The sequence below is a fragment of the Spinacia oleracea genome, chromosome 2 (genome assembly GCF_020520425.1).
Source record: "Spinacia oleracea cultivar Varoflay chromosome 2, BTI_SOV_V1, whole genome shotgun sequence".
NCBI classification, from domain to species: Eukaryota; Viridiplantae; Streptophyta; class Magnoliopsida; order Caryophyllales; family Amaranthaceae; genus Spinacia; species Spinacia oleracea.
In genome coordinates, this window is record NC_079488.1 from 111981526 (window position 1) to 112098015 (window position 116490).

The 116490-nt window shown below is 34.9% G+C and overlaps 12 protein-coding genes across 19 annotated transcripts; 4 read left to right on the top strand and 8 right to left on the bottom strand.

The window, feature by feature from the left end:
* Positions 1-3642: 3642 nt before the first annotated feature.
* LOC110804848 (uncharacterized) lies at positions 3643-4683 on the bottom strand. Its single transcript, XM_022010754.2, has one exon. It carries the CDS (start codon positions 4610-4612, stop codon positions 4025-4027), a length of 588 nt encoding a protein of 195 aa, XP_021866446.1. The 5' UTR covers positions 4613-4683; the 3' UTR covers positions 3643-4024.
* Positions 4684-11332: 6649 nt separating this feature from the next.
* Positions 11333-15816, bottom strand: LOC110804024 (uncharacterized). The gene is made up of 15 exons (XM_022009869.2): positions 15672-15816; positions 15370-15463; positions 14564-14742; positions 14140-14190; positions 13882-13938; positions 13671-13791; positions 13262-13328; positions 13084-13125; positions 12849-12954; positions 12485-12595; positions 12261-12332; positions 11865-11966; positions 11724-11770; positions 11593-11620; positions 11333-11502 (listed from the first exon to the last, which is right to left on the bottom strand). Exons 1-15 carry the CDS (start codon positions 15687-15689, stop codon positions 11422-11424), a joined length of 1176 nt encoding a protein of 391 aa, XP_021865561.2. The 5' UTR covers positions 15690-15816; the 3' UTR covers positions 11333-11421.
* Positions 15817-17664: 1848 nt separating this feature from the next.
* On the top strand, positions 17665-31592 carry LOC110804075 (uncharacterized). Of its 4 annotated transcripts, XM_022009669.2 has the most exons (12): positions 17665-17920; positions 18055-18225; positions 21218-21335; positions 22469-22565; positions 23294-23400; positions 24025-24147; positions 24361-24514; positions 26197-26257; positions 26355-26725; positions 27116-28748; positions 29302-29714; positions 31184-31592. In XM_022009669.2, exons 2-11 carry the CDS (start codon positions 18098-18100, stop codon positions 29546-29548), a joined length of 3039 nt encoding a protein of 1012 aa, XP_021865361.1. In that variant the 5' UTR covers positions 17665-17920; positions 18055-18097; the 3' UTR covers positions 29549-29714; positions 31184-31592. The 4 variants fall into 4 exon arrangements, with proteins under 4 accessions (XP_021865361.1, XP_056693849.1, XP_021865421.1 ...); XM_056837871.1 differs by lacking the exons at positions 17665-17920; positions 18055-18225 and having other exon boundaries at positions 22469-22513; XM_022009729.2 differs by lacking the exons at positions 17665-17920; positions 18055-18225; positions 21218-21335; positions 22469-22565 and having other exon boundaries at positions 24017-24147.
* Positions 31593-32579: 987 nt separating this feature from the next.
* Positions 32580-48079, top strand: LOC110803997 (isoamylase 3, chloroplastic). Its single transcript, XM_022009572.2, has 24 exons — positions 32580-32924; positions 34243-34291; positions 34383-34451; positions 35087-35253; positions 35704-35797; positions 36667-36900; positions 37291-37395; positions 37528-37632; positions 37971-38105; positions 38554-38640; positions 39865-39916; positions 40589-40652; positions 42044-42143; positions 42791-42891; positions 43107-43158; positions 43475-43537; positions 43788-43877; positions 43957-44029; positions 44475-44554; positions 45586-45690; positions 45796-45894; positions 46168-46229; positions 46738-46846; positions 47639-48079. The coding sequence occupies exons 1-24, from the start codon at positions 32821-32823 to the stop codon at positions 47747-47749; spliced, it is 2310 nt and encodes a 769-aa protein (XP_021865264.1). The 5' UTR covers positions 32580-32820; the 3' UTR covers positions 47750-48079.
* A 7243-nt stretch (positions 48080-55322) lies between these two features.
* On the top strand, positions 55323-56150 carry LOC110803911 (uncharacterized). Its single transcript, XM_022009490.2, has one exon. It carries the CDS (start codon positions 55452-55454, stop codon positions 55902-55904), a length of 453 nt encoding a protein of 150 aa, XP_021865182.1. The 5' UTR covers positions 55323-55451; the 3' UTR covers positions 55905-56150.
* Positions 56151-65827: 9677 nt separating this feature from the next.
* Positions 65828-70856, bottom strand: LOC110803186 (blue copper protein). Of its 3 annotated transcripts, none has more exons than XM_056837875.1 (3): positions 70562-70856; positions 69522-69674; positions 65828-67290 (listed from the first exon to the last, which is right to left on the bottom strand). In XM_056837875.1, the coding sequence occupies exons 2-3, from the start codon at positions 69655-69657 to the stop codon at positions 66863-66865; spliced, it is 564 nt and encodes a 187-aa protein (XP_056693853.1). In that variant the 5' UTR covers positions 69658-69674; positions 70562-70856; the 3' UTR covers positions 65828-66862. The 3 variants fall into 3 exon arrangements, with proteins under 3 accessions (XP_056693853.1, XP_056693851.1, XP_021864675.2); XM_056837873.1 differs by lacking the exon at positions 70562-70856 and adding an exon at positions 69758-69822; XM_022008983.2 differs by lacking the exon at positions 70562-70856 and having other exon boundaries at positions 69522-69781.
* A 111-nt stretch (positions 70857-70967) lies between these two features.
* LOC110803827 (RNA-binding protein CP29B, chloroplastic) lies at positions 70968-75913 on the bottom strand. The gene is made up of 5 exons (XM_022009394.2): positions 75483-75913; positions 75276-75374; positions 73716-74003; positions 73022-73229; positions 70968-71467 (listed from the first exon to the last, which is right to left on the bottom strand). Exons 1-4 carry the CDS (start codon positions 75804-75806, stop codon positions 73080-73082), a joined length of 861 nt encoding a protein of 286 aa, XP_021865086.1. The 5' UTR covers positions 75807-75913; the 3' UTR covers positions 70968-71467; positions 73022-73079.
* An 841-nt stretch (positions 75914-76754) lies between these two features.
* On the bottom strand, positions 76755-85083 carry LOC110803518 (uncharacterized). Of its 2 annotated transcripts, XM_022009294.2 has the most exons (10): positions 84811-85083; positions 84617-84706; positions 83680-83762; positions 83356-83555; positions 79713-81673; positions 79343-79615; positions 77963-78123; positions 77706-77811; positions 77428-77619; positions 76965-77104 (listed from the first exon to the last, which is right to left on the bottom strand). In XM_022009294.2, the coding sequence occupies exons 5-9, from the start codon at positions 79902-79904 to the stop codon at positions 77434-77436; spliced, it is 918 nt and encodes a 305-aa protein (XP_021864986.1). In that variant the 5' UTR covers positions 79905-81673; positions 83356-83555; positions 83680-83762; positions 84617-84706; positions 84811-85083; the 3' UTR covers positions 76965-77104; positions 77428-77433. The 2 variants fall into 2 exon arrangements, with proteins under 2 accessions (XP_021864812.1, XP_021864986.1); XM_022009120.2 differs by lacking the exons at positions 83356-83555; positions 83680-83762; positions 84617-84706; positions 84811-85083 and having other exon boundaries at positions 76755-77104; positions 77494-77619; positions 79713-81357.
* A 1277-nt stretch (positions 85084-86360) lies between these two features.
* LOC110802641 (uncharacterized) lies at positions 86361-93360 on the bottom strand. The gene is made up of 4 exons (XM_056837877.1): positions 93158-93360; positions 93013-93069; positions 90208-90281; positions 86361-86608 (listed from the first exon to the last, which is right to left on the bottom strand). Exons 1-4 carry the CDS (start codon positions 93310-93312, stop codon positions 86571-86573), a joined length of 324 nt encoding a protein of 107 aa, XP_056693855.1. The 5' UTR covers positions 93313-93360; the 3' UTR covers positions 86361-86570.
* LOC110801780 (spermidine hydroxycinnamoyl transferase-like) lies at positions 86626-90201 on the bottom strand. Its single transcript, XM_056837876.1, has one exon. The coding sequence runs from the start codon at positions 89329-89331 to the stop codon at positions 87970-87972; it is 1362 nt and encodes a 453-aa protein (XP_056693854.1). The 5' UTR covers positions 89332-90201; the 3' UTR covers positions 86626-87969.
* Positions 93361-102852: 9492 nt separating the features above from the next.
* Positions 102853-104417, top strand: LOC110800935 (E3 ubiquitin-protein ligase RING1-like). Its single transcript, XM_022006561.2, has one exon. The coding sequence runs from the start codon at positions 103018-103020 to the stop codon at positions 104131-104133; it is 1116 nt and encodes a 371-aa protein (XP_021862253.2). The 5' UTR covers positions 102853-103017; the 3' UTR covers positions 104134-104417.
* Positions 104418-110447: 6030 nt separating this feature from the next.
* LOC110800125 (transcription factor bHLH94) lies at positions 110448-115586 on the bottom strand. 2 transcript variants are annotated; one of them, XR_008928525.1, is made up of 4 exons: positions 114588-115288; positions 112928-113449; positions 111781-111912; positions 110448-110887 (listed from the first exon to the last, which is right to left on the bottom strand). XR_008928525.1 is itself a non-coding variant. In XM_022005701.2 (3 exons), the coding sequence occupies exons 1-3, from the start codon at positions 115110-115112 to the stop codon at positions 110780-110782; spliced, it is 1155 nt and encodes a 384-aa protein (XP_021861393.1). In that variant the 5' UTR covers positions 115113-115586; the 3' UTR covers positions 110448-110779. The 2 variants fall into 2 exon arrangements, 1 of the variants encoding a protein (XP_021861393.1); XM_022005701.2 differs by lacking the exon at positions 111781-111912 and having other exon boundaries at positions 114588-115586.
* Positions 115587-116490: the final 904 nt, after the last annotated feature.

Sequence of the window (116490 nt, forward strand, 5' to 3'; positions counted from 1 at the left end):
TTAATGAAAATTATCTAAAATTAACTATTTTTTTTAAAAAAAAATTAATGGAAAATTAACTAAAATAGCTTTTTTCTTTTTGACAAGTGGGGTCACATGACTCCACTTAAGCTCCCTCCCTCCGCCAAGGAAGGTGTACAATATATTTACCGAGTTAACCTGTACCCGGATTTTGATATGTTTTGATTGACTTTTATATTATAAATTTTTTTGATGATAAATATTTTAAAGAGTTACATAATTACTTTTGTACACTATCAATAATTTTGAAAGAATAAGTTTTATTAAAGTCAAAAAATTTATCACTTGCATGCACACGTACAACTACAAGTCACAATAATGGGGGACTAACTTGTAAGTACTAAGTAGTCTCTTTATTCCACGTCTCTCTCTTTATCGAGATAATATAATAACAAGGCTGACAATTGTTCAATTACCGATATTCGTTTTTTAGTATGAACAACAGAATAAACTTTTATGGACATTTTAGTAAATCAAACTTGTTCACAAGGTGCTAGGGTTGAATTACTAATTGAACTTGTTCAAGGGGCTAGGGTTAACCATTTTGAACTTGTCCTATTTAAATTTTACAATTATTCTAGTAAGTAAAATATAATAATAATGATATAAATTAAGTACGAAGTATATTCATGGAGCATATACGACATATATATATATATATATACTACGTATGATATTATTACACAAGCATAGTACGGAGTATTCAATTCATTAATAAATTGAGTTTAGTTTGAACAAAGTTTCGGACTCAATGAATTATTCAAACTCAAATTAGAAAATAAATAAATTATTTTGCATACAAAATAAGATAATGTCCAACACTCATCAGCCTGACTCAGTTTGATGCTCCCTAATAAGATAATTAATGGAGTAATATGTATAAAGATTGATTAATATAATTAATTAGTCGTATAATAAGGGTATAATTAATTAATTTGTAAACAGAAAGGGACCATGATATGGCTAGCAATCTAGCATGTTGGTGTACCTATCAGGATTTGGTATGCCAAGGATATAACAAATTCGTTTCATGCATATTTGGAACTCTTCAGGAAGAAGAATAAATCATCATAATACTATTAAAACATATCCACTTCTTAAATAATTAAATACATTACGTTGAAGGAATATTGTTTTATTTACGAGATGAATTTAACGTCAATTTCAACATAATTGAATTTACATTTTAAAATGATGATATTATGATGGGATATAATTAAAGAGAGTACGAAAATAAATAGAAAATAATAGTGTGACAGAGTAGATTTACATCAATATGGTTCGAGACATATTGTCATATTGAACACTTTGTCTTTGTGAATTGAAATTTCATTAACTTATAGGTATTTGATTCAATGCCAAGTTAAAGAAGTATTACCTCTGTTTCTGAAATTTCTTTACGTCTTTGGAATATGTGTACAAAGTGTGAAAACTTTAACGGTAATTAAATTCTCTCTATTACATACTTCCTCCACTTCAAAATAGTTGCAACACTTTGTTTTTTGCACTATTCTTGAGAAACAACATTATTCATGTAAGATCTTGTTATATTCGTCTTAATGTATATTTTGCGAAAATCAATTATTTATTTTTTTAATTTTTACTTATCAAAAATTAAATATATTAATTGTTCAAGATATACATTGACAAGTGTGAAAAGCAAAGTGTTGCAACTAAAAAGAATCAGACATCAAAACGCTATCATGTAAGATCTCGTTAGATTGGTCTCGGTATATATTTTCATATTATCAACTTTTTATATATTTTTTCACATATGGAATTGAATATATTTGTAGTTAAATACTACCTCCATTTCAAAAAGATCTTTACAGTTACTATTTGCACGGACTCCAATGCAATATTTAGCTACTAATATATCCAATTTCGTATGTGAAAAAATTATAAAAATTTGATATTCTGAAAATACATTCCGAGACTAATCTACCAAGATCTTACATTTAACGTTTTAATGTATATAATGGTGAGAATTTACGGTCAAAGTTTTTATATTTCAGACACATTTTCCAAAGCATAGAAAACTTTCAGAAACAGAGGTAGTATTACATTGGAGTCCATGCAAATAGTAAGTGCAAAAAACTTTAAAGAATTAACGGAGGTTACATAGTAAACAAGTGTGCTTGTCTAAGAGGTGCAAGTGTACTTGTTCGTCAATTACATGGTCTTTTAATTTCCTGACCTATATTCGATTATATTCGGGGTGTATCCTTTCCACGAGATAGGGTAGGAGCCGATACATCGTTACTATAAACTATGGCCCTGTTTGGTAGAGAGAGTTTTGGGACAAAATTAGAGGTTTATAGTACTATTGGAGATTTGACTAGTCAAATACTCTAATAATGGTGTTTGGTAGATAGAGGTTTGAGAAAGAGTTTTGAGCCCAAACCTCCAAATTGCAACACGCTGCTAACATGAACGTTTTAGTGAGAGGATTGAAAGTACAATATTATAAAAGACTATTTTACCCGTATTTACTACCCTGGATCACTTGCTTGGTTGTTGTCTTCAACCTTTCTCCTCTAATCTCTCCGCCATTAACAGGTTTGATTTTTTTTTTCGAAGGTTAAATTTTCCTAGATTTACAAATCTCATATGTAAATCTTTCTTTAATTTAACTTTTTTTTTTGTAAAAAGATTCATCAAAATATAGCAAAAATACGTGATAAATGAAGAATAAAATGCATTAAATTAAAAAAAAAAAAAAAAAAACTGATAAATCACCAAATATTTGACAATTACGGAGTACTCTATAATTGATCCATGTTAAGTTGTCAACAACTTTTTCTATTTGCATGATAATTGTATCAATTCAATTGAAGTCTCCACCGCTAATTTGCAAAGTACTCCGTATTGATTTTCGGTGAGAAATTATGGAATTCGTGTTGTACAGTAATATAATTTTAATTGTAGATGGTGATCGGATTAAAATTGAATTTATAGATATTGGATTTTTGTAGAAGCTAGTTGCAGAGTGAAAGAAGATGAAGATGGTAGGATAAGTACGTTATCTCATTGTTTCAGTTGAGGTTAGATGAGTTAGGCAATTTATAGATTTTTAGTAATTAAGTACTTGTATAATATTATTTTATTAGTAAATTTTCCACAAAATCATACGAAGTATATTTGTAAATTCATAACTCACCGATTAAACCTATAAAAAATTGAATGTCCAAGAATGTCATTTTATACAATTAAATACCTATCAGCTTTTAACAATCATCTAAGTGTTACCAAACACATTTTTATAAACAGCTAGTCAAATCCGCAGTCAAATATGTTAATCAAAAAGGTAATCAGCTAACTGCTAATGTAAACAGTAAACAGCTAAACGCTAACCTCTCGTTACCAAACAGGGCCTATAACAAAATAAATTGATTTTCAAATTGAGATCGATCGAGTTGAATTAAAATATTTACATCATCAAACGCTAAACCTACCCATTATTCTCAAACAAATCTTTTAAATCGATCATGGATCTATTAAAAAAATATCTACACCTAAAAGCAAAAATTTTAATCTTCTACTTTAATAAATTGGTCACAACACTACAATGTTTTTAATTAAGAAATGAAATAATCACCAACAAATTTAAATGGATCCAAATTTGCAAAACCATAAACTCAAGTAAATGACAAATTATCCAATTTTTTTCTCATTTGAAAACAAGATCAAACCAAAACTTGTACTCATATGTACATATATTTTCATCAAATCAAACCAATTAAACATAACATTAATTTCCTTAATTCTTCTGTAAATTCGCGGTACGTATTTCCCTCTCCATTTTTCTTTTATACACAAATTGATAAAAAAATAAATTAAAATCACTAACCATGCCCAATTGACATGATTAATAATGAAGCTAAAAATAAAAAGGAAGAAAGAGAAAGCTAATCTAGCTAGCATCATCAATTAATCTTCTTAATTAATTAATTAATTAATTAATTAATTGATTAATTGATTAATTAATTAATTAATTAATTAATCAATAAACAACCATACTAGCACTGCTAGAACTAGCAAGCTGATGATGATGAGGTATAATCTTAAGATCAACATCTTCTGCATTAACACGTTTTTGCTCATTTCTCCCTAATCGAATCAGATTAGCCCATAATCTCCTCACATTCTTTTTCATATTCTTCTTTTTATCATCTTCATCTTCATTATCTTTTGATGATCTTAATAATAACTTCCCTTTTCCAACATGAGCCGCCATGGATTTACTCTTACTAAAAAACAACAACGACGACGACGATGACCCCTCCTTGGTTCGCACATCGGAAACGATCCTCCGGTGGCGAGCCGTGGAGGAGCCTCCGCCGTCGTGTAAGGGGGAGGCCGCGGCCGAAGAGTCGTTCGTGGAGGAAAGAGATGAGGAGGAGGAGGAAGAGGAAGAGGACTGATAGTAGACACGAGCACGAGCTCGGATGATGGCGGAACGGGCGGCGGTGGTGGTGGTGGAGACTTTAGATAGTTTTTCCGAGAGACAAAGTGAGCAAACACCAGGGGATTGGCGGTGTTTGGGGTGCTTTTTGCATTGTTGTCTTCCCATACTTGTGATTCTCATCATTTTTGTTTCTTCTTCTTCAAATAATTAAAGGGAGTTGGAAGGTGAGGGTTACACATTTATATATATATATATATATATATATATATATATATATATATATATATATATATATATATATATAAATAAAGAAGAAGATTGAGTCAAGAGTGTGTGTGTAGGGTGTGTGTTGGTGAAAGATGGGGTGTAGTTTCTAAGGGGGTTCTAAGTAGGTTCATGGAAAAGAAAATAAGGACCCATTTTCACTTTTACTTGGTTTGTTCCTTCTTTCCTAGTTGTAGACTTGTAGATAGTGACTTTTTTTTAGTGTGAGTGTGTCTATTTCTTCTTTTTTGGTAGGATGTATTTTGGGATTTTGATTATTCGAAAGGTGAGGATAAGTGGGTCAGTGAGTACATGTAATTAAACTTTGTTAATTATATTGAATTATTTATGATTATTATCTTACCAAAGTGTCAATCTTATACTTATTTAATTGCCAGATCGTACTGTATTGTGTTAAGTATCACAGTGTCGTTGACTCGCTGAGTCGCTGGTGTATTTTCTGTGCGGTGGCATCATGTTAACCTCGCAATTGTTATTAGTTGAGTTCATACTAAGTAAATATATTTTTACCCTTATAATTATGTTAATTTATTACTAAGTACGTTTTAGTTTCGGTTTTTAATTTTCGAAAAATATAGGCTATTAAAATATAATTTTGTTTAATATTACCATTTTTTGTTTATTGTTAATAAAGTTTATTTAATATTCAATCAAGTTTATCGTTTAAATAAATAAATTATATTATTATTGTTAATATTACTATTTAAGTTAATTGTATGTTATTACTTAACGTTTTATTAAGTCATTATTGTTATCATTATTATGATTTATTATTATTATTATTGTTGTTGTTATCATAATTATTATTATCGGATGTAAATATGTAATGGTTGCTGGAGGGAAGGGGAGGGGTGAAAGAGGGGGCGAAAATTAAAATAGAGGGTTGGTTTTTATAAGGGGAAAACTATTACTTCACATAATAAATACTTCATCCCTTCCGTATCGTTTCTCTTTTGGACATTATTCATTAATTAAATTTTGACAATTATTCTTTCACATTAGGTAAAAATAAACATAGTCAAGTGAGATCTTGTTAAACTCGTATCAATGTGAGGATTCCAAATTAAATATCAATTTTTTATAATTTTTACTTACACGCAATTAGAGATATTAATGTTCAAAGAAGCATATTAGGGTAATTGAAAAATAAACCAATACATCTATTACGAAAAGAGAAAGTAATAAGTACGATCGATTAACGCAGACGTCGACTAACGATACCAATTCCGATTAACCGTGTGAAACTTGTCATGGGAATGGTGTAATTGAAAAGGCCACCTCTCTATTAAGGTGGGGGTAGGGGAGATGACACATGTCACAAAACAAGTGGAGGGTGGAGGGGGTTGTTTGGTAGAGCGATCGTGTGAAAAGCGTAGCGGCTTGACAAAATCAAACGGGAACGAAGGGCGGTGTAACTTGATACGTGTCCGTACTATACACGAGGATGTATATGGAGTATTTTCTTGGCATGCTTGGATTAAGGGTAATGTATTAAAGGGGTAATAAAAGTCAAACTAAGGCAATTGAAGGTGATAATGAGGGGATGAAGTGGTGGCAAAGGGAACAAGCTAGTGTTGGCAAGAAAAAAATAAAAGGGAAGGGGGAACAAATACCCTCATCATGGGGGGAATAGTTACCCACCATCCCACTAGGGTGATTATTACCCTCATTTGGGGGGTAATTACTTCCCCCCTCCTCCCTTCTCCTCACAACACCACCACTACCACAACTTCTCATCACAATACCACCACACCAACCTCCTTGCAACCACCTCAATTCACCTTCATTGTCCTTTTATTATGGTGGTTTGACTTTTATTACCCCCATAATCCATTACACCCAATCCAAGCGTGCCTTTAAAGTCAACTACTCCCTCCGTCGAGGAATACACGCACCGGTTTGATTTTTTGCACTATTCACATAATTCACTTTGACCCTATTTTATTTCTAGTATATGAAAACAAAAGTTAGCATATAATATATTGTTTGTTTCATCTTAACATATATTTTCAAAATATTAATATTTCATAAGTTTTTATAATATGTAGTTAAAGATATTGGTGGTCAAAATTGTGCATTGACAAGCGTGTTGACTCGAACCGGTGCGAGTATACTGGGACAGAGGGAGTACATTTATACATAGTACATAACACAAAAGTAGATTGCTACACCGTATCTGTATACATGAAACTAATTACAAGCTGTCACGACCTTAATCACCAAACACCTCACAAGAATTCTCAACTAAAAAACTTGCTTTACAAGTATTTAGGGAATTAAATTGAGCTATAGGACATGTTTAAGTTCCATAATTGTAAATGAATGAATGGATCTTGACTAAATTCAAGTTTGTTTTTGTTTAATGAAGGAAAAGTATGAACACTTTACAACCCGATTTGAGTTGTTAGATTACACTGTCACATTAGAAATGTCTATGAAAAAAGTTTATTACTAATTAAGCTCATTCCTTCCATGAAGTTCATCTACATTTCCACACAATCAACCTGAAGATTATTGTGGCATGGCCCAAAAATGTTCGGTTCAGGCCAACTCGACCTGACACGGGCACAAAGTTATGGGCCGAGACTGGGTCATATTTTTTGAAAAACACATAACAAGGCATAGCCCGGTCCAACTCAATACGACAAATCACGTTAAATTTAGTAAAATTTGGCTTAGATACGACGACACAACCCAACCCAACATGATAGCATGGCCCCATTTTGGAATTTTTAGCCCGTACCAACCAAGCGTGTTACAAGCATATTTGGCGTGGTCCAGACCAATTCAGATCATGACACGTGGGCTCACCTCAAAGCACGACCAACAACCATCTTTAGATCTACCCGATCAAGAAAATAGTACAAGTAAGATGTACACCTGCAGTATATTGCTACTCCGTATCATAATACGGAGTACAATATGAGTATGATTTATACTCCGTACATAAGGAGTAGTTTACAATGTTGACAAAAAAGACTACAGAAATGCTTTAGCAGGCACGAAAGAAGGGGAAAATCAGCATTAAAAATAAAAAACACATTCTTGTATTTCCAATATCTTCTCCAAGACAATTAATTAAGGTATCTTCCTTTAAATTACTCCGTAGTCCGTACTCCGTATGAACAAGTTGCATGACAAAGCCATTTAGACACCTCAAAAGCTAGCCTTTATTTCACACAAATCTGCCATCTACTCAGACACAGTCCCGACACTAGAACCACTTTCTTAGAACCTGCTAACCGCTAACCTTCTAACTACTGCTCCCATCCGCGCAATTTAGAAGGTGGACCATGGTGCACATAGAGCATGGTGCACCTTAAGAACACTAGTATATAATTGAAAGAACATCCGGTTACGAGAAAAGAACATTAGTATTTTTTTCATTTAGATTTTTAATAAATAGTAAAATAATACATTATTTTTATAACAAAAAAGTGAAATATTATATCGCATGTTCTTTTTTCGTGATGTCATGTTCTTTTGCTTATGCACATATGTTCTTTTGGTGCACCATGCTCTATGTGCACCACGGTCCATAGTCCACGAATTGATCCCATCCGTCCTTTTTTGTTTGTCCTATTTGTTGTTTTAATATGTTCTTAAACAATTATCCCGTTACAAAAATGATTATTTAAAACACAATTTTAGGTTTTATTCTCTTCATCTTTATTCTTATTGCTTATAAGATCAGACCAGACCAGACCAGAAAACATAAAAAACACTCACAGAAAACATTCCGACCAAATTAGACCAGACCAGGCCAGAACATAAACTAGAAGAATCACATCAGGTCATATCAGATGAACATAAAGTCTTACTCTTACATAGAATATATTTGATTCCACACTTTCACTACTTTTGTACGTTTTGATATGTTCTCAAAAGATTATCCAGTTACAAAAAAAATGATCATTGGAACCACAAGGTTAGACTTTGTTCTCTTCACCTTTATTCTTATTGGCTTATTGCTTATAAGATCAGACTAGACCAGAAAATGTAAAAAAACACTCACAGAAAACATTCAGACCGGATCAGCAAGGCCAAAACATAAACTAGAAAAATCAGATCAGATCAGGTGAATAAAACAAGGTCTTACTCTTACATAGAATATATCTGGTTTCACACTTTTACTATTTTTATCTCTCTCAGTTCCACTCAACCCAATTCTTAACAAAACACTTTTGGTACATAGGGCAAGCAACAAGGAGCAGAGGGAGTAGCTTAGGCTACTTACTCCACAGTTCACACACAATTTCTTTATTAATAATGCATTAGCATACAATTACAAACTGATTACAACAACTATTTAACTAATCATATATTGGATGGATTTTAGTACAGTACATCAGTATCTTATAAGAATAATTGAGATTTTTAAGATCTTCAAACATGCCAAAGCTTAGCTGTTGTAGGCTTGCTAGCTTGCAGGCATTTGGACATATAGGCCACACTAAGAACATTGTACATTGTTGGTACTTTCCTGTAGGCCGTAGTTAATGGAGTACCATTAACACCTGTCCTACCACCCTCTAACTGTTTTTATGGATAGAATAATCATTTGGTTCCAAGTTTGCATCAAAAGAATTCAATTCCATTTAGATGGATAGAATAATTATTTGGTTCCAAGTTTGCATCAAAAGAATTCAATTTCATTTAGGTGTAGGCTCTTTCGCTTTCTTTTCATGAAGTAGAATATGTCCGTTATTGCTTATGGGTCAAATTAAAAACCTCTTGCAAGGTTGCGTACATCCAATTCCCCCCTTACCCACTTGTTGTTGGAGCCTCTTCGAAGACACTGAGGTAACCATAATGATGAATGATGAGGTGTAGGTGTAGATATGGCAATCATTTTAGGTGAGGGTATAGATATGGAAAATATTTTAGGTGTGGGTGTAGATGTGGCAAACATTCCGGATCAGACTTAAAATGAAAATGTGATTTGAATCCAGAATAGAAAATTTGGGTTGCATTATGGAGATAAGTTGAATCGAGAATTGATAATATATATGATTTAATAGTACAAAGTGTATTAGGTGCAGATTTGGTAAATGGGTTGTTCAGATAGGATTCAGTTTGAGTCATATTCAGCTGATGAGTTAAATTAAGAATAGAAATTTAATTTAATAATAGTATATTGAGTTAGTGTGTAGATATCGGGTCCTACTCGGTTTTGATCTTTTTTTTATTTTTATTTTGATAAGAAAAGAAAACTCAGACGAACTACCTCAAATCATCCTTTCAGATGAAGTACAATGACTCCGAGATAATATGATAGAGAACATAGGGTACAATGAAAATTACACTCTAATCTCATCCTATCCCCCCCCCCCCCCCCCAATTCCAAGTGAACTTGGTGAACAGACTCGGTTTGGATCTATTGAGTAGTTGTATTGGTTCGGATAAAAAAGTAGTTATCTAGTTTACGGTATAGTTGGGGTCTAGGTTAGTTAATCACCAATCAAATTTTACCAAGGTCTAGTTTGGTGTTAGGTTGGTGTACCAGATTATAAGTTCATACTCAAACTTATTGTATCATAATGCTATATGAAGCATGATTCTCATTTGAGAGAGTGGATGTTTAAAATAATGGCTATGTTTAACTTTTTTAATGGAGATCTATTAATGACAGATTTGTCTGATCCTTAGTTGAAGTTGACATGGCCATCACCCATGACTTCATGAGTCATAAACCTTCCTCTTCAATTTTTACTTTTTAGTAAAGATGGTTGTGGGTGGGTTGGGTCGGGCTTCAGGCCGAGCCCACATGACGTGGGCTTGAACATGTCCGGCCCATGCCAAGCCCACTTTGTAACGTGTCAAGCCGAAAATTTCTAAAATAGGGCCCACCCCATGAGCCCTTATGTAGGGGCCGTCCCCTCATGTCTAAGCATAAATTTACTAAAATTTAGTGTGTTTTATCGTGTCGTCTTGTGCTTTTTTCCAAAAAAATGTGGCCCACACACGGCCCGGCTCAGGGCCTATCTTTACTATTTAGTAGAAAAGAGACGCCAAGTTACTCCCTAGCATAGACCTGACCTGACCTGACCTGACCGAACCTAACGGAAGACAGAATATAAACAATCGTCGATAGAACCAAAACAACAAATAAGGGATGGGGCAATACACCGGTACGGCAGTGCCTACACATTTCTCAGTGTGCAAGGGAACTATGAGTTTTCTGGTATATTAGAGGAGTTTTGGGATCATGTTTCAGTAAAATAGTTCTATGAACAGACTAAAGTTTAGTCAATCATATAAATTGCTGTCAGTTACAAACAGCAGTAAAATCTTACAAATTTGGTAAGATTAAATAACCAGTAACCACATCAATTCACAGAATTAGACTGTCATAATGATCATGGGAGAGCCTTTTGCCATGTATAAGTATGGGTTTATAGAAATCATAAGCAAAATATATGTTTATGGTCAAAATTCTCCACATTAAACCACCCATTAGTTCTTTTTCATTTCAACACCCTCTTTTTGCTATACCGTCTTGTTAGTTACCAAAAAAATTATAAAGATGGTTGTGCATATTCTGAAAAGAGGGTGGTGAAGCGAAAACGGTACACAATTTGGGCAGTTTTGTGGTAAAGGCATGTGTTACTTCCTATAGATGATAACTAGTCAAAATTGGCACATAAAACCTAAGAAATATAAAATATGATTTGTATTGAAACAACCTGCTTGGAAAGCGTTGAAGGTCATCTACAGCACGAAGAAATATCAACTTCTGCAACCTCCATGGCATTGCAGACCCATTCAGGTATATCGCCTTTGGGAAACTACACAAAGAGCATAAAGGTCTTTAAGATTTTTTACCAAACTACAATGTTATCGAAAAAGGAAGGAATGTATTTCAGCTGAGTTTTTACCATCTTCTGTAAAAAATCGCACACAAACCTGCAGAATTGAAAATCGAAAAAGTGATGACAGGCCTCAAAACAGCAGTAAAAAATGGTGAAGTAAATACAGTTGAGTATAGCATAGAAGTTTTGTTACGTACAATGGAAAGCGCTGCTCAACAATAGATGTATGAAGATCTCTGCTTAACTGGAGAAAAATTCCACAACAAAATCATGGATATCAGCTGAAACTGTGAACTAATAGATCCTAGGAAACACACTAATAAAAAAAAGAGTTGTACCTTCATCATGTAATACACATTGTGATATGACACAAGCTGTGAGCCCATTGCTTCTTTTGTAACAAGACAATGGATGTAAGCTCTTGTATATGTCTTGCAGACCTACGGCGAAAGGACAAGGGAGAGGATGAGAAATTGCAGAAGTAATAATACTACTTCATAAGGTAATTTTTTAAGATCGCCTCATAACAGGACACTTCATCGATTTAGTAAGAAGTTTATACTTTCCCATCATACTCTTATTGACACTCTTGACACAGAATCCAAAAAAAGACTACATTGGTATGGATAGAGATGTAAATTTATTAACGATGAAGGACTATTAAGGTATTTTACTCAGATCTTAGAAATGACTTTCAATCAAATATGATCGGTAATTCAGGGACAGAGTATTACCATGCAAGCACAGGAAGGGTCAATTGGGCGAGTATCATCAGCCATGGCCTTGTGCTTTAGTTTTAATACCCCCTGCAAGGAAAACCCCGGTTAGAGAAAAATAAAACAAGAAGAATAAGGCAGATTCTTTGATGAATCAAGGTATAACAGCCATAGGGGCAGTACATCAAAATTCAAATATTATAATTTTGCTAAGAAGAAGTTTGCAGAAGCTTTTGACATACCTCTGGTATAAGGGCAGTACCAAAACGAGCAGTGCGTGTGGGATAAACACAATCATACATATCAGCACCCAAAGCACTACAAACAACAATGTCTAATGGATAACCAACACCCTGAAACAAGCAAAAATGACTTGTAATAAAAGCAAGTAGGATGAGGGGCTTGGGCTCCGTTCTATAAAACTTATTTTGTCTGAAATAAAATTATTTTTGTGTGAAAATTTCTGGGGAAAAAAACTTGTTTTTTCTGAAATTACGTTATCTAAACTTAATTGAACTTATCTGAACTTATTTTGTCAGAAATAAGTCAAAATAAGTTGAACAGAACAGAGCCTTGATATGATTTATTATAGAGACTTCACAGTACCATAACATATCGTGGTTTATCCTCAGGCAATGCAGCAGTGCATTGTGCAACAACGCGCCAGAATAATTCCTTGCTTTCACCACCTGAAAGACCACCAATAGCATAGCTATCACAGAAGTGAGCATCGTTTTTCAGTGTTTGGATAACCGAAGATTGGAGGTGACTCCCGTCCTACCATCCAAACTGAAACAGGAAGGCAATTTTATTCAAGGACAAGGTATGTTTAGTTGCTTACCCAGGTAGGTTCCTTTCAACTAAGCCTTTGACACAAATATCCCTGATGAAATTAGGTTTACAGAAGAGCTAAAAAGTGAGGACAACAGAAAAGTAGATAAGTGTAATACTAAAGAAAGAAACAGATATTCAAGGAGCAAATAACAAAGAAGCTTGACACAAAAGAAAACAGGATTCACCTGAGCACAGGATCCAAACCACCTTGTACAATACCAAATAAATTCTGTTCATTTGGCCTCTTGTGTGCTGTATAAAAGATGACCATAACTCGATAAGTAAACATGGGTGACAAATGCAACTAGTGAAAATCACAAAGAAATGCTTGCTTTAAGATCTAAGCTTCCAGCAATTGACTTAAAAAAGCTAGGTTTGCAAGTTATTCAGCTGTTTCTAATACATCAAATTCACCCAACCTTGCCATAAATTTTACTGCAGGATCAAAAGTATGGCATACTTTGCAACAGAAGAGCACTTAGATTGTCCAAATGACTAGTCCATATGCACGCAATTATTCATAATCTTTCATTTGGAAGCAGACAATAAATCAGACATCCAATACAGCATCTTACTATCTCTTATCTATCTCACCTTCAATGCATCGGTCTATCCAACGTAGTGTGCGATACATAGCCGCCTCAATTCTAGGACCAGTCACAGTTGTTCCTACAACATCATCTAGGGCCATAATGATATCTGCTCCAATTCTGTTCTACAGGGTAGAAAAGTAAAAGATGAATTTAGCTAAACTCGAGATGAATGAACAAAGGTTAACTCAGCCAAAAAATAGTATGAGTCTTACTTGGATTTGAATAGACTCCTCTGGTGTCAGAAGCATTGGCTTTCCATCTACAGGAGACTGATGAAGCAAGCTTAGTTAGATTCAAGATAAACACAAATGAATAATCAGTAAGTTTTTGAAAATAATGGAAGAAATATAATAGATTGTAAGATAGATAAGGACATTAATCAACTGAAAACATGCATAACACTGAAGTAATGTTTCATGTTTTTGCTAAATTAAGCGATGGCTGAAATGTAGACAATGCCATTCAATTACCTGAAATGTCACTCCCTTTTCAGTGATATCAGCCAAATGCAACAAAGATACCTAGAAATCAAACTCACTAAAGTAAGATACATCAATTTACTCCTTCATAACCTCAGTTAAGACGAAAAAACAGAATAATCATGTTAGTTTAGCATATGAAAAGGGTTGTTAGTTGTTACCACCTCAAATACCCGTGTCAGATTATCGACACTCGGACATGGATATGGACACTTCATTTTATACTAGAATCATGCATTTTTTTCACAAAATAGATGTGTCGGACACTTGGACACATACCCATGTCCGAAAATGGGTATTCGAGTCCGAGTAACATAGAAGAAAACAGCATATCATGCAAATGAAATATTCCTAAAGTAAACAAACAAATACCAATGTAACTCAAAATACTGAATCACTAAAGACAAAAGGCAACCATTTGAAAGCCACCAGAATCAGTAAGCAATCCCCTGGACCAATTCATAAACTTGTGAAGACCTCCTAGTTCATCAATCAACCCTGAACTTGGCCTGAGCTCCAAATGATATGTATTTCCCAATATAATTTGGCAACCGATTTCCTCAAGCTGGCTGTTTGTCAAGCCTTTGATCGTCCCTATAATCCAAATTCCACAAATAAGTATTCTATTCAAGCTAATGGAACAACATCTCTATAATTTACCCCTCGCATACAAGGTTATCAAAATCGAGATTCTACTTTGAATCGGAAGTAACTCAGAATAGCATACGAACAAGATAATAAAAGATTTTATTCTCAAATTTCATTGAAAGTGCTTATACTCTTATAGTGCTCATATTATAGGTGAAAAACGTAAAAACTGAATTCAAATTTACCGGCTTTTCGCTAGTTAAAATAAAGAAAATGTACAATCGTGTAGAATCGTAAATCGAAAGGTAACACAATATATGAATCGTAGAATCGTATCGTTGGCGAGTAAAGTATATCGGGTGACATTTTCAAAAATAAATTGTCATGATATACAATATGAACTCCGAATATTAAATATATTAAATATACATTTTCTTTTATAATTTTTTTAAAAAAATTTATTATCAATTATATTTTTACTTCACAATATTTATAAAAATGGCACCAGCTACACATATTTTGGCAATTTTGAAGATTATTTAGCAATTTCTGGGATAAACATATACTCTGTAGTTCAAAGATTACGATTTACGAGCACATAAGATAAGACGTAAAATAGGAAGGGGTGCGAACCTTGAGTTCCCACAGGCATGAATAGAGGCGTCTGGCATACGTAGTGAGGAAGTGTTAGCCTCGATGCTCGAGCTCGATTAAACCTCCCTAAAATCTTTAAACCACAAAATTACATAATTCAGTACACAACAAAATAAAGACGATGACAATAACATCAACAACAAAAACAAACCCAGTATATTGCATTTTTGTCCTGTTTCGAGTCGTCAACCTTAATCACGCGATTATTTAAGTATTAAGAAGAAGAAGAAGAAGAAGAAGAAGAAGAAGATAATTTGGGGTGGAGAAATTCGATAGAGTACCTCGAACCGAAGCGCCATTGTTGACAGAGGAAGATAGAGAGGCGACTATTGGTGTCTTTTTTCCCCTAATTTTGCTAATTATGGAGTGATTCGTTAGTTTATTTTTTTGGGTGCAGACAAGGGTTTAAGGAGGGGACCAATTTCGGTGATAAAGGGTTTTGACTCTTGACTTTCTTTCTTTATGAACGTATGCCCGCTTTATATTGCGGTAATAATTTTTTTTTCCTCATTCATCATTTTCTTGTTACTTATTAGATCCTATCATGGTTTAGTTTTTTCGCATATCATATTAACTAAAAGACAAATAGCTAAAAGACAAAAAATAAATTACCATTCCTGTAAAAAAAAGTACAATTCTGTTAAAAAAAGTACAATTCTGTAAAAAAAAATACCATTTGTGTTTAGAAAAGTACCATTTAATTATTTTTTTGTCATTTTTCCTATTTTGTCTTTTGTTCTGATATGTATTTTCCCATACATATCTGATATGTATTTGTACTTCCTCTCCTATCATATCAGACCAGATCAGAAAAATAAAAAACATTTATAATAAGCATTCAGACCACAACATATCAAATTAGACTTGAAACTAAAAAATCAAACCAGATAAGTGGAAAAAAACAATGCCCAAGGCCCCAAAAACAATCCAAATGAAATGTATACCCGTAAATCAATCTTACATACACGCGCGAGAACAAAAGAACATACAAGTATACAATATGTAAGTAATAATCCTTAAAATCTAAAAATGTGTACGTCGATTCAAATGTAAGTGCAGTAATATCATACTAAGGCCTTGTTCTTCTGAGCTTGATTTGGTTGAATTGAATAGAACTGGACAGAATTGAAAAGAGCTGAACTGTATAGAGCTACATGGAGATGAATTGAACTGAAAACTAAACTAAATTGAATTGAACATAACTTAATAGAATTGGATGAATAGCAAATAGTAAATAATGAACAATATATAATGAATAGTGAATAGTGAATTATGAATTAGGAATAATATTTAATAATATGCAGAACATGCTTATGCTTATAGTTGATTTTAGCAATGTCTTTAACATGATAGACCGAGGTACTATGCTTAGTGAGGTCCGGCGTCGATGCCCCTCGCTCTCTCATTAGGTTGAATTCAATTATGCGCGTCCCGCAAGGCTGTATTATGACGAATTTATCTTGCTATCTTCCCAGAATGTTCAGCAGGGTGATCCTTTTGGGCATTTGTTATTTGCGCTTACCTTGCACCCACTTGTCCATCTGATCAACGAAAGATGTAACCTGGATTTCATAACTTGGTACCGGTACCATTATTGGGGACACTGCATTGGTGGTCCGGTCAGCTTGAATGTTGTCTTTTACAATCGCTTGATAGATGACATGGTCTCGAAAATTGTGAGTTTGATGGAGGTCGTTGTTGGCCTTAATGATCCTCAGTTGGAGCTCCTCATTCTACGAAGCTGTGTGTGTGTCAGCCGATTGTATTTCTCTCTTCGGACTTGTCCCCCACATATGCTTGGATTTGCTCCTCTTACATTTGACCATGGCTCGAGGAAGACTATTCGGGAGATTATTGTGGCCGGGGTTCCTGGCTTTGGTGATTGGCAGTGGCGTTGTGCCACTCTACCTTTTCGTTTTGGTGGCTTCGTGGTCTACGCCGCCCCTTATTATTTGCCTAATTGACCAAAAATGTGAACAAATAAGTAAATGATAAATCCAACAAATAATTTCACTAATTTTCTTTGAATTGATCACTTTCCGAACAAATATATTATCACCGAATATGTTAGAGTAAATTTATACGGAGTAATTTTTTAAAATTGGTTAATTTTTTTAAGATGAACCAAAACGATTAACGAGGCAAATATAAAAAAACTTACTCCGTATTTATTATTATTATTACTATTTTGATCCAATAATGTCCCTTAAGCAACATTGTCGGCTGTTTGATTACTTCCTTTAATAGTCCTCCGTAATTCCGTATCATTATCGCGGGACCATAACACTTTCTGGCACGGCGTTGGCTGAATTCAAGTTTTAAACAACCCAAAAATACGGTCGTATTTTTTCAAAACAACGTGGAGCCTCATGGTCTTCGTCGTCGTCGTCAATGTCCCTGTAAATTAATCACCCTCTCTTTTTCTCTCTCCTCAATTCCTACGCAGGGCTACGAACTTCGCATCTCGCTGATTTCGAACCCTAAAACTCCGATTTCGTTGCTAGATCCATCAATTCATCGATCGCCATCGGTAAAGTCGATTCTTCTTCGCTCATTTTCAGTTACATTTCATGATGATGCTTGATCTGAGCTACGTAATGCATTTCTTCTGTGATTTTTTTGTAATTGTTTGAATTGTTGTGGATTTTGATCTTTTGTTGGCAGGTGATTTGGTTATTTTTTGGAAATTTGAGAGAAATTGTACAAAATGTTTCGCGCTCCGGCAACAGTTGAGGAACAATTGATTTTGAAAGCTATAAAGGAGGAGTGTCCATGGGAGAGTTTACCTAAACGGTTGCAATCTACTCTGTCTTCTAAAGAGGAATGGCATAAAAGGTATGTATAGCTTCTCATATCTGATGATAACTTCATAAGTACTTAGTCACCTGGTCTGCAATTAGTTGTCAGGTTGATAGTGTGATTTGAACTGATCCGTACTAGTATTGTTCAGCGGAGTGTAATTTTTGGTACAAGTTTAGTTTGGTCTTCCTAGAACTAAATTATGTTGCATAAGATTTACATTGAATTGGACAAAACATTTGGATGATCAAACGCAATAGTTGCTCGGAAAATATGTGACTTGAAGGAACTTGTGCAATACAAATGGTGTTCTGCTGTAATTAGTCGAAAATTCGCGCAATGCTGAGTGTTTGTGTGTTTGTTTGTTTGTGTGTGTATGTGTGTGTGTGTGGTTACATCTACATATATTTGCTGATATTACGGATGCAATGTGGTTTCTCCGGTATCTGGTTGGAAACTTGGAACAATAGCATCACTTGATGTATGGTGTGTAGTTGTGTACTGAGAATTCCGCAGAACAATAGCATAATTCCCCAATTTTGTAAAGGCAAGAGTTTGTCGCTTCTTGTAAAGACAAAAGGAAAAGAGTTAATATCTGGTTGGAAACTTGGAACAATAACATCACTCCCCAATTTGACTAGATATTTCGCTTTTGGAAAGGGAGAGGGGTGGGTAGTTGGACTGTGACAACAAGAAGATTGGTATATTCGATCTAATACAAAAAGGGAAGTTAGTAAGTCACATTGATCCAAATTGTAGGTGCTATGTGCTTTCTACTATATTAGGGAGTACTATTTACGAGTTTACTATTGTCATGACAAGGGCAACTTAACAGTGAAATCAAATGCGAGGAAGCTTTTATATCTTTCTATTTGATCTTGTTTCTTCAATAGGCAGGAGCACTCATTTGCATGATTGATTTAAGCTTTGTTGTGATACTAAAACCTAGATATTAACATCCAAAAATGGCTTTTCGCTTTTCACGTATCTTTACAAAGCTACTGCCTACTTTGGGTTATCATACCTTTTCATGTAGCTACTGATGCATATTGAATTTAAAGACAGGAGTATTTGCTGGCCCTACGTCATTATGTTTTGTTATCTTTTGGAGTGTGGAATGATAATTTGATAGGGGCGTGAATATTTTTAGGTTAACAAGGAAGCTAGATGTTATTCAAGAGAGTTTAAAGGTATAACGTACAAGGGTAAGTGATTCAAAGGTAAGGGAATGGGATACCATACAGGGAAGTGTGAGATAGATAAGGGAGAGAATGATGGCCATGTAAAGAGTGTAAGAGCGCTACTTTTGGAATTGAGTTTTAGGATTTGATGTTCAAAGAGAGCAAAATATGCGCCTAAAGATGAAGTCAAATTAAGCTAGCTTGTGTTTGTAATGGTTGTTCTTGGGAGTAAGAGAGTAGTTTGATTAAGGAGATTAAGGTGGTGGGTGGTTCACTTATTAGGAAAAAGATGCTACAATAGAGGAGAATCTCCCCGATTACGAGACTAGTGTTAAGGAGCTTGTTGTTGTTGGTAACCACATCAGAGAAGACGATAGGTTGAAGGCCTATGTGTAACATTTCAATTTGCTCATGATGATTTTCATGCCGACACTACACTCTTTTCCCCCCCCTTTCTTTTTTCCCTTTCCTTTTCTGATACTATGGAACAGTCACTTTAGGTGATAAATTTGAAGGAATGTCTTATTAGTTGTTTAATATGTTAATCATATTCAGCTACCAGTGTTTGACACTTGTTTGTGTTTAGGTGTAAAACTCGACAGTTCTTTTGAAAAATTGTCTGCTTTGGGTAATTGGGTTTAAAATGAAATATCACGAGTTCAAACTCATGTTGGCAGATCATGTATCAGATACCTAAGGAGTTTGAGTTACATAGGAGACTTTCTTTGGTCTAGGGTCGAGGAAGAAGAGAAGACATCACTAGAAGAGCTGCGATAAATTTGATGAAAAGGGAGATATAGGTTATTTAGCCTGGTGTTCAAGAACAATTATTTGGTGGGACAATGACTTTGATATTTTTGCAATATTTTGGATTTCTTTGGCATACATCAATCAAAAGCTGGTATGCTCATCCTAATGGTTCCAATTCATGCTCACGAAAGTTCATTTCATAAGCATATGTCATTTTTAACAGTAAGTATAACTGTATGAGAAAGGTTTCAGGGATTTTGTTGCTTTTTGGGAAGAATCTTCTGTGTGGTTGTATCCTTTTTTCTTTTTCTGTACCAGGGTCTATTGATTGGGGTGACTTCTTCATGCATTTATCTATTTGGGTGGAAGTATAAATGATTCTTCATGAAACTTCCACTTTTTTTAAAAGAATCCTTAAGAGTGCATTGGTGATCTCGCTATTTTGTTGGATATTGTTAACTTGTTAATTCTATTTACTTGACGGGTTCATAGATTTAGAGGAAGTAGGTTGATTCATCAGGGTTTTTCTACTTGCAATTCCTTCCATAGCCATTTACCAATATACTTTATTACAACCTTCATTTTTTCTTTCTTTTTTTGGCTTTGTTAAAGAGGCCAATGTTTCAAAGTGATTCAAAGCTTTTTGTGAAGGCAACTTTGTTGCTGAAGGTAAATACTAAAGAAAGTCTGGATACGGGTTGTCACTTGTTTGAAACCTCTTTGTGGTGTAAGACATGTGGTTTTGTCAGGAGGTTGGTAGTTTTGTCCAGTCATTGTTGAGTAGGTGCAAGGGGTTCTAGTGTTGTGCAATTTACTGTTTTATTTTCCGTGGAATTTGGTTGCAAAGAAACCATAAGATATTCTGAGACCGGATTCATAGTCAGAATTCCCCCTCTTGGGAAATTTCCTTTCATTTGTTGTGTTTGTCCTTCTTTTTTCTTTTTATTAATTTTGGTGGTTCCATGTTTGTCTCTTTCTGTAACTTGATGAAAAACATATTGTCAATTAAAGATTAGAATATATTGTGCATCGAGTCTTATAGGGGGAACTGAATTCCCCCAAGTGCTGACTGAAGTTACTCTCGATTCTGCGAGCAGGGTGATTGAACATTGCATAAAAAAGAGACTCCAGTGGAATACATGTTTTGCTCGCAAAGTTATTAAAGAAAGCGAATACTACGAGGAGATGATGCGGTATCTACGGAGACATCTTGCGGTCAGTATTGTATCCATGTCTTTCTGTGGTTCTATTCTGTCCTATATATGTGTAGGATTTTTCTTCTTGTGTTTTACCTTTTGCAAACAATATAATGATTTACAACAATTTCTGTCGAGAGATCTTGCTGTCAGTATTGTATCCATGGTTTAATGCTATCATAAGGAATCCCAATGAGTCCTAGTACTGTGGTTGATAGTAACTAACTAAAATCGCACCATCCACTTTTTTAAAGTCCGTTGCTCTCACTTACAACAAGATACGGGAACCTTACTCCAATAATTGTTGAGAAGCTTATTTGTTGGAATTCCTGGGGAAAGGCATATACAGTCTGCCATATTACCACTAGAATGGCTGTTACATTAGTGAAGCACTTGATCTTGGCTGTTTTGATACTATCTTTTGAAGTGGTTGAAAGTTGAAGCATATGTGCGGAGTGATTAAGTGTTCAAACTTCAAAGAAGTACTCCTTGTTTTAACTGGAACATATCCAAAGCAAGCTGACAGCTTGTTAAACAACAGAAGAACAGGAACTTGTTAGTTATATACTTATATCCAAAGCTAAAGAATTGCCTAAAATAATTTTCCATTTCTTCTTTCATCTTATAATAAACAAAAAAATTTGATAAACAGTAATGAAGTCAACATCGTAGAAAAAGGAGAATGAACAGAGTATCTAAACAGTAAAATTCTCAAATCTTACGCCTATGCTTTAAATGAAAATGTATGCTATACATTGGGCACCTCAAAAAACGAATTTATCACTGAAGTCGAACAATTTATGCTTCCTTTGGTTAATAATTGGTGACTTCATAAGGTGAAACGTGTTTGGTGTATCTGTGGAGGAACTTCCTTGATCCCCTGGTGATTTGCTTTTACTCTTTAAAAACAGGTGTTAAGTTTCTAAGAAGTATGATATCACTAGGTATGTCCTTGTGGACCCAGTTGTGGGCCTTGTGGCATAATTTCTCGAGTTCCTCTTTACCTTAGTTCTCTATCTGTGTTTGTTTGTGAGGAGAGGGAGAGGAAGGGGATTCCCGGTTACTAGAATGTCCTATGGAATTTCCAATGTTTTTGTACCTTAATTCCATGATAAAGCTCCTAACTCAGACATTTTTTTTTTTTTTTTGCAGTTGTTCCCTTATCACCTCTCAGAATATGTATGTCGAGTAATGAGGGTATCTCCTTTCCGATATTACTGTGATATAATATTTGAAGTTATGAAAAATGGTAATTGATTCATCAGTTTTGCACATTACTGTGTTGTCTTCTATTATTGGATCATTATATATTGGCATATTGCAGTTTGTAGATAGTGGAATGAGAAATATTTGCCGTGTGTCCTTGAAGGCTGTTACTCTAACAAGTGCTATCTTGAATCAGTTTTTGTGTCAAAATTTGGTGATCAAAACCAATAGATCCCATCACTTATTTTATACGTAGTACTTTGTATACGTAAAGAATTCATTACAAAAAAGACACCACGGGAGTTACTATTTCATGGACAAAAGGAGGGCTAAGAAATAAATTATTTCCTCAAGCTATCCTTTTTTTAATGTATATCCACATACCAATGAAAGTCAAATGCCCCTCATAAATTGTTCACTCCAGCTATACAATATCTTGATTTGGGTTGTTGGTCCTCCTCCAACTTAAGGACAATGTTGACATTTTGTTTGTCTTTGCTTATAAGTGAGATTTTATTAGTTATTATCTTTCTTCATTGTAGATGTAAAAATTGAAGGGATTTCATGCTTTTCCCCTACGGCCCTACCGATTCCCTCTTCTTTTTCATAAGTTCTGATGTTCACAATCAGGCTCCTATGTCCTCCTATCCCCCTTCAATTGCATGGTCCGACATTTTATGTCTTTCCCATTTGCAAAAGATAGTCTTTATAGTGCTTCATATACTCCTTATCTCTTTAAATTGACTTATCATTGATATGGTACTCTTGCAGAACAACCTTATGACAGCATTCCAAATTTTAGTGCAGCAGATGCATTACGGATAACAGGAATTGGGAGGAATGAGTTCATTGATATAATGAACAAATGTAGATCTAAGGTACTTCCTAAGTGCTTTGTGTTATTTTTGAGAATATTCATCATGATGTTAACTATATGCAGCAGATGAGATGTACGCACAAGACAGTTATTGCTGCCTTAGCCCTTTCTTACTTAATGAGGTGCGAATCCCCATTTTTTTAGTCGAGGGACAAAAAAAATATTTATTGGGGGTCAAACGACTCAAACCTAGAGGAAGTGAATCCAGTTGTTTATGGAGATTTTTCTACTGACCAATTATTTAATCCCTCCCTCCCTCCCCCTACCACCCATATTTTTTAATCTTTGATTTTGTTGGGAATCAAAGTGTTATTGCTGCAACAATTATCCAAAAAAGATAGAAGATAAATAATTCTTAAAACTCTATTTGCAACAAAAAATAAAAAAACAATTTTTCCGCAAAGTGTTTTTTTTAACTGTTTGTAGGTTTCTAGTTTAAATTCCAAATTTATTATCAAGTGGTGCACATAAATTTTGTGGGAAATAATCAAACAAATTACTGGGCAATATGTTTCATGGTTAATTAGAAAAACGGAACAATGGGTTAAGTGGCATTGCTTATCTTACCTTACGATTCCTGATACCTTTTTCTGATTTCTTCCTTCATTGATGTGGAGCTGTTCAGAAATTCATGTGGAAAATAAACAAGTCAATTGCAAAAGAACAACTACCGGCACAGCCAGTGGATTTTCCAATCGAGCCTTGGTGGGGAGTTTGTCTTGTCAACTTTACTCTTGAAGAATTTAAGGTAAACTATCCAATTTGTTGTCGTTTTCTGTGTCTCATCCCTTGAACAATTTGGTGGCCTTTGTACATGTCAATTTTACTGTTCTGAGTGTTCACCCTTTTTTGTGGGCAATGTCTTATTATCTTTTTTAAAAACAAAGTGATTCCATGATTTTTAGTTGATGCTGTTCTAAAAATTTCTGTAAGTTTAATATCGTTTTCTTAATATTTTCAGAAACTTTCAGACGAAGAAATGGCAATGATTGATAAAGTTTGCAAGGAGGAAGCCAACTCATACGTTCTTTTTAATCCTGACATTATAAAGGGGCTATACCGGCGGGGTTTAATATATTTTGATGTTCCTGTATATTCGGATGACCGGTTCAAAGGTAATTTTCCCCCAAATATACCCTTTTGACATCAGAAGTAGTTTTATATATACTTACTTACTGGCTTATGGAATAATTCATATTATCCAGGGTATCATTTGACTACTTTTCGTACATACATCTTTGTCTAATGTCATGATTTACAGACTTATATCCCTTCAAAAGTATTTTGTTGATTTAAAACATGCTACGCTCAACCAAATCTCTGTAACATCATGTGTGACATTAGGATAAATGTTCTCCTCAAAGTAGTAGCGTTGAACATGAACTGCTGTCGGTCTTACATTGTTCAAGCATTTTTCAAGCACCTCGCCTCTCCCCTTCAAACCCCTATGATCTATTGATCTGGATTCTGAATATTTAAGCAACCTGTGCCAGTGTGCCCTCTTTATTTCACCGACACTTTCTTTGTTTCGTCTTCATGTTCTGTTTTATTATATGTTTATACATTTTTTTAATACTATTTTCTGCCTGTGTCGAAGCAAATAATAAACGGACATGTGCACTCCCTATGACTCTAAGCTTAAGGACTGCCATCCTAACCCTTCCTGTAAACCAGGAGAAAGGGTTGGACATGTAGGTAGCATTTATGTCATCACATAGGGAGTTTGTACATGGATAATCTATCTCCTGCTTGGAGGTTATTCTTCCCTTTCTACTGTCAAGTATATAAATTTGAGGTTAGTACCTACTTCCTGTAGCACCAATACTGTTTCGGGTAGAGGTACCTTGTTGTTGGGGTTCTTTTCTGTTGGGGCTAGGGGAGGTTGGAAGCTGGGGTAACAGTTATGATGTCTTTTCATTTCGTCTTTTACCCTTTCTTGGGTGTAAAATCAACACTTCACTGTTACTACGTATATTGTATTTTATGGCTTATTACCCCGCCACCACAAGGTCCACAAGGGCACTAAATACCTTACATGAACACTCTCTGTTTGGCCATTCTGCTATCAATGAACCCAAACCGAAAGATATAAAAAGAATTTTTTATTTACCTCTAGAGGGGTAGGGCTGTAGGGCAGTGAGCGGGTGATCCTTTTACATCAGTGTTCGTCTGGTATGGGTTGCTCTTGGATGCGGATCTTGTGATTAATGAGGTTGTTGATGACTTCAGAAGGAAGGGCTAGTCTGGGCTCCTGATTAGGCTGGATTTTGAGATAGTGCATGATGATGTTTCTTGGATAAAGTTATGGAAAGGGAAGGTTTTGGGTCTCTGTAGAGATCGATTTGGGAAATGCCTTACACTTTATGTTCTTTTGGTGTAAGTTGATTGTCACAACAGGAGGTAGTTTCAGCTTTACAGGCAAGATGAGTTCTGATGCAGAAAAACCATCTTGTGCTTTTGTTTTGGTGGGTTTTTCATGCATCACTCGCATCACAATGTCTTAGATAGTTTCATGCCAATTGATTTTCATACGTATTAGAAATACGCATTTCCAACTCAGGGCATGGAGCAGCTGATATATGAACTTGACTGGTCTTCAAATTGTATATCAACTTAGACATTTCTATGTATGAAATAATTTCCTAGAGTTTAAAGATTACACTAGAAAATGTTGTTTTGGCAACATCCTCTTTTGTGTCTTCACTTTCTCTGTTGAATGATTACATCATTTTTTATTAAATATACACATCGTATATTTCTTTGCTGTTCATCAAACATTTGATATAGATTTTTTCAGTGTCTAGGTTGGAGGGCTTTGTTTCAAATAGGGAGCAGTCCTATGAAGATCCTATTGAGGAGTAAGCACGTTAAATCATTACGTAGATACCCTGCTCTTGAACTTTAGTATGCAAATTGAATTTAATTAGATCCTTACAATTAATGTCCAATCTGCAGGTTACTTTACGCAGTTTTCGTTGTTTCAAGTGAAAATGCAACTGTTGCGGAACTTGCCTCCACATTACAGGCTGACCTCTTGCAGTTACAGTCTGCTGCATCCTTTGCTTGTCGATTGGGATGGGCTGAGAAAATAATAGATCCAGCATCTGTTCTTCAGGATGCTAATGTCCATGGATCTCTTCTTCTTAGCGATGATGAAGATGGTTCTCGGGCTAGTGTAGGGTCAGAGAACTTGTCATTGGATGGAGTCAGTGTTCAACAGGATTATTCAGGGTTAGAAAGCAGAGTAGCTTCAAATCATGCCCGTGTTGCATTCATTGTTGATGCTAATATAACTTCATACCTAATGATGGGGTCTGTGTCACCAGGTTTGGCTTTTTTTTTTTTTAATTCTATCTTTTCTGCTTCCCTTCGCAAACAGTTTTAGTTCCTGCCTAAAGAGATCATCATTTAGCATTTTTGAGCTGTTTGGCAGGGATGTCCTAAGTTTAAACATTCTTACCATTAGACTAGGAGTCTAGGACTGTTGGGAACAAAAGCTGTGCATTCATAGTTTCATACTGTTACATTTACTCATCTTTTTATCTTGGTGTATGTCTATTTTCCTTTTGGCACAAATGTTTGGATATTACTGAATGTCCATTTTTTTGAGGATCACCTACTGCAGTATAATTAGCTATTTATCAATATCAAATACTGTACACTTGCATCTAATATCTGACTCATTTCATGTTTTCCATTTATGTTTCCCATTTCAGGCTTAAAATCACATGCTGTAACGCTCTACGAAGCAGGGAAGCTGGGTCACGCTAGTATTGCAGATCTTTGCAAGGATTTGAGCACATTAGAAGGAACCAAATTTGAAGGTGAACTGCAGGAATTTGCAAATCATTCATCTAGCCTCCGTTGTGTTCTAGAATGTCTGCTTTCTGGAGGAGTTTCTGAGAGTACCGGAGATACAGAAATTGGTCATAAGGTGGACACTGTATCCTCGCATAGCAATAATGATGCCTCTGTGGAAGTTGAGACGAGCTTGACTCAAATCGATGGTGGTCTTAATGGTGATGAGTTCATCACTTCAGAAACTCGGGATAATATTTCAGAAACAGAATCTTCGGAAATAGATGTCCCCATAAACTCAATCTCTAGAGTCAGCTCTGGTAACACCAAAATTGTCAGTGAAGATCATGACAACGTTCTGTCTTCTACAGTCTTCTCTAATGATATGGATGATTCACGTGAGCAGCCTAGGTTGGAGCCTATTTCAGAGGATAATGAGTTTTCAGCCCTGGAAAGTGGTGCTACTAGAAGAAAAAGGAGTTATCGTTTGGATCTTCTCCGTTGTGAAAGTTTGGCCACCCTTTCACCTGCGACATTAGATAGATTGTTCCATCGAGACTATGATATTGTCTTATCAATGATTCCTCTACCCCCATCGTCTATTTTACCCGGGAAAACAGGCCCTGTACACTTTGGGCCCCCCTCACATTCATCCATGACACCTTGGATGAAACTAGTGCTATATTCAGCTGTTGGCAGTGGACCTTTGTCTGTTGTTTTAATGAAGGGCCAATATTTACGTTTACTTCCTGCACCCCTGGCTGGCTGTGAGAAAGCCCTTTTATGGTCATGGGATGGATCTACAGTTGGAGGAGTGGGAGGCAAATTCGAAGGGAGTTTAGTGAAAGGAACTATTCTTCTACATTGTCTTAATTCACTTCTTAGACATTCTGCTGTACTTGTGCAGCCTCTCAGCAAGTATGACCTTGATCGATCTGGGAAAGTTGTTACAATTGATATCCCACTGCCATTGAAGAATTCAGATGGTTCACTTGTGCATGTAGGAGAAGAGTTGGGGTTAGGCATTGAGGAAAGCACAAGATTGGGGTCGCTAATTAGAAACATAGTGGATAGAATTGATTTGTGGACCATAGGTTATATCCGCTTATTAAGACTTTTTATAGAGACAGATTCAGATCAGCTTTCACCTGATGATGAGAGATACGAATGGGTCCCACTTAGTGTAGAATTCGGTGTTCCTCTATTTAGTCCAAAACTATGCAAGAGTATGTGCAAAAGAGTAACCTCTTCCCAGTTGCTTCAGACAGAGTCCTTTGATGAGCACCATGAAGCAATGCAAGGGTTAAGGAAAAGGTTATGTTATGTCTGTGCAGAATACAGTGCCACGGGTCCCGCTGCAAAGCTTTTGTATCAGAAAGAGAAACCAAAGGATACGTCTCGACAACTCATGACCTATGCGAGTGGAAGATGGAATCCTCTTGCAGAACCATCTTCTCCCATTTCTGGAGCCACTGAGTATCAGAGGAAAAAACTTACGTCAAGGCAGCGTTCACGAAGGGAAGTTCTTAGTTTTGATGGGAGCATTCTTAGGTAACCTACTTTGACCTCTCATATTTAATACATGCTGACATTTCTCATTCTAGAAACACAGGTTTACCTCTCCTATTGGTTTGCAGATTTTGTCACCTTGATAGCTTTGTAACTTTTATGGCCCGTTTGGTAGCTGACCATAAATAGTGGCAGTGGGAATGAATTTGTATGTAAATTTGTAAGGAAAATCAATATCTATTCCCATGGTAATGCTAGTTCACTCAATATTATATCTTTTTCTTTATAAATTTCCATTACCATCCATTACTATTTGGGGAGTGGTATTAGGTTGGAATGCAAATTTATGAAGAAAAACACCAAGTTTGTGTCAAAAATTCATTACCATGGACATCATGATGTTATTTTCTTGCCAAATTAACACTTAGATTTATTCCCATTCCCACCATTTATTACCGGCTACCAAACAGGCCCTTAAGGGCTTTATATCTTGCTTTGTGATTCTGGTTCATCATGCACGTGCTTAATGCTTATGGTTTGATCTGATTGGTTTGGTTTCTCAAATTTCCTCAATGTCCTTGACTGTTATGTGCAGATCATATGCTTTGTCTCCAGTTTACGAGGCTGCGACAAGGCCTATTGAAGAATCAAATCCAACAACCGCGTCAAAAGCTGAATCTGATGATTCTGACAGCAAAGATGTGATCCTGCCAGGTGTAAGTCTCCTATTTGATGGAGAAGAGCTTGAACCTTTTGAGATCGGTGCTTGTCTCCAGGCTCGCCAACCAATTTCTTTAATTGCAGAGGCCTCATCAGCAACCTCTGCTCTAGCAGCTAAATAAGCTTCATAGCTCTAGGCTTCTGTCAGCGTTTTGGAGATCATAGCATCAGTAAATTGCATTGCTTACCAGTTACCATATATTGCTCCCCCTTCATGAATCAGCTCTGCTTATTTCTTCTCCTCTTCAGCCTGGAGGGCAATTAATCTTTTGTCTGCATGACCTTAAGGTACTCCCTCCATTCCTAAATAAGTGTTCTATTTCTATTTATAGCTTTCCTAAGTGTCCACTTTTCATTTTTGGACATACACTTATCCCAGTTTTCTATAAATCATGATTGTTTTTTCTTACACATTCTACACTTTTTCATCCCCACATCCATTTTTATCTACTAGACACTGCTTGAAAATTATTACTTCCTCTGCCTGGAATTAATAGCGCTGTTATCCCAATCCCTCATAATAAATGATTCACTGTGATTTCACTAAAATTACCTTTCATAATAGTTTTCTATCCACCCCCCCTCCTGTCTCTGCAACACACTTTAGATGGGGGTAATGTTTGGAAATCTAATCATATTGTATGGGATGTGATGAATTTTTCGGACGTTGCAAAGTATTACTCCCTCCGTCCCTTTTTATTCTTTACGTTTGGTATCATGCACGCGATTTAACAAATAATTAATGTAAATAAAGATTCCTTTTTACTTAAACAACGCCAAATACTAATATTTTAACTTTTTTTCAAAATTTGATATTGAGAAAATGAGAAAGATTTAATGTTCCAATGGGAAAGTGCGAGAGATTTAGTGGCCTAATGAATTTGATTGGCTTAAATAATTACTTGGCACGATTTTTGACAGCATATTATTATTAGGTACTTTTATGTTATAAACTTATAATATAAAAGGAAATATTCAAAGTGTAAAGATTAAAATTGGACACTAGAAACAGAAAACGTAAAGAATAAAAAACGGACGGACGGAGTATATGCCTATTATTTCTGGATGGATAATTTTTCACCAAACAATTATCCTACTTACTACAAAACTCTTTACACTAGTAATGTTTTGTGCTTATAATTTTGTACTTGTAACCAAAGTGGCTCTGTAATCAGATGATACTCATTGCAAAACCTCTGATTCCTGTGGTTTAGGGTGTTTTTGAATCCTCTTGCTTGTTTCCATTATATGTTTATGTCGTGACTCTGGTTCGATAAAAAGTAGAAACTAGTAAATTCTTCCAAGCTACTTCCTCCGCTTAGAAATAGTTTCACCACTTTCACTTTATGCACTATTCATATATTAACTTTGACCCTCTTTTTACACATAAAAAAAATATGTTATCATAAAAAAAATGTTTGGATTAGTCTTAATGTCTACTTTCAAATTATCAAAAGATAAATTATTTTTAATAATAGATAATTAGACATATTAACGGTCAAAGTTGTGCATTGGCAAACGTGAAAGTCAAAGTGGTGCAACTATTTCTAAACGGAGAAAGTATGTTTTTAAGCATATACTGATTAGTGAAATGATTCAAATGACTTATTTGCAATGATATACAAGTAGTTGTTACCTTCCATGTTGAAACGTTCTTATAAATTTTCTTCTTCAATCTTCCCCTTCCTATAATACGTTGAATTCATTGTATGCTTAAAAGTTGTATGAATAACTGTTGTGATGTTTTCGATCTGCAGGTGAATCTGGTGGCCTGTTCTTTGTGCATGTGGTTGAAGTAAACTGTAAATGATGTGATAGCACTACAAACAGATTATTTCATCCAAAAAAAAGAGTTCCAGTAGTTAATGACATTGTTAGTGTTTGGGATTATAGTAGAAATGATTTTTTTTTATTCTCCAAATTAAGTTTTGATTATTCTTTTTGGCTTGTAGTATATAGAAAGGTAATACCGTAATATGGCTTATTGTTCAAGCCTTTTGTGCTCTAGATTCATATCATTTGTTGTAGGTAGCGAGGGGTGTACTAGGTTTTTTTTATCGTAAGGGAAAAGGAAAAGAAACATCGAGGAGAATACAATGTAATAAGCATCGAGAAAATACGGAGTAGTGTTCAAATGAAATCAAATTTTGAAATTTGATACTTCACTCTTTGCTCTTTTTAGCAACCATTTAATTCATTTATAAAAAGGGAAGAAGTATATTACATTATTAGGTATTTAATTGGCAATCCTGCTTGATTATCTGATAAAGTGGTGAATTGTGAAAGTGAACTATTTATATCTTCAACTAGCATTTGAATTTACCATAAACTTAATACAGACCTTTGTCCACATTATGCATTACAGACCTTGTAGTGGCTAATTTGAAAGTGGGGGGAACAATCGATGGTTACTTTGGAACTTGGAAGGGAGGTTGATATTCTTGTAGACCAACTATAACTTATTCTGATAATACACGTTAGATTGAGTGAAATAAAGTTTAAGCACGATAAGTCATGTTAGATTGAGTGAAATTAAGCTTAAGCATGTCAACGCCACATGATAATTAGTAAAAGATTGGAATTGGAATTTAACAATTTTCGCTCTCATTTACAAGTTGGAGAAATGCTCCAATAAATAGTACATGCTAACCTCTAAAATATTGTCACCTCTTAGAAAACTATCTAAGAAAGATCTCACTCTAATGAGTCCAAAAGTATAGCGAAACAATCATTCTAGGATCATGTGCTAATTAAATGTACTATTCTATTGGGCCTCAAGGCCTACACTAGTACACTACTGCTATAGATTTGCTAGAGGAAGAAAACCACTTTTAATAACATGACACGACCTGTCACAACAAAACATGTTAGATTGAGTGAATTTAAGTTTAAGCATGTCAACACGACACGATGACACGTGAGCTTGTGCCACAATATTAGTACATTATTCATACATAGACCACCCTTTCGAAATTTCCGGTACGACAATAGCTAGTACGCTCGACCCAAAACATGACCTGGTAGGCTAAATATGTAGGCTCAACCCAAAACACGACCCGATAGGCTAAAAAAACATAGGCTCGACCCAACACACAACCCGGTTAGCCCGATCTATCTTTAACTTGATGGACTTGGGAGCTCAGGAGGTAAACCGTTCACGTGGCAGGCAGAGAAGAAGGGCAATTTGCCATCTCCCATGTCGGTACTCTCGATTTCTCGAAGTTCCAAAAACGTCGATTACCCGCCATGCAATCAATCATCCATCACGATAAAAGTGCAACAAACAAATGCCCAAAAATAGGGAAAATGTCCTTTTCTTCCTCTTTACAAAAATCTGGAATTTTTGTTATAGAAACTTCCTTTTCCACTGCTTCACTCAGCAAATTCAAATTCCATGGAGTCAGTTACCAAAATGCTGCAATCAGCTTATCTTCCATCACCATCCGCTGTTTCTCTCTCCTCCGCCACACCTTTCCCTCCATCCGCTAAACATATTGGGTAAATTTCATTATTGTAATAATTTATCCCATTTCGTTTTTCATAATCTGTGCCGTTTGAGTACGAATTGATGCTGGATATGTTTTGGGGTTAATTGATTAGTGGGTGGGGTGTTTTTGTTGATTGAATCTCTCGTCGTTTCGTTTGCTTCGCAGTGTTGTTGATTTCTTTTTGTAATGTGATGTAAGGAGGTGGTATTGTTTGGCAATTGGCATTTTGTATTTGGTTAATTGGAAATTTGTGAGGCGGATGAAAAATGGTGATTAGGATTAGTGATGATTTTAGTGGGTTATTTTGATTATGGATTTGATTTTGATGGAACTTGGTTGGGATAAGAATTGGAGTGTTTTGCTTATTTTTTGGGTGTGAACGAGCCACAAATGCAATGCAAATTACAAATGGGGACGGGGGATTTGAATCTGAGACCTATCGTGGATGCCTATCGTGCATATAGACCCTCAATTTTGACCATATAGACCCTCAATTTTGACCACTAAGACATCATTGGTTTCTTTCACCAAAATACAACAATTCGAATTAACTACAATACTCATAGTGATTGACACACAAGCAAGCATGGGAATTTGACATTGCTTGTATATCAATCACTATAGGTATTGTAGTTAATCGAATTGTTGCACTTCGGTGAAAGAAATTAGTCTTAATGTGTTATATGCAGGCAATTTTGTAGGATTTTCGATTGCCCAGTGGTAAAGCCTGATTTCAGAAGGTTTGTGTTGTCTTCTAGGTGATAGAAAGTAATAAATATGAGCCTGCAATCGTATTTGGTTGGGCAGAGGACAGGCGGTGGCCGGTTATGACAAGAAATTTATGCCCAAATTTACATCGGCAAACACTCAAAAAGAATGTTTATGCGCAGTAGGCAGTAGGCTGTCAATGAGCAAATCTATAGGGATCTTAAGGTATCCAAATTAGTTGTTACGTTTGGAAAACTTGTGAACAACTTCCTATTACCGCAAACTTTTAGACGTTTTCCATCCATATTTCAGGTAGTGGGGGCCCTTTCTGAAAATTTAGAAATGCCAAGGGCAGTGTTTGGATTAATATATGGAATTTAGGATTCTCTGAGGTTTGTTTCTTGGACATTTAGGGATGCTCATTTACGTGTTTATCATGAGTTTGCTTGTACATAACTAAGGAAGTAGAATTTTCTCAGCATTAATTTTTTATGATATTGAAGTCATCTGTTGTTAATGTCCCTCAGTACTGGACAGCTTTTTATTAAGGTCATATATATATGTCAAAGTGATTTTGGATAAAAGCTGAACTGTGTAGAATAATTGTGAATTACGAACAGATTTCAATTGAGTACAGGATCGGGCAACTTACAGCAGCACATGACCACGGTACGTTCTTTATCAGATATATGGAATGTGTAAGGTCATATCCTCCTTCATCATGCCTTAAAAGTCCAGTTTTACTTTTGGCGTAGTTTAGACAAGGAGGTGCACAACTCAGGTTTCTATGAGCGCCACAAGTCATGGTACCCAAGAGCGCGTGCTTGAGGTAAATCTTTCTTAATCAGGCATGCGCTTCATTTATGGTGTAAAGACCTTTAAAGGAAAAGGAATCCATTTTCTTTTATGTATGATGAAATGTTTTTATCTCCTATCTGTCAATAAAATGAAGTGAAATAGGTCCCATTTTATCTAGTTATACTTGTAGATTTAAACAGGAAACCACTTTAGTGGTTTCTCCTCAGTTGTTTATGGAACTTGATTTTGAAAAAAAAAATTGGTCGTCTCCTTTGGTCCTTGCAATAGATCTCCCTCACAAATTCACAATTGGTCTTGATGTGTATGTCATGTTTAGTTCCTAGTGTTGTTGGATAGCTTAGAGGAAACATATTGCTTACTAAGAACTTTATAACTTGTACAATTAGGTTGGTTCTTATCATAATAAATACATGGGCTTATGGAGTGTGTAAAAGATTGAGCAACTGCTATCATGAGTAAGTCTCATGTCAAAGTAAACACGTGTGTTTATGGAGTGAGTAAAAGCTCGGGTCATCTCTTATCATGGGTTTCTATGTTTTTCAGTGAGTTCTTCATATTTTCAATGTTGAAGATGTCTTTTTGTAGATTTATCATCAATGCTGATGTCTCAATGTGTTCATCATGTCTATTATTTTTTTGTTAAAGGAGGAAGCTTCGAGCATGTTGGAGACGACAAGCAAATCATTCAAAACCCTGCCAGGCCAGGCGTATCCTTTGGGAGCTTCAGAAGTTGAGAATGGAACAAATTTTGCAATCTTTTCACAACATGCAGGCTCAGTAACTCTTTGCTTATTGCTTCCTCCCGCTGGCTGGTGATTATGAATCTCTTTTCTCGTTATTGTCAGTGATTTGTATTAACTGAATTGTGTTTTTTCTGGGGGTGGAGTCTGACATGATGATGTGTGCCATACATAACTCGTATAGCTTGTTTAGTCTGTCCTTGATCCAGTTGATTTCTACAAACTAATGGGTTGAGGTATTGTGAATGTTGTATCTTTGTTCTAGGGCTGATAAAATATTGAGCATTGGTTTCCTTTTTTGTCCTTACTTTGGGATGTTGAGAGGGTTGTGGGGGGGGGGGGGGGGGGGGGAGGGAGCTCTCTAAGTTTTCCATTTTATACTCTTACTACATATATGTTGCATAGATTTATTTTGGGTGTTTCTATTTTTCATGTAGGAAGACCCTTGTTTCAAGTTGATCTCTCTTTAATTTATGTCATGTGAATAGGCGATAATTACTGAACATGATAATCTTTTCTTAGGAAGGATTGTGATACAGGAAATGAAGGAATGGTGGAATTAAGCCTGGATCCGGGTTTGAACAAGACTGGAGATATATGGCATATTTTTATTGAGGTAACCTCTAATTACCTCTAATATGCTGTTGGGCCACTCTGTCTTCGGGTATGGTTGAATAATTTTCATAATCATTACGGGTCTATTCCAACCTTATTGATATGGGGGGAGGGTCTATGTTACTTATTGATACGGGAACACATGAATAGTATGTTTGATATTGTTGATTTACACTTAGATAGACCCTCAGCATATTGTTGTACTAGACATTTCAGTAGGCTTGCATGATTTCATCCTTTTTTCAGTTCTTTGGTTACTGCTTCAGCTCCATCTTATGATATGGATGATTTCGAGTGGTAAAGTGGATATAGTTGAGTTGTTGGGACCTTACAAAGAAAGAATATTAAGGTTCAGTTAAACTTAATTAAATCTAAATCAGGTGGTTTCATTTGTTGAGTTTAAGGCATTAAGATCCTCTTGTTACATGGTTGATCGATGCTATGTCTAGGCAGGTTATTCTTTTTGACATTCATTTATCGTGTAGCACATATCATGAATGCATGAGGCATATTAAGTTTGTCAATATTTCAAGCTCGTCTTTAGTACTGATATATATGGAAAAGCTCTTGCTGAAATTTTCTCCTATGATATTGCTCTATTTGTATAGTGCGGGTTAATACAAGAAAGATCAGATGAACCTACTTGTTTTTTACTTGTGGTTGTAGAAGGAAGCACTAGACTTGTTGTTTGAGAAGGGAAAACTATGAAAAACGGGCTACCTTTCCTCTAGTTTGAACTTCAACCTGCACTTGCACAATTGTCAGTGTCCGTTTCGATGTGATGTTTCGACCTTTTTGAATTGCAGATTTAGTACTTGCATCGTGTTTCTTTTTGCTAATCGCTTCTGAATAACCCCTTTTATGTCTTAGGATCTGCCGCGGAGTGGTGTTCTATACGGTTACCGCATTGATGGTCCTCAAGATTGGCAACAAGGGCACCGATTTGACAGCAGCATTGTTCTGATTGATCCCTATGCAAAATTGGTTGAAGGTCGTCGGATTTTTGGAGATCAAAACAATAAGTTCTCTAAGTTCTTGGGGACATATGATTTTGAGAGCCCATCCTTTGACTGGGAAAATGATGTGCATCCAAACATACCAGAGGTACAGGCGAATTTTCGTCCTTTTATCGTTGCGTGGGGGGCGGGGGATCTCTCCTTTAGGGTGTATGATGAAAGTGACCATCTGGAACCCCTTCATCTCTACTGACTATGATGGTTGTTTAAGGAAATTATTGAACAGAGACAGGTTAATACTTCAAGGTTTAGGTCCCTAATGTTTAGAAGATGGGAAATTTAGACTGTGTAGTTTGTTCATGATTTAGTGAATAAGTGGTTAACAGATCTCTTCTATGATCTAAAATGAGTTATACCAGCTTCTACTTTTTGTGTTCAAGTAAAATCTCTCTGTTTTTTTTTAAGGAAATTAACTTTGCTCTATTGATTGTTATCATATTTTATGTACTGATGTACATGCTTGCAATTTTTGTCACAGAATGATCTTGTAGTATATGAAATGAATGTTCGTGCATATACCGCGGATGAGTCTAGCGGGGTTGATGCAGATATACGGGGAAGCTATCGTGGTGTTATTGAGAAGGTAATGATCTTGGGTAGGGAAAAGAAAACATGGACAAAGTATACTATACTTCATTTTTCTGTCGTTAAGAATTCAGAAAGTTTGCTGGCATGTCTAAGATAATTTATTGACGTTGCACTTTTTTAATTACAGATTCCACATCTCGTAGAGCTTGGAATCAATGCCGTGGAATTGCTTCCAGTCTTTGAGTTCGATGAGATGGAGTTCCAAAGGCGCTCCAACCCCAGAGATCATATGGTGTGTTACGAACTCTCTTTCAGTTAGGCATTACAGAAGGTTTTATGTGATGTTATATCCCTTCCCCTTTAAAAGAATGATGGATGAGTTCATATTGTTTCTGTGTTATACATTTGGTAAGTTGTTCATAATATAATGACAGTATTTTGTAATATGTGTTGATTATATAAGCAGTCATTGCTGTTTTTGTGTTTGCTGGTTTTTTATTCTTTTTCCTGATCCTTTTTCTGGCCTGCTCGATAGCGAAGAAGCATGTTAAACTTATTACTTGTTGCGAAGGATATCTATTGACATTTGACACTAATGGTCGGAGAATTTTTTGGTGATGAAAATGGAAGATTAATACCTGGGGCTATTCAACTATCAATTTCTTCGCACCTATGAGTCGCTATGCAAGTTGTGGTGGCGGACCTATTAATGCTGCTCTGGAATTCAAGGAAATGGTTAAAGCCTTGCATAATGCTGGAATAGAGGTCTGTTATGTCATACTGATTAATAGTGTTATCATTTTTGTAACTCTTTAATAGATTTATCATCTATATGATAGAAATATGATAGATTTGGTCATCATGTATCTCCAACTTACTTCGTTTGGGGTCATTGACTTAGGTAAAGCATATTGCTAGATGCCTAGATCAATATCACTCGAGCATTACATATACTACAGTTCTATTTCGTTTCTGTTTATTTAAATACACCATCCGGTAATGTGTACTTTGGTTATATAGTTGTTATCATAGGCATATTGGGAAACTGAAAGAAGTAAATCATTGATATCTTTTGGGAATCGGACCAACAAATACCATTGGGGCATCCCATGTATACTGTTGGTGAATTATAGATGTAAATTGCGCATTGCCTTATTTATAAGATTTTATTAACTGTTGTCTTAAATAACTTGGAGATTATTTGATTTTTCAGGTTATCTTGGATGTTGTGTATAATCATACAAATGAGGGTGATGATAAATACCCTTACACTACTTCTTTTCGTGGCATAGACAATAAGGTGAGTGATATACTCCTGCTTGACTTTGATGGTTTACCTAGGGCACACTTGGTATGTATGTTTGTAAGATTTTTATCATAAATGCCTACTTGCTGTTCATTTTTAAATGAATAATCCAAATTTGTAACTTTTAGCAAACTATCTATCCACAATGACTTTTCAAGACAAATGACCTTATTCCTAATCTATTTTCTGTTCATTTTTAAATGAATAATCCAAAGTTATAACTTTTAGCAAACTATCTATCCTAAATGACTTTTTCAAGACAAGGGACCTTATTCCTTATCCAAATTTTGCTTCCAATATCATTCCTCTTCATTTCATTATACTATGTATTATTTATTCAGCTCTTGAATTCTGTTCTTTCAATTTCTTCAATTCTTTGACTTTCTAACTTGCTTTTTCTTCACAGTATCCCATCCTCCACTCTCATCATAACTCTTTATGTGAGATTTGTCACATAGCATTAGAAAGCAGTAAAGCACCCCTTTGATAAGATAAATCTTTTTCATCATTATGACCTAAGATAATATAACAGAAAATTACCTTTCAACTATATCCAAGTTAAAACTCCCAAAATTGCATTACTTTCTTCTTCTCTCTTGTACTTTATCTTCTTTTTCTCAGTACCCCTTCATTGTGATGTGGCATGTTAAGTATGCAACATAGGGATTTAAGATATAACGAAGAGCCAGTGTGTTGTAGATGGAGAAACTTAATTGTTAGATTGTGGAAATCAAAGATAATTTTTCAACCTAATTCTATATTGTTTCAAATCATGGTAAAATATCAACACTGTTGTTAGATGTTGAAATTTAGGTCGTAAATGAGTAATGACAGGAGACCTCAAAAACAAAAGAAGTGTATTCATTATCATTACCCCATTGCCTCAAAGAGGCTCCCGCAAGAAGCGGGGTAAGGGGGGGGGGGTCGGACGTACGCAACCTTACCTTTACAATTGCAGAGAGGTTATTGTTATAAGAAAAATGAAGTTCGTTTTAAAGAATATGCCAATGTAACCTGTAAGTTGTTGACTTGTTGGACTGTATGTATTGATATGTTGGGCCAATTCCTTCGTTATATTTGTTACTCTGTAGCTTTAAGTGTGTCTTTTTTGGCTCATGTTGTAACCTTTGTATTTGGGACTAAGGCTTGGTTGTTGTTGTTGTTGTTAACTTCTTGTAACCTGTATTTATTTATTGTTGGTCTATTCTGGGTCTTCAGGTCTATTACATGCTGGATGAGGATAGCAAGTTTATGAATTACTCAGGCTGTGGTAAGTATATTGTTGCTTATTCCTTGTATATTTAATGTAACATATTTCTGTGAATATGTAAAAATTCTATGTTTACCATGTCTAGATTGATAAAGATATGGTATAAATGCGTATGTTACTATGTTACATGTTTCTTCAGTACTTTTGATCTCATGGCTAAAACTTTAAGGGCATTGATTTGACATCATTACAGCAAACTGGAGTGTTATGAGCTGTTTTTTAGGACTTATCCTCTCTCGTTGGTGGTTTAATTTTCATATTTAGATTTATGTTTCTCATTGCTACTTTCTTTTGTCCACTTTGTTGTACGTCTTTTTTTCTAAGCATTTTTGTTATCAAATTTATTTTATTGAAACATTCCCCTGTTTTAACATAAATCCTTTGCAAATGCTGAAAATTACTAATTTCCAATAAATGTTGTATTGTTGTGTATATATATAATTATGTGGCCAGCTGCTATTATCTACTGCTGTCTTCAACTCTTCATTGGGTTCGTCTTAATCTTTTTTTCAATTTGTTCCTGTTTGTGGTTCAAGATTGTGATGCTTTTGACGTTTGACAATGATTGTTGTAAGAACGAAGATCCCTCAGGTGCATTATTATAAAGGTGTCAAATGCATGCTTTTATCAAGTGCTCTTATAGCAGTGCTTTTGTTTCTCTCTTGGCTGCAGGAAACACAATAAACTGTAATCATCCTGTGGTCATGGAACTCATTCTTGACAGCTTGAGACACTGGTATGTCATATCTGTGTCGTCGTATCATCTATTTGTGTGACTTATGGGCTTCTGATATTATATTTTAATGTATGATTCTGGCTATAATTATCTTATAATCCCATCCATGCTTAGTCAGCCGTTCCCACTTATGGAAACATGCCTGCCTTTATCTTTGATAGTGTCAGAGGAGCAGATGCCTCTAGTTTAAGTTGGACGGGTTATATTATAAAGTACAATGCAAACTTATCTCTGGAGTGCAAAAGTGAATGGTCGTGTTAGCTTTTGTTATTGGTATTTTCCATTTCATAATTCTTGTCCTCCTTTCCCTTTTATGGTTTTTTAATTGAATGTCGTTATAAAAAAATTGGGTTTTTTGAATTCTCTCTTATGATCTTATCCCTATGAATGCTGTTATTATATAACTCCTCTAAAAGCTACGTACGGTGCATTCTCTTAACCTTAAAAAAGAAAAGTTTCAGTAAGTTCAGATAAGATTCAATTAGGTCCCTGTGTTTTACAATTAAGTCTAATAAGTTTACTCTCATAAATTTACTCTTGCAATCAGGTCCTATAAGTAACAATGAGGTCCTGGAGTTCAGATAAGTTTAGGAGCTTTCAGGTGAAGAGAACGCACCCATAGTATATCTCTGTTGGTGCTGATCCAAATTCATTACTCTTTGTGAAAATCAACCAAGACAAACATTTTAAATGGACGGGAAGGAAGTTCACTAGTCAAGATTTTGGTCTTGCTTCCCAATATTTGTTGATATTAAATGATAAATGGTTAATTAGGTAAGGACAATGTAAGGTGAATCTTTTGGGGCATTTGTTGGTCATACAATGTTCTGAGATGCAATGCTAGGAAGAGGAAGAGTGAAGCGAGGAGAGATGGGAGATATGATATGAGGGGAAAGGGTGGAAGTGGAATGGTGGATTAATCCTCCTTGTGGACAATACGGAAGTTGAAGTGGATTGATTTTTGCCTGGAAGCAAGTTAGATGGAAGTAGTTTTATTTCTGATCTGTTATTTCATCTCTATGATTTCAAATAGAGTCAAAGATTCACTAATCTCTATCTTTGGACTGTAGTGGACTAATTTATAATGGCTTGTTAAATTGTCAACTTAATTTTGTAAAGTAGCAATGACCATTGCGTTTTAAGGGTCCAATTGCAAATATTGCAATTCTTTATGTCCTCTTTTCCTCTTTAGATGAGAGGATATTTTTTCTGCTGTCATATGTGTTTCCCTTTTACCTGTTATCTTCTAAGATGTTTACAATAGTACCTAATGAGTTCTGGCTTATTATACATGTTTTTTTTCAACTGTTGCTAGTTTGTGAATATAACTGCCTTTTCTGTTGCTTCTTTAATAATATCTCTTATTGTCTTTTCTTTCTAATCAAATGAAGGGTCGAGGAATACCATGTAGATGGCTTCCGGTTTGACCTTGCCAGTGTGCTTTGTCGAGGAACTGGTGGTTTGCCGCTTGGTGCACCTCCTCTTGTGAGGGTAAGCAATCTACTCAGATGTTTTAATTGTCATGAGTTTGAGCACTTATGTATGCTTAGTTATGGAAATAAACCTAAAACAAGTTTTAACGGTTGAAGACCTTAGGCATGTAGTTGACCTTCCGTGGGACGTTCAATTCCTCTAGGTTTAGACGTGTTGCCTGGAATAAAGGAAACTATATTAATCTGATATCCTTTGCTAACCAGATTCTGGTGTGGCAACAAGAAGCAATTCCTTCTATTTCTTCCCCTGCCCCCCTTTCCTAGTCACCAACAGCACTCATACCACTCTGTACAAAAATACCTGTTCCTATTTGAAAGAGACCATTTAAGTCAATCCATTTGATCCAAAATAAGTCATTTTACGATAGCAATACAAATTTGAATGTCCTTTATTTTAGATTTCCAATATAACATTTTTAGGACATTTTATTATGTTAATGCAAAATGAAATGCCATTTTCTGATTCCAATTCAATTATACTGGATTGTTAGTTTGTGGATTATGGGTTTGCAAATATTTTTATTAAACTCAATTTGATGATTATAGCACTAATGGGAATTTTATGCTTTCTTTGAACGATACGATATTTCGAGGCACAGCTAAACGGAACATATTAAAATTGAGTGTGCTCATCTTATGTGCCAGGCCATTGCAAAAGATGCTGTCCTATCGAAGTGTAAGATAATTGCAGAGCCATGGGACTGTGGAGGTCTTTATCTTGTTGGGCAATTTCCTAATTGGGACCGGTACTCTCTTCCTTCTTTCTATTTTCAGTGGGGTTACTTTCAACCATGTCTTTTTTTACTAGATGCAAATGACTATGCGCATCTTGATTTCATGCCAATGTCAGATACGTCCTACACGTAGCCACGTAGGCCTGTAATTGTAACGGTTTCTTATTTGGAAGTTGCATGTTGTTTGCACCTAATTGTTACTCTCTTTGGGAACTTCTCATATACAGGTGGGCAGAATGGAATGGTCAGTACCGTGATGATCTGAGAAGATTTATTAAGGTAAAGCTTTTCATATTGCAAAAAAGTTTACGTAAAATCAGTTCATGTTCTTTGCAAGGGATGCTACTAAAAACTACTCGTATTTGTCTTCAAAGTCATCTTGGCGGTCTCGCCTGCTATATTCAAAAGAGTAAATGAGAGCATAATTTGGAGTTGATTGTTCATTGTAGAGTTAATTACATACTTCTTAAAATAAAAAAATAAAAAATTGTTCACAGCTTCATTTACACTCGTCAAGTGCTGCAGTATGACTTGTGCAAGCATTCTTTATGCACTGTATTGCTCACTTAGTTCACTTTTTAAACATAAAATGCAGGGTGACTGTGGCTTGAAAGGAACTTTTGCAACTCGCATATCAGGATCTGCTGACCTATACAGAGTATGAGTTAAATATAGTACATCCAGTTGAAAACCTAAAATAAGGGTTGAAGTTTTGAGGATATCAATAGTAAATGAGATGTCCTCCACGGATCACAGTATTCACAGTGACTAGTTTTATCCTTGAATTTCTTCGTAAACGTGCATATATCTCTGCAGCTTAGTTCATCTGATTGATATTTATGTCCGAGATTCTATTATTAATCATTTGGTAAGTATCTTCTGATGTTAGTTATTTCCTTCTTATGTAGGTCAACAAACGGAAGCCATACCACAGCATCAACTTTATTATTGCTCACGATGGATTTACTTTGTATGATCTTGTTTCATACAATATAAAGGTAATATTCGATTGTTTACCATGGTGTACATTAGGTAATGGTTGCACGTGCTTTGACATTTTACTGGAATGTATTGTAGCACAATGAGTCAAACGGGGAAGGTGGCAATGATGGATGCAACGACAACTATAGTTGGAACTGTGGTTTTGAAGGTGGGATTTCATTCTTTCTGTGTTCAGTCAAATTATGTTACCTCTATGGGTCTTTGCTTCTTGCAACAAGGTCTTTCATTTCTATTGTTGTAGAAACCTAGTTGCTTCAGGCAAGGAAGTGGTTAGTAGTTTGAATGATAGTTGTACGGAGTAATTATTGTCACCGATGAGCATGAATAAGTATGAACGTAGAGTATGACATCGGAAGCCAATGATTTCCTTCCCTTACATTTTCTTCTCCTTGAAACACCACAAATATGAGGCAAGGAGATGCCTAGCCTAATATTTTCGAATATTGTGTGTGGAAAATTTTATTTTGAAGGATATCAGATGACAGCACTACAAAGTTTCTAACAGTGTCAATGTAAGCAGATGTTCTAAGATCATCTTAGTAGGATGCAATTGTTGGCGAAGGCTATAATTTATTTTATTTCTGCTGGTGTAGGAGAAACAACTGATGCAGATATCATTGCTCTACGTTCACGGCAGATGAAAAATTTCCATTTGGCCTTGATGATATCGCAGGTAAATATGCTCAGTGGCCTTCATTCATTTTAATGGTTCCACCTTGCTCAAGTTTACCGGCCCTGAATTGGCACCTTTTGTTATTTCCTGTTGTTGCTTTCCAAATTTCTTCCCGAAATTACTTAACTAAAAGAATAATCGCAGTGTTTGTTATTTGGTGCTTTGCCGGCAAAGATCCTGATTGTCAACTCCTCTCTTTATAATTTCTTGGCTTTTCTGGAATCACTGCAAGCAATTCTTTTCTCAAGGATTTATTAGTGTTTTGAAAAGAATATCTGTGGGTACAGTTTGTTTTGTGCTAAAATGCTGGTCTTCCGTACACTATTGTTTTGTTTTGTTTTTTCCCTTTTCAATGGTTCCATACACCACTGTTATTTTAGTAAATGTCTGGGAAAAGCTCTGGACGGAGTTGAATTAATTTTATGGGCATTTCTAAGATTTAACTTAAATCTTAACTTGGTTGTTGATAAGGGATGCGCACTTGCTGGATGATTATTCTAATGAATGATTTTTTTTTCTTTTAAATGTTCAATGGTTCCTTGTAGTTGTAGATTAGTTGGAATGGGAGTAACTTGATCACTGTATGATCCTGAATATTTTTTTGTAGTTTTTTTTTTAAAGCACTCCACGTGATAAATGTGGGTGGTGTACTCGAGCTATAAGAATTACTTTGATTATTGTGCTGGAAGTAGTTGTTATAAACAACACAATTCTCAGTGGAAGCACTTAGCAAGATTTTACGTAGGGAAAGTTAAACTAGGTTATGGTACTACTTGATGTTTACTGTCTGCTTTAGAAGTAAAGAGAAGTTAATTGATGGGTTAGATTTTCGTTAATTGTGTGTATGGTGTAAATATATTTAAGAAGCTGATGCACGTTTAGTGCACATAATTACATATATTCTCCAACTTCCTTAAATTTTATCCTTTCTTGAAGGTTTCTTGTGGAACCAATTAGTATTATTATTATTTTATGCTTAACTATGCAGAAGTATGTGTTGTTCATGAATCACTGTACTTTCACTCATCCAGGGTACTCCTATGATGCTAATGGGTGATGAATACGGGCATACCAGATTTGGAAATAACAACAGTTATGGCCATGATAATGCTCTTAACAACTTCCAGTGGACAAAGGTGTGAATCCTTCCTTAACTTATTTCTCTATATTGCGACTTTATTTTAACCTAATTACTAGTAAATTTGCATTACTGACATGATGTCCTTGTCTACAATGAAAAGTTGGATGAAAAGAGAGAAGGCCATTTCAGGTTTTTCTCTGAAGCTGTGAAGTTCCGTAAAACCCATGACATATTCAGACGTGAAAATTTTCTTGAGAAGGTAAACAACTTCGACTTTCCAATAGTATTCCTAAAAAAATTCAACCTGTTGTGATTGCTTGCAACAAATAGCCTTTATTCACTCAAATGTATGCTTTGCAATAATGGCATAAGCAATATTCTCTCTATTCTTGGTCATAAAAATACTTTTATGTATAAATTCCAATTATCCCCAAGGCCTACTTTGGCTGCATTTTTTTTTTTTTTAAATAAATCTTATTTTAGAGAATATCAGTCATTTTCCCTGACTTGCAAGTTCTTCATAAATGTACAGAAGGATGTGACGTGGCATGAGGACAATTGGAGCAATAGCGAAAGTAGATTCCTGGCATTCACGTAAGAATCTATGCAAATCTTTATTGAAGTCGGACCATAATTATTCCTAGAAGCTGGATATCTCTGACTTATTATATCTAGGCTCATATTAACAGTTTAGCTTAGGACTGGCAATCCCTGACCTGACCCGATAACCCGACTCGAACCCCACCTGAAGTTACTTTGAGAAAACCGACCTGAACCGAATTCGAATGACCTGAAATCGACCCGATTTGACCAATTTATCATATTTTGTAGTAATATTAATTTTTTATATATTTCTGATACTTTTTTACACAACCCGAAATTAACCCGAAATCAAACCCGAACCTGACCCATAGACCCGAATTTCCACCTCTAGTTTAGCTGCATGCTGCCTTTTACCTGCATATTGCATTCTCGGATGTTTATGGGCCGTATACTGAAATTTAACTGATGTGGCTAACAGAACTTGCTACTCCGTATGTAATACTGCTTACATGTTTATCCTTTGTGGTTGTTTACCCTTAAAACTCTGTAATTTCTGCAGACTACATAGTGAAAAAGGAGAAGACGTCTACTTGGCATTCAATGCTCACGACTTCTTTGTTCAAGCTGCAATACCTTCGCCACCACAAAATAAGCAATGGTGCAGAGTGGTAAGAAAACTCTCCCTTCTCTTTCCTTGTTTCGGATACACACATCACTAAATTTGCTGAGTAGATTCCTACTATGGAATATTCCTCCATTATCATACTGGACTAACAGAACATTTTGACTTCTAAATACTTGGCCATCCTCCACTGAATAGAACTTCTAGTTGGACCATTTATGAGTTTCTACTTACTGAATAAGTTTCAGCATGATGTCCACCAACAAGTGTTTCCGTGATTTTGCCATAGCATTCATCGAACTTTCACAGCCCATTTGGTAGGAATAATAAATGGTAGCAAAAGTAGGGAACTTTATGAATTTTGGCAAGGGAAGTCCTGCTACAATCTTCACCTATAATGCAATTTTGTTTCCCAAGGACTAGAGGTGACTAAAATCCGGGCCGGGCCAGGCTTTACCACATAAATTCATGTTCAAACCCATAAATTTATTGCGGGCTTTTCAGGCCAAATGGGTTATTTCGGGCTCAGGCTTTGGTCCAAATATGCGTATTTGAGGCTGTCCAAGCGACCAAGCCCGTAGTTTGTGTTTTTCTTTATAAACTTCCATCACTACTTAAGTACTTAAATGAAGAAAATCACTTACCTAGAGCCTAGAGGTGGAAAAGCATAGTGTTACCAATTTACCATGGACATTGTGGATTTGTGATTTGACCATTACACAATTACCTCTAAATTTATTACCATTTAGTCATTTACTACCTTTCTATTAACGTTTACCTACGTGCCACAAGTTTCTAGCATTGAGGTCATGAAATGATAATGCACGATTTATTGTAGGTGGATACGAATCTCAAATCTCCCGAAGATTTTGTAGCTGAGGGTGTCCCTGGCATCAAAAGCACATACAATGTAGCTCCCTATTCATCAATTTTACTTCTTGCCAAGTAATAGAAGTCCTCAAAAGCTTCAAACATATGGTAACTTTCTTGATGCTGGTCGTAGAGAAAATCACAGCCAAGCTATAATAATTAGAACCTAGCTAATCTCGTATGTTTCTTCTAATCGTATTATAATTATGTGTAATCATATATTAGTAGTTCTCGGTATCTCATTTTTACCGCTGTTGAGATGTAATAAGAGAACACAAGAATCAAATAATGGAAATAACAGAATGTGGTACATTTCTGTTATTCTGTTCCTGTATTTTTACAAACTTACAATTCAGTAAAAATTGTGATTTAGTTAATTTGAGAAAATAAAAGAGACGTTTGAGTTGTATGGTCTTGTCTGGAAAGTTCTATTATGGGAAGGACAGGGAATGTCGTGATCGTGGTCCAACTGAATACAAGGCATCTTATGGGTCGGTGACAGGCAACTTACAACCACAAGGTGATTTTGAGGATCCCTTCTAATATGGGGAATATATGTGAGGTCAACAGCATTTGTCAACTCTTTTTTTTCTTCAAATTTTGAAAGTTTATAGTATAAGTTTGGTTCTGTTATCTTCACCTTGTTTTTATTACAAACATTTATATGAGGTGGATCTTACACAAAAAACCGTCGTGTTGTTATATAAGTTAAGCAATAAAATCAATTAGTTAAGCACTGAAATTAATTAGTTAAGCATTTGAAGCAATTAGTTAAACAATAGAACTAATTAGTTAAGCAATGCAACCAGTTAGTTAAACAATCAAAGTGGTATTTCCGGTAAGACGATCTTACACTAAAGCTGTTGTATTTTTATTGGGTACAGAGATTAGATCAGACCAAATAAAAAAAAACAAGAAACACTCACATAAACATTCAGACTATATCAGATACTAGAAAAATCTGATCATGACAGATTGACTGGTGAATAGACAAAACATTTGTGATTTCATTTGTACATAATCTATCTTGTTTCGACATCCAGGTTGTTTTGGTCAGGTTAAATTCTTCATTGAGCAAAAAAAATACTCTTGGGTACACCTAATTCTAAATATATCCCGAAACTTGTTCTTTTGATTTTACTCGTTTTATAGTTAAATGGTTGAATAATATGAAACGGAAAAATTATTTGGTTTGGACCCATCAGGAATCCTGCAAGTCTGTCTATATGAAATATGTGCCAAACTTTGTTGACCGAATAGAATTACAAATGAGGAAGGGGAATTCGAACTTAAGATCTTTCATGCACAAACCCTTGATCTTAACCACTATATCAAGACCTAAAAATCTTCATTATGTTTGTACGATAATCACTAATCAGTATAATGTCTGTAAAATAATGTAAGTATGTAATTACTTGCATAACAGGGTAATTAGTAATTAATGGAATTCACTGTTAAGCAACATGCTATTGTTTGCTTAACATTTTCTATCTCCTTTTTGCCTCGACAGCTGCCCATTGTCCCCACTTCCACCACTTAATCTGTTGTCTAGTGCGCCTTAACTTCTAATCAGAATATACTTTTCTTATCATTTGGATTCATGCCTATTTCATAGTTCTGCATTTCAATGCTGGAATTTTGAATATTAATCATTTTTTTTTAATGTACTTCTTAACTTGTTGAAAAGGCAAGGAGATTGAGAATAATAGGGGTTAATAAATACCACCACAAATTACTACGTACTATTACGGTAAACCGGTTATAGTTCACCTTTAACGGACATTAATACCTGTATTATTTTTGTTGTAATGTTTGTAATGAAAATTCATGAAAAACCACACATACGTAGACACGTAGTACAGTAGTACTTGAGAAGGTAATACTCGAGAAGTGATTACGAAACTCCAAAATTTTATTATTTCAAAAATATATGCGGAAATTTCACCTGGCTAAACTTTAGCCATTTAACCGGCCTCTTTGAGGTTGAATTGCATAAAAGACTTTCACACCTTCTCGATTTCATGCCTGATTCTAATCATGTACCAATCTGCAAATCAAACGCCCTCTATCACACATATTTTAGTGGGAGAGTTTACTCCAACTCTTTCATAAGCTTAAGAAACACAATGAAAATTAGGAAACAAAAATAAATGAAAATAAATTAGGTGTTAAGAGTTGTAAGGAAGGAACCAACTATAGAATTTTACAATGAATGAAGAGTGTGTCGCTTATGAGATCGCCTTATGCATAAGACCGTTGATGTCAGCATTAAAAACACAAATATATGATGATAAATGTAACTATTTGATTAGAAACAGGAAATATAATTAACATAACTATTTGATTTAAAGTTCAAGTATTTGTTAATAAGTTATTCTTTTACCTAAGACCGTTTTATATAATATTTTTTTTGTAACGAGTGATTGCGTAGTACGTAGTAATCGGTAGAAATGACCAAAAGTGTAATAGTACGCGTTGATGTGATTATGAAATGGTCAAAATTAGGATCAAAATTCAAACTTATAAAAGTAGGTTAAGGAGTACTTCGTTCACCTAATTGTTTAACGAGTGTTAATGTGTTATGTTGCCATTTACGACCAACCTAAACATATACGCGTTACAACTTACGTGTTACGAAGTACAACTTACGTAGTTATGGAGATAGTTGTTGTTATTCCTTACATCATTGCTTTTGCTTTTTACATGGTAATGTTGCTGATTCACGTCTTTGAAGTCTAGAAGCTCCAAAGTTAAGGGGTAAATTAGTCAAATTACATACTCGTATACTGTACTCTCCTCATTTTGGTTACCGTATTTTCACTCATTTCAAAATCAATATTCTCTGATACGAACCAAGCAAGACTTGGTCTAGTGGTAAAAGACCGATTTGGCCTCATTATTTCGATGTTATAGGATTAAATTTTATTAGGGGATCGTTAGAGGTGAGATTTCTTTTATACTCTCACTTTTAACGAGTCTAACCTACAAAACTGGCTGGAATTCCTGAAAATCCATATATGAGGTACCAGTTCAGTATTACCTTCCATCTTACCTTCTAAAAAATATAAAAAAAAGCTCTGATACAGATTGATAATAATTACTTAAGTACAATTTTATATGAGTAATTAATACAGAGTACAAGTTCTTATAAGTTCGTACAGTTGTACATAGGATAAATTAAAGTTCAAATAATTAAAAATTAGGTAAATAGAACGCATCCTGCAAAATTGGGATTCCTCAACGGTTCTCGCGCCTTAATTAGGATGACATACTTGTTAATTAGAAATCATCATCAATTGGTTATTTAAAAAAGATGGATTAAGAAAGATTACGAATGCATTCAAAAGCAATGTATTGGCTTTTTATTTGCCATACTTTAGTAACGACCCAAAGCTTAAAGACATTTTCAAAGATGGTCTCAACTTTTGGGTATAAAGTAATCTTATTTATACCCTCGTATAAAGAAGAGTCTTCCCATAAATCTTTATTTGAACACTAATTAATTAAATAATGGACTAAATAAAGGTTTACCTTAATTCCAAGAAAATGATCTCAATTACATATCGTCTACTAGTAAGAAAAAGTGCACCCATTTTGTAGTGAACAATTTTCTACGTAGTATCTATTACCAGTAATATATCTAAGCATGATATAATTAATGGAAATTTCATGAAATACCCCTGAGTTTTGCCATAATTCACCAAACGCCTATTAAGTTTCAATAATTCATAAAATACCCCTAACAAATGACTTAATACCCCAAATAGAAAATTAAGTCATTTCATGAAATTTCCGTATAATTAAAGTTCAATTTTTGTCGATGGGTTGAATCTTGTGAGAATACGTGCGTAAATTAACCTCAAAGATACAACTTGTCGTGACATGCATGCCTCATGTTTAAATCTATAAGTCATGCCTCATGCATCTCATATCCTATTTTCATAATTAAGCTAACTTCATCGAACTTACATCGTCATTTGTGAGAATTACACTGATAATGTGGCGATTAATTTTAAACAACGGATGGCTGGGATAAGTTAAGTGGGTGAAACATAGTGTGGAGAAATCAGACTTGTTGTCCTCACACAAATAAGGTTATTTCTTTGTTCATGTGCTCAAATCTTGTGCGCACAAGTACGTAAAAACAACCTTGAAGATACAACTTGTCATGCGTCATGCATGTTTGAATCTATTAATTAGCTCACTAATTACATATTCCACTCGATTTTGTATAGGTCATGCCTCATATATCTCGATTATATATATATATATATATATATATATATCCTATTTTCATAAGCAAAAATTCATCTGAATTTATGTTATTAGTTTAATTAAACTACACTAATAACGTGACAATTAATTTGGAACAGAAAAAAGCTGAGATTGATTAGGTGGAAGAAACATAGAGTGGGGAACCCAAACTTGTTGGCATTTGGCAAATATCAAAGTCTCAACGCTTGGCTTATAATACAACAAACAAATCGTAACTTAAAGAGGTTGAGAGAACTAAACTCTTTAAGGAAGTAGACTACCAAAACACAACACTAACTCACATGCATTCCTTATTTCCTTATCAATTTTTGTTTTTGTTTTTTACTTTTATATAAAAAAAAGTAAATTTTATTTTTATGGTTTAATTACCTATCAATCAGCCTAATTTGGCTTATCTGGCAGCCCTAGTTTTAACTTTACAGTAAACTACTAAATTCAATGATTAATTATAAGTCCTTGATGGTCCATGCTTTTTAACCAAGTAATCCTCTTTCGATCTGTTAAAATTTTAATTTAATACAAGTTGTAATTAGGCATTTCTAACTCTATTGGTTAGTAAAGTACGGAGTACCGTATTACATAAATATAAATGTAAAATAAACTAATTTCTCTTTTTATATAAGTAGTAATTTCATTTAGTCATTTACTAAGGTCAACAATACAGTGTAAAAAAAGCTCTAGACACATTATGGCGATTGAAATTTCCCGGTGTCTTACACTACAAGAAATTGTACTATTAATGACGGAAAATCTCGTCGCTAAGGCCAATTATCGTTGATTAATGACGGGATTTCCTGTTATGAACCCATAAAAGGAGGTCGTCATTTATGGAAAATCTCGTCGTTAACCCGTCGCAAAAGACATTTGCGACTGTTGTTCCCGTTTTTGTTTTGTTGTTAGCCCGTCACAAAATGTTTTTGCGACGGGATTTTTAATCCGTCGTTATTAGGTTGTCATTAAATATACAAATTCTTATAGTATTAGTATTAGTTGCACCTCATTGCCCCTAATTGAAGTAAGACGCACTTAATGAAAATCAAAAAGTACTGTGAAAAAAAAAGTTGTGCACTTTATCAAAATCGCTTCGCCTAAACTAAAAAAAGTACATAATCGACGAGCATTAAAAGGAAACAAATTATGATTAGTAATGAATTTACCATAAACGACACCTTGTGTACTCATACACATAATAATGATAGAGGTGGTCAATCTTCTCTAGAATTCCCTTTTGGTTTTACACTATATTACTTCATTACAAAGTAATCTAGCTTAACAATTGTAAATTTACAATTATCGACATTCATGATGGATTTTCACACCTAGTTTTAACTTCCAAATTAAGCTAAACCAAAAAAGAAAATTAAGATTGGAAAAATAATTGATCAAAGAGTAGGCCACCAATATATTGTTCATAGACAGCCGGCCACAAACATTCAAATAATCAAAAAGTCTCTTAGAAGACAACCCACATAACCAACAAATGGACAACCTTGCCACTCATTAGTCATTAATCACTACAATTAACACTTCACAATCATACAATATACTTATAATTTAATGTTTATTTTGGTGTTATATATATAATTATAAATGGGACGGATTCAAACCAGAAACATATCGTACACAAACACTCAAAACACTACAAGAAAATGTGCCATTAACGACTGGAAATCCCATCGTTAAAGGACAATAATCGTTGATTAATGACGGGATTTCCTGTTGTGAACCAGTCATAAAAGGAGGTTGTCATTAATACATTTGCGACGGTTGTTCCCGTTTTTGTTTGATTGTGCCTTTTACGACAAGATTTTTGACCCGTCGTTATTAGGTTGTCATTAAAGTTACTAATTCTTGTAGTGGAATATGAACCACCAACATGTGCGATTCGAACCAGACACCAAATCTATCGCACACAGACACTCAGGATTCGAATCACCTGGCCTCAAAAGTTATATATTTATAATATAAGGTTAAATATTATCCAATTATATGTCCGTTAGTTTGAGAGAAGAGATTAATAGTCCCCTAATCAAACAACACCAAACCACCGGCTATTAAATAATTTCCCCAACAACGTGCTAATCATAACGGTTCACTTACTTTTATTAAAATATTTTATTATATAGTACAAACGTTAAAATATTATTTTGTATTTTTAAATCCTCAACGGTTGGAAAACAATTTTTTTCGGTTGTCAAACTAACGTCCACAATAGCCACCCTGCATCCTACTTTTACAACCGTCCGATCAACACGCCAGCAAAGGCAAACAACTCGTTTCTCTTACGTGTACGGTTTAGATTTAATGGTTGAATTTTTCTTATAATTTTTTTATTAGGGTTGAAACGGCTAGGATTTGGTGTGGACCACGACAGGTAACATGGTATGAGACTATGAGTTGTCAATAAATAATTTGGACACTCATAAATCATAATCACAATTATTATTGAACTCTAATAAATAAGGTGACAAATGACAATTGACAATCCGGACTTTTGGATCGAGTTAGGGCCGGATCCGATTCGGGCTAATTGGGTGGATCTCGGGTTTAGGTCGATTAAATAGAATCACACCATACTTGATAGTACTTGGATAGTCCTATGATGAAAATACAATATAATCATTATTGAACCATTGATTATCAGGTTTATATATGGTTGACGTGATACTAATTGTGTCGTTTATAATTTCGGTCAAGTAATTTTGACATTTTGAATAGAGTTTTGGTTGGATCAATCTAGGTCGATTGGTCGACTTAATTCAGTAGATTTCGATTTTAGGTCGATTCGAAACTTAATTTATTTGGATGGACTAATGATGATATACAATTTATGCTAAACACATTGATTGTAGTGTCTATTCGTGGTTAGCCTTGTACAAATTGAGTTGCTTTACAATTCAAATTGAAAGTTTTTTTTCTTAGTGCGAATAAACCAGAAGGGTAATACAAATTATAAAATGAAGATTCGAACCTGAGACTTATCTATCCAGGCCTCATTAACATTAGACACATTTTATTTTTTGGCTGCGAATGAACCATAAATGACAACACACCTATCCAACATCTATTCGTGATGAGCGTTGCACAATTCGAACAATTCGAACCGTTTACAATACGGATCGAGTAATTTATTCACTTTAGGTAGAGACCATAGAGTTTAGTTCTCGGGTTGAATAACTCGGGTCAAGTAACCGAGTACACCGTACAAGTCAGTTTAATCGGCTCTACGTAATTTCCTTTGAAAAAATAAAATTAGAAATTAGAAATTAGAAATTAGAAATTAGAAAAGTCTTTATGTTATTAATCCTTCGAAATTCTCATTTTCCTCGAAATGAAAGTCTTTAAACCCTTCAATCTCTCTCTCTATATAAACAACCTCTCCCCTCATCTTCTCTCTTCACCGCACTCTTCTACCGCTTCATACTCACAACACTCTCTGCAATTCAGAATCCTCTCACTAGAAAAAACAACTTTCTCTCTCTAAAAAAAACTCAAATTAGTTAGCAATGGCAGGAGCACTCATCGCCTCAATCTTCGCTCTCCTCGTCGTCTCCGCCGTTGCTCAATCCCCTACCGGAGCTCCCGCCGCCTCTCCAATGTCTCCACCTACCATGGCGTCACCTCCAATGGTGATGGCTACTCCACCAACAACCATGGCGTCTCCTCCCATGGTGATGGCTACTCCACCAACCGCAACCGCCACTCCTCCTATGACGATGTCTCCCGCTGCAACTCCCGCTGGTTCTCCAATGGCTTCACCACCTTCTCCAATCGCCGCCGCCGATACCCCCGCCTCTGGTCCATCTGTTGCCGCCGGTCCCGGTTCCGCCATGGGTCCCAGTGGTATGACTCCAGCCAATGCTCCCACCGCTGACAGCGCAAACGGTGCCGTTTTGAACAGAATCGCTTTCGGTGGATCTGCCGCCGTCGTCGTTTTGGCTTCCGTGTTGATGTTCTAGATCGAGAGATATCTTTTGATTTATTATCTCTTTCTCCACTTATTATTTTTCTAGGGTTTTAAAATTTAGTTTCTCGATTTGCGTATATTTGTTTATTTTTGTTTAATTTGACGGTGGCGTTTTGTTGGACGGTGGTGGTTATTGTTGCGATGGGCGGTGTAATTTGAGACTTTATTTTTACAGCCGATATTTCATTTGTTATTACTCCCTTTATTAATTATTTATTATTGTTAATTATATTACTCATTTATCGTTCTTAATTCCCTCTCTTTTCTCTTCAATTTCACTTGCATTTTATTAGCACTACTCTTTGTCCTATAATTGTAGTTTTCACTTCTATCGCATATTAAATATTATTGTTAATTATTACTCATTTATCGTTCTTATTTCCCTTTCTTTTCTCTTAATATTCACTTGCATTTTAGAAACACAACACCAAAAACACAACACCAAAACCCAACACAAAGTACAAAGTGGTTTAGATTAGAGAACAGCAGATTGAAAACACAACACCAAAACACAACACAAGTACAAAATGGTTTAGATTAGAGAACAACAGATTGAAAAAACAACACCAAAACACAACGCTTCGTACAAAAAGAACTAAGTAAGAGAGTTAAAAGACAGCTAACATAGAGATTGGGATGGGAAGAAAACCATGTGAAATGCCAAAAATGTCCAGTTAGGATAGTTCGTGCTAATTTGTTGGTTTTCTAAGATTTATTTTTAATTAACTTTATTTATTTTAAGGTGGTGAAGAAAAAAGAAAAGATAATGGAACAATTTTACTTTTTTTTTAATTTTTATTTTTCTAACGGTTGGAAGAAAAAAGAAACAGGTGTCGTAGGTTGGAAGAGGTAATCCATGTGCTAGTGCTTTTTTTTTGGCTTTTTTGGCTTTTACGGGGTTGGGTTAGCTGGCTTCCTTAAGAGTATTATTTTATTATTTTATGAAATTTTTTATTCTTTTGTCACTGAAAAAAAAAAAAAAAAAAAAAAGGAAAAGGAAGAATATTATAGCAACATCAAGACTTTACTAAAAGAGAAGAAGAATGATTCTTTTTTGCCCATTATTTAGGGTGCTGGAATTGGCAATTTACACCCTTTTTTCTTCAATTATGTAACTAATCTGTTACGAAAATGCGAGATTTTGATTTGATTTGATTTGATTTTGGGTAAATTACTGGAATGTTGATCCAAAACCGTGTGTTGATTATGTTACTGTATAGTGTGGATTTGCCTTAACAGTAAATTCTCATTATTATATACATCAAATTTTTATCATGTATACAAACTTTTCAAAAATACTGATCTACGATAATTTATTGTGTGGTGACCTAAAAGTGGAAGATTATCTGCACATGTTCTGTTCTTTTAGTTACCCTTATTGATGTTATTAGTTTTCTTTATTCTAGTTATATGTCGAGAAACGCGCTCTGGCCCATGAAACATCACACGTGGCCAAACTAAAAAAGGAACCTCACATGTGAGGGGAAGTGTTAAGATCTGACCCATGAAACATCACGTGTGACAGTCCCACATTGATAAAAAATGAGAGAGTTAATCACTTAATAAGGCCAATGGGCTACTCCCCTTATTGCCATATGGTTTTAAGGTGGAACCTCCTTTGGACTTGTTAAGTGGGCTCTCTCTCTTGATGACGGGTGCGGCCCAAACCCGTATTTAACATTATAAGTTACCTTATTTTCAAGGCTATTAACTCAAATGGTAGAGCAATGTATAACATTGTACATGGTGTGGTCAAGCCCCGCATAGCCTACTACCTATATTATACTTGTGTGTTAGGGGGCATTTGGTTAGGGGTTTTCAGGAAAGGGAAAGGGAATGAACTAGTATGAATCCCTTTGTTGTTGTTTGTTTGCCCTTTTTTGTCATTCCTTTTACCCTTTTTTATTTTTCACTTACCCCCAAAAGCCTCTAACTTGATACCCTACCCTCCCCCCCAAGACTTTCCCATTCCCTTTCCCCCAACACCCACAAAATTGTTGACCACCACCATTGACCAACAATGTAACACCATCGAACACCTGAACCACCTTCACCGTCGATGCACCTTACCCCACCCACCCACCTTCGACCCTTTCCCGTCGACCACCCCACCCACTCAACCACCAGCGACTTCCACCCTTTCCGGCGACCACCCCACTCACCCACTATCGACTTCCACCCACCCTTTCCCACATCGTCAACCACCCTAGAACCACCATCCACGTCGACAACCACCAAAAACCACTCGAAAACCTACCCTAAGCAATCAAAAACCATCGTAACCCACCCCACATACTTCCCCATCAAGAAATTATGTATTTGTAAGGTTAAATTTGGCCATGAAAACTTCAGATCTGGAGTTTTCATGGCCAAATTTGACCATAAAGCATCAAATTCTACCATTTATGAACACGGTGAAACAAAAAGAGAAGAAAGAGAGATATTAGAGCGACGACGGTGGCTGATGGAGAGCGGCCGAATGAAAATGTGGGGAGAGGGGCGGCCGGCGGAAGATGAGTGAGAGTGGCCGGAAAATAAAATGGCATAGATGTGGGGAGAGGGGGCAGGCGGCAACCATTAGAGGGAGGAAGAATGTGGTGGAAGATGGCTGGTGTGTTGGTGTGAGAAGGAAGAAAGTAATGGAACAAAACAAACAACTACTTACATAAAAGGGTTTCACATTCCATTCCTCCCCTTTTCCTTTGTTGAGTTCATTCCGTTTACCCTGTGCGAACCAAACGACCCCTTAGTATATTCTGATTGTTGGTATTGTATTGTTCATAGTTATAAGTTGTTACAAGTATATCACTCTTGACCCGAGTCACTTCGTTGTTTATTAGGTTCACATTTTTCATTGATTATAGTCACATTTATCCTTGAGTAAGGTAACTTTAGTTCTCGAATAAAGTCATTTATATCTTTGGTTGGGTTCACTTTTATCGTTGGCTTGTGTCACTTTTACATACGAATGATAATTATTTTACATACGAAGTTGGATATATTAAGAGAAAAATATTGCATTGGAATCCGTATAAATAGAAGATATTACTTAATTATGAATGATAATGTATGTTTCGGACTTACCCTTGAGAATCTCTCCGTTATACTTAATCAGGAATGTACATTGCGGACTTGTCCTTAAAAATCTTCTCCGATGTACATGTACTTAATCATGTAGTACTCCGAATGATTTTTTGTTTGGTATAACGGCTGATTGGAAGGTGCAAACTTTATTGACGAATTCAAACTTGATTTTCATCTACGGTTGAATTCTGAACCTCTCTAGCTTAGACTGTTTATCACATTTCATTAGAGCTTAATATGTATTTTAAAGTGAGATTAGGTTAATTTTAATACGAATTACTTGATAATCTCTATTACATAAGTGAAGATATGAGTATGTGAGGGTTATTTTCGTAAAATACCTTTTGGTGTCCGCTAAGAATAGTCTATATGCACATTAAATATGAGTATGTTCCATATAGTTATACTTCCTCCGTACCACAATAGATGCATCATTTCTCATTTGTGCACTATTCATCAATCAAATTTGACAACCTTTCTTTCACTGTCGTGTAAGAAAAAACACAGTCAAGTAAGATCTTGTTAAATTTGTATTATACAAGGATTCCAAAGATCAACGATTTATAATTTTTACTTATACGCATTTAGAGATATTAATGTTCAAATAAGCGCGTTGGCATACGTGCAATGAGAAATGATGCATCTATTGTGGAACAGAGGAAATATTAAACCTTCGAGTATCAGATAAAAGAAAATATATTCAATCTTAGTTAAAACAAAACATAGTGTATTAAGAATAAATTTTCAAACTCATACCAAAATAATTTCATTCGTATTTCAAACTCATACTAACTCGTGAACTTACCCCCCGAATCATATTTTCTTTACTATGTACTTTACTATGTTGTGCTTTTATATCTTATTTTTTTCATTTAGAGCATGTACATTGCTATATGATTCTTCAATGAGCTCTCGCTACCATTATCTCTTTACAATGCACTCTCAAGAGCTCTTCCACACAAAAACAAAAAAAAAAACAAAAAAAACAACATGGTAACATTGATTAGACTTTGTTTGCTTCGTCTGGTCTGATTTTTCTAGTTTCTGATCTGGATTAGACTAGTCTAGTCTAGTCTAGTATGAATGTTTTATGTAAGTGCACTTTGTCTTTTCTGATCGATCTGATCTGATTTAATAAGCAAAACTGTAGTTCTTCGAAAGAGCTACTCCATTCAAGAATTTAAGGTAAGTTAATATAGGAAGTAGTATATTTATTTTATCTTTAATTTTATTTCTAGCAAGTTAGTTATAAAGTAGTTAAAGTTTGTTAGAAGGTTGTTACAAGCTTTGTATATAAGCTACTATTGGGCTTGCTTCTAATTCAAGAAATTGAGTTAATAAACACAACTTTCTTCGATTCTCTCTCTCTCTAAATTCCTAATTCTCTCAAGGTTCTTCATGGTATCAGAGCTTCAATCTCGTTTCTGAGATTTAGGTTTTCGATTTTTGATCTGAAATTTGTGCATCACAACAGTTTCATATTACTTGATTTGCTGCGAAGTTTCTTGCTGATTGCGAAACTTCTTGCTCGAATCTGTGACTTTGATTGAGTTTGTTTGAGTTGATTGATGCAATGGCGACTGATGGATCTGAAACTAATAATGATTCTCATATGAACAATAGTGAAAATGGAGGTAATCTTGATCCTTATTTCATAGCAAATTCAGATAGTCCAACTGCTTCTCTGGTTTCTGTAGTTTTTAATGGCATGAATTTTATGCGATGGAAGAGAAATGTTATGAGAGCGTTAGTTGCTAAGAACAAAGAAGGATTTGTAAATGGTGGAATACTGAAACCTGCTGTGAATCACAAAGACTATCATAAGTGGAAACGTGCTGATTTTATGGTAGTAAGCTGGATTCTGAGTTCTATGAGCAATGAATTAGCTGATGATTTTGGTTATATTGATAATGCTGTGGAATTGTGGAAGGAATTGAATGAAAGATTTGGACAGTCTAATGGTCCTCTGATCTATCAGCTGAAAAAGGAAATTGATAGCTTAAATCAGGAGAACATGACAATTGTTACCTATTATGGTAAACTGAAGAAACTATGGGATGAGATGCAAAGTTTGAGAGCTTTTCCTACATGTGTGTGTGGAGCATTGAGTAGCTGTAGTTGTCAAATTTTGAAAAAGATGGCTGAATTTGAGGAAGAAGACAAGATGATGAAATTTTTGCTAGGATTAAATGGAGGATTTGAAGGCACTGTGACAAATGTGTTGGCTATGGATCCTCTGCCAAGCATAAATAGGGTGTTTGCCATTACTCAGCAGATTGAAAAGCAGAAAGAAGTCAACAATGGCAATGCTGAAGTCAATGCTATGAATAGCAGTGCTATGGTTGCTCAATCATACAGAGGTGGACAATCACAGAAGTACAGCAGTGGTAAGAAAGACTGGAAAGAAACCAAGAAAGAGAAGATGTTCAAGGTTTGTACTCATTGCAAAGGGAAAGGGCATACTGTTGATCAGTGTTTCAAGCTCATAGGATATCCTGATTGGTATAATACTATCAAGGCTTCTAAGGGGTCACAATATCAATCTGATGGAAGCAGAATGGCAGCTAATGTGAACTCTGCTTCTGATGTTGGAGATAGTCCACTTGATGAGAACTTATCTGGTTCTGGAGCTATGAGAAGTGAATTTCTGAGTGCAATTTGCCAAGAAGTCATGAAAGCAATGAAAACCAAGCAATCACATGGTGAGGATGTGGCTGGAACATCCAGTTCCTTTGCAAATTATGCAGGTATCATATCTCATTCTTTTAACTGTACTGTGAACAATGTGCTAAATGATTGCTTGTGGATTGTGGATTCTGGTGCTTGTGATCATATGACATATGATGAGAGTATTCTGATAAACAAAAGAACACTTCAGAAGGTGATTAAGGTTGGTTTGCCTGATGGTTCTCAAATGAATGTTGATACTATAGGTGATGTTATTTTAACTGATAAACTGATGCTGTGCAAAGTGTTATTGGTCAAAGGTTTCAAACACAATTTGTTGTCTGTTGGTAGATTGATTGAACAAACTGGTATTCAGGTTATATTTACTGGTGATGGGTATTGTTTCCAGAACCCTTCTAATTCAGTATTGCTTGGTGCTGGCACAAGGAAACAAGGTTTATACTATTTTACCAAAATCACAGATGTTAAAGGTGTAGAGGATGTTGCTTATGGTTGTAATGCAGCAGCTAATGTAGTAGAGGATGTTGTTACTGATATGCACACAAGTGTTTTTCCAAATAAAACTGCCACTAGTTTGTTTCAGTCTAAAGTTGATAACAGAAATAAACTAGATCTTTTGCATGCCAGATTAGGGCATCCTTCTTTGTCAAAAATGAAGTTTGTCAATGCTGCTTATTGTAAAGGTGTTACAGAATACAATTGTGCTGTTTGTTGTAGTTCTAAGCATCATAGATTTCCTTTCAACATTAGTTACAGTAAAGCTTCTGCTTGTTTTGAATTGATTCATTTGGATCTATGGGGACCTTATAGAGTTAGAAATCTGGATGGTGCAACATATTTTCTGACTGTCTTAGATGATCATAGTAGAGTAACATGGACTTTTCTGCTCCATAACAAAATGCAAGTGGAAAAGGTAGTTGCAGAGTTTATATCTATGGTTGACACACAATTTGACAAGAAAATCAAAAGAATTAGATCTGATAATGGCACTGAAGTGGTGAAAGAATCATGCCAAGCTCTATTTGCAAGCAAAGGCATATTACATGAAAAGAGTGTTCCATATGTTCCTCAACAGAATGGTAGGGTTGAGAGAAAACACAGGAGTCTTCTTGAAATTGCCAGAGCTTTGAGGTTTCATGCTGGATTGCCAAAGAAGTTCTGGGGAGAGTGCATTCTTACTGCTACTCATCTGATAAACAAAATTCCAGCAAAGGTGTTAGGGTGGAAATCTCCATTTGAGGTTATGTTTCAGAGTGTTCCTGTTTATGATACCCTAAGGGTGTTTGGTTCTTTATGTTTTGCTTATAACACTCAGCTCAAGAGGGATAAATTTGATTCCAGAACTAGGAGATGTGTGTTTCTGGGTTATCCTGCTGGTTACAAGGCATTCAAGCTGTATGATATGGACACTCACACTGTGTTTGTCTCCAGAGATGTGATATTTTTTGAAACTGTGTTTCCATACAAATCTTCTCAATCACCTAATTCCATAATCCCTGCTCCCATTCAGACAGTACAGTTTGGTACTGAACCTATTATTTCTCCTCCAAATGATTTCTTTGAATTTTCTTCTGAAACACAATCTTCATCTGAACCTAACTTGTCTCATTCTCCTATTCTATCTACAAATACTTCTCCACAAAATGCTTCTCACAATAGTTTACACAGTAATCACTCTCCTCATGATTCTACTCCCATTTTTAATCATGTCCCTAATTCTGCTAATCAGTCTCTTTCACCCATTATTGATACTCAATTACATATTCCTACCACTTCTGACAATCACACAATTGTTCCTCACAATGTTGTTAGACAAAGTACCAGAATCATTAAACCATCTACTGTGCTTCAGGATTTTGTTGGAGGATATATCCCTCACAGACATGTATCTCCTTCTTCTACTGAATCTCTTTCATTCACTGTGAATGATTGTTCTGCTTATGTTGATGATGATGATAGTTGGATAACTGATATGGTTTTCAGTTGTTCTGACACCTTGGATTCCTTAGCTTTTTCTGTTTTTCAATCTCCCAATGATCCTAAACATTACAACCAAGCTAAACATGATACTAATTGGTTGCTTGCTATGGACAAAGAGATTCAAGCTTTGGAATGCAATGATACTTGGGAACTAACTCAGTTACCCAAAGATAAAAAGGCCATTGGATCCAAGTGGGTTTACAGGACAAAACTTAATCCTGATTACTCCATAGACAGACATAAAGCTAGGTTGGTTGCTATTGGTTATCAGCAAGTTGAAGGTAGGGATTTTACTCAAACTTTTTCTCCTGTAGCTAAGTTGGCTACTGTGAGAATTGTTATTGCTCTTGCTGCTGTCAGAGGATGGGAATTGTATCAACTGGATGTTAATAATGCTTTCTTGCATGGCTATATTGATGAGGAGGTTTACATGAAACCACCACCTGGCTATCTTAAGGCTAAACCTGGTGAAGTTTGCAAATTGAAAAGGTCACTATATGGCTTAAGGCAAGCTTCTAGACAATGGAACAAAGAATTGAACAAATTTCTTAAGTCTTTGAACTTCCTGCAGTCCAAACAGGATTATTCTTTGTTTACAAGAACTCATAATGGAGAGTTTCTTGTAATCTTAGTATATGTTGATGATATACTAATCACTGGCACTTCCAAAACCCAAATAGAAGAAGTGAAAGTTGCTTTGGATGTAGCCTTTACAATCAAAGATCTTGGTCACCTAGCTTACTTCCTTGGTATTGAAGTTCATAGAACTGATAAAGGTATCTTTCTCTCTCAGAGAAAATACATTCAGGATATATTGATTGATGCTGGTATGGAAAATTGTTCCACTGCACCTGCCCCTCTCTCTTGTGGATTAAAACTATCCATTGATGATGGTGATTTGCTTGATGAACCAGAAGTTTATAGAAGGCTTGTGGGTCGATTACTTTATCTGGGAATCACAAGGCCTGACTTGTCTTACAGTGTTCAGCATCTCAGTCAGTTTGTTCACTCTCCTAAAGTGCCTCATCTCAGAGCTGCTCTCCATGTTCTAAAGTACTTAAAAGGTACATTAGATAAGGGATTGTGGTATTCATCTGCTTCTGATACACAACTTTATGCATACAGTGATGCTGATTGGAGTTCTTGCCAATTTAGCAGCAGGTCTCTCAGCTCTTATGCTGTATTTCTTGGCAACAATTTAGTCTCATGGAAAACCAAAAAGCAACGCACTGTTAGTAAATCATCTGCTGAAGCAGAATACAGAAGCATGTCTGCCACTGCTAGTGAGCTTGTTTGGATTCAAGGATTACTTGAAGATCTTCAGGTTCACATTCCATTGCCTGTTAAATTATTTTGTGACAATACTTCTGCAGAACATCTTGCTCAAAATCCCATGTTCCATGAGAAGACCAAACATCTTAAAAGAGACATGCACTATGTTCGTGAGCAAGTGGAGGCTGGTTTCATTGAAACCTCTCATGTTCCTGGTTCCTTGCAGCTTGCAGATCTTCTTACTAAACCCTTAGCTTCTTCTAGACATCATCTATTGTCTGCCAAGCTTGGACTTGTATCTAAAGTCCAGCTTGAAGGGGGAGTATAAGAAGTAGTATATTTATTTTATCTTTAATTTTATTTCTAGCAAGTTAGTTATAAAGTAGTTAAAGTTTGTTAGAAGGTTGTTACAAGCTTTGTATATAAGCTACTATTGGGCTTGCTTCTAATTCAAGAAATTGAGTTAATAAACACAACTTTCTTCGATTCTCTCTCTCTCTAAATTCCTAATTCTCTCAAGGTTCTTCAGTTAACATGGAGCAGTATAATCGTAAATGGATTGGGTCTGCGATAAGGGCCGCAAAGAACATCTAGAATGATGCTAGAGATTGACAGAGCACATGTCTCATGTCCCACTTGCGTATCAACGTTGTTGGGCTGACACAGACGCCTTCGATCGTATGTCCTTGGCCGTGGGTCTATTTATTCACATTTTGACGGCCACAATACTTCATTTATGATAACTAAAGATGGCTGTGGGTCCATCTGGGCGGGCTTCGGGTCGAGCATACGGGCCTGAACAGGCCCGATCAACTCCAATTTCACTCTGTATCATGCAGGCCGGGCCATAACTTTCAAAACAGGGCCCAGGCACATGGGACGTCGTGCTGACCGGGTCGGGCCATCGTGCTTAAGTAAGTTTACTAAATTCAACATGTCTTTTGTTGTGTTTTTTTCAAAAAAATGGGGCTCAAAGCTTTGACCACATGCAACTTCGAGCTAGTGTCCCTGATCGGGCTTTTTTCGTGTTGGGCCTCTGACCGGCATGATCCAAAACCATCTTTAATAATAACCAATCAAATCTCATTACATTTTTTAATGTTTTTTTTCTCGAATAAGCCACACGGATAATACAAATTATGGATGAAAGAGTGAGAAATCGAACTTGAGACCTATCAGTATGAGAATGTTCGTACAAATATGTTCATGTTAATGTTTATCCACCCGGAAAGTCGGACTATTTATAAATATCTATCCTTCTTGATAAATTTTTTGCATTACCATATTGTTCAAAAAATTGAATATTAATAACATATTGCAAATTTATAAAGCAAAACTTTTATAAGATGGTACAAAAATATGATTAAGGTGAGAGATCGATCAAGTGGGTCACATTAGAAGGCGGGTTGCAGGCTTTGATCGAAAGGGATGCAATGCCCCCATCAATTTTTTTCTTTTTCTTTTTCCGATGCTTATATTTCCAAAATATTATTGGAAAATGAAATTTCAACAATGACAAGTACACTATATGTGATTTTAAAGGACAAAATATAAACAATTTTTGCATTTTATCAGGGAATTAATTTATTAAATATTTCGGGTAGCTTTACACACGCCTTACATTATTCGATTGTGAGCGAAGGTTCTATACATTATTATATAGGTGGACACCAAACAAGCATTTACTGTAACACTGTTATAACATCAAAATTTCCCTTATAAAACAGAGATTATTATTATTATCTGTCCATTTATTTTATTTATACAAAGTTGTTATAAATTCAACAAATATTTGAATTCAAAAGAATAGTAAAAAATTATACACTCATATAGGAAACTGAAAATAATCTTACAACAAAGTCAACAACCAAAAATATAAAGCACTGCCTCTAACCCGGCTAAGGAAAATACATCACACCCCCAAAATCACAAAAAATGAACTAAATTTACAAAAACAACACCGGCAAACACGAGTCCGCCACCTCGAAAAATAGATAGAACACTCCTCGAAGACGAGACCACTGAGTCCGGGATCATATACGGTGTGGCGCCGGTGGTGGTGGTGGGATAGACACCACTAGTGGCGGTCGGAGTTGGTGTAGGAGTGGTGGAAGGAAATGAGGTAGGAGACGTAGAATTATTAGTAGTAGAAGGTAATAAAACATTAACAGAAAGTTTCATACCACTTCCGCAATGACCAATAATAGCACAAATAAAGAAATGTGTCCCAGAAGTTTGGAGTAGAATTGAAGTTTTGCCTTTATTGTCTGTTGTAATTGAATTTCCAATCGTGCATGTTTTGTAGTCACTTTGCTTTACTTCGTCTACTGTGTGTCCACTTCCATAATTGAACACTGCCATTTCCATCCAAATTGTCATTGTCCCCCTTTTCTTAATTTCATTTAATATGATTCTATCATAGAAGTATTTATTAATCATCAAACTATAACAATCGGAGTAAGTCTTTTATGAAACCGTCATATGCATAAGACTGTTGATATCAACATTGATTAACATAACTATATGATGACAAAATGTAACTATTTGAATAGAAAATATAACTATTTGACTGAAAGTACGATTAACAGAACATAACTATTTGATCACAATGTGTAACTACGAAGTACCTACTATTTGTTAATAAGTTGGTGTTATACTACCTCCGTTCCTTAATGTTCTTTACGATTACTATTTGCACGGAATCCAATGCAATATTTAACGACTTATATATCCATTTTCGTATGTGAAAAATTATAAAAAATTGATATTTTGAAAATACATAACGAGACCAATCTAACAAGATTTTACATGATAACATTTTGATGTATGTAACAGTGGGAATCCACGGTCAAAGTTTTCATACTTTAGACACATATTCCAAAGCGTAAAGAACATTAAGGAACAGAGGTAGTACATAAGAACGTCTTACACTTCATTTTTTTTATTCCTCTTAATGTTTGGAATTTTTACACTATTCACATATTCTATTTTAACTATTCTTGGTGATTTATATGTAAGATAAAATATTATCATTTGAGATCTTGTTAGATTAGTTTCAAATATAAATTTTCAAAATATTAACTTTTTATATTTTTTGTTTAAAAAGAGTGAAAGATACTAAAGATCAAAGTTATGCAATGATATACATAGAAGTTATCAACGTTGCAAGTAAAAATGAGCGGAGGAATTGTTTTTTGGTTCTACTACGAGGAGTTCCCACCGCTTTCGGCGAATGGACTAATCTCCCGCGAAAGTTTGCATGAGTACCTCAATGGGCAGCATCCCTCCCAGTTGAGGTTTTTTCATTTCCCAAGACTCGAATCCGAGACCTTAGTTAAGGAGCAAGAGACCCTTAATCACTCATGCCAACCTCAATTGGTATGAGCGGAGGAATTGTAAGTATATTGTATAACATTTGGATACAATATGCAGTAGCCTTTTTTTTTTCTTTTTCTCTTTATAAATAATACATTTTGCTCCAATTGAATACGAGTACTAATGAAGTAATTCCTCCTCTCACAAAAGCAGTACTAATAATTACTCCTTCCGCCCCTTAATACTCGCACCGTTTTCCTTTCGGATCGTCCCTTAATATTTGCACCGCTTTTATAAATGAATTTTTTAACTAATATTATATTATTTCTAACACTTACCTACTAACCCACATACACCCCTACGTCCTATAAAAAATCATTTAAAAATTTACAACCCCCACTCACCACTCCCCACCTCTTACGCATTTCCCACTTACTATATCAAAAAAATACTCTACTATCAACTAACATTCATTAAATTAATAAGTCAATTCAAGTGTCTTAAACTCCGCACCGATCAAACCGGTGCGAGTATTAAGGGACGGAGGGAGTATAAGTTAGTCGGTCTTACATAAGATCGTATTATACAAAGTATAAGTTTTGTATAGCAATTGCATACAGTATAATACAAGTAGTCTTTTTTTTTTTTTTTCCTATTTATACGCAGTACATACGGAGATTTCCTTTTGCTCCGTATTGAATACGAGTACTAATGTAGTAATTCCTCCTCTCACAAAAGCAGTACTAATCATTATAAAAAAGAATAGCTTTAGTTACATTATTATTCCATTATTTTGACGTATCCAAGCCCTTAATTGCTCTATAAAGGTCCTAAATTACAACAATTAAAATACATCATAGTTTTACGTGTCACTTTTTAAATGATACCACGAGGGTGCCACGTAAGTCGTGACCTCATCAAATTACTTTTGCTAACTGGTAACTCAATTTCATTAGTCACTCCTTGAATACTTTATTATTTTGACATATACATTTAAAAATTTTAGTAATTTTGTTGAGGATTTGACCTTTGATAATAGACTAGCTACTTACTCTGTCCCATAATACTCGCACCGTTTTGACTTTTTGCACTATTAACATAATTCACTTTGACCCCATTTTATTTCTAGTAATTCGTATATGAAAATAAATGTTAATACATAACATATTTTTGGCTTCACCTTTGATAATAGACTAATAGTTAAATCAAAATGTTATAAACACACACGTTTAAAAGTTGCATGTTTTAAAGAGAGAAACAAAGAACTCACCAAGGGTGTCACCAACGACGAAGGTCTTAGAAGCAGACCAAGTCCCATAATCAACCCCAATCGTCCAACCACTAGCGTCGCCCACCGTGTACACGGTGGCTAAGCTTCGCACCGCCAAGCTAACCACCATAAACATAACCCATGCTAATTTTCCTGCCATCATAATTATCCTCATTTCAATTAATTTTGTTGCTTATTAATTAATTAATTAGAGAGTGAAAGATTAGGAAGATTACACTAGTTAGGCAAGCAAGCTAGCTTGGTACGGTAGTTCTTTATATAATGGTGTCAAACTATATATTGATGATTTTGACAATTAGGTAGTGTTTTAATTTAGTTTACTTAAGATGTACTCCTCTAATTAAATTCCATTTGTAATTATTTGATTCCAATACTAAATATACCTAGCATCAAAAGTTGTATTCTTTGTTTACGTTTAGAATCACATACTATTTGATAGTACCCTAATTATCTTATTGTTTGATTGTCTAGAAATCATTTTTCAATTTTCGTATACTAAAAGTCTGTTTGTTTAACACGTTTTTACCTATTTTGATCCATTTAGGGCAAATTTTTTTTTTTTTTTTGACTAATTTCAATAAGTTTATATTAGTTCAGATAAAGTTCAGCAAAATTAAATTTTTATTTCCTCCAGACAATAAAACATATTATTTTCATTCAAAATTTAGTGAATCAAACAAATGTTATACGGAGTATTAACTTAGTTAAGATTAAGGTTGAATTCCAAGATAATACTTTTCACAGCCCTAAGATGGTAGGTATCACGAGTATTTCCAGTCAAACTCATTGGAAATGGGGGATGGTAAGGGAATCATCACCATTAAAGAGCCCCTGGTGAAATTTGATCTCATGACTTTAAAGGTTATAAGGCCAAACCTTTACCACTACGCCAAACCTTTACCACTACGCCAAACCTTGTTAGGTTACACCAATCTACAATCACTCTACATGCTTTAATTAGAAGCAATACATAAGCTCACATAACCAACATAGGTTGGTGGAGTTGGTGGGGAACTCACCAACATAGGTTGGTGGAGTTGGTGGGGAATTCACCTTGTGACTTGGAGGTCACAAGTTCGAGCCCCATCAACTGCAAAATGCTTGGGAGTGGCTCAAGCGATGACCTGCGGAGCTGGGCTGGTTAACCTGTGCTAGGTGCTGGTTTAGTTAGGGTCCCTTCTTCTTACCTATTAAAAAAAAAAAAAAAAACATAAGCTCACATCATAATCACATGGGTTTATGTAACATTATATTCTTCATGGGTATGAATATGATGTGTCCAATCCCAAGCCCAATGGGCCCTACTACGACAAAGAATTGGCTTGCTTGTGATGGTTTAACTATCCTACCATGTTTTGACTTCTCATCAGCAATGCAAACCTACCCCTTATTTTGTTCTCATCATGCTAAAATCATCAATCAATCTATTTGAAAGATATTATCTTCGTAGAACTGTAAGTTTGGACCAAGGATCCGTACATAACCAGTTTGTTAAGTAACATTCTAAATGAGTTTACATCATAGCAAAGCAAAGATGATACACAGCACAAAACTTCTGTCCAAACAGTGCCATAGATTACAGCAGCTACAAATTACAGGCTTTACAGTCACACTTTCGAATTAGCTAACTGCAATTTTGCAACATCCATCCTATCAATGCATGTAATGGCATCCACATTATGTTATGTATAACTGTATTTTTAAGCAGTTATTCGTGCAATTCGAGGCAATTCAGAGCACGAAGTGAAGGAGGGGAGCAGAGCAACCTCGAGAATGATGCACATGAAACTTCCGAGCTCTGTATGTTAGCAGCCTTAATGCTAAATCCAATATTTTCATTATGCTCAAACTTGCCCTCTTCTCTGAATGATTGCATTACATCTTCTCAGATAATATAAACTTTACATCACCATATGACTGAAAGCCTGTATCAAAGGAAATGACAAAGGTTGATGGTAAGTGAAATTTTTTTGTTCAAAGAGCAACAAAAGATGCAAAACATATATAGCCATAAGATAATGGTGCAAAAGAATATCCGTGACTCTGAGTCTTTGACATCCGAGCTTGTTCCTTCTACTTTTCGTTCGACTTATTTTGACTTATTTCAAACAAAATAAGTTAAAGATAAATTCAGTTCAGTTCAAATAAGTTCAGTTCGGATAAGTTCATAAAAAAACAAGTTCTTTTACACATTTTCACACACAAGAATTGGTGTTGACCAAGCCCATTTTGAAAAGCCATAATCCATGAAAAGTTGAGAACCTGAATGGCACTTTTGGTAGTAGCCATTAGGTAAATACTGGTGGTGATTGTAATGAATTCATATTTATAATTATCTTTTAAAGGAAATCCTGTGTCAATGTCCGTGATAATGAAATTAATTCCATAATATATGCTTTTCTTCATCAATCTCATTACCATCTACAATAAGTCACTAACTATGGATTGGCATGACTTCCCTACGTTCATTCATTACCATCGCATCAACACAACAAATAACTAGAACCAAACAGGACGTAAAGGTCCTTGCAAGAAATATTGATAACAATTGAGGAAGAAAGGATAGCCGGACTATAGTTAAATGTTGATCATGATTAGTTTCTGTTGGCAAAGGCCATAAATCATTATTGGAAGAAGGAAGATCCTTTCCAAACAACTTTGAAAAGTCTAAAGTTCTCAACCTATATAGGGTATATATTACACAGAAACACGTATTGGTAATTCATAACACAGATGAAACTATACCAAAATCGTATCATGCAACACCTTTCTTCAAATGCACTCAAGCATTGCTAGAAAGCACACCAAAGCCCATGTCCAACAAAGCCTATTTTTAGGCTAACCACGCATGACCTACGCCATAATTCATTAAACACAATGATGCAAGCGCCCTAGTAAACTATTTACCCTTTGTCTTTTTCTACAATTCCACCTCTAGATTATATGATCACCCTATAGGAAATTTTGTCTCATTCATATATTCCCACCGGTCACTGTCTCCGGCATCATTCTGATATCTGATATCTCACCAATTAATAGGTACAAATAGACTTGGAAAGTTGGACATTGCACCTGTAAAAGGATTGTTCACCTAAAAACTGGTACAAGAGCTAAGAATAATGACCCCTTAAAAGGGCTGAATTTGTGGATAAGAGGTTCTAGTTTAACATCCGCATTATAACTTTGACTAACAATGCTGTAAATGATAGATTATGTAAATAGATATTTTGTAACATGTACTTTAGGAGCATAATATTTACATAATCTATTACTAAATCTAATAAAAAAAAGGGGGGGAGGAGGGGTGGGACTGGTAATTGGTAAAGCAACATAAAACTAAATCTAAGAGAAAAGCTTGAAACTGATGCAAGGTGTCATAGAAGAGAAGCAATAGAATTTTTTTGTAAAGTTGAGAGGAAAAGATTTGCAATTGAATGACGTCTATGTATAATTTCTAAAGAACTCAGCTAAGAGCTTACCCTCTCAACAAGAGTGTTGGTGCAAGCACAAAATTATAAGGCCTTCAATACTTGATCATTACAAGCTATCAACTGTCTCAGTTTGTTCTGAATCAAGACTGGAATCAGCTGCTGTGTCTTCCCCATCTTCTGAAAGGGAATTCAACTCCGACTCGAGTTTTACGAATCTGTTGCTGCGTGCTAGTTTGATTGGTCTTCCCATAAGAACCTGCAAAGAGAAACCAACATTGAAGAGTTTAAAAGATAATTGTACGAAGTTAAAAAAGGAAGCCTGCAAAGGTAAATCAATAACAACCTATTTGGTAGCCCATATATAAATGGTGTCAATGGGAAAGAATTTGTATGTAAATTTGTAAAGAAAATCAATATACATTCCAAGGTAATGCTAGTTCACCCAAAATTATCTCTTTTTCTTTACAAATTTTCATTACCAACCATTACCATTTGGGGAGTGGTATTAGGTGGGAATGCAAATTTATGAAGAAAAACACCCAAGTATGAGACAATTTTTCATTACCATGGACATCATGATGTTATTTTCTTGCCAAATAACACTTAGATCTATTCTCATTCCCACCATTTATTACCGGCTAAGCGGCTACCAAATGGGCCGTAAAAGAATAAGTTAAAAGAAAGAAGAAAGGAAACATGTGTGAAGAAGCAAAGAGGAACTATAACTATACTGAGCCAATACCTTCCCTTCAAAGGCAGTGAGGGCATCATCCGCTTCTTTCTTCGTCTTAAAGGAAACAAATCCATAACCAGATGATTTTCTGGGTTTTTCGTTAAATATGACCTCAGCTTTAGCAACTTCAATACCACCAGATTGAAAAAGTTCCTTAAGGTCTCTAGACCTTGCTGAAAAAGACAAATTTGCCACAAACAGGTTGTACACAACTGCTGGCTTAGGTTGCTCTGGTGGAGATTCTTTCTTCTTCTTTGGCATAGCATAAGCTATCCTTAGAGGCCGACCTTCAAACTCCTGCAAACAACAAGCATGAAGATGTGCCATAAAATTATACAAAAGTTAGGAACTTTGAAAAGAGTCACATGTATTGGCTAGGATATGAAATATGAAAAGCCCTTTTAGGCTCCATTTGGTAGGGTGTAAAACGTTTTCATGGAAAACGATTTTCCTCTTTTCAATCATTTTACGTTGTTTGGTTTGACAAGGGATGGAAAATAATTTTTCATAACTCCCACAAAGGTGGAAAAACCTTTTCCATTGGAAAGGGAAGGAAACCACTTTTCCTCCTTACCTCCCTCTCCTTTCTTCCCCTCAATCTTCACCGTCTTCTCCCATTTTCTTTTAAGTAACCAAACAAAGAAAAACTAGTTTGGAATTGTGTTTTCCCTTGGAACATGTTTTCCGTGGAAAATCATTTAGCAATGAAAATGTTTTACACCAAACCAAACGGAGCCTTAAAGAAGAAAATGAAGAAAAAGGCCAACACTAAACAGAAATAAAAACCAGCAGACTCTGATTCATCAGTTGTGTTCTGAAGTTCCATCAGTTAAACAACCGCATCATAAAACATGTTCTCCCTCTCAATTACTAACAAAGAATGTATATACAACTAAGGAAACTACCATACTATAGAACCCTAAACCAAAAGTAACAATCTCCAATAACAATGACTCTTCTCTACCAGTAACTAGGACTAGACAGCAGATTCAGAATTTACAAATGAGGATGCTTATTCATAATAAATACTCAATATGCCATTTCTCCACTTTCAAAAACTAACTTACATCTTTCAATTGTTTTGTATTAATTTGACTAACCATGAAATTCACCAATGGATGAAGAGGGCAATCGCTCTAAACAAATTTCACCCATGGCCTTTTTGGTTAGTTCACAAATATCAAACATTACACAACATTACAAGTTCATTTGCACCAAAAAAGAAAAGAGTTACAAAAACAAAACAAAAGTTCATTTATAGGGATTGATGGATTGTGAACAAAGAAATCATCATCCTTTCCTCCCAACTATAATTAAAAAAAAGTAGCTCAACTCAACCAAGAAATCGTAATCCTTTTCCCAGCTATATTTGATCAATTTAAGTAGCCACTTTTGACAAAACACCTCCAAATATTGCATTAGATATGAAAATTTTACCAAGTTAAATTCTTGAGTGAGACATTGAACTTACACTTTATAGTCCAAAGCTGTAAATTCTTCAAAAATATATCTTTCAACTCAGACTTCATACAGAATTAAAAAATAAAAATAAATAAAAATGTTGCTTACATAAGCTTCGAGCTTAGCAAGAGCTTGAGCAGCTTCCTCCACAGAACCCATTTCAACAAACGCCAATCCTCTATTCTTCGTTTTACTATGCATCGACAACTACCCATCAAAAACAACAACAATTTCTTCAATTAGAAAAAAAAAACCCAAAAAATTAAGAACAAAATAAACAACAGCACAATTAAATCAAATTAAAGGATAGAAAACCTCGACATCGACAACAGTGCCATAGTTCTGAAACAAAGCGCGAATGTCATCAGCAGTTGCAGTCCATGGGATATTTGTGGCGAGCAATCTTGTGGGACATATCTCTTCTTTTTCCGATGGTGTTTCAGACGGTGGGTTTTGAGTGGCGAGGGTTGCAGAAGCGGAGGAGGAAATGTGGGTGAGGCGGAATGTGCGGCGGAGGGAGAGGAAAATGGGTTTTGTTGAGGAGAGAGAAAGAGATGGAAATTGGGAGAAAGAATGGGGTTCGAGGAGAGGGAAAGAGGTTATTGGTGAAGCGAAGCACAGATATTGAAGTTGCGCCATTTTTGAAGGTGAATGTAAGTGAAGAGTGTTGAGTTTTCTGGGTAGAGAGGAAAGATTGTGGATAAGGGAATTCAGCTTATTGAACTATTCACATATTTTTCGGCCATTTGACCAAATTGGCAAATTGGTAAAAAAAATATAAATAGAAAAAGTAATATTGAGGATGGTGAATTGATAAAAGAAGTGTTTTATACGACAATTTGGTAAATTTAATCACAAAGGCGATAAACAGGTCACGAAATTGCTCGGAGTTGAGAAAACCCAACGCGTAATTTCACTACTTCTAATATCGTTTTTTTCTCTCTTTTAAGACTTTTAACGCTTTTGTGTAGAATGAAATTTACGCTAAGAATTTTACAATTTCATATTTTTGAGTTCAAAGCTTCCAATATTCTTCCTGAAAGATAAGAGCATCAGCAGCGGCAAACTACAACTCTTGTAGCTTTCTTCGTGGAGTCCACCTAACGCAATAATTAGCAGCATATCCACGTGGCTTTGTAGAGCTACCTAACTTCATAGAGCTACAACATAAATTGTGTTGCAATGCTTTAGCTTGTTGCTCCAAATTTTCCAATATTACAAGCAAATTCGTTGAATCAACCGTTGTTGTTGCTCTAAAGGTCGTGTGTTTGTTTACCTTTCTCAAATTTTATGCCTTAGAATTTACTAAAATTTGTCATTGTTCTACCAAAATTGATCTCAAATAGTCAAAGTATGCAGGCGACCATGTGTTAAGTGTTTATACTCCGTAGTTTATAGTTTGTACAAAATAGTTGCTTAACCTATAATAACCCATGTGTCAAAAATAATCTTTGTTTTCCTCATACTTATTATAAACAATGATGAACAGAATATTTTGGGCATATAGGACGTTGTACACCAATGGACAAAAACCATCACAACTTCAAACCAAAAGGAATTTCTAGAATGAAATCATACACCATGAAGTAGATGAAAGAGAATGCAGCTTTTCTCTAATTAGCAAAACAATTTCTACAAACCGTATATATGAGCTTTTCTCAGAACAAGAATTGCTATGAATTACAGAATTGGTGAGGAGGGTTTACATTTCAGACCCCCATATATGTGCTTAATCAACAATTAACCATTGTTGTTTTCGTTGTTGCTGCTGTTGTTGGTGCTATTACTTACTGCTGCTGTCACTTCTTATGTGAATTGGAGTCAGGGGAGTTCTCTTTAAGAGGTGAAAGAGGACATCGAGGGGTATCAAAGTCATTAAAGTCGATCTTCCGCTCAACCGGACTACTCATCCCGGGGCTGCTTTTTCTTTTATTGTTCTGCAAGATATTGAAAACTAGATATTATAAAATTATAATTTGACCATCTTTTCATAAAATATTTGAGTAACAAAGAATTGTTCGAAAGTACAAAAGACTTTGACAGAATTTCAAAAGATTAATAAAGTTTTAGTCAAATATACTGAATCTTTTGCATAAAAAACTATTGAAACAAATATATGAATAAAAAAAGAAGGTTTTGGCGGGAAATTTTTACCAGGAAGTGACACGTGTCATTTCTAGTGTCTGTTTTAGTATAATGTATGTATTAATAGATATGAATTACTGCATAAGATCATATTGCTTGCTTCGGTACAACTTACAAGTACTTATTTTTCTTCCTTTGGTTGTTGAGTGATGGTGTAAGGAAGTGTAAGCTTATCTCTCACCTTAGTTCTGGCACTGCTATCATGTTTCCCTCCTGAATTAGCATGTTTCTTCTCTGATTTATACAACTTCAGCAGCCTTTTGTTTTCTACATCCAATACATGGTTTTCCTCAAATAGCACCTTCACCTACACATGCATCAAAACAGTAAACATTAAACCTTAAGATTAAGAAAGAATTCAAAAGAGGATTTGTATTATGATGATATTCTCACCTCTTCTTCAGCTCTGTGTAGATTGATCGTTAAATGGTCCTTGTCCTGTTGTAGCGTCCGTACATGAGCAGCCAGTGAGAGTACATTTTGAGTTTCTGGTCTCAAACTGTCAAGACAGCCCGGAATTGAGTAGGCAAAAGGGGGAAGAAAATGCAGCTCGGAATTGATAAATTAGAGTAACATTCAGCCACAGAAAATGAAGTAGGTTGTAAACTTGTAACCAATGTCACAAGCATAAACAGTGTAGGAGATCTCACCTGCTCAACATGGTAAGCAACTCATGGCACGTTTCAACCTCACTATTAGCCTCTAGGAAAGCTGATGCTGTCTTCGCCACTTCATTTTTGTTCACTAAACTTGCAACCAGTGTGTTGAGTAACTTTTGCTCCGTCATTGCACCATCCTTAGATGAATCATCCTTCAGAAAAAAAAAATGTTCTGATGATGTTACAATGAACTCAAAATACACATCTACGAAAGATAGGGAGCGTTCAAATCAGAATCACTCTGCTACTGATTAATTTGCAAACTATGATCAAGCAAAACAGTTGAGTTCCACAGAGTGAGAATTTCAAGTTACTAATTGAAGCACCTTAAAACAACTTTGACATACATAACGATAAAATTTAACCTTGTCATAATTCTTGTCACAGGAATTTAGACAACAAGCAGTCTTTCCTTCACAATTTTACTTCACAGAGATGGGAATCTGTGACACATACCGTTGGAAAAGAAATTGCATCTTATTTGACCTTAAGGTAGTCTACACTCTATAAGAACAACATTCTGAAACTGAATATCAAACTGTCTACTAGAGAGGCTGCAAGAATGAATGCAGCAAAGGTTGCAAAGCTAAACCCCTCCTATGAAAAAAGAAAATCTATGGTAACCGCCAGCCAGTGAATATGACGATAATATGGAGAGTATAACTTAAGGGCAATTCATAAAGGAAGGTGATGAGCCTTGTGAGAAGTCACATTTTCTCAATAAAAAGAACTATACTGCAAGTATACTGATGATAAGCAATCAACTGTCTATTAATTGTTGAAAGTTGATACTCCTAACATTCGAAAAGGTGACAAGTCCTTGAATCTACTAAGAGATAAAGCATCTATCAAAAGAAAATACAAGAAGCAAGCAGACAGCAATTCATAGCTCAATGCAAGGAGTATGATCTGCAGCAGTCTATCAAAAAAAGCAATTCAACCGTTTCCGGGATTTCGGCACATATAACAAGGAAAATTAAGCTCCTCAATGACAAATTTGTTAAAATGTAATGTATCAATCTAGCATACATACATTACATTTTAGCAAATTTACAAAATGAAGTGAATTGCCATGTTAAACTACAATGACAAAATGTACAGAAACAAAACATCAATGACAAATGTACTAACACGAAAAACCAAACAAATTGACACAAGGGTATACCACTAACTACACATCTAGACAGTACATGTAAAGTTTTATAAGCATACAATTACATCCTGTGAAAATAACACCAAACTTCAACCAAGGTTTCTTCTTTACTCATAAAATCAGATCCAAACCCCTTTTAAGACTATCATAAACAACACAAACCAAAATTAAAAACAATCAAACCAAATTGAATAAGCGCGAAAAGATCAATTTCTCACCGAAAGCATCTCACATTGATGTTTGTAGTAATTAACTTCTTCATTAAGCTGCTTCAACTCCTCATCCAATTCACTAGCCCTAATCTCAGCCTCCTTGGCTCGCTCATCTGACTCATTGCCGAACTCCATCAACGCCTCACGATCGTGATCGTAAAGCGAACATTCCCTCTCCAATTTCGAACACTGATTCACTAAATTCGCACATTCAGCCGCCAATTTCTGATTCTCCTCCACAAATTTCTTGATTGCTTGTGCATTCATACACGCCTCACCCTAAAAAACAAACCCAATTTTTCAAATAACTCAAAAATCAAAACCCAGAAACGCTAAACCTAAACCCTAAACCTTAACAAAAAGGGGGAAAACAAACCTTAGCGAGTTCAAGTGCTTGTTCTTTCTGCTTCAATTTCGACAGTAGAGTTAAATACTGATTTCGAAGAACAAAATTCGACGTCTCGAGAGATTGAACCTTCAATTGGAGGGATTCATTGGGTACAGAAATTCCACAAGTATGGTCGATTGAATTCTTGATGAAATCGTCGAGTTCTTGAGGAAGTTCCATTCTTGATCTTGTAAAAACACCAAATTTGGGGTTTGGGGGTAAATTTTAGGGTTTGGGTGCAATTGAAGGTCAGAGATTTCCTGCAAATGGAGGGAAATCGAGGAGAGAGAGAGAATGAGAAAGAATCCAAAAAGAAGAAGAGGGATTTGGGGGAGTGAGATTTGAAAAGAAGGAGAAATGTAGCCGTTAGTCGGTTTTTAAAAGAGGGGTACGGTAGATACTATGTAACGTATGCTACGTGGCAGAATCAGGGTGCACTTGAGTAATGATTGTGTGATGAGTCACTAACAAATGGGGTGAGTCGGCTACCAAAACAAATGGTGTGAGTGAGTGAGTGAGTCGATCAATGAATCATGTCACGAAGGTCTCAGGTTCGAGCCTCGCCGTATGCAGAAATTCGTGTTGGGAGACTCACTCACTATAAATAAGGTGTGCATTACGGGTCGGATCCGGATGTAGTCGAAGTTAAGCTTCGGTGAATCGGGTGTGCTATGCGTAAAAATGAATCATGTGAGGGTGAACGAACCAAGGACTAATTAGTAAAGTTGGGTTTTTAATTGGATTCACAAAATTGTTAAAAGTTACCTAGTGATCAAAATGCAGCTAAGAATTAAAATGCAGGGATTTTAAATAATATAGGTGCTAGTTCTTCAGCTTCACAGATTGTCTTTGGTTCAATTGTCTCTACAATTAAACAAGTGTTGGATAAATTGACAACCAATGAGCTGAGTAGCAAGGATAAAGGGAAAGCAAAGGAGTTTACCCCGTTCGTTGTTGGTGGTTTAACCATTGAAAATGCCATAGATATTGTTGAAAGTGGAGGATGATGTTGAAGATGGTGAAGTTACCAACAACTGAAGTGGAGGATGGTCGATCTTTTGGATGGCGCATGAAGAAAATGTCAATGTCGTGGTGTCACAACTTCTACTTATGTTTTATTTGTTCATATATATATATGTATCGGATAGCAAGTAAGATGATTAACCTAGGTGGGTGTGCTAAAACGTGGGATTGAGTATATAGTATTACCCCTCTTTGTCAAGTTTTTTGGTACGATGGGGGTGGAAGCATAGAATTATGGTTGGATTTTTCAAGGTCTTGGATGTTAACCCTCCGCTTTGTGAGGGTGTTTATTCTCGGTTTTTCATCCCTAATTAATTAATATATATCGTCGTTTTGGGTAAAAAAATACCTAGTGATCAGGGGAATTTTAAAATCAGTCTCTAAATTAGGTTGAGCCGTTGTAATATTTGCTTGATCTCCTTTTCCTATTTTGCGGAAGTCCTATTGATGGAAGATCTGGAAATATTCCGATCTTTGGAATAATCTGTTGACGATTCTGATCAGAGGGGATTTGATTTCTTATTTATTTATTTGATTCTTTACTTTGTTTTCCTTGGTTATATATTGAATCTGATTTGTTGACTTGTCTTATATTCTTGCCTTGTCATCTTAGGGGTTGTCAAGCCATTTTCTTGGTTATAAAAATTATAACAAGATTCCACATGATTAGATTGTAAATGACTAAATTCAACAATAATTAATTAGGTAGTTTCCCACAAATTCTGTAATATGGAGTACATGAATACAATTAACTAACCTGATATCAAATATGATTAAATGATTGTACTAGAAATAATAAAAATAACAATATAATGGAAAAGTTATGATGTTGTTGGTTCATTTTTTGATTTTTCTTGAACTAACTCGTTTGTTTTTGTTGGGTTTGATTCTTCATATGACTCCAATCTGTCTTCTAGTTCTTGAATCTGCATGTATATATATTAAAAAATATATAAGAAATGAAATAAAATGAAATGAAATAAAAATACTAAGTCATTAACTAGATCGACAATTCTTTAAGTGGACTAGCTTATTCTTTAGGTTTAAACTAATAATTGGTTACAATGTCTAATTATGTTTTACAAGTAGTGGCCAAAAAAGCATTGCATTTCACAATTGTTTATTCCAACAAGGTATACGATGATCCACTACCAACACTCTAGAAGTATATATTAATACTCACTCCCACCCTTTTTTATTTGTTCCATTTTAATTTTTCACGGTATTTAAGACGCAGCTTAAAACGTAAATTCTCCAATTCTACATGCGTAAAATTTCTTAAAAGTTGATATTCTAAAAATATACATTGAATCGAAACTAACAAATCTCCACTAGACTATATTATTTCTTATAGTATAATGCAAATCCATGGTCTAACTTTTAAAAGTTTATGCAATGGGCAAACAACAAGGTCGGGACGAGGGGAGTAATATACTGCGTAGCACGCATAAACTTAAATCGGACCTAATCCGATTAACACAAGCATATAACATGTATAAACTTGAAACCGACCCGATGTGTGTACATATAGTACGTACGGAGTACTCTAGAAGTTTGTACTAGTGTAGTACGAGGTATTTTTTATATTTATTTTTTTAGGGGAAAGTTATAGTGCGTAATATTAATAATTCGTACTGACTAGTGGAAATTATTGCACATTCAATTCCAACCAAAAGTTAGAGGTTCAATCTAAATTCCTCACTAGAGTCACTTTGAGAAATCCTTTTACCATTTCCCTCATTCTCAAAATATCTAGTCTAAACTCGTGTCGAGTTGACCCGTGTGAAATTTCGATCCGTTAGATTATTTATCTTCAAAAAAAATGTATTAGTGTAGTAGTTGGATAGTGGTTAGTAATAACAGTATTAATTAGCACGCATTTACTTTGCTACTCCTCTATCCTAGCTAGTTTTCTCTTTCTTGTACGCTTTCCTAATTATGTCAACAAAAAATATTCTACTCATCGCATTTAATTTAATTAATTAATATTAGTAAGACACAATTCTATATTTATTTTGTTGCTTATTAATCCGTATTATTTCAAAGTTTTAAGTATTGTAACTAGTTAGTGTCCCGGGAGATGCCCCGGATAATAGATATATAGATCAATTAGATTATTATATAACTCGTTTTGAGGCTAATTTATTTTTTACATTACAATACATCTTGTTTTGAGTATGCTTTAATAAATTTTATCATGTAAGGATTAGTAACTTGTAAAAGTAATGACTAATTAATAATGTGAAACTATTAAAACATGATTCAAACCAATTTTCTAATTATATTGAATTAATATAATTTTGAACATATACGGAATATAAAAAATGAGTTGTGGCATAGTGATTAAAGTATGTGTTTATCAAATGAGGGATCATAGGTTCAAAACCTATATGTTTTCATGCTCAAGAAAATTACATGAGATGACATGTCAAAGTTGAAAATACGTGAAACGACGACATGTGGCGAGATGACATTTCTTGCCAGTTCAGTTGGTTAGAGCTTTCATCCCTGTTCTAGGTGATCATGGGATCGATTCTCATCCCCGCCCTTGTGACTCATTTGCACCCAAAAAAACAAGCAAGTTGAAGATTTTAAAAAGAAAACATACCCTATCAATGGCTGAATCAGTTACATGAGCAGCTAATTCCACCTTCTCAGCAGCATCCTCAAGCAAATTAGCAGCCCTTTTAAGTGAACCTTCTGGAAGTTTCTTGCCAACATCCTCAGCCATGTGTTCCACTTTATCTGCTAGTTTTTCCAATCCCTCTGCCACATCTTCTATTGCCTGTAATTTCTGGTCAACGTCCTCTGTATAATTAACCCCCAAATTCCATCTATAATTAGTTTGATTAATTACTATATTTGACTTATTTCAGACTCCGGATTATTTAATTTAGTTGTTACGTTACTGGTTTAAATACGGAGTACTTACTTTTTAATAAGAGTAAGGGACCCCATTTGTTTGTCAAGAATGGTAGCAAAAATGCTAGGACTGCTCCTGCTATCCAACCTTTTCTGCTGTGGATTAATTTGCCAAAAAAACATGTACAGTAATTAAATTTTCAGTAATATTAGTAGCGGTGGCGGATTTTGAACAGTTTTACGAGGAGAACAGTAGAAAAATTAAGTAACATAATATGTAATTCTAAATCTACACCATTTTAGGGGGCGTAATAAAATATACACTATGGGATTTTCTTCTCGGTGCTAGACCCACCCTACTCACACGGAGCATCCACCATTGAGTAGCATGATTTCATAGATTAGTCAAAACCTCTAATAGTGGTGTTTGGTGGAGAGAGTTTTGGGGGAAAAAATGAGAGGTTTGGTAACTATTGGAGGTTTGACTAGTCAAAACTTCTCATAGTGGTGTTTAGTAAATAGAGGTTTGAAAATGCAAATAGGACTAAATCCTTCCATTTTTTAAAAAAAGCTCATGGGAGCAACATTTTAATGGGGGATTGGTAATTTTAAATATGAAAATTCATTTATGTCCCAAAGTTTTTAGCTACTTCAATGTCTATAAAATTCAATTACACAGTCAAATAACCACTAGAGTAGTTTTTTGCAATCAAATAAATGTTACCAAACATGTTTGTATAAACAGGTGGTCAAATTTGGTAAATAAAAGGGTAATCAGCTAACTGCTAATGCAAACAGGTAATCAACTAACTGCTAATGCAAACAGTAAATAGTCAACCTTAACGTCTAGTTATCAAACAAAACTTTATACAATATGTTGTTATGGATCCATTTCCATTGAGATTGAATAAATTAGCTCGTATTTGAGATGAGGTTATCAAGACTAGAAAATTAACCAAGTCTTAAATATTTCTGGAAAAAAGGAAAAGAAAAAGATAAAATCGTACCCAAAAAAACAACCTGCAGGCGTGGGACTTGACGGAATTGGTGGCGGAAGAGGTTGAACACCGCAACTAACACTCAATGTGCGGTGGTTCCTTCACGTATTAACATCCAAATTCAAATTAAACAAAAATAATTAATTAAGACTGTATAATTAAATTCATAAATTACTGATTAGTACATAATCAGAATCACATACCTTTGACCTTGTGTTGAGGACATAAGATTATAATGAAATCTCAACCTTGAACAACCCAAAAAAGACTGATTATTGTTCGAATTAGCACGAATAATAGGAAGATTAGTGCAAACTAACGAGCTCATATTCGTGGACATTTTTGTATAATTGTATATTACAATTTACAAAAAAAACTTTGTATTATAATTTGAAGGAATTAAGAGTTGTTTGGAAAAATAAGATCGAATCTTGAATAGAATTTATATTATGAGTTGAGCAGATAAATCAGATTGGAGCATGTGAGGCGTGAGATTATTATATTCAGGAGAACGTGTATGGAATTATAATTAATTAATTAATTAATTAATTAATTAAATAGTGGATATTGATTAGTAAGACGTTTGAATGTACGTTTTCTCCCTTAAAAAAAGGGGGGAAATGGTAGAAGCCTAGAAGGTGATGTACTATGAAGAAGACTATTGGAGAAAGTTTAAAGTTTAGTCAGAATGTACACGCTGGATTAATTAATTTTAAAAGCTTATTGGCTTTTTAAGAAGACTTTGATTTGGAAGATAAGGTAATTAATTAATTTTCCATTTTCTTAGAAAGAGTAAGTAGAGATAGAGTAATGATTATGTAGGTTGTATTTATAGTAATGTATGAGGGTATTATTGGTAAATATGAGCTTGTAGAGGTATAAAATCGTGGATCTTCTGGAGGCTGGGATTTAGACCCCGAGATTCCATAGAAACACAAATCAGAGTTGTCGTAGAGGGTAATTTAATAATTTCCCTTATAAAGGGTATTCTGGTAATTTCCTTGTGAGAGTAGGCCCACCGAAAGGCCCGAACAATCGTGTTTACTACGGAGACGGAGTACAACTTTATTTTTACTTGATTGAGATGAAATAAGTTTAAATAATGAGATAAGTTCAGAAACATAAGTTTATTTAGTAAGAAACAATTCAATAATTAAGATTTAAGTTTGCTCATTTTGGTAGGTAATTAAGTTTAGCACAATGTAGTTATTCAATGAAACACGACTTCTTCTGTAAACTCTCTTCTACTTCTCAACTTGAAATTAAACTCAACTCTTATGCTTATCAAGCTTTTATGGACAAGTTAATACAAATAAGACAATTTTAAACAATATGTTGTATAAGTTTAATCGAAAAAAATAAATTTAATTTAAATAAGTTCAGACAAGTTAAACTATGTATAAGATAATTTATAACAAATAATTAAGCCTCTGTTTTATTGGACTTATTTTGACCGAACTTATATTATCTGAACTTATCTGAATTTAACTGAACTTATTTGAACTTATTTTATCTAGAAAAAAAACTTATTTTGTCCGAAATACACTTATTTGTGTGTGGAAAATGTATGAAAAAAACTTATTTTGCTGAACTTATAGTATCTAAAATTATCTGAACTTAACTTAACTTATCTAAACTTATTTTGTCTGAAGTAAGTCAAAATAAGTTGAACATAACAAAGCCTAAGTTGAACCAAACACAACTTTAAAGTCTGTTAATTTAAACTTATTTAAATTAATTCAGATAAGCTTAACAAAATTAAGTTTTTTTTATTTCCATACATTATGACACATAAATTTATTTATTTTAGATACAGCAAATTTAGGAAATACAATGAGTCAAATAACTAACACAACTCTATTACAAAAATACAAAAAGGCATTAAATTTAAAGCTAATTAAATAAGTGCCAACATTTGCCAACTGCAAAATGCTTGCTAGTTGCTATTAGTCCGGAATTCAATTTATTTGCTAATGGATTTGGTTTCTTTCTTGGGCAGACCTGCATCATTCAACAAATTGACAGAGCAGTTATTTCACATTGAAGAAATATGGAGAGATTGACTAAAATATAAGATTGATGAGCTAATTCGCGTATAATCAAGGTTTTTCATTAATTGGACAGTAAGTACACATGATATATTATTAATTGCTCGAATTAATTGCTTTAATAGTACATGTACATTGATCAATACTTCTGAAACAGACTTATAATTCAATAAACACTGGTGATGAATTTGAGGACGCACGCGAAAGTTTTGATGGACCTCAATTATATAACAAAATTGTATTTTCATCATTGATTACATTAATAAGAATTGTATAACAATATTTGCAAGAGCTCATGTGGGAGCTCTTTGGTAGAATCCTTGTTTTTACCCCTCATATTTGTGGGAGCTTTCTTGATTGGTTCACCTCTCAAGTTCTCAACTCATGCACATACAACATATTTATAATGGTTGTATCCTAGTTTCTAGATTTTTCTACACTTGTCATTTATCTAGATTTTTCTTACTAAATTTTTTTTAGGATAATTCTAGAAATTTCCCTCTAGATTTTTACAAACATATTATCTAGATTTTTCTAGATTAATATTTCAACAGATTCTACGGTCTTCAATGTGAGGGTTTTGTGCAAGTGAATAAAAGAATTGCCCAAATAAATGAATACTCGTCAAAATCAATGGTAGATAATGTAAGACTCATAGAATGTACTATATGTAAATTTACTTTAAAAGGTTGTCAGCTGCTACCTGTATAACTGTATTTTTCTTCCGAGTGGAAAGATTTTTTTTTTTTGAAAATATTATATTCCCTCTGTTCCAGAATAGTTATTACACTCTCCTGGACACACAGTTTAATGCGATAAGTAGTAGTGTGGTTATCAATTATTATTTTATTGAAAAAGTAGATGTGATAAGAGTTAGTGGGGTATTTTTTTAATTGAATGAGAGGGGGTGTGGGGACAAAAAAAAAAATTAGTGGGAAGAGAGAGACAATATAATAATTGTGGGGTCATTCCTAATTTAGAAGTGTAACAACTAATCTGGAACGCACGAAAAAAGAAAGTGTAACAACTAATCTGGGACGGAGGGAGTATTGTATTTAGTTAAATATGTACCATGAGTAGTATTTGTGGGTTTCATTATTCTATATTACTTAACGTAAGAAGAAATGTTGCTTACAATAAGTGACATAAAATGATATGATTCTTTGTGTCAATGTAACAAAATGGTGGATAATAATATGTATTACTGTAGATGATATTTTAACATTATGCTATTGTGCAGAAGTAAACAACTTTATAAATAAATCATAATAATTATTAAAACCAAGCTAATACATGTGTTGCACGTGCCTTTAGCTAGTGCTCATAAAAGTATTTCTTAAATGCATCCATATGGGCCAGTTGCAAGCATATAGCAACTTTGACCGATCCATCATTGACAAGCCCAGGAAGTATTAAGCAATCACCATCAGATTCATGAGTACCTGGGCCCATGTAGATCTCTTTTCCCCAACCGAAGTCAAGCCCATAAATAGGAAGGGTTAACCAACTAATCACCCCAATATTTGGGTTACCATAAAATGGGCCATCTCCACTCTTACGTGCATGGAGGTCTTGAAAAGGGGTCAAATCAGATAAATTTTTCAAAAAGTTAATATTTGACCAAATATATTGATCGTCAACTTTCTCAATTGCTTCCCTTATTGTAGCACAAGTACAACCTAAGGGATGTGTTATGATATCCCCTGACCTAGATGAGGCCACCGCGTCTAAGATTGCATTCCCGAAGTACTTTGGTGGTAGTGGTGGGTGCAAACGATTACGTACATCGACAGAGAAGCCTAAACACGTAGGCTGCTCAAGGTGGTGTTCACGTGCCTTGCATGCACTTCTCCATACATGAGCCGCTACCACTTCATAGCGGGTGTAAGGGTTGTACGTGTTCGGACCATTGACTCCCTCGTTAGCAACCTTCTTTAGGCTCTCTACTTGGTCTTTTGATAGGGGTAATATAGCTACGGTTGTGACTTTTTTACGCTCGTCTAAGTTGTTTTCCTGCCCTGTTAGTAATGGCGGTGTACCCAACTCTGTGTGCATATCACAAGGAGTTAGACTCTTAGTAGGGAGTTGTCGAGATCTAAAGGCGTCCGGGTTGAAGTAGGGAGCCATTTGAAGTGGTTCACCACGAGCAAGCCTAGCCCACTCGGCCATGAAATGGAGTGCACTTTGCCCATCGGCTAATATATGTGATATGTTAACCCCTAAACAAACACCACCACATCTAAACTTTGTAAGTTGCCCTAACACCAAAGGCAACTCATCAATAGGTTTGCCATAATTCACAAAAGGAATGAGGTTCTCAAATAGATTAGTTTGAGAGGAAAAATCACCAAAATCACTTAGTTCATTACTAGATTCGGCTTCAATGAGCTCGACTCCCATTGTATCGCACATGAGCTCAAGTCGTCGTTGCCTGATCCATCTAACACGACCAGCTAGGGGGTAGAAATGTACCAACACCCGACTTAATGACTCCTTGAGGGTGTCTATGATAGACCTAGTGGAAGATGTACACCACTCTTGAGAAGGCTTGTAGAAGTAGACTGTGGGTACATGGGTGATCATACCGGTTTGATCCCATTCGGATAATCCAAAAACACCCATATATGTTGGCTCATTTGGTTTTACCATGTAGGAACATTTTATGGTAACTTCCATTATAATGTCTATGATCACAACAACAACAACAAAGCCTTAATCCCAAAATGATTTGGGGTCGACTAACATGAATCGTCGTAGGAGATCGTCATTGTCACCCATCAAATTTTTCAACAAAAAGAAAAAAAATCTCACAATTGTTTCCTATATTTTTTGGTTTTTTGTGGAATTGATTTTGGTACAGTCCTAGTTTAGGGATCAAATGCATGAATATATGACAACTAATCCTAAACGTATAAAAGCTAATTTATTAGACGTTGTTAACCATGCATTAAGATATAATTAAGTTGCATTTAGTTTTACTAGACTTACTTATTACGAAGAAATATGTTGCATGAATTGAAGTTACAAAACAAATTTTCCATTTACTATTATCTACAAGAAGTGGGTTGTTGTTTCAAATCCAGAAACATGACCGAATAAGGACAAGTTTATTGTATAAAACATGCATTAAACTTTAAGCAAAGTCTTTTCATTAATTGATTAATTAATTACCAAAACTCCTACACATATTCAAGTCATATAAAATGAAATGATCTATATATACAGCACAAAATCTACCAAAATAAATAAACCAACTCATTACAAGCACGAATAAATATATACATACTACTTGTAAGTTGTAACGTTGCAAGTGTTGTAACGTTAATTCAGTCTATCCGGTCCTAAGAAATGGAGGATGGCCGTGCTAGTATTCAAACAAGGGAAAATTAACACAATCCTTATTCCCTTTTCTCCCAATTTCTATTTATTTCTCCAAACACACATTTAATTTTTGTTGTTTATAATTTATTTATTTTCTATCTTTGAGTATTATTGACAAAATATCGAGAAATAACCTAGAAAATTTTGTAATTATTAAGGAGTAATACTTACTTTTCCATAATACCCAAAACACCAATATGTTCCAAAAGAATGCTTGGACTGCTCCTGCTATCCCTTCTTTATGGCTGTGGATTAATTTGCCACCCAAAAAACATGTAAAAATAGTAAATAATATTCGCACTTATATTATATCCTATTTAATTACTGTTAGATCTCAAATCTCAATCGAGGTATAATAAATTCATCTCGTGTTATTCATTAAATTGGATCATTTTGCTCGTCTTTGAAATGAGGTTATCATTAAAGATGGCCGTGGGACGTATTGGAGTATATAACATAGTATAGAACATTAGCTTGTAATTAGTTTTGTTCCTTAGTATAAATACTCTAGATTTGTAATATCTCAATTAGTTACACAATTAATAAAAATGTAGTATCTTGTTCTTTACTCTCAGCCACGAGCTCCTCAAGCTCTTCAATGGCTTCCTTAGTTTTCCTTCCTTCTTTCTTCTTCTTAATTTCCTCCTTCACTCACAAATTCAACATGGTATCAGAGCGGGAACGATCCCGGCTCTTCAATTCCGCATAAATTTTCGTTCAAATCATCTCATCAATTTTTCCCCAATTTTTCTGCTTCGAATTTATTTTTGGGTCGAATTGAGTCAAAACTCGACGAATTAGGATGTAATTCGCCCTAAAATCTCATATTTTCGCTCACAAATCTTCTTTCCATAATTGAATCAAACGTTTTTTGATTCTTGAGTTTTCCCCCAATTTCTAGGGTTCATACCAAATCGCAGAATTGAGCGATTTTCCCCAATTCGATTTTGCTGGGTTTTCGATTGCTTTGGATTTATTGAAGTTTTTTTGTCGTCGTCTTCTTCGACGTCTTCTTCGACGTCTGCTTCTCCTACTTCAAGAATCTGGGTACTCCTGAAATTAACCGCAAACATCTCATCACATATTCCTCGCCGACGATAACAAGAGGAAGATGGATAATCGTCGCCGCCATGGAAGAAACTCTTGGAGGATTGCGATTCTTGAATTCGCACGTTGTCTGGAGAGTTCTTGGTTTGATTTCTTGATCTTCTTGATTAATTCATTTGATTACAATTCGCTGCTTGGTGATTGTTGGTGAATTTCTGGGTGATTTTGTTCATTAGGGAATATCTACAGTTGATTTTAAATTTGGCAATATATTTTGTCTTGCCTGTATTCTGGGAATTACTTCGTCTATCGTCCACGAATCATGGCTCAATTTTAGCTAATTCCCAATCATCTGTTCAATTGAATTTTTGCTGTTGGTGGTTCTTGTGTGAGAATAGGAGTAAGTTTGGGTTGAGATTGTTTTCGATTTTTGATGGAGCTCATCTTCTTCGATGAATGCTTACAAGCAGTGGTATAGCTCTTTCTTCTGCAATACATTTGTGCCCCTGGTCTGCTGGTTTGTTCTGTGGTCATGTGATGATCTTATTTGGTGCTCAACTATTTCTCTGCACTATTGAATTGCAATATAGACAATTCAAATGGAAATTGCATAAGAAGGCTGCACAAGTGTTGTTGTGTTTACACTTTGCATTGAAGAAATGTCTGATAATTGGGGATATTCACGAAAAACAGGAACAGTTTAAAGAATGGATGCAAAACCTTGGAATAGGAGATCATGCAGCAGTTTTGCAAGAGGATAGTATACAGTTTTGGGTTGAAGTTTTTTTTTCTTTTGAATGTTGGCACGATTCAACATTTCTTTCCAGCAACAGATCTGGAGTTCAGTACCTGTATAATCAGGTCAATTTTGTTCATTTTTCCCAGCAACAGATCTGGAGAATCAGAACCTGTAAAATCAGGTCAATTTTTGAGACCCAAAGAGGTCAGTTTTGAGACCCAAAGATGTCAGTTTTGAGACCCAAAGAGGTCAGTTTTGTGACCCAAAGAGGTCAGATTTCATTGATCCATTGTGATCATTCTTTTGATGAGACCCATTGAGGCTCATTTCTTCAAGACAATATTGGACGTTGCAGTTTGATATGAGCAGTTGGTACAACAGCAACAGCAGTGGCCAACTTCTATGCTTGTTCATGAGGAGTTCTTGGTGCAAAGTTAATGAAAGAGTCTGTTTTGAAGCTTTCAAACTGAAGATGTTTACACCATCTCCAGTTTGAGGGGGGGTATTGGAGTATATAAATAGTATTGAACATTAGCTTGTAAATACTTAGTATAAATACAGTAGTTTGTACTACCTTACTTTTGAGTTACACAATTAATAAAATGTAGACTCTCACTCTCTCTCTCTAAGCCACGAGCTCCAAGCTCGTCAATGGCTTCCCTTCTCTGTTCTTGCTTTCTTCTTTCCTCTTCAATTCACAAATTCAACAGGACGGGTCATATTTCGGGTTTTGGGCCGAGCCCATGTCACCAAGTGGTGTGGGTTTAAACGAGTCGGGAACAAACCAGGCCCACGGGCTGTCATGTCGGGTCAGGCCGTCAGGCCAAAGCCTAACTTTACTAAAATTAGTGTAGCTTGTCGTGACTCGTGCCGGGTCGAGACCCGTCGTGCCTTGTCGTGACTCGTGCCGGGTCGAGACCCGTCGTGCCTTGTCGTGACTCGTGCCGGGTCGAGACCCGTCGTGCCTTGTCAAGCTTTTTAAAAAAAAGTGCGGCCCACGGCCCACGACTACGTGCTCATGCAGTCATGTAGGGCCGCTCTTTTTTCATGTCTGTGTTGGGCCGGGCTTTTTCTGTGCCGGGCCCGACCCCGCCGACGGCCATCTTTAGTTATCATGACTAGGAACTAGGAAACCACGTGTAGCATGGTTGAATATTTGCTGAAAAACAAAAGTAAGAGAAAAATCATACCAAGGAAATTCACAAGGCTTGGGACTTGAACTGCAGCTAACACTTAATTTGCGGTTCCTTCAATTCATTATCATCCAAATTCAAACAAAAATTAGGACATTGATATAACCTTATTAATCAATGATTATGTTACATAATCAAATACCTTAGACTTAGTCTTGAGGAGCTAGGATTATAATGAAATCTTGACCTTGAACAACCCAAAAAAGATTGATTGTTCAACGAGTTATCGGGAATTATACGAAGATTAAAGAAATTTGATGGTTTTGTTAAAACTAATGAGCTCGTATTCATGGACATGATTAATTGTAATTTGAGCTAATTAGGAGTTGTGTGTATGAAAAATACAAGTTTTTATTCAGAAAACGTGTATTAGTTAGTTAATTAAGTATTCATTATAGACTTTGAATAAGACCAACTAAAATAGTACGTAGTATTCATTATAGACTTTGAATTAGTAAAATGTTTGAACACTGAAGAAAACCTATTGGAGAAGGGCTTTTATAAAAGATTTTTTATAACACAAATTTTGCGAGAAATGACCTTATATTTTTTTTTTTGTGAAATCAGACCTTAAACTGATTTTTTTTTTGTGAGAGACAACCAAAGCAAACTTTCCGGCTTTAACTGTCGTTTTCCGGCGGTTGACCGTCACGTGCACCTCACGTGATGACTGAGTTGGCTAATTACACCCCTCTTCCCTCCAAATTCCCTACTATAAAAGCTTAATAAAAATCAAAAACAAAATGTATCTCTCTGTGACAAAATATGAACCAATATGAACTAAGATTTGAGAGGAAACGAAGAAAAGAGAGAAGCAGTGTATTTCTTATTATTGCAAAACTTGTTAACTGATTATTACAGCAAAGCAGGATATAAATAGTAATGAGAGCTTCTAGATTATTCTATAAGTTGTTATAACTAACTCCTAAAAACTAGGAGAGGAGAATAACAGAATGTGTGCATGGAAGCAGCATCACAGCAGCATCACATTATGCAACGTGAAAGCTAAAGCTATAACTAACATCCCCCCTCAAGATTGAGCATCACAAGCTCCAATCTTGGACAGTAATGTCTGAAATTGTGTAGAAGAGAGAGGTTTAGTAAAGATGTCTGCCAATTGCTGCTGTGTAGGTAAGTAAGATAAGTGAAGTAATCCTTCCAGCACTTTATCTCTAGTAAAGTGACAATCGATTTCTATATGCTTTGTTCTTTCATGGAACACTGGATTTCTGGCTATGTGCAAAGCTGATTGATTATCACAATGCAATGTTACTGGCTTTAGATTGTGCACTCCCAAATCTTCCAATAAGCTTACAAGCCAAGTAACTTCAGAAGCTGCTGCTGCCATTGCCCTATAATCTGCTTCTGCAGAAGACTTAGAAACTGTGCCTTGCTTTTTAGACTTCCAAGAAACTGGTGAGCCACCAAGTAATAGGATATACCCTGTGATAGACCTCCTAGAATCTGGGCAAGATGCCCAATCTGAATCAGAAAAGGCCTGTAAACTGATGGTATCAGCTGCCTTTAACAATATCCCTTGTCCTGCTGTGTGAGCTAGATACCTTAGAGTATGATGAAGTGCCATAACATGAGGTTCTCTTGGACTGTGCAGAAACTGACTCAGTGTTTGAACTGCATAGGACAGATCAGGTCTGGTGTGAGTTAGGAAATTCAACTTCCCAATTAGTGACCTGTATTTCTCAATATCAGAGTAAAGTGCACCATCTGTGTTGGATAACTTAATGTTGACAGGCAATGGAGTGATTGATCTCTTTGAAGTGTCAAAACCACAATTGTCAATCAAATCTTTAGTGAATTTCTTCTGACTCAAAATGATTCCTTCTGAAGTGTATCCAACTTCCAAACCAAGGAAGTAGTGAAGTTGCCCTAGATCCTTGATGCTGAATTCTGAATGTAAATAAGCTTTCAAGTCATGAAGTTTAGCAGTGTCTGTTCATGTGAGAATAACATCATCTACATACACAGCTGCTATATTAATGTGACCATCTTGCTTGTTGATAAACAAACTGTAATCATGTTTAGATTGAATAAAGCCCTGTGTTTCCAAAGCATGCATCAACTTCTCATGCCACTGTCTTGAAGCTTGCTTCAAACCATAGATAGATTTGATTAATCTGCATACTTTCTTGGTAGGATTAGGGATGCCTTCTGGAACTTGCATATATACTTCCTCTTTTAGATCACCATGCAAGAATGCATTGTTCACATCTAGCTGAAACAATGGCCAATTCTTACTGGCAGCAACAGCAATTAAGCACCTTATAGTACTCATTTTCACAACTGGGCTGAATGTCTCTTCATAGTCAATGCCATATCTCTGATTGAAGCCTTTGGCCACTAGTCTGGCTTTGCATCTTTCTAGTGCTCCTGTTGATTTCAGTTTGACTTTAAAGACCCACTTGCATCCTATTGCCTTCTTTCCTTGAGGTAGTTCCACCAACTCCCAAGTATAGTTTTTATCTAGTGCCTCCAGTTCTTTCTTCATTGCTTCAACCCACAAAGGTTGTTGAGCAGCTTCTGTATATGTTGTAGGTTCAGTAATGTCACATGATTGAGACAAAAAAGCTTGAAACTCATCAGGGAAAGTCACATAAGATACTAGATTGCACCAGTGTTTTGTGATTGGGATGAGATCATCTTTATCAGTGTATGCTGAGAAACATTCATATGCATCTAAATACCCTGGTGTTTTGTGTGATCTGCTTGACTGTCTTGTTGGGAGAATGGATGGTGCAACATGAGCATGTTCAGAATGAGAAATGGTTTCAGAATGGGATTGAGGAAAGTTAGGAGTGGAATTGGGATTAGTCTGTAAAGGAGAAGAGGAAATGGAATCTGAGGGTGAAGAATGTAATGGAGAAAGAATTGTATTTGTGAGGTCAGGTGAGAAGTTTGTGTTTGTATGATCAGATGTTTCCAAGGTGTGAGGTGGGAATGTGGTTGCAAGAGTGGAGAAATCTGGTGTATCAAAAACATCAGATGAAAGAAGAGTTGGTAGATAAATGGCACTGGTGTATGGAGTAAGGGAAGAGTTGTGTTTATGGTAAAGATGAAATGGGAAATGTTTTTCATGGAAATGAATATCTCTGGATACAAAGAATTTGTGTGTATCAATTTCCAGCACTTTGTATCCCTTTTGAGTGGTTGAATACCCCAAAAACACACAAGGTGTGGCTCTGTTGTCCATTTTTGATCTACCAACCTTTGTAGTAGACACATAGCAGAGACAACCAAAAGTTCTCAAGTGTTTAAGACTTGGAGTCTGTTTGTACATTCTGAAATATGGTGATTCAAAGCCTATTGATTGGAGTGGCATTCTGTTAATCAAATAGGCTGCACAAAGAACACATTCACCCCAAAACTTCTGTGGAACTTTGGACTGAACATACAATGCCCTAGCTGTTTCTAATAGATGTTTATGTTTCCTTTCTACAACTCCATTTTGCTGAGGTGTATGACTACAGCTGGTTTGAATTAAGATTCCAAGTTTCAAATATAATTTCTTCATATCACCTTCACACAACTCCTTAGCATTATCAGATCTAACACACTTAACCATGACACCAAACTGAGTTTGTACCATATGTAAGAAATTTTCAATGATAGCAACACAGTCACTTTTGTGTTTCAGAAAGTGTATCCAAGTAAACCTGGTGTAATCATCCACTATAGTCAAAAACTGATTGCAACCAGATGGAGTGTTTACAGAATGAGGTCCCCACACATCCAAATGTATCAAATCAAAAGGATTAACAGACTTAATCTCACTGTGAGGAAAACTAAGTCTAGTTTGTTTTGCTGCAGGGCATACTTGACAAATAGTGTTTTGCATACAATCACCAATTTCATAGCTAGGATCTATGTACTTCAATTTATTGAAAGGTAAATGTCCTAGCCTTAGATGCCAGAGTTTTGCATTATCCACTGTAGATGAACAAGCTACACTACAGTTGTGTGTCTGCACAGAATGAGCTCCTTCCACCCTAGATTCTGCCAAATTGTATAGACCAGATTGCACCTCACCAAGAGGAATCAGCTTCCCTTGCTGACAGTAAACAAAACATCTGTTGTGAGTAAAATGAATTTCACAACCCAAGTCCTGACAGAGTTTATGTACAGATATCAAGTTATACTTGAATTCTGGTACATGCAGCACATTGGTCAGTGTTATATCTCCATTTATCATCACAGAACCAATATTGTTAACAACAACTTTACTCCCATCAGGTAATGTAATAAAGGTGTTGGACTTGTCAATAGGCTTATAGTCAGTAAATTGAGATAGATCATGACAAAAATGGTCAGAAGCACCACTATCTAGGAGCCACCTAGTATTAGAATGAGATAACAGACAGAGATTACCTGCCATCATGGCTAGATTAGGAGTTGTAGCAGCAGCAGCATTGTTTTGTTGTTTGGCCAAAAGATCCATCAACTGTTGGTATTGCTCCACAGTGATTGTTGGATTAACTTCACTGTGATGTCCAAGTAAGACATTCTCACCAGAATTATCTTCATGTGATAGTGCAGCTACTTTGTTTTCTTTGAAATTCTTGAAACCAGGTGGATATCCATGAAGCTTAAAGCATCTGTCCACACTGTGCCCTTGTGTTTGACAATGAGTGCAAAAGTAGTTAGATCCAGGTCTGCCATATCTGTTAGTAACTCCTGTCTTCTGATAACCAGAATGAAAGTCAGATTGCTGAGTTTTGTAAGTTTTGTTGTTGTTGTTCCAATGTTCTCCACTGAATCTTCTTTTCTCAGCTGCAAAAGCCAATGTTTCTGCTTGAGTGCTAGCTTATGATACTTCTTTGTGTCTCTCCTCTTGAGCAAAAAGTCTGTATGCCTCTGAGACTTTAGGTAATGCTGGCATCATCAACACATTACCCCTAATTGTAGCAAACTGCTCATTTAACTTCATCATAAACTGCATCACCATTTTTTCTTGCTGCCTCTGAAAGAACTTCCTAGTAACATTACAGGTACAATTATTGCATGTGCAATAAGGCATAGGATGTGCTTCTTCAATTGCATCCCAAACAGATTTAACTTCAGTGAAAAATTCAGATACAGATTTGTTTCCTTGTGTTATTTCAGCTAACTTTTGTTCAAGAGAATAAACCTGAGCCAGAGATGTGAATCCAAATCTATCCTCTAAATCAATCCAGATGTCTCTAGCAGTTTTCAGAAACATTACACTCTTAGCAACCACCTCATTCAGATTGCCTAAGATCAAAGAACATACCAGATCGTTGCATCTCTCCCAAGCTTTGTACTCAACTGTACCAGGATCAGGCTTCATAATGCTGCCATCAACAAATCCAATCTTATTCTTTGCTGACAAAGCCAATATCATCGATCTCTTCCAGCTAGTGAAACCTTCTGCACCATTGAACTTGAAGGAAACAAGCTGAACTGAGTTTGCATCAGAAGGATGTATGTAATATATGCTAGAAGGATCTTGATTTGGTGGAAGATTAGCATTGTTTCTGTGTGAATTAGCAGAATCCTCATTTCCAGAAGGCATTGTCAAAAATTGTTTGAAAAGATGTTGAAATCAAACAAGTATTCAGATAGAAGAAGCAAAAGAATTGAAGAACAAACTCGTTTTTTTTCAGAACAAAGATCACCAGAAATTGCAGTAAAACAGGAAGAATCAGACAGAATCAAGAAGAGGAACTTGCGGAATTTGAGAAAAATGAGCTGAGGATCTTTAATCCCGCTCTGATACCATGACAAAATATGAACCAATATGAACTAAGATTTGAGAGGAAACGAAGAAAAGAGAGAAGCAGTGTATTTCTTATTATTGCAAAACTTGTTAACTGATTATTACAGCAAAGCAGGATATAAATAGTAATGAGAGCTTCTAGATTATTCTATAAGTTGTTATAACTAACTCCTAAAAACTAGGAGAGGAGAATAACAGAATGTGTGCATGGAAGCAGCATCACAGCAGCATCACATTATGCAACGTGAAAGCTAAAGCTATAACTAACACTCTGTTTCTTCCTCCCCAAAGTCCCAAACCCAGAAATAGAGGGGGAAAAAATCTGCAAAAATTTCGGGTATTTTGCAGGTATGTAGTAGATTATTATCTCGAATTACTTCGTCAAGCATTGGGTATGATTAGTGTTGTAATTTTGTGGATTTTAGTGTAGAAAATTAGGATTTTTCCCCCCAAATCTATAAATTCAATTGAGTTGGATGTTGTTTGGATGGAACTACTATCAGGGTGATAAGTATCGGTACGTTCTAAATGGAATCGACACTGGTCTGATTTCACAAAAAAAATTATATAATGTCCTTTCTCGCAAAATTTGAGTTATAAAAGGTCATTTTTGACATATTTGCCTAATTTTAATTTTGCTTACGAAATAGCGTCATTGAGGATGCCCATATAAAATCAAGCCTATTAGAGTCCTAAATAGTCTCTAAAATAAAAGACAAATGCGAGTTTTCCATTTCCTTTCTTCTGTTCTCGTTTACCGTTGGAAATCTTTCTCTATACAAGTTCTCAGACGAGGTTTTTGAACAAAACTTTGTTACGCGTCCAGAAAAAAGAAAGCGAAAATACGTTGCCGAAGCAGGGTGAGCAGGCTCGAAACTACTTCTCCCCGAGATAAACTACGTTATCCTCGCGCTGTAAAACTTCTCTGGGTGCACACTGGATCTATTTTTAAACCTAATTTAACAATGTAGAGACATTATTAAAGAAACGAATAAGACCAACCAAAATAGAATCGAAATTTACCAATGAGATTTTGACCTAGTAATTAAAAATATGTGAATCACGGGTTACGACTTACAAGTTTGAACCTCGTACCCCATTTATAATTTGTTTTACACTTATAGCTTAATAATTATTTAAATAGGACCCAATATGAATAAACTTGAACCGTACATGAACGATAGCATATCTTGCAAGTCTTGGGCAGAAAATAAAGCTGGAAATGGGTAATGCCTGATCTGGGCCTGGCCCGGTACCGTAGTATAACATGGGCCATACAACATTTTCAATTACGAAATATTTAAATTTTAATTGTGAGTGGCCCGATCAAACTATAACCCCTCAAACTAATAAAAAGTACTCCCTAATTTTCTTGGAAAATATTACGGAGTATTAATTTTACTTCTCGATTTGCAAATAGAGAAAATATTACGGAGTATTAACTTTACAAGCATGATAACAATTAACAAGTACTACTCCTTAATACTCAGTTTTTACTAGATTAGATCCCGTGCATGCACGGTTATATATGTGTGATATGCTAATTTGACTAACATGGCATATCGAGTTAATATATTTTTCATTATTAATATACCGATTTGAATAAAATATATTATTTAGCAAAATTATTATTACGTGTTATCTATTATTACCATAATTTCTAAACTAATATTCTTTTTACACACATAAATAGTTTTTAAAAAAGGGTAAAGAATAAAAATAAAATAAAACAAATATATTTTTTAGGAAAGTGATTTTTGGCGGGAAAATTTTACACCAGGAAATGACATGTGTCATTCCTGATGTCTGTTTTAGTATAAAGTAATAGAAGTGCTGAAAAGTACTGCTCCGTTATATACAATATGGAGTACTATAACAAGAAACAAGACTTGTAAATAGGGTGAAATGAAGAACAAGACTTGAGTAATGTTTTTAGGAGAAAATTAATGTGGGGTATCAAGGTTGGTAAGGGTTGTAATTTTAGGCAATATTCGAGCGAAGTAGTTATTTTACATTCCCTTTCTGAAACCTCTAATTGCAAAACGCTCATATGTTGAGCTTTTTCATAATTAGTTTTTGTACCCAAAAACTCCCTTCCAAACCTCTCTTAACCAAACACTTCCAATTAGGTTTCTTCCAATCAGGTTTATCAGAAGTTCAAAAATCCAATTCACCTCATAAAGCCCCCAAAAAACTCTCATAACCAAACACCCCAGACTCATGAACTATAAGGTAAACACTATAACTTTTTTTTAAAAAAAATTGAATATCATTACTTACGCATTACTCTTTAATAGTATTTTTAATCTTTTGCTATTTATGATACATTATATCCTTAATTACTTGGTTTGTACTCAAATTTCTTATTAGATATTTGTGACTTACGATTTCAACCGCGATTTTTGTCAAATCCCCATATTATCAACCACTAGTCCAATAGCCAAACTTTACTCGCTATTGTTGTCTTTACGCTACCCGCTATTTAATCGCTAAAAGTTACTCGCTACTGCTAGTTTTTGCCAACACAAGGAAGTTAAGCAATTCAACAAGTACCTTACCTTAAAAATAGCGTAATTTCGAGTAAAAGAAATACACTATTGCCCATGCATATATATATGTGTGGATTCACTAAAGGAGCAAGGGGATTGAGCAATTAGGTGGTCTAACAACTTTAGCGGAAATTGATTTAATTTAATAATAAACCCGCTTGTCTTTTCTTAAAAAAAAGGTGGGTATTGAGATTAAGTAACACCATGATAATAGGCAAGTGCCATAATTGCTTGGTAATTACTCTTCTTACTAAATGAATGTGATGGACAACCTCATCGGTCTATTATCAATTTTTTTTTTTTGGTTCTACTACGAGGAGTTCCCACCGCCTTTAGCGAGTGGACTAATCTCCCGCGGGAGTTTGCATGGGTACCTCGATTGGCAGCATCCCTCCAAGTTGAGATTTTTCCATTCTCAAGGCTCGAACCCGAGACCTTGGTTAAGGAGCAAGAGGCCCTTAACCACTCATGCCAACCTCAATTGTTCGGTCTATTATCAAATTAGGTGCCATACTTGTATATTTCTCACCAACCATAACAATATTTTGAAATATAAACTCTTATGCGATAAAGAAAATGACAAGGACATATAACCAAAATTTCTTGTTAATTTCTTACAAAATGCAGCAATTAGACGGCCATAAGATTGTTTAGATATAGGCTAAGAGACAAATTAGACTAAATGTTAACTTAACTTTGTACTCCGTATATATATATTGGATTGCTTGGTGAGGTGAAGGCAGGGATAAACTTGATCTACTTTTGATTACTCGTTTAGCTAACTTAGTTGGTAAAGTTTAAGAGTATAAGTGTATAACTAAGACTAGTCGTGCTCAAGACCTGCTTTTATCGAATTTCATTTTTACTTAAACACCAATATTGGGTTTTTGATCGATTTTGACGCAATATAATATTCTTAAATTGTACAAAGTAGAATATTTCCTTAAACGCCATCTAAAGTGTCATAAAAGTTACCTAAAGAAAATATATATAGGTTACCTTGTGTACGAAACCACATAGCATTAACCAAAAAAACGCGGAAAGATATCTACTTTTTCCCAGTTTGATGATTAATTTCATTGTTTTAGGTGTAGAAAGTGCCCTTAGAGACAAATGATGTAGTCGAGATTAGATCACATGTCTTGATTATCACCCCTCAAAACTTTACCAACTAAACTAGTTGACATTCACATAATTAATTTCATCTTTAACTTTGCTAGTGCGTCCATGAAGTTTGAAGGTGAGACTATTTCACAATTTTTTTTTATACCTACTACAATTATGGCCATTTTCTTTACTTATTAAATTATTTCCTTATTCTTTCACCTCTTTTCCTTACAAATGTATACTCCCTAATGTATTATTCTCGATTTATAATAAATTATAAATAAATCCTTAAATTCAATGAATGAACATGGTACAAGATAAAGGCATATATAAATAAATAATTGAATTAATAAAAACCACAAAATAAAACAACACATAGACACTAGCACGTCAAAGTGTATAGTAGTGTCATACCACACCTAATTTCATGAAAAAGAAATAGTTTCTAATTACAGCAACCTTCTAAAAACGTGTACAACAACAAACAAACACCCCTCTTTCCAAGGCTTAAACTTACACTTAACCTCTAATCTCTTCTTCTTCCTAATCTTAGTTTTTTCTCCCCTATTTTTCCTCATCAATGGTCTCCTAATTATGGCGATTCGCCTTCGAAAACTCTTACAATCCTTTACTTCTTCATCAACTATTACAAACGTAACCACTAATACTACTACAATCTCTTGTACAGAATTTTGTAACCCTACATGTGGTGTTGATTTTGATGAATGTTACACAACCCGGACCCAACCCGGCCCGCTTCCGTCGCCACCACCACCACTATCTTCTTCGACAACGATCGTGGCAACCCCGTCGTCCACCACCACCACCACTCATGATGATTTCCACTTACCACCCTTTGTGATCATTATCATTATTGTACTAGTAGGTGCATTTCTTTTGGTATCTTACTATGCAATTGTTATTAAGTCTTGTATCTTCTGGTCACGGTTATTATCAAGAAGACAAATGCCTCCGCCGCCGTCGTCCAATCTACCACCGGACGGCGGCGGCGGCGACCGGGGTGATCATGGTCAAACCGATGCCGTCTCTAACGTGGTTGACCACCCTATATGGTTGATCTCAACCATCGGGTTACACCAGTCAATAATCAACTCGATAACCGTGATTCCGTACAAGAAAGACGAGGGCGTGATCGACGGTAGCGATTGTTCTGTTTGTTTAAGTGAGTTTGAAGAAGGTGAAACACTTAGACTTTTACCAAAATGTCAACATGCATTTCATATTGATTGTATTGACACTTGGCTTAGGTCACATACCAATTGCCCGATGTGTCGGGCGGGTATTATGATATCCGATTATAATAATAATGAGCCGGGTTTCGGGCGGGCCGGGTTCGACTTTTTGGATGATTCGGATAGTAGTGATGTTGAATTAGGTGTAATAATCCAAGATGAAAACAGGGGAGAAACAGGGGAAATTGAGGTTGAGATTGAAATTGATCATCAAAATAAACATGAAAATGAAAATGATGTTCATCATCCTATTGCATTACTTGTACGGAGGTCTTATTCTATGGATTATAGAAATGTTAATATGCAACAAAACTCGAACTCGAACTCGGTTGCATTAGTGGGTAGTTCTTCTTCAAGACCAATCAAAACTCCAAGGGTTAATGGAATTATGAAGAGATCATATTCATGGAGTGAAATGATTTTTTGGTCAGAAAACCATACAAGTATATTACCCTAATTTATTTATTTGTTATTATTATTTTACTTCATGGTAAGTTTTTATATTTTATTACCTTAGATAAATTAGGATACAGTCTTGATAGAAAATTAGAGAGATCAAATTTGTGTGGCTTTGATCCACATAAATTAGTGGAGCGTTTTTCTTTTAATATATAAATATTTTTCCACCCAAAAAAAATGTAAGGTGGGAAGTTGGTAAATGTACATATTTGTATAGAAACCATGTTTTAATGAGATTATATCCACCATAATTCGGCTTCAAATGTTTTGTGTACGTAATATTTCTTGATCCATAAACATGGCTGCCCTTTTTCTTTTGAGATTTATTTTGTTTTATTTTTATAATCTTATGAAGTTTGGTACTCTTAAGTCATATTTTATTTTATAAAAACGTGAAGCCATTTGATAGCCATTTTTTTTTTCAATTTAATGACTTTTAGGTTATGTTTGGTTTGTTGTAAAATGTTTTTATGGAAAACGATTTCTCTTTTACAATCATTCTACGTTGTTTGGTTTGGCAACTCCCTTAAAGGGGAAAAAACATTTTCATTTGACAGGAAGGGAAACCACACTTCCACATTTCCTCCTTACCTCCCCTTCCCTTCTTCCCCTCAATATTCACGAATCTTCCCCCATTTTCATTTTTCTACCAATTTAAGAAACCAAACATAAGAAAACCCGTTTGGAATTGAGTTTTCCCTATAAAAATATTTTTCATGAAAACCTTTTACAGTCAAAACGTTTTATACCAAAATAAACAGAGCCTTAAGGTTGAATCATTTTTCAACTATGTAGAAATATATTATAGAACATGTGATTGTTAGATCGTGTGAAACTTATTGACTAGGTAGAATGTACTACCTCCGTTTCGAAATAATAGGGACACTTTAACTTTTGACACTATTCACAAATTTCAATTTGACTATCATTTGTGATTTATGGATAAGGAAAAATATAGTCGTGTGGGTCTTGTCTGATTCGTCTCGATATGTACTTTCGGAATATCAAATTTTTATAACTTTTAAAAATACAAAATTATTGATGTTAATGTCCAAACATTTACATTGTCAAGCTTAAAAAGGTGAACTGTCCCCATTATTTTGAAACGGTGGGAATATTTTACAAGGACATAGGATCAGATTTCACCTACATTATTTCCCAAACGTTTTGTGAAGAATCAGATGCAAGAAATATATGTTTGTGGGCTTTTGTGTGGGTTTGGAAGGGTAGATGCTTGCGCTTGCAAGGCTTCATGATGAGGCCTTGGTTGGTAGTCAGGGTCTGCCCACGGCCCAAAAAATGTCATGTTCATAGCTCTCAAATCATGATTTTCTTTTTCCTTTAGAAAAAAAAAAGAAAAGGTAACATACAAAGTACGTTTTAATGTTATTAAAGTATAATATACGTTTGAGTTTTGGACTAGTTAGCCCACATTAACGAAATAGTACGAGATTGACTAATATATAAAATTGGTTGGTTACTCCGCCTATTACCAATTGGGTTTAGGGTTGAACATATCACACTTATATATAATCAGACACTCCTCTTTATAATTTTATATATACTCTTGTTGAGTTCTCTTTATCTTGTTGAATTCAAGGTATATTGTTAACCATAGGCCTCATTTTTCATTTGATTCACTTGTTATAACTCTATGTAGTATTCGCCTTTTGGAGTTGTTTTCTAATTCTAGAAAAGTTTTCATGTATAGGGCTACTTGAGTAACTACTGATATATGATACAACCGGTTGTATCATATAAGTTTTACTTAAGTCAAAATTTACGTAATATATAATATATTCTTAGGTAACCACTATTTTTTATCAAATTTTACTCAAGGGACGACTTTTGATTAATAATGAGGGCTACAATCTAAAATGGTGTCAACAAGAAGAATCCTCTAACCCAACCCCTTTATTTATTTATGTGAATTAGACGACATTATAATTAACTTACCACTTTAAGTAGGACTCCTTACGTTGTACTTGCCTCCTCCCTACGTGTTTTAGAAGATGTATGGTATATTAGTATGACCCATCTTTGCACTTGCAATTGTCCCAACAATCAATTAGTGACCAACCATGTGAACAAACAATGAAGATTGTAGATTGTAGATGTCACATTCAATTTTGAAATTAATTTACAGACATTATAATTGTGGGACGAAACGAAAGTATAGAATCTCACCTGGCTAGCCTGCGATTGATTGGCTAGAATAAAGTCAATTCAACAATTGATTATTGTATGAATCTTATCAAATTCAAATGCTATCGTGTAAGATGTTCTTTCAAACAGGTTGCTTCTGTTTTTGGAAGTCCCCATTTCTGCAATTTTTTGCAATTTTATGGGACAAAAACAATTATTACCAAAAGTATATATGAGCATCCAGCAAATTCAGCTTAGAAAAATATTCTCTTCGTTTTTAAAAAAAAATCAATCACTTCCACATTTTGGTAACTTTATACGAAGTAACCTATATATCATTTATCTATCTTAATTAATCCTCTCGCAAAATATTTTATTATTTATGTTTTCTCATGATCAGCCCTCACTACAAAAAATTGTATCATTAACAAATCTCGTCGTTAAAAACTAATAATCGTTGATTGAACCCGTCTTAAAAGGGGTCGTCGTTAATGGAAAACCCCGTCGTTAACCCGTCGTAAAAGACATTTGTGACGGTTTTTCCCGTCTTTGTTTGGTTGTAAGCCCCGTCGCAAAAAGTTTTTTCGACGGGATTTTTGACACGTCGTAATTATGTTGTCGTTAAAAATACAAATTCTTGTATTGACTTAAATAACAAAATAAATCATTGTCACCGTAGGAGTAACGGTTTCCTTAAAAAAAAACATGTAAAACAGTAGCTCACTTGATAGCAAGGGGGTGAAATACAATAGTAGTAATTCGAAGTTATGTTTGGATTAATACTTTTCCATAAAGCATTTTGACCTTAGCGGAAATAATTTATTTACATTAATCAAATTTCCACTCTATCTTTCACTAAAAAATAAATATTTTTTTTCATTTTTATCCATTCTTCCCGTATGTCGATAATGGAAAATTTTAAAAAGTATTTCCCATTTGAAATTATTTATGTATGTATATGTTGGCATTGTAAGTTTGATCCTATTTTAAAAACTAAAACTATTGTGTTATAAATTTGATCCTATATTGACTATATACAATAAAGAACTTATCCATAACCCTATATTAACCAACAAAAGCTAGCCCTGTCAATTAAAACCCTATTAATTAATGTGACGTTAACCTTATACTTATTAGACTATCATGTTCAATAATCAGGTCTAATCTGAATTCCGAACTGAAATAAGATAAAACGGAGGGAATACTGCGTACGGGGAGAAATGAAAAGAATGATTACAAGAATGATTTTAATAAATGATGCAATGATGTTTGGGAGAAAGGGAGTGGATATTTTTGTTGTTCCATCTCTGTCAAACACTTATACCCCCTGGCCTAGGTACAAACAACGAATCTCCTTTTTCCTTTTAATGAAATCAAACTTTTCAATCCATTATGCATAGTTCTTCATACAATAATGTCACACTAATCTTAATAAACTTATTGTTTTATTTTGATTAAATTAAGAAGGTTGTTTAACTAGTGAAAGTAACGATATGACAAAACTAGAGAAATAATAACACACTTGATTAGAGGAAAAGGATTAAAAACATTCAATGAACATCAAATAAAAAGTCTTACCACATACGTATACATAGTACGAAGTATGGTATCTGACGCTCCGGTCCATACACTAAAAGAATTTGTATCTTTAATGACAACCTAATAACGACGAGTCAAAAATCCCTTTTGCGACGGTGCTAACAACCAAAAAAACACGGAAATAACCGTCGCATATGTCTTTTACGACGGGTTAACGACGGAATTTTCCATTAATGACTATCCTTCTTATGACGGGTTCGCGACAGAAAATTCCGTCGTTAATCAACGATTATTGGCCTTCAGCGACGGGATTTCCCATTGTTATGGTACAATTTCTTGTTGTGATATACTTAACCTAGAGGAAGACTTTTAATGGACCTCTAAGTGAGGGCCCTGTGCGAGGGCAGCCAAGAGGCCGGATTTCTTCTTGCCTGTAAAAATACATAAATAAATCTAAACATACACACACAAAAAAAGAACGTACCTATTTAAATATCTTACCTTAGTCGATATTCTTATTTACCTTGTGTTAAATGTTATTCCGTAATCAACAGTCATGTAAGTAAATTATTGTGGAACAGTAATTATTTTAACGTGAATTCATGCATGACACAAAAAGCCGGACTGTCGGGCCAAAGATGAGACCCATTTTGCATTAGCATAAAATCTAAATGGGGTCCAATCCCTAGTTATAGTATTAACCTTGACAATTATTGGAGTCTTTATTCAAAAGGTCTTGAGCGCAACAGGTGTACAATAAATTTATTGTACACCAAAATAACTTTAATCCATTTTTTTTGTAACTTTAACCTAGTTTTGATTAACTTTTATATTAGTAAAAAAAATGTTGATAGATAAACATTTTAAAGGATTAAATGATTAATTTTATACCTTATTAGTGATTTTGATGAAATAAGTTTTATTAAAATGAAAACATTTATCACTAAAAAATACATAACTTTTACATATATAAGCCCAACTTTTAAGCATTTTGAGTTAACTTTTACTCCGGTGTACAATAATTATTGTACAACCCTTGTAAATAAGAATTTGTGGTCTTTATTTCCAAACGCTAGGGGAGTAAATTAAATGTTGTCCAAACATATGATGCATATATATCGAAACAAGTCCATTTATTGCTGAAGTTACTAGCTAGGGCAAGAGTGAAGAGTAATAGGACTACGTACTACGAACCACATATAATCAACGTTGTCAAATTCTGATTTTCTTATTCGGATTAACCCATTGGACACATGTCTCCTCATCTCGCGCTGGTACATGTCGACATGCCATATCATTTCGAGTTTCTTTTTCTAAAAAAAGCGGTTCAAGTCTGACCCACGGCCCATGACTTCGTGCTCGTGACAGATTGATTGGGATTTTTCATTTTGGGACGGGCCTTGAGACAGCCCGATCCACAACTATCTTCATAATATAGAGTCATATGATCACGTTAAATTCTTACCATATCAGTCTATCATGTTGTTCTCTGTCTTAAACTAAAATTATTGTCTAGCAGTAAAGCTCTACTTATATATGGTGCAACCCGAGGGCGTCAAAATCGCAGGCAGGCATGTATTATGAAATACATGCCATGGGCTTATTTGTAATTTCCCAGCCATTTTGAAATTGTTGAATAGTCAACCCCGTTTGCCAACTTGGATCCTATGAATACCATTTTAAAATATTTAGCACCATTTTTGTGATATTAATACCACTTTATAAAATTTAGTACAAAACGAGTACCATTTAAAAAAAGTTTAGTACCATTTTTGTAATACCAATACCAACTCAGCAATGCCAAATCACCACCTCGTTTTACAAATTTACAATTCCGTTATACATTTCCCCCCAAAAATATTTAACATTTACATTTATCTTTTTATTTGGGGTTGGCATGTTTTTGCAAATACATGCCAGGCATGTATTTGGACTTCCTCGGTGCAACCTAGCTTGTCAAGTCAATCAGTGGAAGATGTATAAATTATACTCTGTACTAAGTGTGATCACTATTAAAAATATAATCAAAATAAGTACGGAGTACTTTTTAATACTATGTACTACGTATGAATTAGTGAAAAATAATTAAAATTATGCAATATTTTTTAGCTAATGGTAGTCGGTAAAAGTAGTTGGTAAGTTTTTTCGAATATTAGTTTTGGTCGACTTAATTCACGACTATTAAGTAGTTGTAGTTTACCTGCAAAGTGGTCGTAAATTACCGACCACTTAATTTTAGTCGGTAAAAAATAATATTAACTCCATTTTATTAGTCGGTAAAATTGTATTTTACCGACTACTTTTCTTACAGTCGGAAAATTCAGTCGCTAAATCACGGTTTTCTTGTAGTGATTGAGGTCAAAAAAACCCTACTTGAAATGTATTGGTTGCACCACTAAAGTTGATGTATGATCCTATAAAAAAATTATAAGTTTTTTTTTTTTTTTTATTATTTAGGAACAAACTTATTAGTTTTTTTTTTAATTATTATTATTATTTAGGAACAAGTCCAATAATTGGAAAAGACTTGGATGATTGCATGCATATACTGCGCAAGTGCAAGTAAAAACTGTATAACTCGATTTATTAACAATACATTATATGCTCACAGGTAGATAACGATCGAGATAGAGACAAATGACCTGAATGATCAAACTGCAGAATATTTTTGACCCTGAAAATTATGTACACACACATACATTGTTTGTTTGATTTGACAATATAATTCACATGAAAATTATTGTGCCTTTTTATACATTCATCATGAATTTAAATATTCTACTTAGAAATTTTTAAAAAGGAGTAATTTAACAGTAATTAAGAAGCTAAGGATTTCAGTGTTATGAAAATGTGTGATATTAGTAGGATCATATAAAAATTATAATCGTAATTAGTGCTACTAATACAGATTATTGCAAGTGCCGCGCGTAAATTATGCATATGATAAAATTAAACTTTTATTATTGAAGTAAATGATCTGATGCAGCTTCCTCTTGAATTTGCCCTAAGATATGATTAGCAGCAGAAGCGATATCATCCACTGAATTCAATTGACATCCTTCCTCCACCTATATAACAAAATTGAATTATAATTTGATTAGAAAATCAATATCATTAATTAAACAGTGTGAATATAATGATACGGCTTTATTACGTAATGGGAATATAGGGACTAGGAAAAAGCAATGAATTAAGTGAATCCAAATCTTCTATCCAACTTTAGGCTAGTTTTGGCAAAATACTTTAAGCCAACTTTTTTTGTATTGTTTTTTTGGATTTTAACTTATTAATGTGATCAAATTCTCAAAAAGTTTTGCTTGGGAATTATTTCTTCCATTGGGCTAAAAAGTTGGTTTTTAACCAAAAAGAAAAATGCTTAATTGGAGCAAATTTGTAGTACTTGTTTTTGGCTTTTCTATATTTACTTTTACATAGTTTTTATTGCATAATCTATTCATATTGTATTTAATCAACAAATTATTTGAACCAAATGACCTAATTAACTCGGAAAAATACAAGCTCACATCTTCCAACACTACAAGAATTTGTATCTTTAATGATAACCTAATAACAACGGGTAAAAAATCTCGTTGCAAAAGTCTTTTGCGACAGGGCTAAACCAAACAAAGACGGGAACAACCGTCGCAAATGTCTTTAACGACGGGATTTTTCATTAACGACAACCCCTTTTATGACGAGTTCGCGACAGGATATCCCATCATTATTCAACGTTTATTGGTCTTTGGTGACGGAATTTTCCGTTGTTAATGGTACAATTTCTTGTATTGTGTTTTTGGCTTTTCTATATTTACTTTGCATGGATTTTATTGCAATAAGCTATTCATATTGTATATAATCAACAAATTATTTGAACCAAATGACCTAATTAACTTAAACGGGACCCAATCCAGTATAACATATTCCACTTCATACGTAATATGAGAAAGGAATCAAACACTACCAATTGACTGTTGGTTCACTGGTGATTGAGGCTGAACTTGGTAGGGAGGACCTGTGTTCGATCCCCCGCAACAACAATTGGGAGGGGAATGGAACCTATCCACTCAGAACTCGCCCCGAATCCGGATTAGCCCTAAGGGTGAACCGGATGGTACACCAAAAAAAAAAAAAGGAATCAAACACTAAAAAGATTTTTAAAAAATAGGGATTCTAAAGAGCCAGTTAAGCATAAAAATAACACACACGGTCCCCAATATATATTTTGTCGTAATTTTTGTCGTATAGATTTGTCTCCTACCCATGGCTTGTGTTGTTTCAAATTTTTTAACCATTATTTAAATTATTATATGTATTATGCTTCCGCTACATTTTTGTTTGATTAATATTATTGTAAATACTTCTTTTGGGGGGAAATTTTCATTTTTTAAACAACTTCCACCGCAAAATTTGTAAATTTGTATCTTTAACGATAATTTAATTACAACGGGTTAAAAATTCTGTCGCAAAAATCTTTTACAACGGGGCTAACAACCAAACAAATACAGGAACAACCGTCGCAAATGTATTTTAAGATGGATTAACGACGGGATTTTTCATTAACGACGTCCCCTTTTATGACGTCATTGATTTTTCCCGTCAATCAATGGTACATTTTTTTGTAGTGTTCCAAGTGGTTATTCAAGTACCCTGTACAAATAAGTTAAGTGCAGAAAAAATCATAGGTATTCGAGTATAATTTACAACTAAAATAAATTACTTGTATGATAACTTCAAATAAAGAAAATAAGTTGCAACCTTTACTGTTCACTTCAGTTATTTAAGTATGAAATTATATTAACAATTTTAGATATAATTAGGAAAAAATATGGATTATTGAATATAGATGAGGGTAATTTGGTAAGTTTGAATGGGTAAGTTTCCCAAAATAAAAAATGTTACAACTAAAAAGATACGAAGTACGGCTCAAAATAAAAACGTTACAATTAAAAGAGAACCAAAGCCGTATAGGCTTATCGGATTATGTTTTATTTATATATTATTATTTCTTCTAAATTGATTGAATTATTTTAGTTTCTAAATGAGAAAAAAAAATATAAAAAAAATTGGACAAACATGAATTAAGGTAAAGAGGAAACGTATGTACGTACCTTGAGACTTAAAGAGTAAAGAACGAAAGAGTCAACAGTAGTGACGTTGAGATGAAGAACATTTAATCGAAGACCCTGAAATCCAGCAATTAATTTAACTAATTGCTTTCTTTGTTTCTTTGCTAATATCTTCACGTTTGCATGGCTTTCCACCATTGTCACCTCAATATCACCCACACCCGAGTTCGTGTTGCTGCTACTCACTGAGTTTACGCTTCCAAACCCGGACATGGACCCTGACCCGGACCCGGGTGAGTTCGGGTTTGACCGGGTTGAGTACTGAGGGAAGCTAAAGAAATCAGCAAATGGTGGTGTTGTATCTGAAGAAGAATCTGATTTTTGAGTATTGATGTTTTTGATGTTGCCGCCGCCGCCTTCGGGTGGTGATGTTGGTTGTTGGTGGTGGTGGTCGTGGCGGCGGGGGTGTTTGTGTGATCTTTTTTGTGCCTCCATTGATTGTAATAGTTGTTCTAGTTCTTTCACATAGTTTATTGCTCCTCCTACTATTGATGCTTGGTCTCCCTATAATTTTAATACAATTAGTAAAATAAAAACCACAAAATTTGAAATAGTAAAAAATGTATAAAAAACAAAAAAAAGTAAAAAAGGGGATTACATTTTAGTTAAGGGTGATGATAAAGGTCGCAAGTTGCGACAACATTTAGTTGTCGCAATCTTAAGTGTCGGAATTTAATTGGTACACATAGACGCCACGTAGGGTATGCGTCATCAGATTATTTTTACTATCAATACAATATTTTTACTATGAAAATATGTAAATAAGGTATTCGAGATAAAAAAGGAAACAAATTAGAATATTAAGATTTCCCTACTTTTTTTTGAAACATGTATAATAGGTTAAAAAAGTTAAATATTTTAGTTTCCAATTTAAATCATGACACATAAGCATTCCATGTCATAATTGTGACACGGCTTAAAGGTCGCATGTTGCGACCTTTATCATTTTCGTTTAGTTAAAAGAAAGTTGTCTAATTACATTCATTTACATAATACAACCAATAACATGAACTTGTCTATATAATTAAATTGAAGTGAACTTGGACATTAAAGGTTTCATCATGTCTATGGTTTCATGTCAATGATTGTAATTTTGCGGGGAAAAAAGTAGATCTTACTCGTACAAAAAAATCATGAATACTTTTGGATTAAATAATTTATTTTACATTGTGAGGAATAGAGATGAAAATTAACTTTATGTTTTTTAAGCTAGTCTTTATAATTTTCACCATTTTTACTATGGTAATTAGTGCAACACTACTTTGACCATTAGTAGAAATTTTCTTACTAATAAAAATTATAAAAATTTGATATTTACAACAATTTATATTGAAAAAAATAATTTAATGAGATCTCACGAGTTAATATTTTTGCTATGATTAATACTATTGAGTACGTACTGTCAAAAAATTTAAACTTTAAGCATGTGAATATATACATGGGACATTATGGAACAGAAAATCACTTTATTAAGAATAAGGTAAATTTGTCAAAAATTACGAAATACCTTATAAAATTAATTTGTCAAAAACTACGTTATAATTTAACAATTAAACAAGAAAAATCAATGATATTGATAAGAATTAATCAAGAAAAAAAAGGAAAGAAAATCAGAATAGTAGTGAAAAATAAACATACATACCCTTTGAACATAGGAAGGAGGCATTAAGGACCTAATAACAGCAAGATACTCATTCATCTGTTTCCGCCTATTTCGCTCCACAGCAATGTGAGTCATCCTTTGATGCTCTACTTCCTCCTTGTCTTTACAACTCCGCCGCCGCCTCTTCCGCCGTGTCCCACCTATAACGGCGGTCTCATCCACCGCAGGCGGCGGCGGAGATAAGTATAAATGATCCTCCGGGGAAGAATAACAAGGAGGAACATATTGTTGTTGGTGTTGGTGTTGGTGAGGGGGATGACTCCATTGATGAACATTATTTTCAAGAATTATCGAATCCGAGAAATCGTAAAGATTTTCGTTGATATCATATAACCCAACATTTAAGTGTTGTTGTTTAAGGCTATCTTCATCTAGTAATAATTTGGAAGAATAATAATTTGAAAAATCATAGTTCATTCCAAAGTAATTATTATTATTATTACTACTAGTAGAACAAGAAGTAATTAGTGGGTCTTGTGAGAAGACCACAGCTTCTAATGCCATAATTAGCAAAAAATTATTTAATTTATATTTAATCAATGATTAATAATGATGATTAAAATGGAAAAGGAGGGTTGAAAAGGAGAAAAGAAGAAGGGAAGCGAAAAAGCTAAAAGGAAAGAGATGAACGACAAAGAAAAGAGCCAAAAATTACACAAAGAAAAATGGTGGATAGCTTTTTTGTGTTTGGCAGCTTTTTTATAAGAGAAAAAAAAGCTCAGAAAAATAAGTTGAAGGTTCCGAGAGATACAGTACTACTACAGTAATATACCAGTCCTTAGTTAAAAAAACAACAGGCTATTGTTTCTTCATCAGCTTGCACGTGATCAGGATTTTACAGAGTTAAATATATAAGTATATTTGAAATAATGTGAATTTAATTAATGGATGTATGGTTAAAGTTGATTAAATGATTATTAAGGGATTATTAATCAACTAGTTCATCATTTGTTAGTTGTGACTTTTGTGTTTGTAGCTTGTGTAGGTTATAATGTGAAATCTTCTGAATTTATTTGATGTATGGATCGAGTTTTTTTTGTTTTTTTTTAAAAAAAATTGTACTTTATCTGTCTCTTTTTGTTTGCCTCATTGTTTTTATTTTAATGTGTCTCTTTGAGATTATTTTTTATCTTAAATGGTTCTTTTTGTCCACCTGCTCTTTCTATCTCCCTGTTCATGAAACCACTTTATCGACCCATGTGTACATTTTGCACTCAATTCTTAATAAACGAATTTTAATTACGAAAATGATAAAGGTCGCAACATGCGACCTTTAAGTAGTGTCACAATGATGACATGACATCCTATTATACATGTTTGAAAAAAAATGTAGGAAAATCTTAATATTCTAATTTGTTTCCTTATTTATATCGAATACTTTATTTACTTATTTTTATTGTAAAAATATTGCATTGGTAGTACACATGTAAGATTGCGACAACTAAATTTTGTCACAACTTGCGACATTTATCATCACCCTTTTAACTATGTTGTAGTTAAAAAAAACGGAGGAAGTACACCATTAACGAGGAGGACATAATTTTTCGCGTAGTATACAATAATTACCCATGTTTCAATTTAATCGTATAATCGCGATAGCGAGAAGTGCTAAAAAACTTTTCAGCATACATATAACTATATAAGTAATTTTCTAAATATATAAACGTGATGCACCAAACAATGCCCTGGGATAATGGAAAAGATTTCATCTTCCAACCAAAAAAATCGGAGGTTCAATCTCCACTAAGGTCACTTTGAGGGAGAGTTTTCCTTATCATCTCCCCACTCTCAAACTACTCCGTCCGTCTCAGATTAGTTGTTACACTTTCCTTTTTCGTCCGTCCCAGATTAGTTGTTACACTTCTAAAATAGGATTGACCCC

Bases quoted from the DNA above. Each gene is read 5' to 3' on its own strand.
- LOC110804848 (XM_022010754.2), bottom strand. From the start codon at position 4,612: ATGATGAGAATCACAAGTATGGGAAGACAACAATGCAAAAAGCACCCC.
- LOC110804024 (XM_022009869.2), bottom strand. The intron at 13,939-14,139 runs GTAATTGAATGG...TTGCTTCATCAG, and splicing joins AAAAGGGAGTGACATTTCAG to TCTCCTGTAGATGGAAAGCC. The intron at 13,126-13,261 runs GTGAATCCTGTT...TAATTTCATCAG, and splicing joins GGTTTGGATCCTGTGCTCAG to GGATATTTGTGTCAAAGGCT.
- LOC110804075 (XM_022009669.2), top strand. From the start codon at position 18,098: ATGTTTCGCGCTCCGGCAACAGTTGAGGAACAATTGATTTTGAAAGCT. The intron at 21,336-22,468 runs GTCAGTATTGTA...TTTTTTTTGCAG, and splicing joins ATCTACGGAGACATCTTGCG to TTGTTCCCTTATCACCTCTC. The intron at 26,258-26,354 runs GTAAGCACGTTA...TCCAATCTGCAG, and splicing joins TATGAAGATCCTATTGAGGA to GTTACTTTACGCAGTTTTCG.
- LOC110803997 (XM_022009572.2), top strand. From the start codon at position 32,821: ATGGAGTCAGTTACCAAAATGCTGCAATCAGCTTATCTTCCATCACCA. The intron at 34,452-35,086 runs GTAAATCTTTCT...TTTTTGTTAAAG, and splicing joins CCCAAGAGCGCGTGCTTGAG to GAGGAAGCTTCGAGCATGTT. The intron at 37,633-37,970 runs GTGTGTTACGAA...TGAAAATGGAAG, and splicing joins CCAACCCCAGAGATCATATG to ATTAATACCTGGGGCTATTC.
- LOC110803911 (XM_022009490.2), top strand. From the start codon at position 55,452: ATGGCAGGAGCACTCATCGCCTCAATCTTCGCTCTCCTCGTCGTCTCC.
- LOC110803186 (XM_022008983.2), bottom strand. From the start codon at position 69,696: ATGAGGATAATTATGATGGCAGGAAAATTAGCATGGGTTATGTTTATG. The intron at 67,291-69,521 runs GTGAGTTCTTTG...TGGAAATGGCAG, and splicing joins CGTCGTTGGTGACACCCTTG to TGTTCAATTATGGAAGTGGA.
- LOC110803827 (XM_022009394.2), bottom strand. From the start codon at position 75,806: ATGGCGCAACTTCAATATCTGTGCTTCGCTTCACCAATAACCTCTTTC. The intron at 75,375-75,482 runs GTTTTCTATCCT...TTTGATGGGTAG, and splicing joins GCACTGTTGTCGATGTCGAG to TTGTCGATGCATAGTAAAAC. The intron at 73,230-73,715 runs GTATTGGCTCAG...TTCTCTTTGCAG, and splicing joins TCACTGCCTTTGAAGGGAAG to GTTCTTATGGGAAGACCAAT.
- LOC110803518 (XM_022009120.2), bottom strand. From the start codon at position 79,904: ATGGAACTTCCTCAAGAACTCGACGATTTCATCAAGAATTCAATCGAC. The intron at 78,124-79,342 runs GTGAGAAATTGA...TTTTTTCTGAAG, and splicing joins ATCAATGTGAGATGCTTTCG to GATGATTCATCTAAGGATGG. The intron at 77,105-77,493 runs GTGAGAGATAAG...AATATCTTGCAG, and splicing joins ATAGCAGTGCCAGAACTAAG to AACAATAAAAGAAAAAGCAG.
- LOC110801780 (XM_056837876.1), bottom strand. From the start codon at position 89,331: ATGGAAGTTACCATAAAATGTTCCTACATGGTAAAACCAAATGAGCCA.
- LOC110802641 (XM_056837877.1), bottom strand. From the start codon at position 93,312: ATGTCCATGAATACGAGCTCATTAGTTTTAACAAAACCATCAAATTTC. The intron at 90,282-93,012 runs GTATGATTTTTC...ATTAATCCACAG, and splicing joins AAGCCTTGTGAATTTCCTTG to CCATAAAGAAGGGATAGCAG. The intron at 86,609-90,207 runs GTAAGTATTACT...TGAATGATGCAG, and splicing joins GTTTTGGGTATTATGGAAAA to GTCTGCCCAAGAAAGAAACC.
- LOC110800935 (XM_022006561.2), top strand. From the start codon at position 103,018: ATGGCGATTCGCCTTCGAAAACTCTTACAATCCTTTACTTCTTCATCA.
- LOC110800125 (XM_022005701.2), bottom strand. From the start codon at position 115,112: ATGGCATTAGAAGCTGTGGTCTTCTCACAAGACCCACTAATTACTTCT. The intron at 113,450-114,587 runs GTATGTATGTTT...TTAAAATTATAG, and splicing joins CTCCTTCCTATGTTCAAAGG to GGAGACCAAGCATCAATAGT. The intron at 110,888-112,927 runs GTACGTACATAC...TTTGTTATATAG, and splicing joins TTTACTCTTTAAGTCTCAAG to GTGGAGGAAGGATGTCAATT.